Consider the following 135,631-nt stretch of genomic DNA (forward strand, 5'->3'; position numbering starts at 1 on the left):
AGTTGTCGGGGCAGCTGTGGTTGTTGGGGCAGCTGTGGTTGTTGTTAGGGCAGCTGTGGTTGTTGTCGGGGCAGCTGTGGTAGTTGTTGGGGCAGCTGTGGTTTTTGGGGCAGCTGTGGTTGTTGTTGGGGCAGCTGTGGTTGTTGTTGGGGCAGCTGTGGTTGTTGTTAGGGCAGCTGTGGTTGTTGTTGGGGCAGCTGTGGTAGTTGGGGCAGCTGTGGTAGTTGTTGTTGATTGTGCGTCCATTGAGGCTGTTCAACAACAACATGTCGATTTAGAGCAACACTGACTTTGAGTCAAACTTCCAAACAAACATGAAAGATTTGGTTTAAACTTAAACTCACCAACAATCAGCAGGACGAAGATGAAGGAGATGTTTGTCTTCATCATTGAAGATTGGAGACAAGCTGTTCTAAAAATATAATCAGATATTTTAATGCGATTTGTTTTGGACGTCTCTCTTATTTAGATATTATTTTTTTATGGCAGATATTTTATCACAGTCTGACTTTTATTGTTCCACTTCATTCAACATTTATCTTAAAAAATCAAGTTCCAGCTTTAGTCAGAAAATATTACCATGAAAGAATCAAAGAGAAGTTTCACTTTTTTGAACATCACCATGTAAATGAAACATAAATGAAATATTTCAAATGAAGAAAATGGAATTTGTTGAATTACTCACAGTCTGAAGCTGAAGATGTGTTGTGATGCTCTGTGAGTCCACCTGTCCTGGATCCTGGATCTGGTTTGTCTCCTCCAGTCAGCAGACTTTTATATCGATAGCCAGCAGGTCAGAACACGTCAGGATTTCAGGTCAGATAAAAAACACTGGCGGAGTTCTGCTGATGAAGGTGTGGCGGCTGATTCAGGCCTCATTTGTCAATTTGAACAAGAAGGTATAGAAACTGGTTGAGCCACAATTGTCCGTGGGCAGGATGGTGTTTAGTGGACGTGGTGGCCTTTTTTTAACCACGCATCAGTGTGGCTGTACGTCATGATTGTGTTTACTTTGGAGTCACCTTCCTTTTTCTGAGCCACAACAAAAGAACCAAAACGATTCCCTGTCGTGTCCATCATTTCTGGAACATTTCTACCTGCATTTTATATCAAAAATCCATCTTTTATCTTTTTCTTCGTGCATTTTATCTTAAGGCCCCGTATTTTCTATGAACTTGTTAGTTTGTTGAAGCGTTGTCGTCCTTCAGAGAGTAAGAGTGAAGCTCCTGTTTGTGACAGCTGTCACAAAAATAATGACTGAAAGCAGTAAACAAATCAAAGTTTCTGGCTTTCTGTGGAGTTATACAATTATTCAACTTGTCTTTCTCCGGGGAAATAAAAGCGTAAACTAACAAAGTAAAGCTGCATCTTTAGTTCTCCAGCTAAACTCTGGTTCTTTTACAAATTTGAGGTTTTTAGGAAGCCACCAGGACGGAGCAGGTGAACGCTCCTTCCAAACTAACAGCTGTGTCTTCTCTTCTAAATATTCAGCTTTTGTCTCTCAGTGACTTAGCTGCGTGGAATCAGCGCTGAGGTGTCAGTGTTGACGCCACACTCACTGTGTCAGGTCATGGGTGTCGCCTCAGAAGAAAGGAGTGTGAGGGAAATGTTTTCATCAGAGCAGCCTTTAAATATTCACTTTACAAACACAAACAAATAAACACACTGGATCCTTGGTTTGACTCAGGACATTCGTCCTCTCTCTGAAAGACACGACCTGGTTTTATACCTTTCTAATCTTTACAGCAACAGAAAGATGCAAACGTAAATAGATTGATAGAATCCAAAAATTTTTATAGGAAGAAATTGTACAAGGTATAAAGAAAAGAAACACCACTGCTGAAATTTTATCTTCTATATGTACACAACGTCCTAGATGATCATTAAATTATGATGAACAACATTTGTGTGTGTTGTCTGCTCCAGGAAAGAGAATTAGGTTTTAGTTTGGAGGTAGATTGGTTGCTTTCTTCATTTATTAGCAGACATTCTTCATCCGATCAGAGTTAAGGAGACAAAGTGGAAAAACCTCCTTTAATCTGGTCAGAATTATTTCAACCACTCATGTGAGCTCGTTTTCTCCAGAACAAAAGAGAAAAATAATCCTGCCTTTCTGGGAAACAGCTTTTTGTGGACAGAACCTCATGTCTTTGCTCACAGTCTGATCATAGACATTTAATTATTTGAAATACTGTTTTGATTGGATTTGATAGAAAGTCGGGATGACGTGGTCTATCAGGTCCATCAGGGAAGATAAAGAGGAGAAGAGTCTTTTTATGAAAATACTTAGTGAGCATTTAGCTAAGCTGTTGTGTTAATTGACTTAATTGACTGTGTAGCACTAACGAGAGACAGGAAATGGACAGTAACGAGCTGCACCAGACTCTCTGCTGATTGTGTCCTCAGCTGTGACGACTACAGCTGCTTCAGTGACCTTTGACTACAGAAACAGTAACAAATATAAGAACATGCCTGACATGTCTCCCTTATTTTACATGGATCCACTAATAAAATAATTCTGTTCAGCATTCATACCTGATCATTTGATGCCTTCGTAGTCAGTTTAGTGATGTTGTTGGCTTGTTAGCTGGTTTCCCAGCAGTCACTGGATTACAGCCAGCCTCCGTTTTATTTAGTGATGACATGGACTTCTTTGAACTGATAATAAAAAATAGAACCACAACAAGCCATGTTATTATTTGTAGGTCACTAAACTGCAGACCAACCTTCATTTCATTTGGATTTTAATTGTAATAAAAGGAAAAGAAGTGACCTTCCATCTGGGTGTTTCCTGTTTTACATTTTTATCAGACTAAAAAGTTCAAACACCAAAAATTGTGACGTAATCTGAATTTATCTTTAATGTAGAGTGTGAGTGTGAGTCCGACCCAGAGACTGTCTCAACCAGGAGCTGGACCATGGTTCTACCTGCTGACCATCAGGGGGCGACTCCACTGGTCTTAAAAGCAGTCAGAAAGTATTAGCTCAGTAAACGTATGTTTTCCTCTTCGTTTGATTGTGTCACGTGTTCATTTGTATTTGTGTAATCTAAAATGTGGTTTTCATAATTTATAACACACAGTCACAAGGAAATGAAAACAGTCAATGCAACAACACAACAGTCGGCAGCTGACATGGTTCAGAGAAATAAACAAATGGGATGAACAGCTCCAGTTGTAATCACGCTGCCATCACAGGAGGCCGCCGATGGGACAGTTAAAGGAAACACTGAGTCTTGTGTTGTGGACTAAAACTGAAAGTCAGTCCTGAAGATCAGGTTTAGTCATGCATTGACTGTTGTGATGTGGTTTTGTGCATTTTTCAGGAGCATCAGAGCCTGATGAAAATATGTTTGTGATGTTTATCTGCAGCTAATTCTGTCTCTAAACAAACATCAGCCTGTGTTGTTTCTATTTATGTGTGTGGTGAAGTCAGAGATCAAGATAACGCAACCGTCGGAAACTAAACTGAGTTTTACAGCATCAAAGTTTTGGGTTTGCACAATAAAACTCTTCTTCAGGAAACTTTTGTTTTGAGATACCACTGAAGCAAAATGTTGAATCAGTTCTAACTCTTTTGTTAAATATTGAACATATCTGGAGTTACGACAGAAGAATCTGGTGTTCCTTACAAAAACGTTTACAGTTTCAACAAAGATTTAAAATCTAATGTCTGTCGAGTTTGCCATTTTTATCAGTTTCATAACTTCTTGTGATGTAATCAAACACAAACAGATGTGGAGCAACAGGACAGACGGCCACGCCCATTTGCCGTGATTTCCGTTGAGCCGTTATATTTATTATATTTGTCCTGTCATTAATCTGTCAGACAATGGTGCAGAGAAATCTGTGGTTATTATTCATAAAGTAATATTTTTTAGGCCTTTAATGTTTTATGCCTCTGTTTCTTGCATATAAAAAATATTTTTGAGCCTTTTTTCATTAAAAATTTGACTGAGTTCATATGAAAACTGGTCAGATGAGAGAATGGCTTTTTATTCTCATGGGTTAAGTGTTTACAATAAGACATTAAAACATGTACATAAAACATAAATCTGATTTAACAAGATTGATTATAAAGATGAAATCAAAAGCAAATCAGCCAATTTATATTAAAACCCAATAGAACCCCCTGCTCAAAAAGGGTGAAGAAAGAACATGAGGAGAACGTGAAAAATGAAATTAATTTTGAATAGTAATAAAAAAGATATATATGGTGCTGTATTTACTTTCAGGGGAACATCAACAATGGTGTCTTCCTCTGCTGTGGATTTTCTGTATTTAGCTGCAATTAAAGCTTTTGGTGACACCTAGTGGCAGAAAACTACAATACATCAGTGATTTGTCTTCCTCTTTTGAGGAAGGCAAAATTTTGAGATTTATGAAAAAGAAAGGGAAATGTTATTCCTACATTAGACATCGTTGTTCGTTAAACATTTAAACTAAATCATCCATGAAGCACGATGTTTATGATGCAAATGTGCAAAGACATAAAAATGAAAAAGATATTCACTGGTTTTCCATTTTCACTTTGGGTGCGTTTTCTGTTTTGGTCGCTCCTGATGCAAATTTTGTGGGTTAAATCAAATGAAGGCGTTCCATGTGAGACAGTATTCAGACTTTTAGCGACATCTGGTGGCAGCAGCCATGTCTGCAGCCGGTCCGGTCCAACTTGGACCTCTGGCTGGACTTGACGCTCTCTAATAAGAATTAAAGGAGACACGGGGACAACGGGACAAACTGTCCATGAAGGACGTCTGATATTTAACAGCAGCTGAAGAGCACAATCACTCAGCTCTCTTTATCGCCTTTTAATTATGACATAAATAATATTTATTTCCAACTGCAGCCTAAATGACAGTCTGTTTGGACTCAATGAGACACGAAGGCAGTAATCAGCAAACTGATGATGAAGATACTCCATCCATTCACTTCTCATCATTGAAGGAGAAGGTTTCATTGGCTTTCTATTCTGTAGTTCAGGAACAGTATTGGTAGTCTACATTATTAATATGACAGTGCACGAGTGAGAATTCAGGCTGGCATTAATGATTACATTTTAATGTCCCATTTTGAGTGAAAACACGTGAGACAATCTACTGGATGAAGATTATTTTTGTTGGAGCGGTCTGTGTAAGAACAGACGACATGATCAAATGAGTTAAAATGAGTTTAAAGTAAAATGATTCAGTCTATGTCTGGAGGTCTGGAGTTTAGAGGTGGTTCACAATCAGCTCACTGGTACTTTAAATGCAAGCTAGAAATGTGGGACCTTATTATTATTATTTTTATTCTTTTTTTTTTTTTTAGAGTTTTTTTTTTTTTTTTTACATTTTATATTTTATACCCTTTCATGACCAGAATCAGTGCATGTGTGCAAACAGTTTCTGTTTACGGGCAGCACGGTGGCGTAGTGGTTAGCGCTATTGCCCCACAATAAGAAGGTTGTGGGTTCAGTTCCCTGGGTCCTTTCTGTGCAGAGTTTGCTGTGTGATTTCCTCCCACTGTCCAATGAGACATGCATGTCTTGGTTAACTGGAGACTCTAAATTGACTGTAGGTGTGAGTGGTTGTTTGTCTCTGTGTGTTGGCCCTGTGATGGGGTGTATCCCACCCCCTCACCTGATGCGTGCTGGCATTGGCTCCAGCAGCCCCACGACCTGGATACAGATAAAGTGGATGAAGGTGGGTGAGTGAGTTTCTGTTTGAAAGAAAGTGAAACACTGAACAAAGCTTCTGACTTACTTTAAAAAGCAAGGACCAGATGAAACTGTCTTCAACTGACCAGGAAACAGGTGAGCAGCTGCTGTAGTGTCATATGTTGCAGAGGGTCAATTTCTCTAAAACTTAATTAATTCACATTTTAAACTGGTTACTGGTTACTGGTAAACTGTCTCCACCTTATTTTTGGTATATTTGCAGCATTGACAATGTATTTTACAGCTGATGTCTGAGTACTGTCCATGCGGTCTCTCACAGAGGGAGATGACTGACTGATGTTGTCTGATGGACTTCAGGTTTCTGGATTCTGGATTTCTGGAGTATCAGACTGAATTTATGTTAATATACGATCTGTGCAAATTGACTGAAGAACGCTTTGATTCTATTTGATGTTTCTGGTGACCTTCTGAAAACTGTTGATGAATACATTTCTTATAAGACACACACACCCAGACTTCATTTTATTATGCTGAGGGCGGGGTGACCTCACTGACTGCACACTAAAAAAGAGAAAAAACATCATTATGTGTTACAGTAAACGTTGCAATATATCTCATATCTCTGCCAGGAATGATGTCAGATACTTTGTGAAGTGCTGAACATTCTGGGAACCTGAAACAACAGCTGGTCAGAAGGTGAAGGCTGTTTCTGCCTTTTATTTTATACATTTGGGGGGACCGAGCCTCATTGAACACTGTGACCACTTGGTTGCCATGGATACCTGTCAGTCAGTAGATGAACATTTCATCCTGAACTTGACATTGAAGCAGAAAAATGGTCCAGTGTGATGCGAAGACGAGTCAGACCACCTCTGACGGCGCAGCTCTGAGGGATGGACCTGGTCTGGGCCAGGATCAGGTTCAGACCAGGTCCAGGTCCTCTTGGAAAGAGCATTCTCCAACGTTAGTGGTCTCTTTCAGCAGGCTCCCATCTGACTAACATTCAGGAGGTCTGAGGAACAAAACCAGTTGGAGGTGTTGACTTCAAACCAAATCCACCAGATCTCAGTTCAGTCCATCATCTGTGGGATGAGTCCAGATCCACAGAGGCTCCACCTCACAACCCACAAGGACTTAAGTTATCTTCTGTTTTGGCAGAAAAAACTGACAGGCGTCAGGAGCTGATAGGTGTGAGGTTACATTTGGGCTGCTTACTGCTTAAAGATAACTCAAGCCTGCAAACCTCTGTAAAGACATTGTAAGGTGTCATGTAGACCTGCAGGGAGCTTGGAGCTGGGCCTCTGCTCCTCCATGGCCAAGAGAACTAGCTGAGGTGGTGAGGGCTTCATCATTGAGGATGAGCATCATGAGGATGCTTTCCATCCTTCCCATAAGAGGCCTTCCAGGCATCACCAACTGGGACTCGACTGAGTGTGACCCCCTCCAAGTCCAACTAATTCTACACTGGACTTTAGAAGAGTTCTGCTTTTGAGGTCTACTGCTGGACTTTCTCTGCCCTCCAGGAGGAAATCTTAAACTGTCTGTTGTTTCTTTGAATGATTCATGTGTTGATTACATTTCAAGGTAAATCAGCTCCTGTCTGTGAATGCAAACTGAGCTCTTCTTGTGTTTCAATGCATGTTTCAGCTGAACAAAGGCTGGAATGTCACTGTGATTTTTCAATTATTCAAGACTAAACTACATGAGCTGGATGTGAAAACTGCAATTAGAAGAAATTAGACACATCACGGTGAAGGTATGACTGTACTTTAGACAGCGTACAGAGAAACGCCCTGATACATGAAGGGAGGAGAGACAAGGGAATGGTTATGTAGAAGGGGCGGTGTAAAACTCCACAGCATCCTCTAAAAATGACTGTAATGTGAAATAATTCGAGTGAACTCAAAGCTTTTCTCTTCCATCTGGATTGCCGTCATTCTGAGAAACAAAACCAGTGTTTTGCTTTTATAGCAGAGCAGCTGGAGCTCCTGCCAAAGGAGTGGCTGCAAAGGTACACAGTGTGTGCTGAAACACCCTGAGCCAAACAAATTACAAACACAATCATACACTCACACTCAAACACAAAATGTGTTATACAAGATACAGGAAGAGCTCAAACCAAAAAGAGTTATCTATAGTTCGGCTGAAGTTCCAGGTGTGACAGGGCCAATGGGCGTAAAAATAGGAGCATGGAAACTCTAAGCACTCTAGAGTACCTCCTGTGAAGAATATAGACACAGCTCTCACAATGGTTATACAGGGACCAGGTAGAGTCAACAGACCGTGAGTCTGTTCATAGAGAACCACACTAACACCTTCTGCTTCCACACATCCACACAGCAGAGGTGGACTGACTGGATGAACTTCCTTCAGCCCCACCAGTCGCCTTTCCAAAGTGGAGCTGGTCCACAGGAGGTACATAAGAGACTCAGCAGTGTGACAGTTTGGTCACTGAAGGTCAAGTTAAAGGAGGAAAAAATGTGTTTGTTCTGTTATTAAGGTGACAGTACACGGTGGCCTGTTGTGTTTGTTGACTCCCTCCAGAGGACTGCGCTATCATTAAAGTAATTGCTCAATTATTATCTGCGTAGTGTTTCATAACAGGGCAGGATGGGACTGCTGCATACTGAAGCCTGCGTCACTACAACTCATACCGTTTCAACCATTCCCTCTGGAAAAAGACTTTATTGGTCTCCAATTTAACAGATTTTATTCTATTTTTAACTTTAGATCTGGTGCGTCAGTGAAGATTCAGCTCACGTGGAGCTAAAAAAATGGATCTACAATTTTAATGACTTATTTGTCTCTCCACTCACAGACACTAAATTAATGTTCTCCATTTATTCCTCTCTGATCATCATTCATATGTGAATATGTTTTCGTATTGAGTTGGTTGATCGCTTGTTTTTTTTCATGTTGGTCTGACGGTATCTTTTTCAGCTTAATAAGGAGCAGTAAATGAATTAAACCAGGAAAGGGGTCTTGAGTATTTTTTTCAATAGCAAAGTATTTCCCAGCTCTGCACATTTTAAGAGCAAAAGAGCAAGAGCAAGTCAGAACCACAAATGAAGTTATCAAAATCAAAATAATGTTAATTTTCGCCATCATTTTTCCATCTCTGTTTATTTGTGTTATTATTTTGTTACTTATTTTGTCTTATTTGATTAATTTAAAAGAAATGCACAACATAGGGAAACAATCAAAATGAGCTGCAGTGGCATATAGTCTGATCTTTCTAAGGAGACACAATGTATTAAAAGTTCTACATTTTAGGACAACTTCAACCACTAACCACAATCACTTTTAAAATGCCTGGTTTAATTACAGCTTGCATCAAATTGCATGAAATGTCACTCTACTAGTTGAGCATCTCTTCAGCGTCCAGGCATTCAGCATTCAATAACTGGGCGGAGCACAGAAAATTAAATGATGGAGCATATTCAAACCTGGTATCTCTGTAATCACCATCATCATCATTAATTAGTCAGAGAATTCCTTTTCTGCTGGACTCCAACCTTCCTATAAATAAGAGCTAAAGTCAAGAAGCCCAGACACAGAACGACGACCAAGTGAACAGAGACAAGAGTCGCAGCAGGAGACAGCAGAGGAAACCGAACTTTCAACATCCAGGTGAGTACCTCACTGAATATTTGGGTCCGATCTAATTCACTGTTTTAAAATCAATACGCAATCTAATTTAATTTCATTTTACATATTTATTTGACTTTTTTTTCACATTTTTAATGTCTGCTCATTTGCACATTCATCTCTGTTGGTATTGATGTCATTAGCGAAAAGCTTAAATTTTGAGAAGTTTCAACCAACGCACTTTGTGAAGCAGCTTAAATTTTGAGTAATTAAAAAAAAAAAAAAATATATATATATAAGGGTGGATCTATTGCCTCACATTACATGAATGTAAATAAATTATTTATGATTAAGAACATTAAGCCTGCAATCGTTGTTGTGAAGGCCATAACTTTGACCGCTTTTTGCAATTTCTGAGGTTCTGTGTCTCGCACAGTCAGAAGAATTCAAGGCTGTTTGAGTTTCCTCTGTTTTAAATTGAAAGATGACTCTATTGGATTATAAACTTCAGAATAGAGTTGTGTTGTGTATTGAAATGCTGCTATACAACTTACATTCTCCTCTTCATAGACACAGCAAAATCATTCCCTCTTATTATAGCTGATTGTGTCTTGTGTTGTGACTTTCTTTCAACAAAGTGAGTCACAACTTCTTATTGGAATAAGAAATTAACTTGTTTATATCACAAGCTACCATTACTTATTTATTTTTTTACTAAGTTCTTCATACGCAAGTTTATTTGCAAAAAATATGGATGAATTTAATGCTTCATGCAAAGAGCAGGAACATCAGGAGGTTTCCCAGATGGAGGACATATTGTAGACATAAACAACACAAGCTGACACAAAAGTACAAGCAATACAGACAGAGCGAGAGATACAAGTTATCGTTTTCCTAACAGTGGTCCCATAGATATTAACTCACGTCTGTGGTTTTTCCATTTTCTAGCAGGAGATGGCCCGGTATGGGTGTGGTGAAGAGGGAGGAGGAGGAGGAGAGAAATTCACCAGAATGATCACCAAGGTTTCCATGTTTGCCCTTGTACTGATTGGTGAGTGTCATGTAATGTGTATTGGAAACCAGGATGAAATGTGAAATATCTGACAAAATTCTGACCAAACTTTTTCTTATGAACAGTATTCAACAGCCAGGCCGCTGAGGGAATCCTGAGACTCAGGTGTCCCAGAAATGTGATAAACCCCCCGTCAACAGCATCGACGGCAGCAGCCACAGCATCAGCAGCATCAGTAGCAGCAACAGCAGCAGCCACAGCAGCAACAGTGGCAGCACTCACAACAGGAAGCCCCTCTGAAGAAGCAGCAGCAGAGGCAGAAGCTGCAGGAAAAGCTGCATTAGAGGCGGTATTGGCCTCTGAAAAACTACTGAATGGCACAATATCACCAAGGAAGACAGCACAACTGGCAGAAAAAGCAGCCAATGCAGCAAAAGCAGCAGCACAAGCAGCTAGTAACTTCCCCGGAATTCAGGCTGAAGTGGCACAGAAAATACAAGAGGCATCAATGAATGTATCCGCTGCAGCAGATGCAGCAGCAACTGCAACTGCAAGAGCTGCTTCTGCAACAACACCAGAGGCTGCACAGACAGCTGCAAATGCTACAAAGGAGGCAGCTGCTGCTGCTGTAAGCGCTCTGCAGGCAATACAGGCAGCACTAAGAGCAGTCAATGGATCAACAGCTGATGGGAACGGAGAAACAGACATAGCACAGCTATCAGTGTTAGCTGCACAAAGAGCAGCAGAACTGGCCGCAGCAACAGCAACTGAGGCACAAGAAGCACTTGAAGCTGCAGAAGCGACTGCAACAGCAACAACTGAAGAAACAGCAGCTGAGAATGCAAAAGAGACAGCTAAAAGAGCTAGGGAGGCAGTAGATGCAGCAACGGCAGCAGCAGCTGCAGGAAGAGCTGCTTCAGCTGCTGCTAATGCAGTAACAGCTATTGCAGAAGCAACAAAACCCAGCTTAACAACACCTACACCACCAACAACGACAAACAATACAATCATCTCAGCAGCCACAGCATCAGCAGCATCAGTAGCAGCAACAGCAGCAGCCACAGCAGCAACAGTGGCAGCACTCACAACAGGAAGCCCCTCTGAAGAAGCAGCAGCAGAGGCAGAAGCTGCAGGAAAAGCTGCATTAGAGGCAGCATTGGCCTCTGAAAAACTACTAAATGGCACAATATCACCAACAGAGGCAGCACAACTGGCAGAAAAAGCAGCCAATGCAGCAAAAGCAGCAGCACGTGCAGCAGCACAAGCAGCTAGTAACTTCCCCGGAATACAGGCTGAAGTGGCACAGAAAATACAAGAGGCATCAATGAATGTATCCGCTGCAGCAGATGCAGCAGCAAATGCAACTGCAAGAGCTGCTTCTGCAACAACACCAGAGGCTGCACAGACAGCTGCAAATGCTACAAAGGAAGCAGCTGCTGCTGCTGTAAGCGCTCTGCAGGCAATACAGGCAGCACTAAGAGCAGTCAATGGATCAACAGCTGATGGGAACGGAGAAACAGACATAGCACAGCTATCAGTGTTAGCTGCACAAAGAGCAGCAGAACTGGCCGCAGCAACAGCAACTGAGGCACAAGAAGCAGCTGAAAGAGCAATTGCAAATGAAAGAGAGGCAGCTGAAAGAGCTAGAGAGGCAACAGAGACAGCAAAGGCAGCAGCTGCTGCAGGAAGAGCTGCTTCAGCTGCTGCTACTGCAGCAGCAGCTATTGATGAAGTATCACCGCCCAACCCGACAACAATCACACTGGCTAATACAGCATCGACGGCAGCAGCCACAGCAGCCACAGCATCGACGGCAGCAACAGCAGCAGCCACAGCAGCAACAGTGGCAGCACTCACAACAGGAAGCCCCTCTGAAGAAGCAGCAGCAGAGGCAGAAGCTGCAGGAAAAGCTGCATTAGAGGCAGCATTGGCCTCTGAAAAACTACTAAATGGCACAATATCACCGACAGAGGCAGCACAACTGGCAGAAAAAGCAGCCAATGCAGCAAAAGCAGCAGCACAAGCAGCTAGTAACTTCCCCGGAATACAGGCTGAAGTGGCACAGAAAATACAAGAGGCATCAATGAATGTATCCGCTGCAGCAGATGCAGCAGCAACTGCAACTGCAAGAGCTGCTTCTGCAACAACACCAGAGGCTGCACAGACAGCTGCAAATGCTACAAAGGTGGCAGCTGCTGCTGCTGTAAGCGCTCTGCAGGCAATACAGGCAGCACTAAGAGCAGTCAATGGATCAACAGCTGATGGGAACGGAGAAACAGACATAGCACAGCTATCAGTGTCAGCTGCACAAAGAGCAGCAGAACTGGCCGCAGCAACAGCAACTGAGGCACAAGAAGCACTTGAAGCTGCAGAAGCGACTGCAACAGCAACAACTGAAGAAACAGCAGCTGAGAATGCAAAAGAGACAGCTAAAAGAGCTAGGGAGGCAGTAGATGCAGCAACGGCAGCAGCAGCTGCAGGAAGAGCTGCTTCAGCTGCTGCTAATGCAGTAACAGCTATTGCAGAAGCAACAAAACCCAGCTTAACAACACCTACACCACCAACAACGACAAACAATACAATCATCTCAGCAGCCACAGCATCAGCAGCATCAGTAGCAGCAACAGCAGCAGCCACAGCAGCAACAGTGGCAGCACTCACAACAGGAAGCCCCTCTGAAGAAGCAGCAGCAGAGGCAGAAGCTGCAGGAAAAGCTGCATTAGAGGCAGCATTGGCCTCTGAAAAACTACTAAATGGCACAATATCACCAACAGAGGCAGCACAACTGGCAGAAAAAGCAGCCAATGCAGCAAAAGCAGCAGCACGTGCAGCAGCACAAGCAGCTAGTAACTTCCCCGGAATACAGGCTGAAGTGGCACAGAAAATACAAGAGGCATCAATGAATGTATCCGCTGCAGCAGATGCAGCAGCAACTGCAACTGCAAGAGCTGCTTCTGCAACAACACCAGAGGCTGCACAGACAGCTGCAAATGCTACAAAGGAAGCAGCTGCTGCTGCTGTAAGCGCTCTGCAGGCAATACAGGCAGCACTAAGAGCAGTCAATGGATCAACAGCTGATGGGAACGGAGAAACAGACATAGCACAGCTATCAGTGTTAGCTGCACGAAGAGCAGCAGAACTGGCCGCAACAACAGCAACTGAGGCACAAGAAGCAGCTGAAAGAGCAATTGCAAATGAAAGAGAGGCAGCTGAAAGAGCTAGAGAGGCAACAGAGACAGCAAAGGCAGCAGCTGCTGCAGGAAGAGCTGCTTCAGCTGCTGCTACTGCAGCAGCAGCTATTGATGAAGTATCACCGCCCAACCCGACAACAATCACACTGGCTAATACAGCATCGACGGCAGCAGCCACAGCAGCCACAGCATCGACGGCAGCAACAGCAGCAGCCACAGCAGCAACAGTGGCAGCACTCACAACAGGAAGCCCCTCTGAAGAAGCAGCAGCAGAGGCAGAAGCTGCAAGAAAAGCTGCATTAGAGGCAGCATTGGCCTCTGAAAAACTACTAAATGGCACAATATCACCGACAGAGGCAGCACAACTGGCAGAAAAATCAGCCAATGCAGCAAAAGCAGCAGCACAAGCAGCAGCACAAGCAGCTAGTAACTTCCCCGGAATACAGGCTGAAGTGGCACAGAAAATACAAGAGGCATCAATGAATGTATCCGCTGCAGCAGATGCAGCAGCAACTGCAACTGCAAGAGCTGCTTCTGCAACAACACCAGAGGCTGCACAGACAGCTGCAAATGCTACAAAGGTGGCAGCTGCTGCTGCTGTAAGCGCTCTGCAGGCAATACAGGCAGCACTAAGAGCAGTCAATGGATCAACAGCTGATGGGAACGGAGAAACAGACATAGCACAGCTATCAGTGTTAGCTGCACAAAGAGCAGCAGAACTGGCCGCAGCAACAGCAACTGAGGCACAAGAAGCACTTGAAGCTGCAGAAGCGACTGCAACAGCAACAACTGAAGAAACAGCAGCTGAGAATGCAAAAGAGACAGCTAAAAGAGCTAGGGAGGCAGTAGATGCAGCAACGGCAGCAGCAGCTGCAGGAAGAGCTGCTTCAGCTGCTGCTAATGCAGTAACAGCTATTGCAGAAGCAACAAAACCCAGCTTAACAACACCTACACCACCAACAATGACAAACAATACAATCATCTCAGCAGCCACAGCATCAGCAGCATCAGTAGCAGCAACAGCAGCAGCCACAGCAGCAACAGTGGCAGCACTCACAACAGGAAGCCCCTCTGAAGAAGCAGCAGCAGAGGCAGAAGCTGCAGGAAAAGCTGCATTAGAGGCAGCATTGGCCTCTGAAAAACTACTAAATGGCACAATATCACCAACAGAGGCAGCACAACTGGCAGAAAAAGCAGCCAATGCAGCAAAAGCAGCAGCACGTGCAGCAGCACAAGCAGCTAGTAACTTCCCCGGAATACAGGCTGAAGTGGCACAGAAAATACAAGAGGCATCAATGAATGTATCCGCTGCAGCAGATGCAGCAGCAACTGCAACTGCAAGAGCTGCTTCTGCAACAACACCAGAGGCTGCACAGACAGCTGCAAATGCTACAAAGGAGGCAGCTGCTGCTGCTGTAAGCGCTCTGCAGGCAATACAGGCAGCACTAAGAGCAGTCAATGGATCAACAGCTGATGGGAACGGAGAAACAGACATAGCACAGCTATCAGTGTTAGCTGCAAGAAGAGCAGCAGAACTGGCCGCAACAACAGCAACTGAGGCACAAGAAGCAGCTGAAAGAGCAATTGCAAATGAAAGAGAGGCAGCTGAAAGAGCTAGAGAGGCAACAGAGACAGCAAAGGCAGCAGCTGCTGCAGGAAGAGCTGCTTCAGCTGCTGCTACTGCAGCAGCAGCTATTGATGAAGTATCACCGCCCAACCCGACAACAATCACACTGGCTAATACAGCATCGACGGCAGCAGCCACAGCAGCCACAGCATCGACGGCAGCAACAGCAGCAGCCACAGCAGCAACAGTGGCAGCACTCACAACAGGAAGCCCCTCTGAAGAAGCAGCAGCAGAGGCAGAAGCTGCAGGAAAAGCTGCATTAGAGGCAGCATTGGCCTCTGAAAAACTACTAAATGGCACAATATCACCGACAGAGGCAGCACAACTGGCAGAAAAAGCAGCCAATGCAGCAAAAGCAGCAGCACGTGCAGCAGCACAAGCAGCTAGTAACTTCCCCGGAATACAGGCTGAAGTGGCACAGAAAATACAAGAGGCATCAATGAATGTATCCGCTGCAGCAGATGCAGCAGCAACTGCAACTGCAAGAGCTGCTTCTGCAACAACACCAGAGGCTGCACAGACAGCTGCAAATGCTACAAAGGTGGCAGCTGCTGCTGCTGTAAGCGCTCTGCAGGCAATACAGGCAGCACTAAGAGCAGTCGATGGATCAACATCTGGCATACTGTCATTACCAGTATTAGCAGCAAAAATAACAGCAGAACTGACAGAAACGACAGCTACTAAAGCACAACAAGCAGCTGAAGCTGCAGAAGCAACTGCAACAGCAACAACTGAGAGAACAGCAGGTCAGAGTGCAATGGAGGCAGCTGAAAGAGCCAGGGAGGCAACAGGAGCAGCAAGGATGGCAGCAGTGAGTGCTGCAGCAGCAGTAGCCATTGTTGATGCAACACAACCCACAACTCCAACAACCAGCACACCACCCACAATGATTCTAACAACAACTGCTGCACCACTAGCAACAGCCATAACAGCAGCAACAGCAGCAGCCACAGCATCAACAAATGCAGCAGCGGCAGTTGCAGCAGCAGCTGCAGCTTTGACAGCAGCCACTGGAGGGCATTCAGCAGAAGCTGCAGAAAAGGCCTCAATTGCTGCAATAAAAGGAGCTGCTGCCGCCGCAGAATTCGCAGTCAGGAACACATCACAAGCAGAGGCAGTAGAAGCAGCACAAAATGCCGCAGATGCAGCTGCAACAGCTGCCACAGCAGCACTCGAAACAGCAGCACGAGCACCAGCGGCAACAGCAGCATTAGCAGGGCAACCACTTTTAGCATCAATAAGAGCTGCATCTGCAACACAGGCAGCACAAGCAGCAGCAAAATTAGCAGCAAGTGCTGCAGCATTGGAGCCAACACCAGAAACTGCAGCAGCTGCCATAAATGCTGCAACAGCAGCAGCAAATGAAGCAGCAGAGGCAGCAGAAACTCTGAAAAATGTTCTTAACACATTAACAATAGGAACAACAACACCAGAATCAGAAGCTGCAATTAAGATAGCAAAAGCTGCAGCTCAGACAGCAGCAGAATTGGCATCAAAAACTGCAAACAGAACTAAAGCAGCGGCACAAACAGCATCAGAAGTAGTTGGAGCAACATCAGGAGACACAGCTGCTAAAACGGCATCAGCAGCCCTTGAAATAGCAAAACAGGCAATAAATGCAGCAAGAACAACAAGTTCTGCCTCCAGAGCAGCAGCTGTAGTATCAGCAGGAGTCTTGCCAGGTACAACTGTACAGCTGGAAAACCCTTCCACACCAACCACACCAACAGAAGAGGAACCATCAGCTGCTGCTGTAGCAGCAGCAGCATCAGCAGCAGCTGCTGCTGCAGCAGCTGCTGGAGTCACCTCTACAGCTGTTGGAGCATCAGAAGCAGGAGAAAAAGCCATAACGGCCGCAAATACGGCTACCAGAGCTGCCAAATTAGTAGGAACAGGAGCAGAACCTGTAGAGTTGGCAGTGTTAGCAGCAAGGCGCGCTGCTGATGCTGCTAAAAGCGCAGCATTAGAAGCTACACTACAAGCTATAATGTCAGAGGAATTTAAACAAATTGCAGATGCAGCATCAACAGCTGCAGATGCTGCTGAAGCAGCAGCAACAGCAGCAAAAATGGCAGCCTCGGGTGACAGAACAGGTGCCACAGGAGTTATCACCAAAGCGGCTGAAAAAGCAAGAAATGCTTCAGAAATATTAGCATCTGCCAAAGCACCAACAGCAGCACAAACAGTAGCACTAATAGCAGAAGCAACAGCACTTACAGCATCAACAGCAACTGCAACAGCAGCATCAGAAGCTCTCGTGGCATCAGGAACAAGGGCAGCGGCAAGGAGTGCAGAGGCAGCAGTTAGTGCGGCACAATCTGCAGTAAGATCAGCAGGGGCTGCACAACAATCAACAACCAGCACTGACGCAGCAAAAGCAAAGTCAATCGCAAGGTCAACAGCTTCAACAGCAGTAACAGCAGTTGCCTCAGCAGCTACCACAGCAGCTGCAGCTGCTGCTGGCTTAAAATCTACAGCAGCCATAGAATGTTTAACAACAGCAGCAGAAGCTCTACCAGCAGCTGCCAATTCAACTGCACATGGTAACGTGGAAAAAGGTTTAAGTATAACAAGACAGGCGCTTGAAAAAGTTGATAAAGCAATAGAAACACTTAAAGCAGCTGCGTCATCCACACCAGCAGGGCTAGAAGAAGCAGCATTATTTGCAGAGGCAGCAAAACAAGCAGTAGAAGCAGCAGCATCAATAGAGGCATCTAGAAATCCAACACCAAAAGCACTGTTAGAAGTTCAGAAAGCTGCCACAGCTGTGAAAATGGCATCAGAACAAGCAAAAGGAAAATTAAATGGCCTACTATCACAAACATTGTCTGCATTAGTAGCAAGGGCACGTACAGTGGCAGATCTGACAGGAGCAGCAGCTGATGCAACTGAGAAAGCAGCAAAAACAGCTGAAAACACAACTGTCCAACCAGAAATTGTGGCAGCACAAGCTCAGGTGGCAGAAACAGTTGCTTCACTGGCAGCAACAGCAGCAGAAAGAGCAATCACTTTATCACCAGGTTCAGGTTCAGGTTCAGCTCCAGCTACAGGTTCAGGTTCAGGTTCAAGTTCAGCTTCAGCTTCAGCTTCAGCTTCAGCTTCCCCATCAGCTTCACCTTCAGCTTCACCTTCAGCTTCCCCATCAGCTTCCCCATCAGCTTCACCTTCAGCTTCACCTTCAGCTTCACCATCAGCTTCACCTCCAGCTTCACCTTCAGCTTCACCATCAGCTTCACCTCCAGCTTCACCTTCAGCTTCACCTTCAGCTTCGACTTCACCTTCAGGACAAGGACCAAATTCAGGGGGTGAATCAGGAGATGGAGCAGGCAACACCACAACAGCAGCTGCAGTATGCAACAGATTCAGTCTGATTTCTGCCGTGGTGGCTGTAATAGCCCTGATCCTCTAAAGAGCAGCATTATACAACTTTCATGATGGAAGGACTCATAAGTTTACTGTAGAATAAAAGTATGTCTTTTTTTGTATATTTTACTCCTCCAATCGATCATCTGTGTTTCCAATATTAATATTATTATTATTTTATTTTTGAGAAAAGGTGGATCAAAGAAAGCCAATGTTAAGACAAGAGAGGAAGGGTCAACCCGTCCTCCTGATTGTGGGTGTGGTGGTCATTTCTTATATATTACTTACACTAATCGGTTGAAGTAGCAGATGTGGCTGTTATTTAACCTTTCAAACCAATATAAATTATTATATTTATTATCATATTTATTGTGAGAATGTGAGTTATACTGTACATCACATTGCCAACAAATTAACTTTTGTACAAGTTTTGTACTGTGTGTGCGTGTGAGTGCAAAAGTTGCTTCAATTCATTTAACCAGAGTTCTGAATATTAAACATAAATAGCAAACTGTATTGTATTCTGATTCTGTTTATTGCAGTTAATATTATTTTAAATTGTGAATATTTATTCAGGTTCTTAGTGTGGAGCAACAGAGCTAACCACTATGCCGCTTTGCTGCCCAAATTGTGAATATTCTTGATTGTTAATTGTAAAACAGTAAACCAAGTATAACTGAATTAGTTCTCAAACAATTTAGCTGGTAAAATAAAGGTAAAATATAAAAATAGAAAGTGTTGCATCTTTCTCTTTCATTCAAGTCTTTTCCTAGCACTTTACGTGGCATGAATAGTCAACAGTGTTGACTATAAACATATTACAATATAGTAACATATTGCATGTAACAAATCATCACCCTCTTAAAATAATCGCCTAAGTCATTTTTCTACAAAAAATTATTTTTTGCGTAAATATCATGTATTCCACAAATGGTTCAGTTTTCTGTGTTTCCGCACAAGAGACCCCGGCCTTCCTTGAATTCATGACTTAAATAAACAACAAACAAAAAAACAAAACACAAATATCTCTCTGTAGCTGCGGTAGACACCAGTTAGCTAATAGCTACACAGTGGTGAAGAGCGCTGGACCGGAAGTGTCGCACAAAAAACCGGAAGCTGGCTGCGTTCTGTCTGGCCTCCGTGCTTCCGTGAAAAATAAGGTGAATAACAGACACAAATGGAAAGCTCTGTGTTAATGTCACGTTACCTCCTCCCTCTCATGACTGAACGCCAGTGTATTAGATCATGTTTGGCATTTAATGAAATTACAAGCTCACGCTGGAAAGTGTGTATGACCAAAGAATATTTAGTGATTATCGGGAGGAGACGAAGAAAGATTATTTTAACATTTCACAAATCATGTGCAGTACAGTGAGTGTTACAGGTGACCCCTCCAAATCAAACCAAATGGATGGATCTGCCCCTTTCCCCCATCAGCCAGACAACAACGAGGCCAGCCAACGAACTACAAGTACAATAATTTGATATTTAAAAATGCCGAGGTGAAATTAGTCAAAACTTAAAAGTGAAAGGTTCACCTGGTCAAGCTATGTGCGCCATTTTACTCAGCTGGCGGGCTAACTTTAGCTAAGGTTAGCTATCGCCCGCTCAGCTAACTCAAATGAACAGTGTTGATGTGTTTTGGCTGGTGAATCTCGGCTGAATTAAATCGGCTACACGATTACAGATGCGAAATAAATCAGTTCATGTTAGCCCACCGGATTGTCGCTCTGTCGTTAATGCCAACGTTAGCTTTAGCATTAGCATGCTAAAGCTAGTGTTTTGTCAACCATAATATAGCAGAGCAGGTTAAAATCTAAACTCACCTCTGAATATTCAATAATCTGATTTTCTGCTCCATTTCACATTCAGCTCCATTCAGTTCCAGCGTTAGTTTCAGCTCTCACTAATAAAAAATAAAAAAGAAAGAAAGAAAGCGGAGGCCGGTTCTATGGAAACCCATTTCCGCCAGTTAATAAAAATAAAATAAAAAAGATGAACAGCCCGCCTTGATAAAAAAAAAATACATACAAAGTCATAATTATGAGCTAAAAAGTCAAAATTGTGAGATATTACGTTAACAGTTGGAGTAGTATCTCTTTGTGTAAATTCTCTTCTTTTGAAATGGATTGTGAACGCATTAAGGACTATTTTAAACGTGGATTTCTAAAAAATTAAATACTCAGTTTTCTTGTGCATTCCCATGGAACTTAAATAAGCAAAGGCATCTTTTTTATCTCATAATTATGACTTAGTATATGATTTTTTTTAACAAGGCTAAGTTTTCATCTTTTTTTTAAATGGGCTTCCACAGTTTTCTGTGAAAAGAGAAAATTGATGAAAACAAGTCATATATATATATATTTATTTTTTTATTTCATCCATTGAGAAAGAAAAAAGATACAATATAAACAACATTCCTAAATCTGAATGAAACAGAGCAGAAAGAATAATAATCATATTTCATATTTCCCTTTATCCCAAAAATCAATTTGCGAAGCACTACATTTTAAAATAACAACAACAAAATAAACAAAATTAAAATCAAATAGCTGCTGGCCACAACAAAAACAGTCATGACTGAGGATTCACTAAACTTATATAATTACAACATTCACTAAAGAATTTTATTTACATTAATTAAGTTATTTAATTTTGTTTATTTATATTATTGTTGTTTCAAACATGCACATACACTAATATCCACCTTAAAATTTTTATAATGAGCTTTATTAGCCAGTGCAAGTAATGAACTGCAGTTATTCAACTAATATAATGTGGAGGATATGTTATTTTATTGGCATGTTTTCATTTTATGTTGATATTAAAAAAAATGTAAACCCAAAGTTGAAAAACTGCTGGTTACTTTTCAGATTATTTTTATATGCAAAATATGCGATATGTGTAGATATTACTTAAAAAAAGGAAAAAAAGTTAAAAAGCCTGATCACATCTTTCATTTTAGTCATCATGATCAATTGGAGTTCAAGATAAGCATTAAAGATTAACAGTGACAGCTGACTCAGATATTCCTCTGAGCTCATGTGCTGTCAGGGTGCAGCCACACACTGTACCCTTGAAGAAAATGTTGCTTGGTTAGTTTTCATTCCAGATATAGTATCTAACAATAGAGTAATTAAATTGCACATTGAGTGTAATTATAGTGTCTGGTGATGTAATACAGCTTTTACACTTCCAAGGAAAACAATTCCATCAGATTCTTTTTTTTCCTCTATAGTAACTATCAAGACAGTTCTGTTAGCGATAGTCACCAAAACTTTGCCTTTGGAAGTTGTGCAAATATAGTGTTGTGGATAACAGAACCGACTCAATGAAGGAAAGGAGTCCTCGATTGTACTGAAGTCTATGGGAAAATGTTCCTTTTTCTCCCTGATTTATTAGCCCAGTAAACCTTTTCCTAGTGAGTTTATGGGTTCAGCCTCTAGTTTTGAGAAATATTTAAATCATGGTCCTTTTTAGAAGAAATGAGTTAATAAATTAGGGTATGCATTGGGCAGTGTGGCTACCTGCTGATGGAAGGACTGCACCACAGTACCTGCCAGTGATCTGTAGGTCCTCATTTGAGGCCCAATTATATGATTTTTATGAGATGATTTCTTGTATCATGACTTGAATCTAGTTACACATGAAATAAAAATAATTACTGACTTATTAAACGAATGAAAAGACAGGGCCATTTTCCCATTCACTTTTTTTTAAAACCAGCTGAGCCTCCTGATGACCATTAGATAGAATAAATATTTAATGCTCTTAAGTTCTGAGTCTGGTTCCAGGTTTAAAGACGGTTTTGTCTCCTGTTTGATAAATAAACTCTATAATTCCCTTAATCACTCAATTTAAGGGAAAGCTGGTTGTGTGGAGGCAGTACTCCATCTGACCGCAGGGGGAGCCGCGGCCCGCCGAGCAGCAGCCGAGCAGGACACGTCCTGTTCCGGGGAGAAGAAGAAGAAAGATGGCGGCAGCTAGCGTTAGCTAGCCGGAGGCTTTGGGAAAATGTTTCGCTGTTGATTTTGTCGCCTTCTCCGTCTTTTTGAGGTTGTCCGAGGCTCAGCCTGAAGTCCACCGGCCCCGGGAAGAGCCGACGGGGAGCCAGCCGCCGTGTGTGTCGTTGTCGTGGTTAATCGCGCAATTGTGTGAGTGTTGTTGTGTGTCTGTTAGCGGGACGGGGTCGTGTGTCCTCCGCTCAGCTGGCCGTCAGCTCAGGTGAGTTTTAACTTCTCATTCCCTCTTCTTATACTCACAGCACTTTTCACCTGAGAAAACCGAATAAAATCAGTCCAGTTTGTAACGTGAGAGAGATTCGTCGTGTTTACCAAATTAAACTTCATCATCCAGCGGTGTTTCTGCTGCTCAGATGTCAGAGGACTGTTCCTGAAAATCAAGCTCCGGCTCATGTTGTTTTTCACGGAGTCATTTAAAGGCCGACACAACCAGGAAGACTGCGTTCAGATATGACGGATGATTTAACAGATAGAATTATTGATTTCACAGGAAAAGATGTAATTCATGACAGTTTTTTTTCTCCACAATTTAAAAACCCATTTTTGTTTAGCGTCAGTGGCTTATCATTCCTACAGGTGAAAGCGTACATTATATGTATGTTTATACTATAATATATACTCTTTCTCAGGTGAGGATCGTGGGAAGCAGCAGCTATGGCAGCTCCAGTAAACATCCAGACTCCCAGTAAGACCTGGGAGCTGAGTCTTTATGAGCTGCACAGGAGCCCTCAGGTGTGTTTGTGAAAGACACTGGCCATTTCCATCTCATTTCACTGTCACATTTTGTAGATGAATTTGAATGAAGGCAGCTGCTCTCCTCACATGAATGATAGTGTTAACATTAGTGTGTTCGTCCAGGAGGCGATCATGGACGGGACGGAGGTGGCGGTGTCCCCTCGCTCTCTGCACAGTGAGCTGATGTGCCCCATTTGCCTGGACATGCTGAAGAACACCATGACCACCAAAGAGTGTCTGCACCGTTTCTGCTCTGACTGCATTGTGACTGCGCTGCGATCAGGGTGAGATATCTTTACTGGAGCTCATCGTGATGTCTCACCATGCTTGAATTTGTGGAAACTGAAGTGGACATTCTCTGTTTTCTGTAACACACCGCCATATGCCCTCCCTCTCCAGGAACAAAGAATGTCCAACCTGCAGGAAGAAATTGGTTTCCAGGCGTTCACTGCGTCGAGACTCCAACTTTGATGCACTGATCTCAAAGATATATCCGAGCCGTGACGAGTATGAGGCCCACCAGCGTCGAGTCTTGGATCGACTCAACAGGCTGCACAACAAAGAGGCGCTGAGCTCCAGCATCGAGGAGGGGCTTCGGCAGCAGGCCCGCTACAGGTCTGAGAGGTGGGGGACACACCGGGAGATGAATGGAGGCAGGTCACAGATTAAACAAAGAAAGTCCAACAAGCAGCTGAAACATGTTTTGCATTTTCAGCATCTCCTTTTCTACCAAATACAGGATCAAATAGGGATTCCAGTTCGTGATGTTTCAGTTGTTTTAGTTCAGTTTCCTGCTCTTATCTTGAGAATCTGAAAACAGGATGCAACAGGAGCTCGTTTAAACACAACTCAATGTGTTTGGGTCAACAGTGAAGGGATTGAGAATTGATGAATTTAAGTGAATAGAAATACATAACTGGTTTCATTAACTTGTATTTACTTTCAAGATTTTTTACTTTGGCTTTGGTTAATTGGTTTGAGATGAAGTTGAAGTGTTAACCAGAACGGGCCGGTGTCATTGATAACCTCCGCCTTGCAGGAACCACAGAGTGAAGAAGCCGACTCAAGAAAGTGACAACACAACCTTCAGCGGCGGGGAAGATAATGGTGATACTCGATCACACCTGTCCCATGACTCCGCTCCCTCACAGACCCCACACCCCTGTGGTCAGACCCCATCAGAGGCCGGACCAAGCCGCAAGAGACCTCGGGTCTCAGATGACGGCTCTGGGCCTGAGGCAGATAGCGGGAGTCCAACACCTCCACTGAGACACCACAAAGAGGGGCCGGCCTCGGAGATTGAGCTGGTGTTCAGACCACACCCCCAGCTGGTCCACGGCCAGGACTACAACCAGACCAGGTGAGGCTGGCCACTTTACCTATTCTGGGGTTAAGTTGTTGTTTAACAAAAAAAATGTCTTGGTCTAAATTGATAATGTTGGAATAACCTGCATTAAGAACAATTATATAGATGTTTCATTAGTTTGTTTCCAAATATTTTTCTAACTTAGATCTTAACAGTTTTCCATTTAGCCTGTTTTACATTTTTCATTGATTATTGTGCTGGCAAAACTTTTACTGTCAATTCAAAGCCATTTATAATCAAGAATAAATCATTTTTGTTTTTTTCCCCCCTCAATTCCTTTACAGATACGTAAAGACAACTGCCAACGCCACAGTCGATCATCTTTCCAAATACCTCGCTCTGCGGATCGCGCTGGAGGACAGACGGACCAACAGTGAGACAGAGGACAGAGCGAAGGAAGAGGGGGGTGGAGCAGAGGACAGAGGAGCAGAGGGAGGAAGTGGGGGAGAAAGTGGGCGAGCGGCAGGAAGTGGGGAGGGGTCGAGCCTGAGCAACATCAGTGAGAAGCAGTACACCATCTACATCATGACCAGAGGCGGACAGTTCTCTGTGAGTGACTGCACACACCTCAACACAGGCAACCAAACAATGTGAATCCTTTTGGAAGGGACAGTGAAACATTTTGGGACATACTCAAACACATTTCCCCACTTTACATTTTAGAACAGATTGTCGTATCAATAGTGAGGCTGCAAATAATCAGCATTTTGTTTCTTTTTGATTTCAGGATGAAAATTTATTAAATGGTACAAAATGTCCCACAATTTACAATTTTTTTTTGCACAGCCAACATATGATCAGTTGGTCACCCAGTTGGTCAAACTGAAACACAAGAATCAGATTTGAAGGTATTTCCTGCTGTTTGTTGCCCGTTTGACAGTTTGGCCTTCAAACACAGAAAAACTGGGGTACAGCTGCAAGTTTATGACAGCTGACATTAGCAGTTCAGTTTGACAGGCTCCTCCTCTTTTTCCTGGTTCAACTCCGCTCTTTTGCTCTTCCTCCCAGACGCTGAACGGCTCTCTGACTCTGGAGCTGGTCAATGAGAAATACTGGAAGGTGAGGAAACCCCTTGAGCTTTACTACGCCCCCACCAAGGACCAACAGCAGCCGCAGCAGAAGTCTCCACTGCCAGCTCCGCATCCCCCGCCGCCTCCACCTCCACAGAGGGAAGGGTGAGGAAGGGAGGGTCTGTCTTCCCGTTGCAGACGAGAGGATTTTCACATTACTATAAGAATTATTACCATATTATTCTCTTCAGCACATTTCTGCTGATTTGTGTTGTTTGTTTCTAAAGGACTAAAAGCAGACCACTAAACAACAGATTTTTACAGCATCTCTGCTGCCAACAGAGACAAGCTGATCGTTCTCTCAACACTTTAGATTCATTAACAGACAAAGCTGTTTAAGTCTGAAAATGATTTCTTTTTTCACTTATTTCTCTTAAACACATTTTATTTATTTCTTCTAACAGACCTGTCATAACAACTTAAAGTCTTCAACATAAATTCACAAAAAAAAAGACATCAATTTAGAATTCTTAATTTTTTTTTTTTTTAATGTGCAGAATCAGACTCCTAAAACCTTCTAAAGAAAAAAGGCCAGAACATGATCAGATACATTTCAATATAAATTCAAGTTTTTGAAGATTTGTGTGAAAGGTATATTTATTTTGAAGGGTTGCTCCATCAGAAGGTATATTTGGGCTTTTCAGCACCAAAAAACGATCTCTGTAGTGTTCCAGGAGACTGGCCAATCTGAAGAGAGGACCTGAGCCCCTCTTCCAGACTGAGACCTGAGTTTCACCTCATTCATATAGAACCTGGACCTGATTTAGAATCCAAAACCTCATGGAGTTCTACCTTCTTAAAATCTGGGACCTTTAATGTTTTAGAATCAGTTTTTGGTTGCCAAATGAGAGAAAATGTGTTAAGTTATGATTTGAACTGAAAATATTTATGAAGTCTGTAATTAGTAAGAAAATGACTGAAGCTCTTAGCACATTCTCAGCAGAACCTGATGACTTCAGTTTCAGCTCCAGCCTTCAAACACTCATTCAAGTTCCTGCAGGCTTTTATTCTCTTAAGGGCTGCATCCCAGTTTGCATCACGGTATCTGTTTTTTTGTTGGGATGTGAAGAGGGTCCCCATCCGGCTAAACACAAACATGTCTGCTTTCCTGTTTTATCTGTAATGCCTTTCCGTTTCTTGTCAGAGGGTTTTTAGATTTTTTTCCTTCAAAATAAAGTGATTAGCATGAAACTGAAAAGCCATCAAGCTCTCCGCTCCACTTCCTTCAGCCGTATGCACTTTAGATTTCCTGCAGCCATATCATTTCCTACTTTACCTCAGTTTTTATTGAATATTTGTATATTAAGTATAATTCAGCATTTCCTTTTGTTGCATTTATGTTCACTTGTATTCTTTGCTCTCAGCAACGCAATAAACGAAGACAATATCTGGATGATCAGGTGTTTGAAGATTCACTCAAACATCCTAAACCCGTCGGCATTCATGTATTTAGTTCATTTGGTGATGCCGATGAGCTGACACCCATCAGGTTCAGGCTTGAAGAAGCACACAGACAGACGTTTGAACTGTGGTGTTTTATTGAAACAAAGGGAAGGTGGGAGTTTACTTCTTCTTGGACACACCCACAGTGCGACCACGACGGCCAGTGGTCTTGGTGTGCTGACCGCGCACACGCAGACTGCAGAAGAAGAGGACAAAGAAGTGAGAACATTCAGATACTCCAGATGTGAATTTTGGAATTTTAGAATCTGATCAGCAACTCAAAAATATCTTCATAAAAACATGTAAACCTGAAGATGAACATTTTAAATCTGAAACAGCAGCTAAAGTAAACAAATCTATTAAATTAATACATGTTGGATATAAGATTTTTTTAACATCAGAAATGCTACGTTTTTAGTTCTGACTTTGAACAAACTTGTGTTTTTAGTTTCAGAGGTGTCTGAAGTCTCATGCAGATCACAGATGAGATGTTTCTTCTGCACAACAGACCATGATGAGAAATCCAACAGAGATAAACTGGATCTGATCTCTTACCCCCAGAAGTGCCTGAGACCTCGGTGGGCCCTGATCTTCTTCAGCCTCTCCAGATCTTCTCTCAGCTTGTTGTCCAGACCGTTGGCAAGAACCTTGAATGAGACACAACCACTATCAACCCATTGTTGGTCCAACAATGCAAACAAAGTGGAGCTGAACAAGCCAGGGACACAACAATGTGTTCTATAAGTTTAACTGATGTGGTGACACTTCAGTCTGTCTCAGATTCTGATCCATGTGGACCCAGTCCCACACCCACCTGGCTGTATTTGCCGTCCTTGACATCCTTCTGCCTGTTGAGGAACCAGTCTGGGATTTTGTACTGGCGAGGATTCTGCATGATGGTTACCACCCTCTCAACCTGAGCAACAAGCAGGAGACAAAATGTAATGGAATTACAACGCAAACAGGACGCACAGTGGATATCACCATTCCCAGAGGAACAACCACTGTCTCTGCAGACAACTGTTGTCTGAAGTTTGTCTGAGCTGATGCATCTATGAAAACTAGTCACATGACATACAGTCACTTCCCCTCAAACATTTATGTTTTTAATTTTAGAGGTAAGATTTGCAACAAATGCAGGCTGTTGTTCCTCAAACCTGACAATAAGTTGTGTATTTATCCCTCAAACAAGGTGGACACAGAACCAACATTTTAACAGCTGCATGCACAAATCAATATTTCTGAAGGTGTTAACATGTTTTTGTGCTGTTCCTTCATCTTTACAGTGACGCTGCAACCAAACGATACAAAGGCCAACTGTCATGTTGAGAAAGCAAAGAGCTCTCCCAAGATCAGTTCTGAAGTCCAGACCCACAGTGGACAGGTAAAATGAGAGTCTGCACTCTTGTCCTCACCTCCTCCTCAGTCAGCTCTCCGGCCCTCTTGTTGAGGTCGATGTCGGCTTTCCTCAGGACGACATGAGCATAACGTCTGCCAACACCCTGAGACAAGACAGACATTAGTGTGACTGGACACAGTAATGACCACATGACTGGGAAGTCCCACACACAGCTTAGAAAACACAAGACACTTGATACATGCTGAGAGCCTGCAGCTGACTTAATGAGTTGTGTATTTCAGACATGCTCACCTTGATGGCAGTGATGGCAAAGGCAATCTTCCTCCTACCATCGATGTTCGTGTTGAGAACACGAAGAATGTGCTGGAACTTCTCAGGGATGACCAGAGACTGAGGAAACAGAGCACATGGATCAGATGGAATGCAACCTTGGCCTCTGTCAGGCACATTTCCCCCTCTAAAACATACATGATGTTTTCAGACTGGTCGATGTCTAAGGTTAAGTTACCAACAGACCAAATCATCTCAAAGATCTCGGGACAACTTCTGACTGTTCCTCCTCCACGTGATATCAAGGCTCTTAACTGATCCAGAGACAGTTTGTGTCAACCAGCCGCTGCTACAGAAGCTAAAGAACGACCAGCACACCCCGAAGAGCCGTCTGCGTTTGTGCATGCAGTCAGTCATGAGTGATGATCAGATCGGTGCTTAGTTCAGGACTGATACTACAAATTAAATGAGCATCTGCCGCCCACACTTTTGGCTCCAGTTACAACTTCATCTGCACCTTTACCTCAATTAAAGCTACACAGCAGACCACAGCGGCCCTGATCTCAAACTCACCCGGTTTAACGTTCCCTTCATCAGCCAAACATGCCGCAACCGTCCCACTGAGTTAGCTAATGCTAGTTAGCTTCCCTGGCTAACCCCCTTTAATAACAGTTACAGATTTAAACACATCGCCGGCAGCTGAAGGAGCTCCGTCCAGTGACGGCTCCGGTTTGTCCCGGGACAGATCGGAGAGTCTGAGTCTGGAGCCCCGGAATTAAAACAGAGATATAACAGAAACTTTAGCTATCGGTCGGCCCGCCGACACCAAACTGCATGAATGCGTCCATCCCGCCACTAACACACCAACAATTCATCGCCCATCTGCGCGGACATAACATTAAACATTCACCACGGCTCCGAAACCGACAAAAAGCGTCAGATTGGAGGAGGATGCCGGCGGATTTCTAAACGACACCGGGTAGACAGAAAACGTCCTCACCATCTTGGAAGTCGGTTCCGTGCGAAGAGGAAGTTGCGTCAATCTCGCGAGCGTTTGACCCACCGCAGGAACGGAAGTCAGTCCTTCGCCTTTAAATTGTCCGGCTGGTGCGTTTGTCGGAAAAAAACGAATACATTTAAAAGTGCATTAAAAATGCAAAAGGGCCGAATAAATAGGAATTTTTTTCGAATTTGTGTGTTTACGGAATTTGTTTTGTACTGACATCATTTTCGTTTGACCGTGACGTCAGTGTCAGGGGACGGCCGTTTGTAGTTTTTTTAGCCGTTAGCTTAATTTTGCCGCAATGGCGGAGGGAAACGCTGTAGCTGTCGGAGCCGGACTTGATGTAAACACGGCTGGAAACCCGACAGAAATCGCCATGGCTTATTTACAAGAAGATGTAAGTGTTATCTGTGATGTTTTGGAAACCTGTTGCGGGCTTGAAAAACTACAGCAGCCAGAGTTTAATGCGCCGTTTGAGCTCAGAGTCCCGGTTTCAGTGTTTCAGCTGAAAGTCGGAAGAACAGCGTGATTATTCTGCAGCAGCTGCCGTAAATTAAAGCAAAAAGAATTTTAATTAAATTAAAACTCGATGTCTGTTAACGAGGTGTGAAGATTTTGTCAGCTAATGTAGCTGTTAGCATCCTGTCACAACAGCGAATAGCTTCCTGACTGACTCAAGATGAACAAAGCCAGAGATGATCATCAGTGAACACTATAATTCATAATTACACAGCAATTGATCAATTTAAATATGTGTTACATTGTTTATATATATAATTGCTAGAACTGATTTTTTTTATTTAGAAGATTGGTCATTGTTGTTTCAAGCCTTCTTTTTGTGTTTTCTTCAGAAGCCTGATGGAGACATGACTAACCTGAACCTGGGAGAACTGGACCTCACCACAGATGAATTCATCTTGGATGAAGTGGATAGTAAGGCCCTTTTGGTCATTAATATGGCTTATCCTGTGAGACACAAGCAAACAGCACAGTTGTATCTATAGCTTCTGGAGAGAACGTGGTTCATTTGCTGTGTAGATAATGAAAGAGGAGCAGCTCCTTGTATTTTTACATCCAGATGCTTTGAAAACTCTTTCATGAAGAAAGCATTTGCATAAAAACCTGTTCTATCAAGTGTTTGAGGTCAATTTGTTCACTGCAGTTCACATTCAGGCCAATCTGGAAGACGACTTGGTGAAGGAGGCGCTCAGAACGGTGAGAATCCACCCTGATGTTTGTAAAACAGAAATGGACAGCAGGACTGAGAAGTATGTCCTTGCACAGTACCTGACACAGTGTCCCTTCTATATATACTGTGTATAGGCATTGAGTTAATAATTGAGAATGTGGTGCAGTTGTTGTTGTTGTTATTATTATTGTTATTATTATTATTATTATTATTATTATTATTATTATTATTATTATTATTATTATTATTATTATCATTACTGCATCTCTTCTCAGGGTGTTGATCTCAGGCAGTACTCCAAACAGGTGGAGTCAGAGCTGCAGAGGATCGAACAGGCGTCCATCAAAGACTGTATCCTTCCAGCTGACAGTGTGGACGTCAAAATATTTCCAAACAACAGAGAAACAGATACATTTTAGTTTAAAAGGAAAACTGTCACTCAAATATTATTTTCAGTCAGGATTTGCCGTTATTATTATTATTTTTATTATTATTATTATATATTTATACATTTGGGTAAGAATCCATCGTTCCTCTTTATGTATAATAATGATAACACATTCTGATATGCAAAGAGCAACATGTAGAAAAAATGTAAAAATGTGTTGGTTCTTACTGAACTCTTTAAGAACAATAATTCTACAAACACATTCAGTTTTGGTCCTTAAAAAATGTCTTTGAAGGAGATTTTGGGCTTTTAGCTCTTTATCCTATTCTATCCTATCTTATTTTCCTGAGTCAGTCTGTCAGACATCAAGGAGAGCCAAAACATTGCTCTCCTGCACAACCAGATCACTGCCTGTGATTCCATATTGGAGGTAAAAAAAAAAAAAAAGAGAGTGAGTCCTGGTCCTGATTCTGCAGGTCTTCTGCTTAGAGTTTGAGAGTTTGAGTCTTCACAGCTGCGGTTATCATTTTGGCTTAAAATTGAAAGCAAAGACCAATGTTTTTATCATTTTTCTCTCTTTTTAACATTTCTTGTCCCCCAGAGTCCCCCAAACTCAAATCTTATTACGGAACTGTTCTGTACGAATGCAAAACAGTAATAAGATTTTTGTCATTTATACAGCAGCAGTTGTGTCAACATAAGATCAGATAAAATAGAACTTCAATAATGAGACCTTTTTTTTTTTTTTTGTTTATTAGTTTGTTTTTTTTATCTGACAACTGTTGTTTTCTCTCTGTCCGTTCATCTCCTCAGCGGATGGAAGGCATGCTGAGCGGCTTCCAGAGCGACTTATCCTCCATCAGCAGTGAGATCCAGACTCTGCAGCAGCAGTCGGTCAGCATGAACGTCCGGCTGAAGAACAGACAGGCTGTACGCAGCCACCTCAGCCAGCTGGTGGACGAGCTGGTTGTGCCAGGAGTCATGATCTCGTAAGTGGGGCCTCCAAAGTAGTTGTTGACTGCATTTCAGTGTTGTGAGTCAAGCATGTTGGTTTGACATTGCAGTCTTTTTTCATCTCAGCACCATCCTTGAAACCCCCGTGACAGAGCAGGAGTTCCTGGAGCAGCTCCATGAGCTCAACAACAAGATCAACTTCGCCAAAGAGCTGAGCTTCAGAGAGACGCTGGCCTGCTCTGACATCCAGGACATCGTGGACCGCCTGAAACTGAAGGTGTGAACCGGGGCAAGGGAGGAGGAATCAGAGGAATGCAATCTGGCTTTTAAACTCACTTCAGTTTCCTTTTATTTATTTCGATCTGTGCTTTAATGAGGCGCAGACTTTCTCTTTCTCTTCGGCTTAACATTTACTCTTCGATGCTTTTTTTTCCACCAACCTCCATTAAAATCACAGGACGCATCAGGTCAGGGACTTTCAGGCTCGAATCTACTGACGTTACCTGTATTCCAACTTAAACTCTAAGACTGAATACCTGGTCACACCGGTCATGGGGGTGGGGGGAGAGAGGGATGAAAATAGCAGAATGTTGTATAGTTATATATTAATGTGCAGATGTAAATACACAGATGGATTAGTAATGATAAACAGGTATATTTATGTTATTTATGTATGGGGGGGGGTTACTGCCCTGAAGCTTTAATAATGAGCTCTGGAGGACTAAATATTTTGTTCACTTCAGGCCGTATCAAAGATCAGAGAGTTCATTCTCCAGAAGATCTACTCCTTCAGGAAGCCAATGACCAACTACCAGATACCACAGAACACTCTGCTGAAGTACAGGTGAGCACATCTCACCTCTTCTTCATTCAATTACACAATGTCCCAAAAGTCCCAAAAGACAATTTCAGGTTTGTTTCCAGCAACCTTTTCTGACACAGTTCAAGTTTGTCCACAGATGTTATCATCTTTTATGACTTTTCAACCGACTTGTTAAGGACTTTGTGAGTTTTAACCTCTGTAGTATATAAAGAGTTTGTTTAAAAAGCTGTAGCTGTATGACCGACAAATGGACCCCCATTTACTCTGTTTCAGGTTTTTCTACCAGTTTCTTTTGGCCAATGAGAGGACAGTGGCCAAGGAGATCCGAGACGAGTACGTGGATACGATGAGCAAAATTTACTACAGTTACTTCAAGTCGTACAGCGGCAGGCTGCTCAAAGTGCAGGTCAGTCTGGTGGAGACCACGTGGTCCTGGTCTCTGCTCATTCCGAATCATTCAGACAACACATGTCTCTGTGGGGTTGGGGGGTGCGTGAGTCCTGTCACTCCACTCAGTCTCTACATGTGAGTTAACTCGTGTCTCTGTCATCTTTAGTATGAGGAAGTGGCAGATAAAGACGACCTGATGGGGGTTGAAGACACGGCCAAGAAAGATATCCTTTAAAATGTTTTTATCTTAGTATGTGAGTGTTTTCTATATCGGCATCACCTCAACACACACACTGAAGAATTCAAGGGCAGTACTTGATTAGAAAGTTCGTCTGGATGGACAGCGTCTGGCCATTTGAATGTCCATTTAAAGCAGATCAACAGAGACCTGAGGTGTTTGTGCCTCATTAAGAGTCATTTATGTGTACAGTACACGTGATGTATTTGTCATCAGTGTTTGGAACACGATCATTTTATTCTGGCTATGATAATGCAGACTTGAAGTGGAGCCGCCTCGGGGCTCTTTAAATAACACCGTTTAGCGGGTGGGTGTGTGTAGGTGTAGCAAGTAAATGTGCAGTACATACTCTCAAACTTCAGGTGTGTCAATCACATACCGAACTTAAGAACAAGAAAAGAATGTGCTTTTCTGCCACGATGCCATGCCGCGTGATGTGCCAACACCCTGAAGGTACAAAGAGTGAGTTTCCTTGACTCCCTGTCTCAGGGTTCTTCTCCAAACCGTCTCTGAAGAGTAGGAACACCATCTTCACTCTGGGCCAGCGGGGGGCAATACTCAGTCCCGCTGAGCTGGAGGGGCCAATCCTGGTTCCTCACACAGCTCAGAGAGGAGACAGCAGGGTGAGACGTCACAAACATCAGACTGATTCAGATACATTTGGCGTCAGTGTGGTGAGAGGAATAATTCTAAAACGTGTACAAACAATAAATTCCACAACCAGATGAATGTTGGTGAAAGGTAGCAGTGTCAGTGAAGAGGTGATTGGATGAGACGCATTGCAGAGTCACACTGACATCTTGTGGTCATTTGTGGAGGCAACATGAGGAAATTTAAACTCACACTCAGTGTACAGAAGCTCCGAGGACAAATGAAACATTTTTCTGTCAGGATCATTTTACTTTTGTCCTGAGAAGCAGAGGTTTGTGAAACACACTCACCTCTCGGAGCTCGTCTGACTTTGTTGAACTCGTCCTTCCATTGCAGACTTCCAGCCTTCATGTTTTCCTCCATGTGGTTTTCATTTCTCCTCTCACTAAACACCATGGACATCTGACATCTGAATTTGTTCATTGATTTAGCTCGATAAACATTAATTCACTCGTGTCCCAGGACTCCAGTATTGAGGCATTTTGGCAGGTTGTTGATTTGAAAGTTTCCAGTCAAAAAAATTTCACAATTTTACCGCATCCAAAACCAAAGAATCATTTCATCACACGATTCTCCCTGAATGAAAATCATCTGATATTATTATTTTTTTAGTGTATTTGGTTCTTCGTATGACACAGCGCCCCCTGCTGCTCAGAGTCAAACACAACCCATTTCACCAACAGTTGTGATGAATGAATTACTTGTTTTTCCTCAGTATCCATATGAGATGCTGTTCCGGAGTCAACATTACGCTCTGCTGGATAACGGCTGCAGAGAGTTCCTCTTCCTGTCAGACTTCTTCATGGTGGCAGGAAACTCAGCCCTTGACCTCTTCAACAGCATCATGGGAAAAACCCTCAGCATGTTCCTGGTACGAGTGAAACACCTTTTTTTTTAGTTAACTTGTGTTTATGTTCAGAGAGGAATGAGTAATCATTCTTGTGATTAGTCAGCAGGAAAAGAAGAAAGTGCTGAGATTAAAACTTTTTAACTTTATTCATCACGAAACAAGTACACAAAAAACACAAAAATAAAACCTAGATATTTCTCCACGTTCACGTAAATCCAGATTTTAAACACGTTTCTGCTCTTTTCCTTCTTGAGGCTCAGGTCTGCCCATAGAACAGAGGTGTCCGAATCTGGTCCTGCATGTTTCAGATGTTTCCTGCTCCAACACACCCGATTCAAATGAGAACTCCTGATCAGACCTCAGCAGAGCTTGATGACGAGCTGATCATTTGAATCAGGTGTGCTGGAGCAGGAAACATCTCAAACATGCAGGACAGTGTTCCTCCAGGACCGGATTTCATGACTGTTCATAACTAAGGGAAGACTCCCTTAGTTATGAACAGTCACAGTGTTCAGTCATATTGTGTTACCGAATCCTGTTGTGTGTGTCTGTGTGTAGAAGAGCATGTCCACGTATGTGTCAGATTGCTACGACAGCATCGCCGTCTTCCTGTGTATCCACATCATCCTCCGGTTCAGAGCCATCACTGCCAAGAGGAACATCCCCGCCCTCAACAAGTCAGTGTCCCGCCACGCTTCAGGACAAAGACAGCATGTCCTCCTGATGAAGCAGAGCAGGAGAGACATGTCCGTCCTAACGAGACAGTGTGGATTGTTGTGTGTCAGGTACTGGGAGGCCGTGCTGGAGCTGCTATGGCCGAGATTTGAGCTGATTCTGGAGATGAACATCCACAGCATCAGGAACACAGACCCTCAGAAACTGGGAGTGCTAGACACCAGACCACACTACGTAGGTCCACACAAACACACAAAACACTCACACAACTGTGTGCGTCAGCGAGCTGACTGTTTGTCTCTTTCAGATCACTCGTCGTTATGCAGAGTTTTCATCAGCCATCGTCAGCATCAATCAGACGTTTCCCAACGAGAGGACGAATGCTCTGCTGGGACAGCTGCAGGTAACACACACACGAGACATGAATTAAAGGAACAGCTGTTTATAATAAAGCCTCAGAGGACTGTTTTCAGATTTCTGAACTGGACTCCTGAAGTCCTGACCTAGTCCGGCTGTTGAGGTCTCCCTGACTCTGTTACGTCTCAGGTCGAGGTAGAGAACTTTGTGCTGAAGATGGCGGCTGAGTTTCCTTCCAGGAGAGAACAGCTCATATTCCTCATCAACAACTACGACATGATGCTGGGGGTCCTCATGGTGAGTCAGAACCCACCGGTCCAGGTTGGTGCAGTGAAGAACATGAACTCTGAACAATGACTGTCCCCCTGTTCGTCCAGGAGAGGGCAGCAGACGACAGTAAAGAGGTGGAAGGTTTTCAACAGCTGCACCTGGCCAGGACTCAGGTGGATACTTCACTTCCTGTCACGCTGTCTCACCTGTCTGGGCTCAGGGCTTTTATTTTGACATGTCTGCATTTCTCCCCCCACCAGGAGTTTATTGAGGAAATTCTGTCTCCCCCCTTTGGAGGGATGATCGCCTTTGTGAAGGAGGCCGAGGCACTGATGGAGAAAGGGCAGCTTGACCGTTTGAAGAACGAGGAAGGTGAAAACCTTTATTTCCTTATTCACATTTTATTTTTTTGTCTTGCTCGTTGTCGTCATCAGCGTCATCACTGACTTTCATTTTCACTCATGCTGAGATTTCAAGAGCAGAAGGAAACTAAAACAATCAGTTCTTGCTTAAAAAAAAAAAACAAACAACCCAACTCTAAAAGCAGCTCTAGAGTCCAGCTGTCAGGACGGATTTTGAGCCGGCCAGATGAGAACTGATGTGGAGGATTTAATGAATACAGTGTGACGTTGAATATCATTAAATGGTGTACTACGAGGCCTCACCAGCTCTTCTGCTGGATCAACCCACTGACCCCCGCAGCAGAACGGTCAGCTGAGGTTGGACTGGACCTGGTCCCTGAAACCAACAGTCCGCTGGACCAACCAAACCAAAGACAGGTTCAGTCTAGCTTTCCACAACAGCTCCGTCAGCAGAGGAGTCGGTTACATCATCAGCAGGCCACGCCCCTATCCTTGAGCTCCTCCTCCCTCAGGCCTGAGTTTTGTTTTCCAGAAAAGCTTTTGTTCAGCTGTCAGTTGTGTTTCTGAGTCAGATTTCTTCCGCTGGCTTCTCACATCCTCTTTTCTGTTTGCTGTGATCACACTCCCACCACAACAGCATTTCCCTCCACACGGCTGTGATCAGGTCATTGGATGGCGTTTGCTGTTTCATTGACTGCCTGCTGAGATGTAGATCAGAATCATTTTTACTTCAGAAGAATCCCGCTGATTTCAGCTGATGTGTCAAAACACATCAGTGAGCATCAACCCTGGTTAATGAAGTCTATGGGAAAATGTCCCTCCTCCGCCCTGATGAGTTTATGGTCTCAGTCTTCAATACAACATGATGTTCATTTGGAGGGAAACAGAGTAGGAAGGGGGGTTAGGGGGCGGGGCTACTGCATGGCTGACAGTCTGCTCTCCCTGCAGCTCGGATCACTCAGCTGGTCCGCGGCTTCTCCAGTTCCTGGAAACAGTCGGTGGAGTCGATGAGTCAAGATGTCATGAGGTCTTTCACCAACTTCAAAAACGGGACCAGCATCATTCAGGTGAGGCGACGGGGAAAAGTGTGACTAGTCACATGACTGTGACATCACCACCAAAATCATACAAAAGGTTACTCCGTAGACTACATGGACGAGGACTCCGGTTTGGAAAGAGGCTCAAACCTTGGTTCTATTGAACAACTGTCAGGAGGCGACTCCACTGGTTGTTCAGAAGTCAGATTGTATTGAAGTCTATGGGTAAAGGTGTCAGGAACGGTCCTGAACTGTGATGATTAATTTATGTTGTCTGTGACTGAGAGCTGCCTCAGTTTGGGGTGCTTTCTTTAAAAAAACACTCTGCTGCTGATAATTGATCAGCGTCACAGTCACACTGAAACCATCTTCGTTGTGCTGGAGGAAATGAGCTCTTCTTCTTCCTGTCGCAGGGCGCGCTGACCCAGCTCATTCAGTACTACCACGGCTTCCACAAGGTCCTGAACCAGCCGACCTTTCGAAGCCTGGCAGTCCGGTCCGAGCTCATCAACCTGCACCACCTCATGGTCGAGGTCAAGAAGCACAAGCCCAACTTCTAACAGGATGGGAAGGAAGGTGTTAAACATCTGCAGTCTAGGGTGTGGATTCCCTCCAGGGTTCCCAAGAAAACAATGAAAACAAACTAAACTGTTTTGCCTCCAGCTGAAAGCAGAACTAGAAAGTCTGGTCTCAGTGCCAGAAATGAGGGTGAGCTCTGCAGGAAAATGAACTCAGGACTGAATGACCTGAAAATGAAACTATCAGGTTTCAGATAATGATGGAAAGTAGTGTTTATATTCAAACTACTGATTAGGTGGATGGATGTAATTATTATGAAACACTGAGCAGACACTTAATTTTGGAGTTAAAGTGTGAGCCACTGAAGTTAAGATGAATTTTATGTTTATTTGAGTAAGAATTGTGTTTTTTTCTTGTTTAATTTTTATTCCAGTGAACTCATTTATTTTAGTTCTAGCAGTGTAGATGGAGAGGCGAGGTCTGTCCAACATTTGTGTTTTTCTGGCTCATGTCGTAGCTTCAGCAGCTGATGCAGTGTAAAGAGCCGGAGAAACTGCGGCTGCAGGAAGGAATGCCGCTCCTCTTAGCAGATGAATCCACATTACACTGACGTGTGCAGAAAACAATGGAGCTTATCAGGCTGCCTTTCTGTCTGTTTGCTGACCGTCAGTGTGCAGTTTGTTGTGTTGCTCCGGTGCGAATAAACCAATTAATTAACGTTCAAACACAACATGTTTGTGCTGTTTTTATTATTTAACACAACCTCAACAACCCAGAAACTGTTAGGGAATATCTCTAAACACATTACCATCCACACAAACATCTGAAGCGCATAACTACAAAATATGACAAATTAATGATCATCAGAATCAGAGCAACACTCCATTTCTCCATTCTGCAATTTCATTTAGAATTATTTATCAATACATCTAAAATGGTTGAAGTATTGAGAAATTACAATTTCAGTTGGATTATTCAACATAAATCTGAGATTAAAACTACAAAAAATTACTGTTCACATTAATCATCCAAATAATCACTAAAAATATATGAATAAAAGAGAAACTCCCTGAAGGCTTTTATGGATTTGTAGTGTTTCATGAACGTAAAATGATCAAAATGAAAAATAATTTTGTGAATCAAATCCTTATTTAAAGTGAAAACCATAAAATTAATGATCCCACACTGAAACTTCAATTTTACTTTTATTTTCTTCAGCTGCTTTAACAAAAGTGTTGATAGGATCCATAAATGGACCTCAGCTGTATTTATTCTCCTTTTATGTTGTAGAATATAACACAAAACTACAAGAGTGAGTGTCATTTATTTCCATTGTTTTAATTAGGAATTATTTTACCTAATGTTAACTGTGCTCCATGTTTGTGTAAATATCTTCAATATTATTGTCATGTTTTAAATTTTGTTCATTAATGTCTTAAATAAATACTTTTGGAGACGCCTTTATGAATATAAAAAGAAAGAAATAATTAGGATATTTAGTCATGTGACCCATTTATCACTTTTGTTGATTTTTATCTTAAAAAAGACTCTTCAATAACAATTTGTGCGTCTGTGAAACTAAAATGTAAAGTTCACATAAAAGCAAAAACAAAAGTTTAAAGTTCAAGTCACAGAAAATAAATAATGCAAACACTTTTGCTCCTGCTGTTGAAATGTTCAGACTATTTTTTCTTTTCCTCACCAGAACAGATGAGAAAACCGGAAACTCACAAGAAGAAGAGATGCGCTAAGAAGAGCCGAGCGGCTGCTTCTGTCCGCGGCATCTGGAAAAACAGCATTCCAGGTCAACACTTCCAACATCCCGCCATAAACATCTTCATTTCTGCTCCACAAAACACACTTTTACTGTCTCACCTGAAGCTGCATCCTTCTCCACAGGCTGCTGGACTTTAAGAGCCTTGGTTCTTTCTGTGGACCAGAGCAGTTACATTTAATTCAGATTCAGAAGATAAAAACATTTCATCCAAAATGGCTATTTCTAGTTTTGATAATGACCTTAAATTCTCCCATTATAATATATAATATTTATATCATCTGCCATCTAATGATTTGTAATTGTGACGAATATCCTGTATTCACTTTGACATTTTGAAAACAAACATCAGTGATCTGTGATTGGTCCAACCGTTAAGATTCAAAATATTTACATTTGTAAATAATCTCATTTTGTCCACATCCACAAAAATTGTCAGAGAAATAATAATGAAAAAAAACTTTAGACTTTGTCAGAGATTAGATTGATTGATGGATTAGGGAGTGAAGTGACCTTCGATGGTGAGCTTCATGGTGCTGATGGCGAGGCCTTGCTTATCAAGAACTTTGTACGTTCCTTCATCTGAGTAGCTCAAGTTCTTGAGCGTCAGCTGGTTTTTCAGCGGATCGTAGACCAGACGAGGACTGTTGTTCTGTTGGCCTTTCACCCAGAGGTCAGAGGACTCTGATTTGTCCCTGCGTGGGGCACAAAAGTTCTGAGGTTAGAGACGTCTGCGTGGGAACATGAAAATATAAATATATATAACATTATTAAATTCATCTCGTCCTCTGAGAGCGGACGTCTGACGTCACTCACAGATCTGTTCCCAGCTGAGTCATAACTTCACCAGCTTTATCAGTTTAAGGACGACAGACTCAGATAGTGTGAGTGGGGGTGGAAGCTTTCCGAAATGAAACCCACAGATCTGGTGTGAAAGCAGATTTTTTTTTTTTTGGAAAAACAGACAGGTAGGCAGCTCACCTGTGCTGGAAGCTCACTGCCAATGAGTGACTGGTGTGCAGCTCCAGAAGCAGGTCCTCACCCGGAGCCAGAGTCTGACGGGACTTATGGTCTGAGGGGGGGGCAGAGAGAGTCCAGTCCAGTTAGTCAGGACCCGAACTGACAAATAAAAGCAGCATTCAAAACTGAACTCACCAAAGACCAGCAGCTTGATGCCCTGAATGAAGACTTTGGTCTGTTGGTCTGTTAATTTCACCACCATGAAGCTCTCGTATGTCCCCGTGTCTCCGATCTGGACGTCCTTGATGATCAGGGAACAGTTCCCCGACCTCAGAGTCTCCTCAGGAACCTCCAGTCGGTTCTCAAACGCGTCCGCCTCCCACTTGTCAGACCCCCGCCGCTCAAACACGGTGCCGGTCACCCGGGCCCACTGGACGTAGCAGGTGGACGTCATCGACTCCAGACGTTTCCTCCAGCTGCAGGGAAGGACGGCCTGGTTCCCCACCGTGGAGCTGATGAGAAGGGGGGAGGCGGAGCCGAGGGAGGAGGACTCTGGATGGACGGAGTCACCGAAGGAGATTCAGTTTCCAGATACTTTTTCACTTCAGGCCTTTATTTATTTATGCTTTATATCAAAGGATATATAAAATATATTCCTGAGATGAAACAAGCTGTTGATTATTTTCTATATTTCCTCGCTCATTAATCGTCTCATGACCCCTCAGATTTATCTGGAGACCCTTCGAGGGGCCAGAGCCACAGGTTGAATTTCTCTTTAATACCAAATGACATCAGAGGACAGTTTCTGTCTTTCCTGAAGCTCGTTTTTTGAGCTTTTGGGGGATTTCTTCAAACTGTCGCAATGAAAAAGCTTTTAATTCAGATATAAACTATTTGGACAGCTGACACTCACCAATTAAACGGGCCAGCAGGAAACACTGAAGATAGATGAAAGGCCTGAAAAAACAAAGAGAGAAGAACCCGTTTAATTATACAAACGTTTGAAAAAAGGAAATCTGATCGGAATGAAAAACAGATTGTTGGACAGAGAAGCCACCTCAGAGAGAAGCTTTAAGAATGAGTCACATTAAACTAAAACACATGAAAGCTCCGGATGCAGTGCAGAGCTCTGTTACATTCTATTAAATTCAATATTCCATTACATAATTCAATAATGCAGCTGGAAATGTAATGATGCTCATAAAAGTTTTTTTTTTTTCATATTTCACTAATGATCATTTTAATTTGATGTTTTCTTACATTTTAATTTGTGAGCTTAAAATGGATTTTCATTATTAATAAAAGTTTAATAGAAAGGTTGGCAATTCAAGACTGATCAGATAATAACAGATGATTTCTTTTTTTAATCACTTTTTTTTGCTGCAGCCTCAACTTTTTTTATTTAAAAAAAACCTTTTTTTATTTATTTTAATATCAAGTCACCTGTGATTTTCTTTATTGATTTTACACTGATCAGAAACTGTTCATCCTTATTTATGAGGTGATCATATGTTATTGATCAAACAAACAAACAAATAAAAGCTGGTTAATATTTATCAGATCGATACTGATCAGCTCTTTTTGGCGCTTTAAGTTTCGTTTGTCAGTTTTTCTGGACCGTTTCCAAAAGTGGCACAAATGACGCCGCCGAGTCCTGACGTCATCAAGCACTGCAGAAAATGACCAGAACCGGCCGATGACGTCGGTTCTCCGCTGCAGCCGCCTGCAGCCGTCTGCAGCTGTGAGGCGTTCAGGGTCCACTTTAAGGAACCGAGCTTCACAGTGAAACTTGAAGTAAAATACACAAAAACCAACGACACTCTGACATTTCAGAATAAAGTGTCTCACCGGATGTGGACTGGCTCGGTCTTCATGGTGTCAGCTGTCCGGGGACTCAGTCAGGTCCTCCTCTCCCCACCTGGTCCGGATCGGTCTGCTGGTTCTTCGCTCTGCCCCAAATTTATAATTACCCCGCTACAACTGTAGGTTTCGACTTCCGGGATGGCACCACCAAAACAAAAGCACCAATGGAAAAACAGCAGCTGGAAATATTTAAAACTTCAAATAAAACGTTGATGAAACGTCACATACAGGATGAGTAAAACACATTTACAGCAGACATCATGTCGGACTACAGAAAAATGAGACGCTCAAATAAAGAAATGTTCAGAAACGAACAGATATTAAGATGGTCCTTGACCATTTTGACTTGTTTCAAACATCTTCAAACATTCCAACAACTATCATTCTATAATCTAAAATCCCATGTTTTGGGAAACCTGACCCCCCCGGAGTGCCCAGGGGGTATGTGAGATTTCTAAAAAATATATGTTAAAAACAGCAATCACTTCAAAACCCTTTAAAGTGGCTCGGGTTTTTCAGCGGAGTAGCCCCAGACCGTTTACAGGGAGCACTTCACTGAGTTATGATATAAATGGAGAGTAAAAATGAAGTGAGCTTCGGTGGAAATATGAAAATATAAACTGTGCAGCAGATTCAATGAAATAGTTTTTAAAAATCCCATTTTAGACTTTAACATTTAAATACTTTCAATAAAGTTTATAAGAGAAACGTTTGACTGACTTTGTGTTTTAATTTCTGATTATTCCAAAGACTTCAACTTAGTTTCTCAAGAAACCACAGAGGGATTTTTTTCTGCTGCTGCTTTTAATTTGTAGCAGCTTCCGGTTTCCAGTGTCACGCTGTTGATCTGCAGAAACGAAACTTACCAGCTGATGAGCCGCTCGTGCACGCGCCGCGCGACCTGAAAGTTATGGAAAGCGCTGTGTTGTGTTGGTGGGCCCTGACCTCCTGCTGTGCAGTCAGATCCCTTCAGTCATGGCACCGTTCGTTTGGATCCTGTCGGTGGTCTGTAAGTTTATTGGTTTCATTACTTTTTTTTAGTTCAGGACCTTTTCAATGACTTTCCAGGTTCAGTGAACTGAATTCAGGGATTCGGTTTGTGCGTTTTATTTTTGTTGTTGTTGTTGAGGCTGCAGATACTTAAACTGAACTCCACCACAACTAAACTGAAGGAGGATAAACAGGTGGGCGGAGCCTTCCATCTGTGACCTTGGCTTAGGGTCACAAAGGACACGCCCCCTCTGCAAGCATGATGGTCCCATTTATAGGAGTTATTGTGGCGGGGTTAGTTTGTGGTGGACGGGCTGTATTACCCAATCAGGAGGGAGTACAGAGCAGGCCAGCTCCGCCTTCTCCCCTGGATTTTAAAATAAGAAACAAAGATGGCTGACAAACACTTTAATGTCCACCTTCAGCCAAGATGGAGCTTCAAACATTCCAACTATCATCTAACATCCAAAACTTTTTTTCTTCACGTTTTGGGAAACACAATGTCGTCTACATCGTCCACCAATCAGCTCAGTCCTGCTATCTGCCCGTCTCTCCTCAGGTGTCGCAGGATGTCACCAGTCTTCAGCCTCACTTGTTCTCCACCCGACCCAGGTGTCCCAGGTGTCCCAGGTGTCCCAGGCGTCCCAGGCGGGGCAGAACGTCACCCTGACCTGTAACCTGACCTCCAGCATGGAGATCACCTGGTACCTGCTGCGCTCGGACCGGATGCTGCCTCTGCTGACGGCGTCCCAAAGCAGACTTGGAGAAGGCCTCGTGGTCTTCCACTCTGCAGACAGGAGTCGGATCAGGTCCAGGGGGGAGGTGGAGGGAGGTGTGGTCCTCCTGGAGATCCGGCAGGTGGAGGAGCAGGACGCCGGCCTTTATTTCTGCTCTGGGACCAAGTCTGGAAACGTTTACGTTAATGGAGGGATTCTTCTGAGTGTCAACGGTAAGATGGCTGCTCACTAAAGTGTATTAATGGGCGGAGCTTCTCTTTATGACGTTTGCTCACCGAGGTCAGTTTCTAAATGAAACAGCTGCTAGCTTCTTGAAAAGAGCCGATTCAGTTTCACAGCTTCAGGTGTTCAGGAGATGATTCAGTGTGTCTTCTGTCTGTCTGCCAGCAGGCGGAGACAATCTTCATTTATGAACACATGAACTGAAAAATGGAAACTTTGTTATGGACTGATGTCTATTGGCCAGAGTCTGATGTCATCTGGAATGTGATTGGCTTGTTTGCACCCTGACCCCTCCCCCAGGTTCCGAGTGGACCAATCAGTAAACTCTTCTCGTTCTCAGGAGCTGACGGACACTCAGACAGAATGAAGCGGCCGTGTTGGAATCTGGGAATCTGCATCCTTCCAGCTTCGTTCGTCCTCGTCCTCGTCCTCGTGTTGTACCTGTGCTCAGGTGTGTCCTCGGGGCTCTTTACCCAGATTTATTAGGAGGTCTATATTAGTTTGAGATTCGGGGGTTGTTTTTTTTCTGGTGACTTAAATTTAAATGAAATTCAGTCTAGTTGGAGTTTGAGCAGAGAATTTCCATTCTGTTCTTTTATTTTATACTTCACTGCATTTGAGAGGAGAACGTTGATGAGTTCACCTCAGTGACCGGTCTCCGGTCGGCTGATGGTCAGTCTGAGGTTTGTTTGCTGCCTGAACTTCGACACTCAGCACGGAGGCCTGAAGCGGACATAAAGAGGCGTCCACGTTTCTCTCACCTTTGTGTTTTTTAAATGAGAACAGACGCACTGAAGTTTTGAATGTGCAGCAGGAGTGGAGCTAATGATTTCTAAAGATACTTCATCCTTTAATGAGTCAGACAGAACAAGTCCCATCAGTTAATGATCAACATGAAATCTGAACAAATCAGCTTCTCTTTATGTTCACTTGACAAAGATCATCACACCAGCTTGGGCTCTTTAACATTAGCAGAAGAATCTGAGCTGGGATGGGGTGTCCTGAGCCTGACCCGGCTCAGGCCTGTTTCAGCAGGAGTCCGTAGGGACGGATGGAGTTCTGCACCATGATCCTGGTCTGCAGGTCGCTGGTGCCGTCGGGGATGTAAACCAACCAGACGCCTTCTCTCTGGCACTTCTTCCTGTTCTGCGGGTTGATGCGGTTCTGCAGGAGCACTTTGTAGGTCTTGCCGTCCACTTTGGACGTGAACTTCCTGCAGAACTTCTCCGCCACGCTGATGTCCGGTGTGGAGTACACCCCTCTGCCTCGGGTCTCACTGTGGACCAGAGAGGCGGCGGCGGCGTCCAGAAACTCGGGCTGGTCTCCGTGGCCGCCGCCGTGGGTCAGGATGATGCCGTGGGAGCCGTCCATGGCGTGTCCGTGGTAGGAGACGGGCCAGGCGGTCTCACCCGTCCCGAGCCAGCCGTCCCCGTCGCCGTACCGCTGCACGACGCGGATGGCGGCCCGATTCCAGCCGCAGGGACGCACGTAGAGCTCGTTCCCGCGCAGGAAGGCCTTGTTTCCGTCCTGCAGGGAAACAGGAAGTGACGTGAACAGGACTGTCATCCGGATTGTCACGTATTGTGCTTGATATGGATGATAAAGTGTGGAGATTCACTGACGTCACACCACAGCGCCCCCTGGTCAGGAAGTAGTTACTACACTGATCACGTGACACGCATTTATTCAGCTGCTCATTACCTCGCCGTCACATTTCACTTTTCCCAAACGCGAGCTAGTGACGTCACTCTGAACAGCTGTTCGTGACGTCAGGCCTCATCGGATGACAGGATGAGTGTTGGTGCTCACCTTGACTGAGGTGAAGTCGTAGTCGTAGGACGGGTCGAAGAAGTCCTCCGGGTTGATCCTCACCGTGATGATCCGGTTCTGCTCCGGCCCGGGGCCCTCGGTCAGGGCCGGGGGGGCGCTGTACAGGTCCGCGTCCTCCTGCGGGTCCTGCAGGGACAGAGAGCCCAGACTCGGGTAGTCCAGCTGCTTCAGGCCCTCCTGCTTATAGAACTCCTTCAGGGCCACGATGTTGACGAAGTCCTGCGGGCTGAGCTGCGACGGGCCGCCGGAGGACTCCACCCTGAACCCGGTCAGAGCCTCCAGGGCCTCCAGGCACACACCGGGGTTCGGCATGTTGTCGTTCCTCAGAGACCGGACCGGACCAGACGGAGAGTCTGTCTGCCTGCCACTCCAACTGCCGGCTCCTCCTTTCACTTTCACTTTCACTTTCACTTTCCATCCCGGTGTGGGGGGGGGGGGATTTAAATGTTTATTCATGACATCCACCAATTTACCCTCAAACTGCAGAGTACAGAGACATTCAAACACAAAACAGCTGGTCAGACATTCAAACACAAAACAGCTGGTCACACATTCAAACAAAACACAAAACAGCTGGTCACACATTCAAACACAAAACATCTGGTCAGACATTCAAACACAAAACAGCTGGTCACACATTCAAACAAAACACAAAACAGCTGGTCAGACATTCAAACACAAAACAGCTGGTCACACATTCAAACAAAACACAAAACAGCTGGTCACACATTCAAACAAAACACAAAACAGCTGGTCACACATTCAAACACAAAACAGCTGGTCAGACATTCAAACACAAAACAGCTGGTCACACATTCAAACACAAAACATCTGGTCACACATTCAAACACAAAACAGCTGGTCACACATTCAAACACAAAACAGCTGGTCACACATTCAAACACAAAACAGCTGGTCACACATTCAAACACAAAACATCTGGTCACACATTCAAACACAAAACAGCTGGTCACACATTCAAACACAAAACATCTGGTCACACATTCAAACACAAAACAGCTGGTCACACATTCAAACACAAAACAGCTGGTCACACATTCAAACACAAAACACAAAACAGCTGGTCAGACATTCAAACCAGAAGAGACCAGGTGGAACAGAACAGCTGTTTCGGCAGGTCCAGGTCCTGACCGTGTCCCTTCGTCCTCAGGAAAGCCAGCAGTGTGCTGCTGTCTCACGGCCCAATCCTCCAGCTGCAGCTTCACAGAGGTCGGTGGATCCTCCTGCTTTTATACTCATTTAACTATCTACAGAGAGTTTTTATTTTTGTTGACACTTTATTCTTCATGTGATCAGAAGGACAAGAATATGTCAGACAGCTGTTTTTCTGTGATACAGATTGTCTGGATCTTTTGCAGGAAGAATCCATCTTCTCTTGTTTATTTGTTCTGATTTTCACCTGTTGTCTTTGCAGGAAGTGTCTCTGCATTATTCCAGTCTGAAGCACAGGCCCCGCCCCTCTGGTCAGCCATCCACGGGATTGGTCAGAGCCGACGTCATATACTCCACCGTGATTGGCCGCAGGAACTTGATGGCGTCACAGCAGCACAGATGAGAAGACTTCCTGTTTAGTTTGAGCTCCTCCTGCTGGTGAGAAAAGGAAATGATGTGCTTTTGTTTCCTTAAAGGGCCACTGAGTCAGTTCAAAAGATAAAACATCCCATTTTTCATGTAGCGTTCACCTTGTTTCCAGCTTCTCTCGTATTGATACTTGAACATTTGAACTTTCAATAAAGTGATTGTTGTTGTTGTCACCTGCTGGATTCTTTTCTTTCACATCATCAATAATTATAATTGTAGTGGGGACACCACAGTTTAGAACTTGCTCTCGTTAAAAAGGGGCACCAGTCCTCAAAGAGGAAACCTTCTGAATTTCAAAAACTAAATTTGGAGAAAGGAACAAAGTTCTTAAAGACTCACTTGTGTGAGATTTAATTTGAATTGATCTGGCTTGTTACCACAACAAAGAAAACACTCGTTCACGTACGAACAGCAGAGGGAAGCTAAGAAATAAAATAGAGAACATGTAAAGTAACGAAAAGAACTCCAAAAACTAAAGAAAACAAAGAAGAGCTTCAAAAGACTAAAAGTTTGAAAAAGTAAGAAGAGTAAGAGGAGTCAGCTGTCTTTATCCTCGGCCGTCTGTAGGGGGGGCTTTGTGGTGGCCGCCGCCCCACGGAGCTCACTTTCACTTCCAAAGGGGTTATTTGTACAACGGAAACGAGCTGATTCCACAACTTTAGAAAGTGGGTTTGACTTTCACACGCGTGTCTTACCTTCTCCCACCATGGCCCATTCACATAACACACACAACAATACAGTTATCAATAGAAGTAGTTAATATCGTGGCATCGAACTAATCTATTGGTGTACAAAACACATTTCCACGACAGAGAAAACACTTGTTCTAAACACATTAACATTTGACAACATGAGATACATCAATGGCATAGCAGAGGTGATGAGGTAGTTTTAATCCTCAGATCTGTGGTCCCCAACCCCGGGGCCGCGGACCGGTACCAGTCCATGGGGCTTTCAAACTGGGCCACACAGAAAGAATAAATAACTTACATTATTTATGTTTTATTTATTATCTGAAGCTGAACAGCGTTTTATTTTGAAAAGTGACCGGATTCTCTCCATCACATCCGTCTATGCTAGGGCAATGATTAAAAAAGGAAAGTTTTTGGAAAGTTTCTTTGTGAAGGGAAAAGGCCGGTTCGGGGATTCAGGTCCGGAAAGGTCAGCTGTGCGGTGCGCTGGATTCTGGACTTACACAGTGATTGTTTATTTGGTTCAGTGATATTCTAAACATGCCTTCATGAGCAGTTGAACAGTGAGGTGGGTTAGAGGATGTCAGTCCAGGTGATAGTTGTTGTCACTTTGTGGGGGTTTCCTGAGCCAACAGCTTCAAGGCTCAATACTGAGGACTTTGCTGGTGTCTGTTTTAGGTCCAAGTGATGTTTTTGAGGTGGGGTGGGCTCAGGAGGCTCTCCTTAGGGCCAGAGCCCCCCCATGCCCTTATCTCATCTCTGCCATCCAGAGTCTGCTACATAATTTTGATAGCAGAATATTTCATCCCTCTGATCCTCTAAATGATTTAATTTAGCAGGATGTAAACACAACAACACATTGAGGAGACAGTTTGTACACTGAAGGAATGGTTAAAATGTGCATTTTGTTTTTTACCGTTTTATTTCGTTCATGTTTTTGTTATTTATTATTTACTGTATTGATCTACATTTCTGTCAGGATAAATAATGCTGCTCAGCAAAAGTTAAAAGAAAGCTCAAATCTGTTTTGTTAAATTCATATTTATGATATTTGTTAACTTTTATATTCTGAACTGCACACATTAAAGGTGTTTCATGGCCAGTATGTAACATGATTTGTTTTAAAGGTACTAATATTATGATTGAGAAAAAAATCACCAATAAGAAATCAGCAGTAATCCGTATTGTCCAGAAGTTTATTGTTGTGTTTTCTTTATTTATGACACACAGACAGACAGACAGACAGTGAAGTGTGTTTCAGTTTGGAGTCTTCTGAGCTACAGGTCTGGTGATGACAGAGTAGATCACGTGGTGCTGGTCTTGCTCTGCTGGAGTCCTGCTGGGTCTGTCCCTCCAGTTCTGATGTCCCAGAGAGGCGTAGTGGATGTTGTCCTCCGGTGGAGACGGCGTCTTTCTGGGCTCTGTGGACAGACAGGTGATTACATACAGACGGAAACATCTGAGGATCAAACAGCTCACACTGATGTCGTTACCGTCCGGTCTGTAGGACGGCGTCCACGGCTGCAGCTCCGTGTCCTCCTGCCTCCGAGCTGCTGCAGAGAAACCAGACGTCAAGATGGAGCTGAACATTTGATTTTCAAATCAACTGGACAACTGGACTGATCTGAACTGAACTGGACTGGACTGATCTGAACTGGACTGGACTGGACTAATCTGATCTGGACTGGACTGATCTGAAATGATCTGGACTGGACTGATCTGAACTGAACTGGACTGGACTGATCTGAACTGAACTGGACTGGACAGTTATCAGGCTCCTCTTCTATGGAACCAACTCCCAGCATCGGTCCGGGGGGCGGACTCTTTAGTAATTTTCAAGACCAGGCTTAAAACTTTCCTGTATGACAGAGCGTACAGTTAAAAAGTCCTCTACTCTTTAGGTATGCTGCTATAGGCCGAGGCTGCTGGGGGAAGGACTGAGCTTCTCTCTCTCTCTCTCTCTCTCTCTCTCGCTCTCTCTCTCTCTCTCTCTCTCTCTCTCTCTCTCTCTCTCTCTCTCTCTCCCTCCTCTAAGCATTTATACTGCATTTACTAACCATGTTAGGTCTAGACCTGCTCTATATGTAAAGTGCCTTGATGTAACTGTGTTATGATTTGACATTATACAAATAAATCTGATTAGATTTGATTTGACTGGACTGATCAGGACTGGACTGGACTTTGGAGGTACTCTGGAAAAGCAGTGATTCTACTGATTGACAGACTACCGAACAACAAACCTTCATATCTGTGTTTGTTCCTCCTGCAGAGCTTCAGGCTGCTCAGTAAAACACAGACGGACAACATGAAGAGGATCATCAACCCCAGACCGACAACAGCAACCAACAGCAGAGCTGAGACACACACACACACACACATACACAGCATCTGGTCAACAAACACACGAACACCTTCATGACTTTGGGTGTGAAGCTGAAAGTGTTTGATGACCGACCGTTCTCACTTTTCTTCTTCTCCTTCTTCTTGACCTCGACCACGTCTGATGAGCAGAACAGAAACAAAATGCAGAAGATTCCTCAAACACTCAGAAAACACAAAATTAAATCAGAACAACCATAAAATATAAGATACTCCATTTTTCATCTGGAGAAGAGATAATCATTCTTCAGAAAAACTCACGTTTCCCTGCAACCAGAAAAACTTTTCATCCTAAAGGAGAAATCTGACCTGTGGAGGTCGGAGATGAACTGCTGGACGTCTGGACGCTGGTCGGCTCTGGATGCACTGACAGTGACAGATGTGAAAATGTTTTAACGTGAGAAGGAACTGCCAGACATGTGTCTTCTGAAGTGGGCGGGCTCGACTGGAGCCAGAAGTTGGAAATGTGATGTTCCTCTTTATCATCTCAGTGACGTCATGAGCAGTCGACCAATAAGATCCAGCCAGTGTGTGACTCACCTGAGAGGACCGACACGGTGGCCTGCAGCTCTCCGTTACAGTGATACTCCCCGGCGTCCTCTGGCTGCAGGTCCTGGATCTGCAGGCCGTCGTTCCGGAAGCTGAGCCGACCCCCCTCCCTCTCCGGGCTCACTGTGCCGTTTCTGAACCGGGTCAGGATGAGCTCCCGCCTCTCGCCGTTCCTCCGGTGAAACCACCTCTGCTTGGGTTTGGGCGACTGGCCGCAGGGAAGCAGCAGCGTCCGGCCTGCAGCGACTGTGAAGTCACGTCCTGAGGACAAAGACGCAGAGATGGAGACACGGTGGAAGATTTTGATCTTCAGCTTCTTGTCACAGCCCAAACAGCCAAATAATAAATGTAACAAATACAATGAGACATTTATGAATTAGTAGATTAAGTTTGGCAAAAGAAATTTCAAATCATTTCATTAATTTATGAAACTATCAGTTGTGTCACTATTTTTACAGCAAAATGAAAAATTTTATTTAAAGTTGAGCGAATTGATACAAAGACCAAAATTCTCTTTAAAAAAAATATCTGGATTTAAATTTCAATTCTTTTTCTCACTAAATGTATTTAGTTGATCACTGAGTTGACAGGTTTTTAAGAACTATTCAGAATTTTACAGATTTCAGCTCTGGAAATCTTTGAAATGGGTGAATGAGGAATGAACTGTTGCCTCATATTCATGTTTCCGACAGACAGACTTTGATTCTCACACACAAACAGAAACCGCTGAGTTGAATCAGCCTGAAACTTGCTGTGAAATTTCTTCATTGTAGTCTGTTGTCTGTTTGTTTCAGTGTAAAAAGAGGAAACAGAAATGTTGTGATGTGACACATCAACCAGCTTCATACTGACAAAGGCTGATTCCCCTCAGCGGTGACATCCACCTTGAAAATATTTAACGTTAAGGAGAAATACGTTTGTTTTAAATTTAACCGAACAGAAGCCATAAAATCAAAAACGTTGGTTTCTCCTTGACCAACAGAATTACGGCATCGGGGCAATAAATGCGTGAAATCTCACGTTTTTTGAAACTCTGTGTGGGACTTAAGGGCCTGTGGGACAGGAAGTCAGGACCCAGGACCAGGAGCCCCTCCCTGAACTGTCCCAGATTCACCGTCCAGCAGCTGATGTAGCTCTGGACTCATTCTATCTACCGACCATCAGCAGGCGACTCCACTGGTCCTAACAGAAGTCAGACTGTTTTGAAGTCTATGGGAAAATGCTCCTCCTTCTCCCTGATCTGTCGGCTCGGTAAAAGCTCAACATTGTGGCTCAAAGTGCAGATTCTGAGATGGAGACAAAGATCGACATCTGGCTGAAGGTCTTGGTGCTCTAAACCTCTGGATCCAGACGTACCTGTCAGCACCTGCAGCTCGGCCACCAGCAGGTCGTTGCAGCAGTACCCGCCCTGATCCGAGGCCTCCAGCTGCAGGACGCACAGGCCTCCGTCCGACAGCAGCAGGTAGCGCTGCCGGTCCTCGTTGGTCTCGTAGCTCCCCCGTCTGGTCGTCAGGACCCGCCGGTTCTGACGAGTCCAGAAGACATGATCCGGATCGGAGCTGCCACAGCACAGACAGACTTGGTGGTCCTCTGGGACCGAGAGCCGGATCACCTTGGGGGAAGGACCAATTCCTGCTGTCCACTCTACACATAAAGTTTGGAGTTTGACAGGAGGTTCATGCAGTCTGAGGCCTAAATTTACCACTCAGAGGTTTACTCAGTTCCTGCTGATTTTCCACTTTTAGCCTCATTTCCTCTTTTATCTCATGGAAGCACTCACATGAACACAGGAAACATCATGTTCCGTCACAACAACCCAGAAATGATATTTAAATACTCATAAACACAGCATCAGTATTACTTTAGAAAATATTTGCATATCATCAGTCCTCAAATGTGAGACTGTTGACTTCTGTCAAAGTCGACTCTAAAAAAGAAAACAGCAGAACTGTTGGATTTATAAAAACATAGAAAAAGCTCTACAAGATATTATTTCAAAGAATTTATTCTCTCCTGATGCTGATGTTGATGTCGACTATGACAAAGTTGAAAAGGTGAGCCACCACATATTACAGTTTGCTCCAACGATGTTCCTGTTTAAGACTTTAATATGAGACTGAATAAGTTGCAGCAACAACAGTAATAATAATGATGAAATCTAAACCAAACTCTTTACGGAGCTGTTAAAGAAACAGTATATATCCGTATCATATCAATAATGGATTATTTACCTGTAGAGTTTTTGTGGCAGCTGATCAGAAAAGTTTGGAGAAACCAAACGAAACAGAAAATAATGAGACGCAGCATCTTTTGGAAAAACAGCAAACGAGAGCAGCCGCAGAGCTGACTGCGACTGTGAGTGTGTGTCTGTGTGTGCGTCCTGCTCATCTTCCTCTTCCTTGTGCGTTCTATCTGAAGAACGGAGCAGTTCGGACAGAGACGGATGATTTTACATTTTCATTTTATTTAAATGTTTTACAGATGAGAATCATTTTTATTTAAATTATCATGTTAAACTACTTTTTCCTTTTTTAAATAATCATCTCAACATCAATTTCTTGTTTTGGCTTTTGTCTCCAACATTTATTCCTGAGTATTAAAAAAATATATTCTTTTCATTGTTTTTCGAGGGGGTTCGTTTTTACAGAACGGTTGTCTTCCTTGAAATAACAAGACTTAATTCTTGTTTCTTAAATTATTAAGTGATTAGAGATGAAAATAGTCAGAGGCATTTAAACTGTTCGTGAACTCTTCAACATCTGTCAGCTGAATGATTTCCTCATTACTTTTAAAGCATTTTATAAATAAAGAGATCAAAACCAGAAACTAAGAGCAGAGATGGCATTTACATTTTACTGCACATTAAATATGCAAAAGTTCAAAATAATACAAAGAGCCATAACAACAGACAACACGACAACAATCCACACAACTTGACGTTGCCTCAGTTTGTGTGTTTTGGAGGAATGTTGACCAGAAAAAGCTGTGAAAGACAAAAAGATAAAGTGTGGAGCCGAAAGCTGAGTTTTACTTTCAGTTAGGACTCGTGAATAGAAGGCCACAACCCGAAGTGTGAGACTGAAGAGGAGGTCTGTTGTGCAAGATGTGCTTTTCTGCTGTGGCAAAAATCCAACAGAAACATGAACCTTCAGCCACAAACGATGATCAATCATGTTTCCATTGTAATAAGACTGGCAGCTTGTTACGGAGAGCACATGATGGTGACCAGGGCAGCACCTACCTGAAGTACAGTGTCAGATGTCAGAGGTCACCGATGGTCTGATAGAAAGCTGTCAGAACACACAGATCAGTCTGCTGTGTAGCTGCCGACAGTCCTGCAGTGGACCTGTGAGGATCAGATCTGGACCAGAAAGGAAGAAGTTGGTCTGGAATAATAATAATGAATACAATTCTACTCACTTGTGCATCTGTTGCTAAATGAAGAGACAAAAAGAGACAAAATGAAAAGAATTCAGGAGTACAGAAATAAAATAGGCCAACAGCTAACAGGCTAACTGGATCCTGGATCGGTGGTGTCACCTCCACCACCAGATGGTGCTTTGGAACTGACACCTGTGAACCTGCTCGGGTCCGAGAGTTGATCCCTGAGGTCAGAGGTCAAAGAAGCTCACAGATGTGAATGCTGCGAATCAGCTCTAAGCTGTTAAAGATGGCTTCTGCTCTATTGAACAGTTTATGGACTCAAACTGACCTGACCTGAATTCTGAACAACAGAGGGGGTCTGTGTCAGGACACCAGCGCACATTTCACAGAAACACACAACAGGAAATCTTCATTCTGAAATAGTGAGTGGAGGATGTGGACGTGCAGACAGCTCACACCCAAAGTAAGATGAACATCAGATACCAAGAATGAGTGTGTAAAAATTTTATTTAGTCCCATCACAGTGAGTGAAGCTGCCCCAGACTTGGCTTTGTAAAGTTATTTACAGCATGCAGACACAACAATCAGTCTAAAATTCATGTGACTACTTCTATTTTATGTTGTAATTAGATGACATGAAAGCACTATACATGTCCTCCACTGTTGTTTCCAGCCACTTTGGGTTTTTCCAGTAAATAATACGTTTTGTTGTTGGTTGGCTGTGATGAGTCTGTGGATCAGAAAAAAGATGAACATTATAATATCTTGGTTGAAGTAATATTGGGGTGATCCTCGTTGGCATCAGTTGAACAGGTACCCATGTTCAAATTCTTGTTTATATACGTGATTTTTGGTTTCCCATGTGTGACGGCAACATAAATAAAATAAAACAACAAATAAAAACCGACCTGGGCCTTTAACCTCGTTTCATATATCGACCAATGTGTTCATCACATAAACAGATCCGTGTTTAACATCTATGAGAAATTCGTAAAAACCCCCAAAACATTTGTTGTTTCAATAAAATTGCAAAAAAACATAAACACGTTATAACTTAATATTCAACATAAAATATGAATGTATGCACAGCTCTACCTGTTACTGATAAATGTGCCTTTATAGACACAGCAGACGTACATTCGATGTTAATAGAGCTGCCTGGATGAATAATGTGTGTTTTGTGATAGATCTCTGACGCCAACTGTTTTAGACTACCTTCATTATTTCCAGGAGGAGAATCGTGGCCAGCCAAAGAATAAAGAGAGTCCGAAGGTTGAGAGGTTCCTGTTAAAATGAAAATATTATTTGTCAGCTATCAGGTCAGTTTGTAAATAACTGTGTTTTGTGTGCGTGGTACAGGAACTTAAAGTGAATTAAGTCAGGATCTTACCGCCTCTGTTGGCCGTCACTGGCTGGTCATTGATGGTGCAGTATGTGGGATTGTTCTGGTTTGAGTCACCAGCTGAAAGACATTTATAAATTGGAACATCATGTTATGACACAATAATGTGATTTTATCTCTATTTATTTCGATTGCAGAGTTCGGTTCTTGGTGGTGACATTTTTTGGATTTACCTGGAAACGTCACCAGGTTGTACACATCTGCTGGTGCTACAGATCTGACTGCACATGAAAAACAAGACAGGGAAAAGAAAAAGCTGAAAGTTTTGCAATCATCAAACGTAACACCTGAAATGTCTATAGTTTAACAATAATGAGGAGCGATCATCACAGTTTGGTGAAGGTTTCAGACATCTTGGATTCTTGAAAGCAGATTTGACATTTTGGCATGGAGACTTCAGGCAAACGTTAAAATATGGACCTTAAATTATGTCTGCTAATAAGAATGGACAAGAGCAAAGAAGTTCGTCTGCAGGAAAATGAGCTTTTATTTTTTACCATTTGAAGGTTCACCCTGCATTTCTTCATAGAGAGCGTTTTCGTCTTCACTTCCTACAAATAACGATTGAGGAAGTCACATTGTGAGAAAACTCTGAATAATCATCACAGTTCACTGCTTTAAACGAGATTCTATTCAAATGAATGTGTCACTGTTAGTTATAATGGCTTAAACTGTAATCTCACAGAGAACTAGTGGCCTGTTAGCCTTGGAGCTAAGCTAACTAGATAGCTCTTTGGTGAACCAATCCACACATTTCCACACAAATTTCCAGCTTTCAGGTTTTACTCAACTTTTAGGCCTTCGTCTCCACCTGAGGTAACAGAAGATGATGATGATGATGATGATGACGACGAAGAGCAGAATGAAGGCGATGATTATTCCTAACGCCCAAACTCCAGGAGCAGCTGAAAACACAATTAGGGATTTGTATAAATGAGATTGAATGGATTTCATGAAGAGCTGCATTAGATAACTAAATAAATAAATAATTTGGTTGTACTTGTCAGTGTTGCTGTTGTGTGGGGTAGAAGAAAACAAAGTGCTGAGCCAAAACAAAGATAAACTTGGACAACAAATAAGATTATTTAGTTATATTAAAAGTTAGCCTGCCAGATATATTTTATTAGCTAGGCTAGCTGAGAGTGTTCAGACTGACTCAGCTCTCATTTATTTTAAATATGAAGAGAAGCAGCTTAGCGTAGTCTGGAAACAATAGAAACTACTAGCTTGGCTAGATTGAAGACTAGTCTCATCTAAATATGGTCACTTCTAGTTCCAGAAACAAGATGGCCGACAGTCAAACGAACCAATGGGTTAGGGTTAGGGTTGATGCTGAAAGGTGATTGACACAGAGTCAGCATTTAAGTTTTACGTTTTTCATGGATTTCTGGTTTCTCACCTTCATCATCTTTGTCACCTTTGGTCACGTTCAGGAACACAGCTGTTCCACCACATCTGTACAGTCCAGAGTCTTCTCGTTGTGCTCCTTTTAGAATTAAGCTCCTGCCCACAGTGGAGACAGAACCGCTGATATTTTGTTGCTCTCCAGCTCTTTCTTTGCTCCATTCTGGATGATCTGATTGTCCGACACCAGCAGAACAATTCAGAGTGATGTCTGTGTTAACTGAAGTGTTGATTATATTTGTCCCTGTAAACAACAAAACACTGAGTGAGGATCAAACTCATGCTGATACGTATATGAATCATATTTCCTGATTTTTGTTCACTCAGTTGTTGTGGCTGATCTACAGTGAAATCTAAATTCTGAAGAAGCTTAAAGTCAAATGTTTTGTTAACTTGTTGCAGAATAGACAGACAGATGTTTTCAGAAGAACAGTGATGAGTGTGATGTTACCTGATGGGATCACCGTCAGTTCCACAGCTTCTTCATTGTTACACAGATATCTTCCACTGTCTGAAGGAAAGGGTCTCTGAATGTGCAGTGACCTCCACTGATCAGGCACAACAGTGTATCGTCTTCGTGGGTCATTGTGTCTTTCCTCTGCGCCATCATCACCTGTAATTAATTCTACTTTAGTTCCATTAGGAAACACTCGGCTCCAGGTCGCTTTACCCTCCACAGGCCGAGGACAAGGCAGATTCAACGGGCGCGTTACTCCCTCTACTTTATAGATTCTTTCTGAAAAACAAAAAGAGGGAAACTCAACTTTAAGAAAGAAACCATTAACAATTTCATCATGTTACTCTCCATTTATGATGCTTTTTAAAAAGACTTGCTCATTCTCAGTTAGAAACCTCACATAGCATCAAAGGTCCACATATTCTGAGAACAGCCTGTGAAGCGCTGACGATAAACTCCTTTTTTCACCACCTATAATTTATTGTATCGCACAGAAAACTCTTTTTCCTGCAGCTCCAGACAGACGATATAAACCTGCCCTGATGGCTTTGGCTCTTTAAACCACAAACCTGCATGTCAGCACTTCAAATTTACAGATGTTAAAATATGGACCTTTAATGACCTTTAAACTTAAAGTTAAGTGATGAATACTGATGACTGACAGGTCAGCATCACTTTGTCTCACACTGTTTGGTGCTGATTTCAAAAAACAAACAAAATGAAAACAACCAAAAACAGTTTGATTAAACCGGATTAATGATGAATTACCTGCTGCGACATTCCAGCCCAGAACAAACGCTAACAGGCAGCTGTAGCTGCTTAGCCTCATGGCGAGACCGACTGAAGCGACAGAGCCGATCACACAGAGAGCCCACAGCAGGAACTCATCTCTTTATGAGCTTTCGCAAACTCTGTTCCTCTTTGAAAACCACATCGACAACTCCCATTCACATCACATCTGCACTCTAAATTCAGTTTATCGCACTCTGAAATGAGGACAGAACAGGGCCTGATTTCATCATTCCTGCTCTGATTCAGCAGCTATTAAAGGTGTTAATGTGAAGTTATCTGCCTCTCCTTTTCTGCTCATTTGTGAAGTTACTGGAAAAGTAGGAAATATATTATATTAGGAAATAGGATATTATAAGAAATATATTTAATGCATTGCTCTGGGTTCTGGTCTTGTTTTTGTTTTGACAGAGAACTGTGTGAATCACAGCCGTCTGTAATGAGATGAGGATCTCTGTCACGTATGGAAACCAAAGCTCGAACAGCAGCCGGACAAAGAGGGCAACAAATGTTCCTGAACGCACCGCTGAAGTAGAACACCAACCAGGTTAGATCAGGTTAGCTCAGGTTAGACCAGGTTAGCTCAGGTTAGACCAGGTTAGCTCAGCTTAGATCAGGTTAGACCAGGTTAGACCAGGTTAGCTCAGGTTAGACCAGGTTAGCTCAGCTTAGATCAGGTTAGACCAGGTTAGCTCAGGTTAGATCAGGTTAGATCAAGTTAGACCAGGTTAGCTCAGGTTAGCTCGGGTTAGCTCAGCTTAGATCAGGTTAGACCAGGTTAGACCAGGTTAGATCAGGTTAGCTCAGGTTAGACCAGGTTAGCCCAGGTTAGCTCAGGTTAGCTCAGGTTAGCTCAGGTTAGATCAGGTTAGCTCAGGTTAGACCAGGTTAGCTCAGGTTAGATCAGGTTAGACCAGGTTAGATCAGGTTAGATCAAGTTAGACCAGGTTAGCTCAGGTTAGCTCAGCTTAGATCAGGTTAGACCAGGTTAGATCAGGTTAGATCATGTTAGATCAGGTTAGCTCAGGTTAGCTCAGGTTAGATCAGGTTAGACCAGGTTAGCTCAGGTTAGATCAGGTTAGATCAAATTAGACCAGGTTAGCTCAGGTTAGCTCAGCTTAGATCAGGTTAGACCAGGTTAGACCAGGTTAGCTCAGGTTAGCTCAGCTTAGATCAGGTTAGACCAGGTTAGATCAGGTTAGATCATGTTAGATCAGGTTAGCTCAGGTTAGCTCAGGTTAGATCAGGTTAGACCAGGTTAGCTCAGGTTAGATCAGGTTAGATCAAATTAGACCAGGTTAGCTCAGGTTAGCTCAGCTTAGATCAGGTTAGACCAGGTTAGACCAGGTTAGACCAGGTTAGATCAGGTTAGATCAGGTTAGCTCAGGTTAGCTCAGGTTAGACCAGGTTAGATCAGGTTAGATCAGGTTAGATCAGGTTAGCTCAGGTTAGATCAGGTTAGATCAGGTTAGATCATGTTAGATCATGTTAGATCAGGTTAGCTCAGGTTAGATCAGGTTAGATCAGGTTAGATCATGTTAGATCAGGTTAGATCAGGTTAGATCAGGTTAGCTCATGTTAGATCAGGTTAGCTCAGGTTAGATCAGGTTAGATCAGGTTAGATCAGGTTAGCTCATGTTAGATCAGGTTAGCTCAGGTTAGATCAGGTTAGATCATGTTAGCTCAGGTTAGCTCAGGTTAGATCAGGTTAGATCAGGTTAGATCAGGTTAGACCAGGTTAGATCATGTTAGATCAGGTTAGCTCAGGTTAGCTCAGGTTAGCTCAGGTTAGACCAGGTTAGATCAGGTTAGATCAGGTTAGATCAGGTTAGCTCAGGTTAGACCAGGTTAGATCAGGTTAGCTCAGGTTAGCTCAGGTTAGCTCAGGTTAGATCAGGTTAGCTCAGGTTAGATCAGGTTAGCTCAGGTTAGATCAGGTTAGCTCAGGTTAGCTCAGGTTAGATCAGGTTAGATCAGGTTAGATCAGGTTAGACCAGGTTAGATCATGTTAGATCAGGTTAGATCAGGTTAGCTCAGGTTAGCTCAGGTTAGCTCAGGTTAGACCAGGTTAGACCAGGTTAGATCAGGTTAGATCAGGTTAGACCAGGTTAGATCAGGTTAGATCAGGTTAGCTCAGGTTAGCTCAGGTTAGACCAGGTTAGATCAGGTTAGATCAGGTTAGATCAGGTTAGATCAGGTTAGCTCAGGTTAGATCAGGTTAGATCAGGTTAGCTCAGGTTAGATCAGGTTAGCTCATGTTAGATCAGGTTAGCTCAGGTTTCACCATAAATGTAACGCCGCTGCAGCAGGAGAAGAAATTACTACCTGAGTCAACGCATAAATTTGGATGGACTCTTCCATTGATTTTACATTTAACAGTCAGAGATCGTAGCTTTCAGGTATAAATATAAATGGGAATCCAATCTGATTTTCCTTTGGGTCTAGTCCATCAGGAGAGAAGCGTACTGGGAAGCAGTTCAAAATGAAATGTCAAAACATCAAGCTGATTAGCTGGTTAGCGCAGCTTAGCCCAGGCTAGCTCATGTTAGCCTCCATCTGACAGATTTGACCAGCAGGCCATGATGACTTGTCTTCCGGTTAAATTCATGTTCTCGTAGTTTATATTTGAAATGAAAACTATATAAAGCTAAATGTGCAAACTTTACTCTAATGAAACTTCTGGACCATCTTATGCTCTGATCCTCAGCCCGACAAGATGGCTGACGGAAAAATGGCAGCCTGGAGGCTTCAAAATGGCGGCTCACACTCTGGTTGGTGACATCAGAGGGAGTTGCGTCTGAAGCCACTTCACAGCTCAATTTCACAGGTTTCTTTGTGTTTCTGACAAAAACTCTGTGATAACCAGAAAGAGACAAAAGACTGACTTTCAGAATCATCCGTCAAAGGCAGCGATGACGGGAAACTTGTAACTGGAATCAAAATAATGGCACGATGCGCTGAGAACAGTTATGACCTCGTCTGCAGCCTTGTTTTCCGCTGCAGAAGGACGGTTGGAGCGGTTGTGTGTTCTGTCCAGCAGAGTGTGTTTCCACACAGTCGCTCTGTCGTTTTTCACGGTGTGTGAGTCGGCGGCGGTGGTCATAATGTTACGGCTGATCCAGGTTAACAATGTAACGCGTTCTGTGTTGAGAAGGAAACACAAGAAGAACAACACAACAAGCACAATTTTAATGTTTTATCATATTAACAGTCCTGATGAAGACTCAAGTGGACTTTGGGTCCTGGAGGTGGAGCCTTCAGCAGCTCAGCCAGATGTAGAAACCAAACACGGAGCTCAAAGAGCAGCAAAACTGGCTCTGATTGTTTTGGGTTTGGAGCCATTCAGGCAGAATGAGGACTGTTCAGCATTTAGTAAAGTGATGTGTGGCAGCTCTTATAACGCACTTTGATGAAGTCTCGTTTTCCTCCCCATTCATGTGTAGCCCCGCCCCACAAACGGAACGGTGACCTCATGGCGTCCAAACCTGGAGTTCAGACTTGTTTGTTGAGTTTGTTGAATCAGTGATGTGTAACAGGAAGTTCAGCAGCATTAACATGTTTCTTTATGTTTTATTCTGACAGAACAACAACAGCAATAATAACTAGAAAATTCCAAGAAATTTTGAAGTGCCACGGGTCGGCGTCCCCTCGCCCGTCGTCCCCTCGCCCGTCGTCCCCAGCCCGGACGAGCAACCCACGTACCGTCATGCTGTCGAAAGCCATTCTGGTGAAATTTCCGTTTGGAGAACCGATTGAGCTTGATTCTGTGAGTGTGTCTGTATATCTGTCTCTTTGTATGTTTGTGTATATGTGTGAGTGCGTGTGTATATCTGTCTTTGTGTATGTCTGTGTATATGTGTGAGTGCGTCTGTATATACGACTCTATTTGTGTCTGTGTATACGTGTGAGCGCGTGTCTATATCTGTCTCTGTGTGTATGTCTGTGTATATGTGTGAGCGTGTGTCTATATCTCTCTATTTCTGTCTGTGTATATGTGCGATTGTGTCTCTGTATATGTGCGAGTGCGTGTCTCTGTGTGTGTCTGTGTATATGTGTGAGCGCGTGTCTATACCTGTCTCTGTGTGTATGTCTGTGTATATGTGTGAGCGTGTGTCTATATCTCTCTATTTCTGTCTGTGTGATTGTGTCTGTGTATATGTGTGAGTGTGTGTCTCTGTGTGTGTCTGTGTGTGTCTGTGTATATGTGTGAGCGCGTGTCTATATCTGTCTCTGTGTGTATGTCTGTGTATATGTGTGAGCGTGTGTCTATATCTCTCTATTTCTGTCTGTGTATATGTGCGATTGTGTCTCTGTGTGTGTCTGTTTATATGTGTCTCTGTGTGTGTCTGTTTATATGTGTGAGTGCTCAAGGTCAGAGGTCAAGGTCTTCTGAGCCGTTTAAACTTTGAACAGCGTTTCTGTGACAAAGTATGACGAAGCAGCGAGGCTCCAAAGTGAGGTGGGTTTAATCCACAGCAACAGCTGCACACAGACCTGTGCTGAGGGACCTGCGGTTGCCACGGTGATTTGCGAATTCAGTCTGGTCAGAGCTCAGACTCCCTCCAAAACTCTCCCAAAATTGGCTTTGGACCACCTCCCGAACTACTTCGAATTGCGAGCAAACCGTAGCTCCGTTCCCAAAAGCGAAAACACCGTGAGAGGCAGAAGAGTCTGGGGATTCCAGCAGTCTTTGTTTGATTTGAAAAGTCCTTAAAATGAGCGTGTAGGGACAGTGCGAAGTCAGAGTGAAATTGTTTTTAGTGAAACCTTGATTTGCATTGCAGTCAATTGGGGCAAAAGCAGGTGTTGCTGGCGCTCTGAGCGCAACTGTGTAAATTTGGTGAGGAGTAGAGCTCTCCAACTTAGATTTTCTGAATCCCAAGACCTGTGTCTACGTTTTCCCAAAAAATCATTCGTCTCCCTTTCACGGTTTGGCCGTGAGCTCGAGTTAAAAATGAAAATGTGGGTGAAATTTTCACAGTGCTCTCACTCTAGTTAACGAGCCTCTCCACTCTAACTTGGAGGAAAAAGTGAATCGGACTGCTCCTTTGAACGCTCGTAGTTCGAAAACCGTACGGTTTAGGAGAAAAAGGTTTGATGTTCTGGAAAGAGCACAAGATTTCCTCCGTTTTAACGTTTGAATGACATTTCTAGGTGCACGTATGACTGAGCTACGCGACTGAGAAAATAGGTGAAATTCGGAGGCGATTTTTCTCCAAACCCCATTCATTCCTATGGAAGATTTTTTGCTGGTTTTTTGGGAATAACTTTGGGAAAAATCGGAAAATCTACTCCCCAGAACTTAGCACACTTGTCCCGATCGAGCCGCACGTTTTGATATATATATTGCAGGGCTACGTCAAGCGGTACGACCCGCATTAACTGCCGAAAAACGTGCTATAATAAGAATAATAAGTATGGAGAAGATTAAGTAGTGCCTCGTGCTATGCACAGAGGCACTACTTCTACTGTGTAGAAGTAGTGGCCTCTGTGCTTATAGCCCGTGGCACTAAATAATAGTAAACCAGAAAAACTTATAGGAGCTGTCTCACTGGACGATCTGGAGGACAGGACGTCTCTGTCCCTTCAGTAAATACAAATATAATGTTGTTATAAGTTGACGCAGGTGTCTTTTCTCTCCTCATCTGTGATGACATCCAGAAAAACGGCTGGTTCTTCATCACAGAAGTACAGACCAGAGTCATCCAGCCGAACTGCTGTCACAGTCAGCGCCTTGTCCACGGCTGAGACATGAAAGCGACCTCCCTGTGCGTCCTCGCTGGGCCTGATGATGCAGCTTTGTCCACCGGTCTCTCTTCTCCATGATGGAACTTCATCCTGTCCAAAAGCAGCAGCAGGGCAGGACAGACGGACGCTGGTCTTCACCTTCACGCTGACTCTGCTGGTTCCTGAGCACAGCCAACAAGTTTCCAAATTGATATCAAATCCAGCTCTACACAAGGATGTTTAAGAGAACTAATAAATCCACCTTGGATAAAAGTAAAATCCAAGATGGCCACTATTAAAAGAAGGGCAGTGTTTTCTAATTGCACATTTCCTGGGTGGTTCAGTGTCAGACCCAGAGTCCAGGCTGATGTTACCTGATGGGATCACGGTCAGATCTGCGGCTGGCTCACAGTTGCAGTAGTATCTGCCGGTGCTGGAGACAGAAGCTCTGAAAATGTGCAGAGATTTATCTGCTAACGAGCTGTATTGTTTGTGGGAGTCTTTAATGAGTCTGACGTCCCTGTCGCCGTCAACCCGCAGTATGTCCACCTTGTCTTTGCTCCACACCACCTGAGGCATCTCAGGGCGAGGACACGGCATGGAGGTGGATTCCTTCAGCCGGATTATCTGATGGATTATTTCTGTAACAAACACAGTTACATTCATAGAGACTGTGATGTTGCCTTCTGATTGTCTCACCAACCGGATCTGTATTAATCTCAACCGGCCGTCCGGACTTCTGGGACTTTGTGATGTCAAAACAGAGCAAGCCCCGCCCCCAAATCCCATCCAGCCGTGTTTTAGCCAAAATCTGCTGTATTTTTATTGGTTGCATAGAACACAGTCACACAATCTGAAGTCATCTCCTCTCTGCTGATTGACAGACCTGAGAGAGGAGCTGGAAAACTGCACTGAGATTCTAAAAACAACAAACACGTCTTATTATGGATTTCCACCCTTCAAAATGAAAAACTGCAGGTTTTAAGGAGGACAACTGAGAACGAAGTGTCAGCTGGTTACCTGCAGTGGCGTTCCAGCCCAGAATCAGGGCCAACAGGCAGCTGTAGATCTTCACCTCCATGTTGTCAAGTTGTTCTGAGCTCTGAACAGGAACAGAGTCTTTATAAAGCTCTTCAGAAAGAAGCCACAACTTCAGAAATATCTGCCTGTGGTCCACTATTGCCTTTCCTGTGAATTTAGGTGTGAAAACCATCACCAGTGACAAACACTGTGTTGCGTTGGTCGCTGTTTAGTGACTTGCCAATAATTTCATGATAATTTCAGGGTTCTTTGGGTAAATTCCCTGAAATGAAAAAGCCTATCAGCAGTCAGGATGTGTGTTGAGTGGAAATGATTGACCTCAGACCTCGCACACTGAAGCTGTAGCCCTGCAGACAACACGTCTCGTTCTAAAGGCCCTCAGTTTGAAAATGTTGGGTCAGATATGGAGAAAGGTCCTGTTTACAGTTTACATATTCACTTGGCCACACTGAAATTCTGATGAACTGTGCAGCTCTGCTTGTACTTCGGGATGAAACGCACAACGCACAAACGCAAATAACAGACTCTGACTCCTTCACTCTGTCTATGATTCATCAGTGACAGCAGAGATAATATGAGCTAATGTCCTCAAAAACCGCCAGAACGGAGAAGCTGATGTCATTACCTACTATGGAGATACCAAACAAGACAACACCGTCTGTGACATCACACTTCCGTTTAGAAACATCCATGTTTTGGATTTGTGAGAAGTTTTGAAGATTTAAGGTGTGTGGTCGAAATTAATATTAAAAGAAAACTCTTACACATATTAACTTATTATATTTTGATTTATTTCTTATCATTTACATATGCTGTTCGGACAGCAGAAGAGCAGATGATGAGAAATTTCAGTCTGGATTCTTTTTACAGACAAACACTGAGAATTGGGGGAATACTCAAATAAGTCATGCTTAATGAACTGCACTGTAACTGCTGGGATCTCCACGTCATCTTCACCATCGTGGGCGGATCGGTGGGCGGGTTAGTGCCACCTCATCGTCTGTCAGTGGAGAGTGACCACAGAGTAGGCGACAGCTGACGGACCTGAGCTCCCCATGTCTGTAAAATGAAAGTTTCTCTGAGACTTTAACTGGATTAGTACAGAACCTGGACCTGATGGACCTTTAAAGCTCATTTCTCACCTCGTGCCGTCCGACAGACTGATTCATCGTTCACTTCGTAATAGACCGGAGGTGCTTCCAGATTTTCTACCAAAATGTCACAGAATATTGGTAATTAACTCTGATGTCATCTCCAAAGGAGTGTTTACGTCTATTTTTGGTTTGAAATCATTTTATTTCATTTCACCTCTTTGTTTGAGCCAAAACTTTCTATTTGAAAGGAAAGCAATGATGACGGCGAGGAAGAGGAGGACGGAGGTCGAGGTTATTCCTATCACCATTTGGAGAAATAGCCGTTGGACTTCAGGAAGAAAGACAAGACAAAAAGGAGGAAACGGTCAAACAGCATGAAGACCGACCTGCAGGAAACCTCAGACAGTTCAGCTCAGAATGTTCTATTTCAGTCCATTTTAAATGTCATTCTGTTTCTGCAACAAATCTCCAACATACATGTTTACATGTCTAATTCATTTTAAAGTCTTCCTATTCAGCCACATCAGGAAGACGGAGCGGGAGAAGCTGGAAGAAACCGAAGGCCCGACGGAAGAGCCGGGAAACACGTGGACAGCGACGGTAACGGTGATCGTCATGGTAACAGGGAATTTTCAGGGAGGATTGGGAAGCTTTATTCCTGAATTCCACGATAAATAAAAGTGTATTTCACTTCTGAAGTTTTTAATACAGCAAAAGTTGAGAAAATAATTCCGTAAAGATAAAAAGTGAGGCTGTCATTTGTTGTCCTACCTTTGTTTGGGGTTGAATGTGTTGTTGTTGTTGCTGTTGATTTTGTATGATGACCTTTGGTGAGAAAAATGAAAATGACAAATAACAGACTTGAACTGTCCTCCTGTGAGTATCATTTCAATTAACAACATTTAAATGGCATTTTCAAATATTTCTTATTTATATGTTTGTCCAGACTTAGTGTGAGTGGTGAGGTTACCTGATGGGATCACTGAAATCCTCATGACCTCTTTACCGTTACACAGGTACGTCCCGTCGTCTGCCTGGGTGACTTTGTCTATGTGCAGCGATTTATCTGATGATGTGCTGTAGTGTTTGTTTGGGCTCTCCGTGTGTATTTTCTCTCTGGTGCCATTCACTGTGAGAATCTTTTCAGTGATGTTGTTTCTGTTTCTGCTCCACATCACTGTTTCGTTCACAGACTGAGGACAGGGAATCGTGATGGGGTTTTTTTCTTTAAGTACTTTGATCAGTAGTTCTGCAAAAGACAGGTAGTTATTGTCAGAGGAACACAGTTGGTCAGTTCTAATTCAACATGAAAACACAGATCAAATGTTTCCTTCTTGTCCAAAGAAAAGTTCCTCTCATGTGTTTGGGTTGTTTCTATCTTTATCTGATCAGGAGTTCTGCTCATTAATGATGAAAAATCAGCTCCAGATATCTGATTGTCCACGTCTGAATGAAAAACATGTAACTTGATAAATGAGAAAAATCTTTACCTGATGTGAGATTACAGCCCAGAACCAGAACTAACAGGCAGCTGTAGATGTTGGCCCTCATCCTGGCTCACACTGAATGTTTCACACAGGAAGCCGTTTTTATCTGAGCTCAGAGGAGGATGTCTTCATTTGTCCTAAAATGAAAACCGCGGTCTCCAGATATTTTTGTCTTTGTGCGGTTAGTTTAAACTGACAATGATGAATGATGTCACAGGCAAAAAATGTGGGAGGAAAATGAAATGAATGTAATTTGGGGTGAGATAAAACAAAATAATGATTATTTTCTGGTTTAGTTCTTTATTTTTAGAATCATTATCAGCAGCACACAAACCCCTTTGGCTTAAAGCTAAAAAAAAAACAACAACAACAACAAACAAAATATTAAAGTTTTTGTGAAAGAAATCTGGGTGAACAAGATGAATTGAATCAGCAAATTGCAAAATAAACAAAGCAGGATTCAGGAACTAAAGTTCAAGAGAACAAAACCACATTTGAAGGAACTTGGTTATTAGGTCAACCATGACGACAACCTGTTTGGTATCTTCTCACCATTTTAGGCGTTTAAATGTCATGCTGTCTGAGAAACCAGCAGGAGGGGAAGTCACAACTCAGAACGTCTCTTTTGTCATTTAAATTCTCAACAGCAGCAAAACTAAACTCCAGTTCTGGATCCTCAGCCTGAGTCTGGACTCCATTTAGTCCAACTACACATAAACATATAAACCTGCATTCTATCTGATGGCCAACAGGGGCTGGAAAATAAATCAGATTACATTGAAGTGTATGGGGAAAGTCCCTTTAATTGGCTGAGAACAGAGGATTTAAAAACTCACTTCCTGTTTACTGTCAGCTGATGAAGGATCACAGAGCACTCTCTGATTCTGCTGTGAGCTGGTCTTGGTTCTGGTCTTGGACCTTCTGCCGGACATATTTTGCTGCAAAAGACAGAAAACAAACAGTGAGATGTTGGACATCTATATATAGATTCATATTAATTGTAAATGGCTCATAATCTGGACTGATTTAGATGAAGGATTTAATAAATCTGACTTCAGATGCAGGTCAAACTGGCCTCACCTTCTCTCCAGGTGAAGATAAGGATGCTGACCATGGTGAATAAAAAGAGGATTCTAAGGGCCGTGTGAACAGACAGTCTCCACAGGGGAGGAGTATCTGGAAGACAGCAAGACATTCAGATTTAAAAGAATTTTTGATACAGATCAAAAAATAAAACCTTCAACATGTCACATTTCATTCAAGTAATTGTCCTGCTTCAGACAGTTTGTACTGCAGAGTTCTTCCGTGTCTGAAAAAGGAAACGAGGCAGGTCCAGTGTTTGTGCTTGCTGTTTGATGCACCATGAAACACGCTCTGTAGTTTGTAGTTAGAGACATATGCATGTGTGGGTTTGGTCACTTCTGGTTGCCGACAGTCAAACGAACCAATGGGTTAGGGTTAGGGTTGATGCTGAAAGGTGATTGACACAGAGTCAGCATTTAAGTTTTACGTTTTTCGTGGATTTCTGGTTTCTCACCTTCATCATCTTTGTCACCTTTGGTCACGTTCAGGAACACAGCTGTTCCACCACATCTGTACAGTCCAGAGTCTTCTCGTTGTGCTCCTTTTAGAATTAAGCTCCTGCCCACAGTGGAGACAGAACCGCTGATATTTTGTTGCTCTCCAGCTCTTTCTTTGCTCCATTCTGGATGATCTGATTGTCCGACACCAGCAGAACAATTCAGAGTGATGTCTGTGTTAACTGAAGTGTTGATTATATTTGTCCCTGTAAACAACAAAACACTGAGTGAGGATCAAACTCATGCTGATACGTATATGAATCATATTTCCTGATTTTTGTTCACTCAGTTGTTGTGGCTGATCTACAGTGAAATCTAAATTCTGAAGAAGCTTAAAGTCAAATGTTTTGTTAACTTGTTGCAGAATAGACAGACAGATGTTTTCAGAAGAACAGTGATGAGTGTGGTGTTACCTGATGGGATCACCGTCAGTTCCACAGCTTCTTCATTGTTACACAGATATCTTCCACTGTCTGAAGGAAAGGGTCTCTGAATGTGCAGTGACCTCCACTGATCAGCCACTACAGTGTATCGTCTTCGTGGGTCATTGTGTCTTTCCTCTGGGCCATGATCACCTGTAATTAATTCTACTTTAATTCCATTAGGAAACACTCGGCTCCAGGTCGCTTTACCCTCCACAGGCCGAGGACAAGGCAGATTCAACGGGCGCGTTACTCCCTCTACTTTATAGATTCTTTCTGAAAAACACAGAATTTTGAGATAAAAAAAATAAATGATGCCTCTTAGCATGAATGACTTTGACTCATGAAGAGTCCATTCAGGAAAGACAATTAAACTTTGAGCAAGTAAATAATAAATATGATGTATTAATAAGAATAATTACCTGCGGTGAGATGGCAGGCCAGCTCAAAGAGCAAAAAGCAGCTGAAGACTTGCACAGTCATCTTCACACTTCTTTCACTTGTAGTTTGCCTCCTCTTGAAGGTGAGAAGAGGAAGTAACCCTACATGCATACGACGTTCTTGTGGTCAGGTATGCCAGTGAATCACACAAAATGGATTCTGAGTACTGATGTTGGCCTGTGGTCTATTTATTTCCCAGGAGAGTAAAGTGCAGTTTTGTGTATGTGCAAATGAAATTGCAAATAGAATCGTTGCATTTTCCTTTTTTTCTGGTCCCAAATAACAAACAAGCACAACATTTGTCAATGAAAGTGCTGCAGTGGAATTGCTTCATTTGCACATTGACTTCTATTGGCTTCGGTGCAAAATGTATCGATAATTCTGATTATCGGTGTCGGTGTTGTTGTTATCAATGATTTTTGCTCCTTTAGTGTTTTCCGCTCTTGTCCTCCCAGCTCCAGGTGGCGCTGTGTTTTCTGACCGACAGAGGAGGACTGAGCCCAACATGGAGGCACAGGGCTGCCTTCTCTGCGGTTATGTAATAACTCCGCCTTTGTTGCACAAAACCAGGAATGAAAATGAACTCCTGAGTGGGAAGCACAGTCATATCTGATGGTTTGGTTTCATAAAGCTTATTTTTCCTGGTTTCTGATGCAGGACACGTTTTATTTTTCTAACGCTCGAATCAACGTGAGCTTCACTAGAACGGGATTCCCATTTCCTGGCAGCCTGTGATTGGCTGGGGCGCTTGTCAATCAAACACCAGCTCGACATTCTGTCTTTATGATTAGTTAATTTAACACGTCGATCAAATTTCGGCCCGCCGATTGGTCCAAATCATCTCTATAGCCCTCTATCCAGCTGATGGCTATCGGCGAAATTTAATTGGTCCGCTCGCCTGTCGATCACGCGGATCTTCCCTCTCATTGGCTGGTCCCGTGCATGTGGGCGGTGGGCTTTGGACAAACGTTTCCTTGTGTGTCATATGCGGAGCAGAAGGGAAGTCTCGGATAAATCCGCTCCGGAGGCTCCGGCCGGACCCAAACATCACTTTTCCCGCAGCGGAGAATCATCTCATCGGGAGTAATAAATGAAATCCCCGCCCGGTAGCAGCTAGCTCTCTGCATGCTAAAGCTATCGGTGGGAGCCGGTCGGTGTTAGCCGCTATCACGTCGCCGTCTGAGGCCGCCTTTGTGGCCATGAGCACCGACTTACTGTCGGAGCTGGACAGCCGGTTCTTCGCCGATAACCTGCTGACCAGCGAAGACTGGGGTGAGTGACCCGGGTGACCCCGGTGACCCCGGTGACATGTTTCTGTGAAAATGGCCTCCCGGTAAACTGTCCACTTTATTCATCATTAAATTCAACCAACATTCATTCACACTCATTATCGACACCGACGGATCACCTTTAGGAAACTAAATTAATTAAGGAAGTAATTTCCGGTCAGTTCGCTAATTACTTAATCAATCAAGAGCTGACCTTTTTGGTTCACACCTAAACCTTCATGACCTGAGATTAGGTGGGCCACATCCCCACATTTTCTCATCCTCTCTGTCACATTGACCAGCATAAGTGATGAATAAACACAAATATCCATAAAGTGCAAATGAAGCTCCAGGTATTGTGTGTGTTTGTGTGGCCCCGGTGGGTGAGAGCAGCATGTTGGACCATCCAGGGCTCTGAGCCGGTGTTGGATCCAGACAGGGACTCATCCTGTGGCCTTGCCATGTGAGAACCAACTGGAGCCAAACGTTGGCTGTCACGGTGAGAGTGAACGGCCATTAGTTCTCACACATCTGTGTGAATGAAAGATAGATTGGACTGCACTGTTATCGGTCATCTGAAACCTCATTAGGTCAGATTAGATGAGACTTTAATGACCCCAGTGAGAAAACTGGGTCAGAACAGCAGCAGGAGTTAATACACGGGACATTTACACCCAGTGGAAACACAGGCGGTGATTACAATATCTGAAAGTTGTGTATCAACAACTCACACTGTGCTTTTAACCGTGTTGTGTCCGTCTTTTAGTTCATTTGTAGATTTATGAAATGTGAAATGATATAAACCTTTTATCAGCTCTGATATATCCACCATTCACACCTGCCTGAGGGGGCGTGGCCTGTTTGTTTCAAAGTCCACATGCATATTTACTACTGCGCACCTCATCTAAACATGCAAGGTATGATGGGGGAAATGATAGCACGGAAAAGGTTGGTTTCCTTTCTATTCAGATACTAAAAGTTAAACAGGAAGTGGAGGATTAACCACACACCTGATCAGTGTTGTAGATAAGTGTGCTTAACGCGGAATGTGTTGACCAACTCCCATGATGCATCAGTCCAAGGTTCAAGGTAGAAAACAGACTGCCGCTTGCATGGGGGGGTTGACTGTGTGTCGTTTTCTCCTCCTGCTATGTTCGTACTCAACAGCAGCGTTCATGGGTTAACGGCTGTTTGAAGCAGTAATAACACACATCAACATCATTAAAACTGAGACCAGCACTAATAATGACTTATATTATTAAGATGATAGAAGCAGTTCCATCAGCAGAAGTTACAGGTTTGATGTGAGAGTTTCTGAGGGAGGAAGGAGTTGGGGGTTGGTAGATAAGTCTTCAGTGGTGAGAGGGAAGCTGTCACAGTCTCTTTGTTAGCATTTCAGATGTAAACGGAAAATTGATGTGATGATAATGTTCTTTTCTGTAATGTTTCCTCAATAGAACATTTTGGGTCTGTAGAGTGTTCTCAAACGGATCGTTTGAAAACATCAAGGCTTCCAAGGAAGTTCCAGTCCAACCAGTAAAGTTGATGTGTTAGGAGCATTAATCAGCTTGTTCATGAGGTGGCATCTTGTCCTGATGTGTTGTTGAAAGTGTGTTTTCAGAGAAGTGTCTTTACTCTGACCCTGGAGCTGCTCGTGCCCCGTCCCAGTGGAGGTGTTTAATCCCTGTCCCCTGTCTCTCCTCAGATGCCTGTCTGTACCAGTGTGACAGCATGGAGGAGGGAGAGGAGGGAGACTTCAGCCGGGGGCTGAGATACGACACAGCGGTAAGGACACAGGCTGAGAGTGTAACTGATGCTCCAACACTCCACCTTCATACAGCTCAGGGTTCAACTGGTTCAGGTCTTTTCAAGTCAGCAGGAGAGGTCACAGACTAAGCAGCTTCCTTTGTCTTTGCTGCCCATCTGATTATGGGTACTGTAGTGTTTTTTTCTGGCAGCCATGATGGGTTTTAGTTCTTGCCACACTCACAGAGAGGAGACGTGCCTCCCCACAATGACTTTACCTCCAACAACATCACAGCATCTTCAGAATCAAATCAAATCAGATTTATTTGGATTGCGCCAAATCATAACAATGTTACATCAAGGCACTTTACATACAGAGCAGAACACATGCTGCTCCAGTGACTGTGCTTCAGTAAAATGATGTGAAAAAACACCACACCTCAGGTGGCTGCAGTTAGCTGCAGGTACTTCTGTCCCCAGAAGGAGGGAGGATTTGTTGGTTTTCTTTACCTTCTGCTGGTTTGGTTTTTGGGCTGTAACTCTGGCAAACCAAAGCATCAAAACATTACAGATGTCCACACGTATTCTGTGGAAATGTTTTGAATCTTTTTCTACAGTTTATGTTGAGTGAATTTAATTGTTTCTATTTGTTGTTTTTTTTTTACCCCTGATTCTTTCTTATCCTCCCCGTCTCTCTTCCTCTTCTCTTTTTTTCAACTTCTTGCAGTTCGACAATGACCTTGTGCTCACCCTCGATCCTGACAACCCCACATCACCGTGGCAACACAGTGACGACAACCTGCTCACAGGTACAGAGCAGCCAGCCAACCGAAGCTTGAGCAACCACTGTTGGCCTTTTGTTCCCACATCCCCTTTGTCTCCTCAGCCTCTGGAGTCTGTTTTTTTTTGGGTTTCTTTTAAGACTTTACAACATTTAAGATGGATTTTTAGTTCTAGCATAATAAAATGTGAAAATACAGTAGATAGTGTATTTAATAGGTGCTAAACTCAGTGTCGGATTAATTCGTATTTAAATTGTCTTACTCGTTTTAAACTGGTTGATTTAGGCTTTGTTATAAAAACTTTCATCAATATTCTGACTTTGGTGTTAAGCCTGATCTTTGCGCTGTCCGCCTGTCTTTCTCTGAAGGTGACACTTCGGTGATGAAGAATGAAATGACGATCACTCAGCCGTTACCAGTGGAAATGTGTATGTTTGTCCGTTTGGTAGAGTAAAACCTGTTTTACTGCTGTCCGTGTTTTTTTGTTTACTGGTCTACTTGCTTGTGTGCAGTGTTCCAGGTGAAAGCAGAGCCCCTTTCTCCTGCCTCCTCTCTGGGCTCTGACTGCTCTGTGTCCTCACCAGATCCACAGGTTTGTGTCTGAAACATGCTGTTGAGTCATTACTGAAGTTTCGGCCACCTGCCCTACATGATGCTGACAACAACTGTAATAATTGCAGGCTCTGGCAAAAAACATGCAGCAAAACTCAGGCAGGGAAACACAGAACTCTCTGAATGCTAAAGCTAGTGGTGAACTGATATGGCTTCAGTGGATAGCACAGTTTATTGTTAGTTATTGTTCTCAGGGAAAACCTCTCAACAAACATTTGTGGCAAAACAAACTCATTCACTTTCACAACTTCCAGCAGAACTTGTTAAACAGGATGTGCGAACCAATCTTGTCATTAACTCTGATTATCGAATATGTTTTAGTTACTCGACGTGTTCTGCTGCTGTCTCGGCAGCTTTTGAAAACAAAAATATCCTGAGTTACTGACTCTGTGGTCTTTCTCCTGAGTAGATCACAGTTAAAGGTGAAAACCCTCCAACTCCTCCGTACATGTACGGAGACGTGCTGGCTCCTCCGCTGGGATCCATGGAGGTAACTGTGGCGACAACATCGGTGGCCCCTCCTCAGACTCAGTTACCTGCCCTCACGAAGACGCAGCTCCAGACGCCGTTAACCACCCAGATGCCTGCAGTCATTGGTGGATTACAGACACAGGCTGCAGGTACGCCGATGCTATGGCTGCTCCAGTAACAGGAACCAGTAGTCTGGTTGGACAGAGTTGTTTTTGCATGATGGAATGATTTGGTGTCTTAACTCCAGGAGAAGCCGAGAAATATAAACCTGTTTCTCTTTATCTGCATGCAAATGACTCCAGTATTGGAAAACTCAAATGTTGTGTCGGTTGCTGCTGTTTAAATGACTCCTCCTCTGCTCCCTTCCCTCATTCAGTCCTGCCAAGTTCAGCCGCATTAAAGGCCAACACAATCCTGAGCACAAAACCCCCCATCCAGCCCAGACCTGTCTGTGTCACTACCCTGCCAGTCCCCCAGACCCCGGCACCGGCCAAGACCCTCATCCTGCAGGGCCTCCCCTCCATGGACCAGACCAGACCTGGTAAGAGACCTTAAAACAGACAGCAGAATCTCAGATTTGGGTTCTTCCTGCATCTCTGCTGTCTCTGCGTCAGCAGAGTTCAGAGTTCTTCCCTTCTTCCTCCCACAGTCGTCCTGTCTCAGTCCGTCTGTCTTGGTACCGCTCCTGCCATCGTCAAAATGGAGCCAGTCTCTCCCAGCATCCCTCAGCACTGCTCCAGTCCCACAGCCCCACCCAGCAGCAAACCCATCGTTCCGGCGACCACGACTTTACCCAGCAACAACTCCAGTGATATTGACGTGAGTAGGCTGGAAGTGATGTCTCACACCAGAGATCAATTTATTTAGGGGTGGAAAACTTTCTGAAGGAGCTGACTCAAAAAGACCGAAAACAGCCATTTCACCTGGACATGTTCAGGCTCTCTAACATGGAGCTGAGCTCAGTGTTCCATTGACGCCTCTTGTGTAACTGTGATATGTGATCGTTTCCCCTCGGGTGGTGGATTATATCACAGCTGTTGAATAATCCTTCCTCTGCTTCCTCCAACTCATCCTCCTCCTGAATGATTTCCATCCTCCCTCACCTCATGCAGATGAAGGTACTGAAGCGGCAGCAGAGGATGATAAAGAACCGGGAGTCGGCCTGTCAGTCGAGGAAGAAAAAGAAGGAGTACCTTCAGAACTTGGAGGCTCAGCTCAGGGAGGCTCAGCAGGAGAATGAACGGCTCCGCAGGGAGAACCAGGCGCTGAGGGACAGACTGGCTGGGAAAGAGGTGAGAAGGGAAACAACTGTCCAGATCTGGAACAGCTCTCCAAAAAACATATAAAGGCCCATGAAAGGATGAGCAGAACCAAATGTGTGGGGGAGGTGTTGTCAGCAGTCTGTACAGTCCATCTGTTCTCCAAAGCTACTCATCAGATAATATTAATGTGAAAAATACTATTTTATATTTGCTAAGTGTCCTTTATCAACAAAGGTTGACAAACCATCAGAAAAAATATAAAACACAAAAAAGCCAAATAAAATGGCTGAATTATTGTCATCAGATGGAAAACATAAAACAAATGTTCATCAAAAATCTGCAGATAAATCCACATGAAAGTTGTCTGATGCTGAACAAACGCTGAGCCTCTCTGTCCCATTGTGAATGAAAGAATCATTGAATGTCATGAGTGATGTGTGATCACAGTCAAGAGCAGCTGATTTCCCTGCAGTCTCTCCGTTAGCTGGTCTTGAGAGACGGCTCCGGCCTGATAAATGTACCAAGGAAGTAAATTAACTTACTGGAAACAACTGGAGCTGATGTGAAGAGTCATTTTGAACCCGTAGAACCTGTTAAAGAATGACTGGGAGTGTGTCAAACACCAACACGCGCTGATTCTGCTGTCTTTTTTTTTTTTTTTTTTGTTACTGAGATAATTTTTCCTGTTTCTCTTTTTCAGGGCAGCGACTCTGCGAGTAACAAGAGAGCCATCTGTGTCATGGCTGTTCTGCTGTTCATGACCTTCAGCTTCGGACCCGTCAGGTATCCGTCATACTTTGAACTCTTTAAACTTATTGCTCTGTTTTTTTGACTGTAATTTTGAAAGTTTCATTGCTGAAGTAGAAGTATACACTTGTTATTAAAGAACCTGAAATCTAATCTGCCCGTAATGTGATGAAGAAAAATAGGGTTTAAAAAAATGACGGTGATGTGAGTTTAATTTGATGTTGCTGTTCTTCCCCTCTGCAGCATCACAGACAGGAAGCTGTCAGTGAGTCTACAGGACGGTGTGACGTCGTACACAGGACGGAGGCTGTTGGAAATCGAACAGCAGGTGGCGGCTCAGCCTCCGAGCAGAGTGGAGGACAAGGCGGAGATGGACGAAGACGGAGCAGAGTCGGAGAGATACACTTCAGACTCGTATCACTTCAGGTGAGAAGAATTAATTAATTAAAATCAGCAGACTGAATCTGAACAGGTTTAAACTTTGGCTCATGTTTTTCATTTCTAAAAAACGGCACCAAGTGTTCACTGTAATGAGGGATAGAAGCTCCTAATGCTAGGAGGGCTCCACCTGCTGGAGCTCAGGAGAAGCTGCCTCAACTTCGCACTAAGAAAATCCACCTTTTGTCAAGAGTCTGGACCTTAATCCAGCAGAGACGGCCTCCCTGGTAGACTGAGCCAACCTAATCTAATTGTGTTTTGCAGGAACCTGAGTGACGTCTTCACTGACATGAAGGACCTGGTTCTCCAGGACATCGACCGGTACTTAACGTCCTCCGACTGCAGACAGTTCAACCGGTCTGAGTCTCTGAGGTCAGGTCCACCAGATAAACACATTCAAAAGTCGACAAAGCTGGAACCTGAACCCAGAAGCAGCTTCAGTGTTTAAATGTTTGTGTTTTTGTGTAAAGAGAAACGTGAAAAACACCAAAAGGAATGATTCAGCCGCTTTTATAAGGTTTTTCCTTTGAGACCAACAGCTGGTATCATATTTGGTTTGTTAGATATGAAGTCAGTCTCTGCTTCTCCTTCTTCTGGTTTCCCACTTGCTGACTTAGTGACCGTCCTCTTGTTCTTCAGGCTGGCTGACGAGCTCCGAGGTTGGGTTCACCGGCACCAGATCGACAGGAAGAAGTCTGGAGGGAAACCAAAGATGGCCAAGAAGGCCAAGATCGCCCAGGTAGAGTCCACCTCCTCTTCTTCACGTTCTTCACATTCCAACACCGCTGTTAGAATCTGCCCTAACAACACACACATGTTGTGTACCTTTTGTGCTGGAGAGACTTGACTTCCTGTTGATTGTTGTGTTGTGGCAGAAAGCTCAGCTGAGGAAGACAAACTTCTCCAGATATCTGCCCATTCAGGCGCATCGCTCCATAGAGAGGTAAGAGTCCCTGCTCCTAACACAAACCAGGACACGTCTTTCCTGATCTCCTGCTGAGGTTTATCTGTCTTAGTGACACTGTAACGGGTCTAATGCACGAGCTTTCAGTCAGGATTCAAGAGACGGACAAATTTAACTGTCCACATCTGTCAGAAGATATATTTGTGTTTTTAAGAGTCTGAAAACAAACGCAGTGTAGATGTACATCTCCTGTCTGAGCCAAAAAAAATGACTGACATGTCTGTCCCCGCAGTCAGCTGCAGGTACTTCCTGGTCCCGAGGTCACTTACAGCGACTTCCTGGACGCCATCGACCGTAGAGAGGACACGTTCTACGTTGTCTCCTTCAGACGGGTATGAACACGTCAACAGTGACAGCGTGTCCTCTGGTCATGTGACATTTTAGCATCAGTCAAACATGTCTCCTGTCTTCGTCTCCACAGGACCACCTGCTGTTACCGGCCATCAGCCACAACAAAACCAGCAGACCCAAAATGTCTCTGGTGATGCCGGCCATGTCCGTCAACGGTGAGTTGAGCTCCACCCCGTCTCCAAAGAGAGGACATGTTGTCCTTCATGTAGGGTGGCCCCTGAGGACCAAGCTCGAACTGTCTTTAACTCTGTTGCTCCCCCCACAGAGAGCCTGTATAATTCCTCTCAGGGCTACGAGATGATGATGCAGGTGGACTGTGAGGTCATGGACACACGAATCGTCCCCATCAAGTCCTCTGCTGTCCCGCCGTCTCTCAGAGACTCTCCCCCACCTCCCCCTTCCTCCCACCACAACCCTCACCACCATCACCATGGCAACCACACATCGCTCCGAGGACGCCACCAGCATCACCCATCCTCGTCCACTTCCTCGTCCTCCTCTGGCTCGTCCTCATCTCCAAGGCAACCTTTACCCGCTCGTCGTCCAGCAGCGGAGTATTTCATCGGCCAATCAGCGGGGGTCTGAAGAGACGTCGTCATGGTGACAGTGGAAAATTTAAAACATGGAGAGGAAGGTCAAAACCCCAGGTCTTCAACCTCTCCTGTTGTTTCCTCGCCTCCCCCTGAAGGTCATGTCAGTAAAGTTCAGAAGAAAATATAAATCAAATGTAAAATATATGAGAAGAACAGTTAAAGTCGGACAGCAGCTCACTGCGCAGTTTTAATATTAAAGTGTACGGTTGGAGTCGGGTCACAGTTGTTTTATATAATACTGACTGCACACTCTGGATGTTTGCTATCAGGACTGATGGCCTGAAGATCCCGACCAGCCTCTCCATTCAGGTTGATCCACACGTCCTTTTTTTTTCCTCAAAAGAAAAACCATGCTCTTATTTAGAAAGGGGATTATTTAATAACTGTAAAATATGAGTTGTCACTGTAGATATTTTGGAATATTTTTGTTTGTTACCTTTTTTATTTTTTTTTTTCTTTGTTTTTTTGTTTTTTTGTTTTTTTGACAACAAAAATGAAAAGGAAAAAAAAATGCGGAGTAAGTTCCTAGTGGGGAAAAAACATGGACCAACCACTTCATCCATCCATCATCTGACTCGACATATTTATGAAATTAGATTTTTTTATTGTATAGAACAAACTTCTAGGAAGCTGAAGAAGTTTAAATATTTAAACAGAAACATAAAAGTATGATTTCTGCCAAAATAAGACCCGAATAAAAAACAAAAAAAAACTTTTATTTTGGAAAGTCAAGCCAAGCATGTTTAATTTTAATTTTTGGCCAAAAGTGTGTGTGTGTGTGTGTGTGTGTGTGTGTGTGTGTGTGTGTGTGTGTGTGTGTGTGTGTGTGTGTGTGTGTGTGTGTGTGTGTGTGTGTGTGTGTGTGTGTGTGTGTGTGTGTGTGTGTGTGTGTGTGTGTGTGTGTGTGTGTGTGTGTGTGTGTGTGAGAACCCACTTTATTTTCTCTCCCTTGTTGAAGTTGTGCAATAATTTAAAGGGGTGTTCCAACTATTTCCCACTTACTGAAACCCTTCATTTGGCATCAGGCAGGACGAATCCACAGTTGCATTATGGGGATTGTAGGAGTCAAATGCTAGAGATTAAAGTCATGATATTTCAATTTCAGCTGCTTGTTGCCCTCTAACACTTCAAGAATTAAACTTAAAAACTTTAAAAGGGAAAAACAAATATTGACAATCGAAAAACTAAAACAGAAATAAGTTTCAGTAAAAATTTAACCACACATTTTAACCGTGCTTTTTCTCTTTTTCAAGAGTTTAATGTGAAAACAAAAATGCCTAAATGCTGAATGGATTTATGACGTGATGAAAACTGCTGAAAAGGTTTTGTTTTGTTGTGCGTCTGTGTCGCCTGCTGCACTGCTGCTCCTCATGTCTGAAAAAGAAAAGTTATTGCTTTTGTGTAAAGACAGAAAATGTTGCTCATTTGGTCGAATCTCTACTGACACAACAAATTAAAACAACTCTGTTTCTGAAATGAATCAAACAAATATTCTGATGGATTAATCTGCCGGCCTAAAGTCTGAATTCAGATTTTACTAAATGATGAACAGCTGATTGATTTTCTGCTAATTGACGGATTGTCTCAGATCCATATCAGGTGGTTTCCTTTATCACATTTAAACTTTTTGTCAGAAACATTTAAATTCCAATAATTCTGTTTTGTGACTCGGTTTGCAGATCGATTCTGTGTGTTTGTTGTTTATCACTGATGTGTAAATATCATAAATTTTTTTTTATTTAAAATGAGAAAAGTGTAAATATGTCTTTGTAACTCGCTTCGATGTTTGTAGGAAACAAAGTGTTTGATAAAATCAATAAACCCAAACCTGGAGTTCATGTCCATCTTCACACAGCTGAAGGTTAACAAAATAAAAGTCAGTCTGACTCTTCCAGTCACTTTAAAGATCTCTGGTGGATTTTTCCTTAAAGGTGGCTTTCGGAGTCAGCAGAGGGTGACAGAGCTCCATCTTCATCTCTGCTGGAAACAAATGATAAAAATATCAACTGTTACTTTAAAGACTATTTGTTTCAGAAATGGAAAACACACAGAGTGAAGTTGATTCCTAATCCTCAGTGTGTGTGTGTGAACTCAGCCAACTTCAAATCTTCGTCTCTCTCTCAGATTAATTTGTAATCATCCATCCATCTTCATCCACGTCCACCAGCTCTGACCGGGGGATCCCCAGGCTGTACTGAAGTCTATGGGAAAATGTCCCTCCTCTTCCCTGAAACACAACATGATGTTCATTTAGAGGGAAAGGGGAGGGGTTAGGGGTGGAGCTGCTGTGTGACGGGGGGGGGTCACCTGGGAACCTTTAACCTGACGGCTGGGTTTCCACTGCAGCCGCGTGTCCCCAGTAAATGCCCCCCCCACCTGTGAGCCAGATGTTTGAGTGATGGCTCTTACAGCTGAGGTTGAACAATACATCGCTAATGTAACACAACGGCACGTTTCCTGTCGCTGCAAACACAACCACACACTGAAGGCTGTGGAGAAAAACACACGGACACGTCCCCGTTTCATTATTTGGGGAAAAGACACATTTACAGCAAATACGACGAATTTAAAGGCCCAATGGTGGATTCTTCTCCAGTCTCTTATTTTGAAGGGTTGATAGTTTTAAGAACACAAAGACCTTTAAATAAATCACAGCCAAACAGGCGGACAAGTTTTTTATTTGAGGGAAAGTTGTTAATTTGAGAAGAACAAAACGTGACTAAGTTAATAAAGGAGGCGGGAAAGTTCCTCATTAACATCAGGCCGCCATCATGTCTCCCATAAATCAATCCTGCCCCCCCACTCTGATTTCACACCGTCACACTCTGTTCGACTGGAAGAAGCTGAAGAATTTACCACATCATTAATCTGGTTTCTGAAACTCTCCAGACGAGACGCCGAGCCAGTTGGCCGTTTGAAAACAGGAAGCAGATTGAGATGGAGACGCAGCTGCAGAGTTAAACACGGAGTATAAATCTGACCCTCTCAAGAGATCAGAGGACTGATATTATTAACTATTGTGAAAATTCAAACATCATTTTATTTGGATTAAAAATCGGACTGACCTCACAAACAAACATCTGACATCAGCTGAATGCAGTGACATCATTTTGTGGTCTTGTTGGATGATGAGTGTTTTCATTTCTGTTGTTTTCCAGGTTTTCTTGTTGTGGGTGTGTTTCTGTGGTTTGGGGGCGTGGCCTCGCCATCAGCTCACCTGCGTCTCGTCAGCTGTCCTGTCTGAACCTGCAGGAAACATCAGACTGGATTTGTACTCAGCCTTCTGTGGACATTAAACCTTCTTCAGGTCAGGATGCTCCCATGAAAGAAAACCTTGGACATTTTTCAGGTTTTCAGGGCAGGACGTGACCTCCGAGGTGACCTCGGCCTCCAGCTGCTGACGGACAGAAGCTCCTGGAAGGAATTTGTTTTCTCATCGCATCTCACCGTAAAACCGCCAATCTGTGGGCGACAGAGGGGGGTCCTGTCAGCTTTATGGGACACGCACCGTCACACTTCTGCAAAATAAACAGAACCACCAGGTCCAGTGAACACACACACACCAGGTTAAGGTTGTGGACGCTTCATCAAAAACCAGGTGTCTGATATTAACTACATTTTTTCAGCGTCAGCAGAAGGTGGATCTGAGCTGCTCTGTATCTGTCCTGGTGGGTGACATCAGCGCAGATGTAAACCTAATAATAAAAATACGTTTTTCCACCGCAGTTTGATTTTAAGTCACTTTTCTTGCTGTCATATCAGCGCTGTGGGTCTAATTTCAAAACCAATTAAACTTTATGTTTTTGTGATTCGGAGGATTTATTGTGGAGAAAGCACAAAGACCAAATTCTTCAGGTTCAGACTTCGGCCCTCCATGTGCAGATCAACGTACCGTGATGTGCCAACTCTGCAGCGGTTGTCTGTGATGCATGATGGGCACATGTCGGCCACACAGACAGCTGCTCGGTTTCCTCTGACTCACACTTTCCACTGAAAAACGACGACAGTTGACGTGAACAACACGTACGTACAACACAAAGCAGCTGAGGACTTCTCTCCACCAATCAGATCCTTCACATTAATGAGACAGTGATGATTTATGTCTTCAAGTGAAAAAATACGTATTTCATTGCAACAGATGGTTTGACTGTTGTGATCTTTTTCTTCAGTCAGAAGTTCAGTCCAAAGGTCCTTCCGGTCTAAAGGCAGACCTCCAGGTGGTCTGATGATTCTAAATAGGTCCAACTTCCACGTTAACCCAGGTAAAGAATCAAAGGACTCAGTCAGTCCGTCCGTTCGATGAAACACAGATGAGTGAATATGGAGGATGTGATTCAGTTGAAAATAATATTTGTTCAGGAGACATTAGACGGCCTTTATTTGGTTGTAAACGTTTCTGACTGGGCCGAGGTCGGAGGCAGTCCGGCTGTCCTGCGGGGATCAGGTCTGCGTTTTAATGTTCATGATGTGTGAAGGAAACGGTCTTCTGTTGTTTTTGACCAAGAACCGATCAGATCCGGCTTTGATTCCTGCTCAGATGAGGATTTACCGTCTTTGAGTCCTGCTGTTCTTTTGGTTTCAACCTGCTGTGTTTGTGACAGATTGGCCTCGTTACTCTGGTTTGTCCATCACTGAGAAATCTGGAAGAACATCAAGAAACATCTCAGCTCTGGCTCCTCAGAGAGACAGAGAATGGGGGGGGGGGCGCAATTTTACAAGACAAAAAAACTTCTGCCCACCTTTCTTTATTTCTGTCTCTGGCTTACACTTCATAACTCTCTGCTTCTCCGTCATTCCTTCAACATATGGGGCTCCTAAACCTTCCACTCGTAAAAGGATGAAGGACAGAAATCTGGAGCTGCCAGAGGTGGAAAACGTGACCTCTGAAAGAGAAAGGATGGAGAGGGAAGAAGAGAAAAAGCAACAGCGGTGGAGTGAATTTATGAAACAAAGTGAATTTAAATCTCTCGGGCTCATTTTATGTCTTTTTGTTCTAAAATTGAATTAAAATTTGAGAAAGACAGCACACAGTGAGTTTTATTGGGCATGTTGACGCTGACAGAAATATGAGCTGCGCTCATTAACATGAAGGATTTCTTTAACATACAAAGCTGAGATTGTAAAGTTTCACCTGGATCTGAGAGGATCAGCTCACATCCTTCAGATCTGAAAACTCTTGAACTCCGTGTCCTTCTTTATCAACTTCACTGTGAGCGAGCACAGACTGGATCTCGTCTGAAAGGATCCACTTCATTCTACAGTTAAATTTCAGGCTTATTGTTTACTCTGATCCTGATTTTCATTTTTACTGAACGATTTTCTGTCTGTCAGCACATTTTCAATCAGCCTCTGTCTGGGAAATATAGAGGTTAAATATTTCTCAGAGAATCGATGTTTCAGTGCTCTGGGAAAAGACTTCTTGTGGGCCGACGGCGAGATGCCTGTGAAGTTACTCATATGTCACCAGGCTGGTGGACGTCAGCGGCGTGAAGACGTCTTCGGCCCACGGCTGATTTTTTTTTTTTAGCATTTCTGACCCATTTTAAGGTGGATTAATCAGATCACACCTCAGTCTGCTGGAGAGACAGAGGAGGGAAAAACGTGTGCATTTAAATGAGTTTTCCTGCCGTTTCCTACAAAAAACAAAATCACCCTTCTTAGAAAACACACATAAAAACTGACTCATCAAAATTCAGGTCTTGAAGTCGTTGCTGCTCCCAGGAGGCTGAAAGAAGACCATTGTCCTGGAGGAAGAGGAGGAAGAGGAGTTTCCTCTGTGAAGGATTCAAGTACAGCTGGAGCTGGGAAATGTGAAGTATGCAGGGAAGCCAGAGGAGGAGATGTTACAGAAATATCAGGGAAAAGAGCAGAAGAATCTCAGACTGAGAGACAGAGAGCGGAGGGAATAACGGGGAGTTAAAGGTCCCCCGATGACTGTGAATATGTTCGGACATCTTGTTTCTTCCAGCCGGTAAAATGTTGGAGAACTTTTCTCATAAAACTGTTTCCATGTGAGTCCTTTACAGGTTAATGTTTTTCCACAAAGTTTATGTGCAGAAATTAAAAATATAAAATGTTTGTTTACTGCCGTTAAAATCTATAGTGAGTTTTTAGTCTGTAAACAAAACAATGAATAGGTTAATGAAGAATGAATCCAATGAGGAGGATTCTTTAAAAATGTAGCGAGTAGATTATTAAAGTATCATAAAGGTTATTAAAACCATAATCCATGCAGCAATGAATTATGGGACGTTAAATCTCCGTGACTTGAAATCAGTTTGTTTCAGGTGAAAATGACAAACAGGAAATGATGTGATCTCGACCCGTCAAACTCAAATAAATCTGAAAAGTTCTGACCAGGGCTAAAAGGTTAGCATGCTAACTTTAGTCAGAAAAGACAGATGCCGGCTAGCTGCTAGCTAAAGTTTACAGTTGGAAGCTGTTTTAGGACACTAGCGGCAGCTAGCTGGTTAGCTTTAGCTCGAAGGTAAAACCTTTTTGTCCACTTCTGGAGACAGATGTTGGTGAGGAAAGAAATGACGTTTGCTGCTGTTAGCATAGCAACACTTGCATCGCTTCTTTAGCCATAAAGAGGAATCATTTTAAGGTCCCAACAAACTAAATGGAGAAATGTGAAAGTAGGAAAACATTTAAAGGACACCACCTGATTCTGGATCCCCTCAACAGCTCCTGATCCAAATGTGAAACCCAGCTGGCCCTGTGAGAGGATGAGCCAATAGGAGCAGAGTATCCAGGAGCCAATTGGAGTAGAGTCTTCAGGAGCCAATGGGAGCAGAGTTACCAGGAGCCAATGGGAGCAGAGTATCCAGGAGCTGTTCGTCCATTGGCTGCTGATATGGAGCTGCTCCAATTGGCTCCTGGATACTCTGCTCCCATTGGCTGCTGGATACTCTGCTCCCATTGGCTCCTGAAGACTCTACTCCCATTGGCTGCTGGATACTCTGCTCCTATTGGCTCCTGGAGACTCTGCTCCCATTGGCTGCTGGATACTCTGCTCCCATTGGCTGCTGCAGACTGTACTCCCATTGGCTGCTGCAGACTGTACTCCCATTGGCTGCTGACATGGAGCTGCTCCCATTGGCAGCCAATGGACGAACATCTGTGATGTGAGTTTGTTTTATCTTCGCTGGAATCTGGTTACCAAATATCTGAAGGTCGGAGCTGCTGGAGGAGGAACAGTGGTGATGTCATGAACCTTGAGCTGGAGGAATCCATCATCATCATCTTCACCCTCGCTGTTACTGAGATGAAACCACCTACACACGCTGGCTTTCACACTCTGAGGTCAGAGGTCAGAGGTCGTGGGTGTGTGATGTCTTTTTTCCCTCCCTCTCTAGAGATAAAATATTCATTGTTATTTTTTGTCCTTTGTTTCCACCCCCCACCTCATCATCACTTATCAAGCACAATAAGAAAGAGAAGGAGCCAGACCTCCAGTCCCTGTTCACTGTTCACTGACACAACAGACACACAACAGCTGCAGGGAGACTGACTGTTTCCTGTTTCTGTCCCACAACACAACAGCAGTCTGTGGCGACATATCGCAAGATGGCCGACAGACACGTCAGAAGCTTTACAAATAAAAACAACCTGTTCTTGCTTTGTCTGGAGCAGCTATCTGAATTCTGGAGAATTCGTTGGTCAAATATTTTTTTCTCAGCAGCAGCCGTAATCTCCTTCATCCTGCGTCGCCTCCAGGGGCATTCTGGGAAATCTGGTTTGACCCCCCCTCAGACTGAGAGTCTTTACAGTGTCTGTTGGTTTCTTCATTTCTTACAACCTTCATGTTAAAGTTCCACTAAAATTTACACACATCACATCATACAATCTCATCCTGAAGACTCAGCCGGTGAAACGGGTCTCTGTTCGCTCAGTGAATCTGACGTCTGTTAAAAAGGAAAAGAAAACCAATATTGACTTTATTTTCTGGACGCCGTGCTGAATAACTGAAACAGTTATTTAGTGTAACTGAATCTGTTCCCAGGTGTCGAAGGGGTTGATCCCGGTCCGGCCTCGGGCCTTCCTGTTTCCTCCTACAGTCAGAGGCGTGATGGTTCACTGGTGACTCTGAATGACCTGAAGTTGTTGGTCTGTGTGCGTTATGTGAACACACAAACTGTCTCTAAAGGTGGTCTGGTTTTTCCACAGACCCCGAGGTTTAAATGTTGACGTCTATGGGAAAATGTCCCTCCTCCTCCCTGATGAGTTTACGGTCAGAGTCTTCAACAACATGATGTTCATTTAGAGGGAAACAGACCAGAGAGGAGGGGCGGGGCTACACTGTGACTGACAGACTGAACCATCCAATCAGGATAAAACACAGAGCAGGTTAGCTCCACATTCTCCTCCAAAGATGGCCAACAGACAAAGAACAACCTGGAGGCGACGTCATGGTGAGGCGTGTTTCCCTGAGGAATGCTGGGTAAGTGTGTGTTGAAACGAGCTGAGCGATGAACGCAGGCTCATTCCTCACAGTTGGAAGGGCAGTGTTTGGCAGGCCGGACAGATGGGGGATGGATTTCAGACCTTTGTGTGTCCTTTTGTGCGCTACGTTCAGAGAAACTCAGGTCCTGATGGACCTGTTGAACACGAGCTCACCAAAACCTGATTCCTCCTGATGTCGTGATGCATCGAGCTGGATCCAAACCACTCTAATAGATTCTCAGGCTGAACACTCGAATTTCATGGCACACACACACAAAGGGAAGGTGTGATGTGAGGACACTGAATGAAGCACACAATTCTGTTCTTGTGTTTTATTGAGCACAATATCATCAGAAATACTAAATATATTATTATTGATATCTATCAGAGGAACAGTTTTACTTCCAGGAGCGTCTGGCCGTCACCAGCTGGAGGGTTAGGGTTAGGTTCAGGAAGCATCCTGAACAAAAGGAAGAACGTAAATGAATCACAACTTTGAAGGACGTCGTCCATCCTGAGCCTGCACAGGCTGCACAGTCCTCTCAACACAATGTAAAAAAAGGTTTGCTATTCAGGAAATGAAACATTTGTGTCAGTGAAGCTCATCATTATTTCATCTCATCTTTGTGTGTTTCAGATGAAGAGCGCGATACTGCCAGCCACACGGCGGCTTTTTGGTTTCCCATGACGTTAACGTCAGCAACCGCACGTCATTTATGCAGCTTCTGTTTTTAAATACGAAACTTTAGTGACATTATTGTTTTAACTTTGTTCGTGATATCCCTCAAATATTTTCCTGCAGCTTTTAAGTCCTAAACGGGAGAAAGTTTCCAAAACTGCAGCTGGTTTTCAGAAGCAAATGGTTTGAGCAGAGTAATAAAAGAGAAGACGGAGCTGAGTCCAGCTCAGACCAGGAGAACCCAGCAGAGCCTGACACATGACGACGCAGGACACCAGTTTCTGTTTCCAAATGAATCTGCCTTTAATGAAAAGTTAATGATCGTTCCTGCAGACGGCGGAGGCACCAGAACACTTTACGAGCCTCCACTTTCCTCCTCTGGTTCATCTGAGATCTCCTCTGTTCCTCTGCTGTCTAACGACTCTCCTTCTAACGAGCCGTTTCCGCTCCTTTCATTCTTATTCCACCTCCAGAGTGACGGCGCCTCGGACTGATGGACGATGTGTGTTTAAGATGTAAACTCAATGATATCTGGGACAGTTGGACCGAACGTGTGAGTCTGAAGCCAGAGAGAGAATCCAGTCTGACGTCAAGTAATTACCGGCCGCCAGAAAAGGATTTCACTGATTGGCTGCTGTTTCAGTCACGAGAGAGTTTGAAGTGCAAACAAACACAAACTGTTGTCACACAATTCAGTAGAGGAACACAACACCGAAGAGCTGGAGCAGACAAAGAAATGGAAAAACAGCAACAAAAAGACACAAACTGTGCTCATACCCAGAGCACAACACCTCCCGACAAATCACGTTTCCTGTTTATTTATTTCAGATGAGGATGATGAAAATATGCTGCGAGGATCAGTATGAAATAAAACACACATCTCGTCTTCAGGTCGGACACAAATTGCCTTTTCTTCTTCGTCCTGCATCATTCTGAGATTCTGCTCAGTTATTCAATCATCATAAAATCTGGCTTCACATCGTGAAACTGCAGGACCTCACATTGCTCTGAGTGGATCCAGAGTCTGAAAACACAAATTTGTCAGACACCATCCGTCAACGTGACTGACAGAACGATCAAGACCGGCGTTTCCACTTCAATTAGCGTTTTCCGCTTTACAGGATCCACGCTCTGCAGCTCCGGCTCAGCTTGGCCTGGCTCGCAGCGCATATGGAACAATTAGGCCCGACTTTATCGTGCACGTGGTTCTGGTTTCTGAGGCATTTCAGTCATTTCAGTGCTCCCTGAGAGACTGTGAAAGTCCTGATGGGTCCGAAGGGGCGCACTAACGGTTTTTGAGCTCTAGTTAAAGTTGGTAGTGAAGCTGATTAGATCCCTGCTAAGGCCTGAAGGTTATTAAAGCTGTTAGCTACTAAAGCTCCAATAACAAAGAGCTAAAATACACACAGTGAGTCAGACGGTCTGAGATCAGCAGCATTGAAGTGAATTCCATTTGGATCTTTTGCTGTCGTTTCATTTCAGCTCGGGAATCAAACCTGCAGAATCTCTTTCATTTCGTCTCCATTCTCACATTCATCTGCTGTTTTTTCAGATGAAGCTGTAGCTCCACATCTGGAGCAGGGGAGGGACAGTTATTTGTTTTATGTGAATATTAACAGTTTTTGGATCCTGTCAGGGTTTAATGTGGTGAATGTAAAGAACTGAGCGACAGACCGAATCCACAGTGTGAATCAGCTCCCTGGAGGTCTGTCAGCTCAGAATAAAGCCGACTGGCCGCAGTGTGTCTGTCCTGAAGGGGTCAGAGGTCGGGGGGGCTCATACAGCTTATGGTTCATAAAGCTGAAGTCAGCTGTAACTGTCAGGACCATTAAAAACTTTTAAAACTGTTTGGTCTTCTGCTCACGCTGATGCTGCTGTTCTAAATAAAAATGGGCCGTATGTTTATCCAGCAGAATAAAGTGTGTTTCCTGTTTTATTTTGGCACTCACCTCATTTCAGGTTCCTCCACTTCCTGTCCACTTCCTGTGTCCATTTGTCTGTCCTGTTGTGTCTTCAGTCTTCGTCTGTTGTGGCTCAAAGAAAAAGTCCAGCAGCTGTTTTGTCTTTTACAGTAAAGTGTTGCTGTCAGACCGATTTTCATTCACTCCACATCCGGTGAGTTGAACTTTAAACGGCTTTAAACATCAAACTGTGATCCAACGTGTGAGTTAACTGACCGAAGACTAACTTCTAAATGACGGCTCATTTATGTCATTTTAACATAAAGAAGATAATGCTGGAAATGTCATCACAGTTTTCCTGTCGACGAAACGAAACATTCATTAGAATTTATACACAACAAAGACCTGGAAACAATTCATTCATTCATTCATTCATTCATTCATTCATCCATCTTCAACTGCTTATCTGTTTCCAGCTCACAGGACCTGTAAATAATAAACCAGTAAAGTGTGACCGTATCAGCAGCTCTTCTTCCTGATGTTCCTGCAGCCTCTGAGGGATGTTCGCCCGGATGTTGGAGGACCAGAGCGGCGTCGGTGTTCTTCTGCCGACCCCGAACACTTCTGTGGGAGATTTGTTGCAACATCTCGTCTGGACTAAACTCTGCCGACGGGAGCCAAGACCACATGTTTGATGTCAAGTCCTGGACCAGCAGGTTCATCAGGAGACAGACTGAGGGACACCGAAGACGTTTAGGTCCCTCTGTTCCCTTAAAAACAATGAAAAATTCCACATTTTCCATTGTGGACCCCCCCAGCACCGCCCAGCACCGCCCAGCAGGGACCTGTAAAGCTCATAGAATGACATCAGAGAGAAAGATGGGAGGAGGAGGAGGAGGAGGAGAGAGAAACAGACAGAGAGAGAGGGAGGAAAATTCTTCAAGTATGAGAAAATTTTACTGCTCTCCTCCCTCTTCTCTCCTTTTTCTGTCCGTCCATTCGTCCTCCCTCTGCCTGTTGGTCGGTCAGCGGCAGCTTCAGAGACAGACACTCGTCCTCGCTGTGAGCAGGTAGGACCATTTCCTCCAAGTCCTCATCGGTGCACCCTTCGTGGATTTCACTCTGTGTTGTGTGAACATGCAGTGTAAATTATTATTATTACGTGTAAATTATTCAGAGCTGCAAAAAAATGACACCAAATTTCTGATTTTCTTTCCAAAATATTTTACCTCAAATGTTTCTGAAATTAATCAGTCATCACTATAATTATACAAACTGCTTTTATTATTATATTTAGTTTCTTTTCTCTGAAAAAAAAAGCAAAAAATTTGTGCATTGTGTTCTTTTGGAAGTTAAATTGTGTACTTTGACACTTTTTGTCTTTGCTTGCTGAAAATGTAACATCAGATTTTTGATATGAAAAGTTCACATTTGTATTTTATGTTAATTAAAAACCAACATTCAGATCTCAAAGTTTCCCCCCAAAATTAAATATTCTCCTGTTCTGTTCTGGTCCGTCCTGTTCTGTTCTGGTCCGTTCTGTTCTGTTCTGTCCTGGTCCGTTCTGGTCTGTTCTGGTCTGTCCTGTTCTGTCCTGGTCCGTTCTGGTCCGTTCTGTTCTGGTCTGTTCTGTTCTGTTCTGTTCTGTTCTGTTCTGTCCTGTTCTGTCCTGGTCTGTTCTGGTCTGTTCTGGTCTGTTCTGTTCTGTCCTGTTCTGTCCTGTTCTGTTCTGGTCTGTCCTGTTCTGTCCTGGTCCGTTCTGGTCCGTTCTGGTCCGTTCTGTTCTGGTCTGTTCTGTTCTGTCCTGTTCTGTCCTGTTCTGTTCTGGTCTGTCCTGTTCTGTCCTGGTCCGTTCTGGTCCGTTCTGTTCTGGTCTGTTCTGTTCTGTTCTGGTCTGTTCTGGTCTGTTCTGTTCTGTCCTGTTCTGTCCTGTTCTGTTCTGGTCTGTCCTGTTCTGTCCTGGTCCGTTCTGGTCCGTTCTGTTCTGGTCTGTTCTGTTCTGTCCTGGTCCGTTCTGGTCCGTTCTGTTCTGGTCTGTTCTGTTCTGTTCTGTCCTGTTCTGTCCTGTTCTGTTCTGGTCTGTCCTGTTCTGTCCTGGTCCGTTCTGGTCCGCCTGTTCTGTTCTGGTCTGTCCCGGTCGGTGGTGTCTCCAGCTGTTGACCAGGTTCTGCTGCAGCTGTTTGATAAACGCCCTCAGGTGTTTGACCACAGGTGTGTTGAATTGTGGGTAATGCAGGCGTTGACCTGTTACCAAAATGTTTTTGGAAACAAATTTTAACCAGCTCAGTTGGTGGAGGTAATTATTGGCTCCAGATGTGTGCTGATCTCATCAGATCTGTTTCTGGGTGTATTTTATGAACTACAGCGGAGGGAAAGTTAAAGTCTTCTTATAAACCCGATGTTACTGATCCTGCAGGTCTGTGACAGCCGTCTCCATGGAGACGGGGACGCTGCTGCCGCCAGAAATATGATGGAATTAACCAGGAAGTGTCCGAGAGAAGTTTCTTATGCTTCATTTAGAGAAGGAAACTCTGCGGCTGTTTGTGTCGGGGGGGGCTCAGCTCTGGACTGCTGGAGTCCTTTCATTAATGTGTGCCGCTGCCTGTTTTCACTTCCATAGAAAAGATTGAAGCTAAATAAAGAGAAATAAAGAGGTGAACAGAACGCTTCATTCAGCTGCTGTGGAGGAGTTTACTTTGGCTGCTGAGGCTCAGCGTGGAGGCTTTATGGGGCAAACTGGGTAGCTTCCTGTTGAGGGTCCAATCACAGCAGCTGCAGCAGGCAGGTATTTACGGCGCTGGACAGAGCGGGCACAGGAACCGGTGGAGGTCTAGACTGACGGAAATGAAACCGCAGATGTTGACCCCTCTTTGTGTCGGGTCAAGTTAAACTAGCAGCAGCGGAACGGGAGGTGTGAACACATCAGGTGAGGCCTCAGGTGAGACTCAGAGCAGAGAGTTCAGTGTAACAGACAGCAGGGAGTGAGAAATCCTGCAAGGTCTGATGTTGGGTCCAGGTGGGCGGAGCTCTTCAATCCGTCTAAACAGACTTTTGTTATTTTCAAGGAGATAAAAAAGAGAAACTGAAGTAACTTCAGTGAATACCAACAAAGTAGTTTCTAGTTAAAACAATAACAGCATAAGATGTTCAGGAAACATCCTTTTATCACTTCCACATAAACGATGTGTTGACTTTCTGAAGGTCAGTGATGTTAAACATTTCCAGCCTCTCACTCATCCCGTCCCGAGTGAGAAAGTTTTCCCTCCACATTTCCAGCACACACAGTAGCTGAGTCCAGCCCTCAATGAGCAAACCACCCGTCTCCCCAGAGAACTCGTTAATTGTGTGTCCTCGTCCCCGATCTGGCCTGACGTCATCCAGTCAAGGTGGATTTTAAAGGTCCATTCATTCCAAAGCTCGAAACAGTCCTCTTCTCTGATTGGAAGCTTAGTGGTGGATTCGTGGACAGATGTAGTGTATAAGGAATTTTTTACCTAAAACATGAAGATTTATGTCATGAAATGTGTCCAAAATCTGCCAAATTGGCCAAAATAGCCAGTGAAAGTATATCCAGCAGTCCGAAGGCTCTTTGGTCTGACCCTGAGGCAGAGTTCCTGTTTCCATCCTGGTTTATACAGCTCATAAACAGCTAATGGCCTCAATTCTGCCAATTATGGCCAAAGTGGAGCTGACGTAAAATTGAAGCTGGGTTGAAATGTGTAAATTAGTCTGTTTCCGGAGTGACAGGAAAGGCCCAGAGGAACCGCCAGCGGAGGAAGAGACCCGAGTCCTGCTGAAAACCAGAGACCATCGGCCCAAACTGTTTTCCTGGTGTGACCCCGGCGATGATCCCCCTCCTCCTGATCCTCCTCTTGGCCCGCCTGGCCCTCCTGACCCCATCGACCTCCCAGGAGCTGGAGGTCAGAGGTCACAGGACGCAGAGGGACACCAAGCAGGACTCCATCAAGGTGAGCGAGCAACGAAACAGAAAACAGCTACACTGATGAACACATCATGTCTGACTCCTGCAGGGAGACCAAACAAAAAGAACAAACTTGAGAAGATGAAGCTCGATGTTTCCCGCTGTCTTTGCTGCAGGTGGTGATTTCTGAGGGCTGCGTCGGCCATGATGGTTCCTCTGACAGCAGCCAGGGAGGTAAGGACATTCGGACTGATCTTCATCCTTTTAAATGAATGAATGAAAATGAATCCAAACCATTTCAGCGTCATCATCCTCATCTGTCTCTCTCAGGGAAGGAAATCGAACTGGCTCCCGGTTCTCCTTTGGTCCTGACCCACAAGATCAAGCTGGTCCCGTCAGGTTTGGGACCGGGATCCGGGTCCTGTGACTGCGAGGCGGACTTGGCTGCCCTCCGGGAGCGTGTGGAGCGTCTGGAGAGGGAGGTGTCGGCTCTCAGGGAGAAATGTGGAGGAGCCGAGGGAGGATGCTGCAGCTCCAAGGAGAGCAAAGGTAAGGCTAAGGTCGGCTCATCTCTGTTGTCACGGTTACAGCAAAAACACAAAACAGACGACCAATGAGCTTCTGACAAATGAAAAATCATTTGACCAAAGATAAAAGTGAAATATGTTGGTTTGGGTTAGGGAAACATCAGGACAGACGAGCCAAACGACCAATCACAGATCAGCTGTCCAACAGCAGCTGGTGGAGATCAAACATGGAGCTAAAAGAACACAACACTGGACAGAGGCTGAAGTCGCTAATGTTGTTGTACAACATAAATCTGACTTTCGCTCACTGAAGATGATTTGTTTTACCAACAAGTACACAAATCTCTAAAATGTCAAATCAGGTCCGGAGGACTTTCAGGGTTCTCTGCTTTCTTGTCATGTCAGTCTTCAGTAAAAATATTAGCACACAAAAAGAAAACGGTTCATTTAAAAAAATGTCTTAATGTGACCAACATTATCCCTGTGAGACATGATTGGAATCAGATCGACCTTCATCACCATGACAACAAACAAACAGAGCGCTAACACGATGATCAGAGGGATCACAGTCTAGACTGTCGTGTTACCACATCTGGACTTTCATCTCTGTATTTTTCTGCCCACCATGTGTTTGGAGCAACATGTAGAGGGAACTGGATTGGTTTTTATTGTCGGCTGAAAAGTCCCCTCCTTAGGTTCTGTTTGGTCCGAGATGATGATGTCAGTGCTTGTCAGTGCACAGTGATGATGTCACTGTGGTGTCAATCGCACCGACTGTTAGCAGGCCCCCGAGGTGCCTGTTGATGTAGCCTGTGACATCATGAGGAGGAGGGACGGAGCGCTCAACAGGTGACCGTCTCACAAAGAACGCTCTCTGAAACCTTCCTGCTTCTACAAGCCCCTCCCAGGAAGTGACCACCTAACCCCGCCCCCTGCTTCCCTCCAAATGAATAAATGGTCAGGACTTCCCCCTCCGGCCCAGCCAACAGACGGCACATTTATTTCTCTGGATAGAAGCTGAGATGGATCAACAAACAGAAAACCAGCAAAAAATGAACAACACAACGAAAGAACAAACACACATCACTTCACAACTCAGTGAAGCTGACGTGATTTACTTTTAACATATTTATCAATGAAGAAAGACAGAATGAAAAAGACCTTAAAGACAATAATATATAATACATAATAAACAACACTGAAATGAACACATTTTCATGTATAAAATATTTCAGAGAGCTTTTGGTGTTTCTGTTTCTGCATCACAACAACTCGAATTTTAAATGTGTGTCCTCAGCTCTCTGCCCAGTGTGATCTCAGACTCCATCTCCTCCACCCTGCTGCTAGCAACACACACCCGTCACTGTTGTTGATGTTCTCCAGCTGGAGCTGATGAGCTCGAAACTCATTATCTGCTGACCATCAGGGGCGACTCCTCTGGTTGAAGTCTATGGGAAAATGTCCCTCCTCCTCCCTGATCAGTTTATGGTCTCAGTCTGAAATACAACATGATGTTCATTTTTTTAAATGAGGCTCCATTCAGAGGGAAATAAAAAATACAGAACCGACGACACGTTTGTCGGCGCCACCTGAAGTCTCCCTTAAACTGGGACACCGCTGCGGTCCGTCCTTCTTAACTCGTGTTTATTTCCCCCAAATGCTAAAGTCAACATTTACAACCACAGAGAAATAAAATATCCAGTTTAAAAATGAATCATCTGAACCTTCCCAACAGGCCGGGCCCATCTGGGACCAGGCAGCTCTGTTCACCGACTGGAAAGAATCAGAAACAGCTGAAAGCTCAACTTATGTTTAAAAAAAGTACCACACGCATAAAAACCTGATCAAATCTCATTATTTTTATCTTCCAGAGAGACACTTACAGTGCAGCAGTTGGTTTCTTTCTTCATTTGGTTCAATGTGTCCTGATGTGTCCTGAAAACTGACGCCTTCTTGTCTCTGCGGACATCCTGACCCCCCTGACTCTCTGCCCCCCCCCCCTGTCTTCCAGGTGCAGGTTGTTCCATCAAACCGAACATCGACGAGTGTCCCAACGAGTGCAGTGATCAGGGCCGTTGTGTGGACGGTAAGTGTGTCTGTTTCCCAGGATTCAGCGGGCCGGACTGCAGTGACTCCAACTGTCCCGGAAACTGCAACAACAGGGGGCGCTGCGTTAACGGACAGTGTGTGTGCGATCCCGGATTCAGCGGCCCGGACTGCTCCGAGAAGCCGTGCCCAGGAAACTGCAACAACAGGGGGCGCTGCGTCAACGGTCAGTGCGTCTGTAATCCTGGATTCACCGGACCAGACTGCTCCAAAAAGGCCTGTCCTGACAACTGCAACAACAGGGGGCGCTGCGTCAACGGGAAATGTGTCTGCGACAGTGGCTACACCGGAGCCAACTGCGCAGAGATAGCTTGTCCTGGAAACTGCAACAACAGGGGGCGCTGCGTCAACGGTCAGTGCTTCTGTAATCCTGGATTCACCGGACCAGACTGCTCCAAAAAGGCCTGTCCTGACAACTGCAACAACAGGGGGCGCTGCGTCAACGGTCAGTGCTTCTGTAATCCTGGATTCACCGGACCAGACTGCTCCAAAAAGGCCTGTCCTGACAACTGCAACAACAGGGGGCGCTGCGTCAACGGTCAGTGCGTCTGCGATGACGGCTTCGGCGGCCCAGACTGTTCTGAGAAAGTGTGTCCGAATGACTGCAGTGACCTCGGGAGGTGCATCGACGGTCGCTGCGTTTGTGACAGCGGCTTTACCGGTGACGACTGCTCCGAAGAAGCCTGCCCAGGAAACTGCAACAACAGGGGGCGCTGCGTCAACGGTCAGTGCGTCTGTAATCCTGGATTCACCGGACCAGACTGCTCCAAAAAGGCCTGTCCTGACAACTGCAACAACAGGGGGCGCTGCGTCAACGGGAAATGTGTCTGCGACAGTGGCTACACCGGAGCCAACTGCGCAGAGATAGCTTGTCCTGGAAACTGCAACAACAGGGGGCGCTGCGTCAACGGTCAGTGCGTCTGCGATGACGGCTTCACGGGAGCCGACTGCTCCGAAAAATCCTGCCCCAACAACTGCAGCAACAAAGGGAAGTGCGTGAACGGGAAGTGTGTCTGCAACGCTGGCTTCGCCGCGCCGGACTGCGCCGCCAAATCCTGCCCCAACAACTGCAGCAACAAAGGGCGGTGCATCAAGGGGCGGTGCCTGTGCCGGCGTGGGTTCACCGGGCCGGACTGCAGCCAATGTGAGGACGGGATGACCGGGCCCAACTGTGATACAGGTGAGCACCTTCTCCTCACTGAGATCAGAAACATACGCACTGATTGGCTGTGACATCACCCAGCGGAGCCAATAGGAGCGCCCGATGTAGAGACGTGACTCTGTGAAGCCGATCTCTCACTCATCGTTTCCTCCTGGCCTCCGACTGAAAGGTTTTAGTTTTTACATGTTGAATCTCGCTGCTGGTGGACTTCCTTTTTGCTCCGTCACTGCAGACTGAAGGGAAAATAATCACACTTCCTCTGCAGCGTCTTTGTTTGCAGCTGCCTCTTCATCCGACATCATGTTGTGGTTTCGTCTGTTTTCCCCGTGTGTGTTGGTGATTTATGTGCATGTTTGGTGTGTGAGTGTGAGTTTGCGTTTCCCAGATGTGTCTCTCTGGTTCGGAGGAGACGGTTTGATGCGCTGCTGTAAACTTGTTTGTTGAACGTCCGTTCTTTTCTGACTTTTTTGCCGAAATATTATTATATTTTCTCAGAATTGAAACTTTCCACTCCCTCTGTCCATTCCTGAGGACTCGCTCATTCGGCTCTCTTCTGTTTTCTCCTTGCCGTTGTCGCTGTTGTTGCCAGGCTACAGTTTCAATCACAGAAGGATCTTGACCTGATGCCCATAAAACTGCTCTGGGCTGAGGACACACACCTGAAGTGACCTGTGACCGGAGTCGACGGACAGATGTCCCAAAATCTGAAGTTCTTTCCTTCAGAGGAGAGAAAAGTTCCAGAAGAAACGGCACCGCATTAAAAAAGCAACAAGCTAAACGAAGATGGCGAGCGTTCTTAACTCACAGATCTGTTAAAGCTGCTGTGATGATGTCATTCCGTCTCCTGCTGCCCCAAAAATTTATGTTTCTAAATGCTTGTTAGTATTTCTGGATCCTCCCCCATTCAGACCAATTTCCTGTTTCCTTCTCTGTCCCCTTTGCCTTTCCTGGGGAGAAGGGACGCCAGGCTGTCCGTCAGCGTCGCACTCGGCTGTGAATTTCTCAGCTCTAATTTTATGAGAAACTGTCACAGTAAAATAAATCTGTCAATTATTATTGAGTGCACCTTCAGCTCTTCCAGGCTGACGGCCTCGTCTTGGCAGAGCTCAGCGAACCTCAGTTTATGGGATATATAATAAAGTATAATGTCATATATGGAACATGACCGGTCTGAATCAGAAGCTCCAGGATTGAAGGATGTTAGGCGGTTTTTTAAATGTGAATAAACGCTGACAATCTGACCAATCCTCCAGCCTGATTCAGAGTCTGCCTCTCTCTGTCCTTCAGGTGTTTATAAAAAGATATTGAGACGTAAGATGAAGCTCCTCCAGGTCACATGACACAACTGAGAATGATGGACAGCGGAACAGACCAGCAGCTGGCGTCGGTTGGTCTTTAGCAAAGACTCACTGATGTACGAGAACCGTCACGAGCTGCTCCGTCTCATCTGCTGTTCAGACGGTTTAGTCATTCGGACTCCAGATCCAGGTTCTTGATTTGGGAGCCTCAGGGACCTGGAGCTGGACCAGACACCCCCAAAAAAAGAGAAAAGAGAAAAGTTTTGAAATATGAGTTTACTTCCATCAGCAGCTGGTGGAGACCAAAAACAGCTGGAGGAGGTCTACAGAAGTGGACCTGGACTCTGGGTCTGAAAGTGATGTCTAATCCAGATCTCTGTCTCTGTCTCGGTCCAGCCATGTCGGGGGTCTCCCAGCTGAGGACTCAGGACATCACAGAGACGTCCGTCACTCTGGTCTGGACTCCGCCTCCTGTGCAGTACGAGAGTTACCTCATCACCTTCAGAAGCCAGGTAAGACATGTAGATCTGGAGTCCACCCTGGTCCTGGATCAGGTCTGTTTAGTTTGTGGACTCTGCTCCACTTCCTGAACCGGAGCAGAGATGGCCTCATCCGATCAGGTCTATAAAGGACAGGAAGTGCATGAATGTGCTCACATGTCACACGGTGAGACTCTCCTTTGAGACCGGTGGGCAGAAAATAGACAAACACAAATGCGTCTGAAAATAATTCAGGCTGCACATGTTTTTGCCAAGAGTCAGTGTCCAGGTCTGGCCCGCCCCGGGTTCAGGACTCTGAGAGCCGCTCAGGAGGTCAGAACCTCCGCCTGATCACGCTGAGAGGACGGATGCCAGAGACTGTGGCTGAAATTGGCTCAAGCTCCTCTGCGAGGTTTAAAAAAGGGCCAATGTGGCTTCCAGCAAGACGTCAAACAGCTGCCGCTTTCCAAGACAATCAGATACATGACACTCTGACCTTTGACCTCCACACAGACAGCGGCTGTCAGACTAAAACTCGGCGCCGCAGGCTGCCATGTTGAGAAGACATCACTGAGTGTCCTTTCCATGGCAACAAGAGATTCCTACAAACCCAAAAAGTTCAGCGGCTGCAGAAATTTCCTTTAAAAAAAGAGAGTGATTTAGAGCAGCAGATGGTCTCCAGTAAACCAACTCAGGATTGTTTCAGGCCAGAAAAATGATCATTCAGAAAAGGCTCTGAAAGGGTTAATGTGTTATCGAACTTTCACTCCTCTAATCTGTCCAAGTTTAATGGGGTGTTTTCAGCTCTTTATTTGTTTCCCTGCTGACTGTGAAAGTCTCGTTAGGGCCTGATATGTTTTCGCAGTCCTGATCCAGAAGCCAGACCGGCCTTAAAACAAACATCACGGCCGTTTGCTCCGTTTTGGTTCTGTGGAAAACCTCGGCACGACAGGTTAAGCAGAAACTGGCTGTAGAAAAAAAACGTTAAAGGCCCAGAGGAGATCTCAGAACGCTGTAAAGACTAAATTACAGCAGCAGTTTATGGTGTTACAGTTCACCGACTCTGGCCGCTGCTTTAAACGCTGCCTGCGTGTTTCCATGACTGAAGCAGCAGCTCACAAATATCATTTGTGAGACATTAAAAGAAAAGTCAAGAGATAAATGACAGATCAGTGCAAGTTTGTTTCATGTTGGCTCATATTTAAATACAGTCTGTGTCCCATAATAACATCTCAGGTTTAGGTTGACTGTTCTCAGAGAAAATCTACATTTTCAACACAAAAAATGACAAGTTAAGATGAGTCTTCCAAAGATTAAATCATTTCTGTGACCAATCCAAATAAAATAGCTTGTAAAAGAAGCCCGCAAAGATTATTGAAAATTTTTCTCATGACAGATAATAACTCAAACAGGATCCTGAACGTTGGGAGGGCGAAGATCTGCAGTCCAAAAAGATTCTCACCAGGTTTCATTTCCATGACAAACGGACTAAAAATCTGAAATTCAGTTCACACTAATCCCTCTGGAGTCGCAGCGTGGCAACTACGGATGCTGCTCTGCCGCGGTAAATAATACCCGCTTCTTTTTCTGGCAAAGTCGGGACAAAAATGCCAAATCTAATCTCGTCTGGCTGAATGTTCCTACCCTTACATCATCCCGAGTGTGTTTCTGTCTTCACTACGTTATCAAAACCTAAAGACTTTATAACTCAGCAGCTCCAGCGGCTCTCCTCTGCTCTGTTGAAGAGATTTCCTGGTTTAAGAAAACACAGTGATGATGATGATAATAATAATAATAATAAAAGGAGCCGGCAGGCTGAAAGTGGACCTCTGTGAAATCCAAAATAAAAGAGTGGAGAAGTTGAAATAAAAACTGAATGAAAAAAATTGGCATTCAAAGGTAAAAAACAAAAAACATTTTTTGGTCAAAGCTGAAGAATCCACCTTTTAAATGTGGCCAATCAGAAGACAGAGCTTCATAATATGTTCAGATCAGTTAACCAGCTAAAGTATGGCTGCAGTAAGAACCAAAAACAGGACGAATATTAAGATAAAAAGGTGTCAGCTGAAGGTGGAACAGTTGGAGCGAATCAACAACAAACACCACACAGAGACACATCTTACAACATGTTGACCCACAAAATATTTATCCAAAGTGCTGATGAAAGGAACCGCTTCTTTTCCTTTTCTGCTCTCTTTGAATTGTAAAATCCTAAATCAGATTTTTAGTGATGCTGTCTGTGCTGGCGGCGTTAGCGACAAGCTAACTGTGCGGGACAAACAACAGAAGCTGTCAAAGGTAATGTTGAAGTCAGTAACGAAAGGCCCTCTTCGACCGGACAGCACATCTGAGGGTGTCGTTTCCTCCGGTCACTTTTCCTGTCGCCATCACAACAACCGCAAGGTGTCGCCTGGCAACAGAACTGGATGATGATGATCATGTCATAATGGCCTGTTGGCTCGTTCCATGGACAGTCTGAACAAAATAAAGTCACTGTTGTGGGGGCTTGGACAGGATGATCCAGGGTGTCGGTCACCGCTCAGTTTATACCTCCGTGACCTCACAGCCCTGAAATTTACTGAGCACATTCACTGTGAAGGCCGAGCTGATGACGGTTCTGAGCCCAGCAGAACATCTGCTCATTAAAAACCTCCAGGAGGCCACCAGGATCAGACCCATCCCATCATGAAAAAGCCCTGTTGTGGTCTTGACCCAGTTTCAGTGAGTTTGCTCTGATCCAGACTTGTTTAGGATTTGACCTGATTTGACCTCAGCCTCATTCTCTCATTGAATTTGGACCACACCGTTCTGGACCGTACTGGACTAGACCCAGTTTTGGGTCCAGGACTTCAGTGAAAAGCAAAAGAGAGACCTCACTGCTTTAGATTATTGCACACACACACACACAGTCAACATGTTTTCCCACACTTTCTGTGACAGTGAACACCTCACCAGTGACATCATCTGGCTGTAAAAACTCAAAAATGAGCAACAACAGGAAATATCCACAACAGAACAATGATGATGATGATGATGAAGGCTCAGAGAAGCAGAGAGTCCTGCAGAGGGAATAAGATGAAGTGATGAGAAGATGTGATGGAAACAAGGAGAGTCATCGTCATCTCTGTGAACCCAGAGAGGAGAGGAGGTGGAGGAGACGAGGGTGGAGGAGACGAGGTGGAGGAGACGAGGTGGAGCAGACGAGGGTGGAGGAGACGAGATGGAGGAGACAAGGTGGAGCAGACGAGGTGGAGGAGACGAGGGTGGAGGAGAGGAGGTGGAGCAGACGAGGTGGAGGAGAGGAGGTGGAGGAGACGAGGTGGAACAGACGAGGGTGGAGGAGACGAGGTGGAGGAGAGGAAAGGAGTGAATGAATCGGATTAGAAACAGAACAAAAAGATCAATAAACAAACACAAAGTTGTTGATGTTTGAAGATGAATCAGCTGATGTTTAGCTGTGTGTGTGTGTGTGAGGAGCGCTCGGAGATTGAGGGGAAGGGATGCAGATGTGGGATGCTTGTTGCCACGGAGATGTGTAAACACTGTCAAAAACATGGCAGCTGCCAGAGCTGAGGTCACTGCCGGCTCACAGCTGTGACAGAGAGAGAGGGAGAGAGGGCGAGGGAGGGGGAGACGTTTCCCTCCTTCTGCAGATACACAACAAACTGTCACAACAACAACAACAACAACCAGCTGAGGAAGGAAACTAACCGGATTCTGAATTTGGGATTTAAAACCTGTTCAAGTAGTTTGATGAAGCTGTTTACATCGAACATCATAATAACATTTACTGTTTCCTGTCAACATCATTGTGTTTGTTTGTGCTGGTTTTTATGATTTCAAAGTTCCTCTGAGGTTTCCTGCTGCTTTAATTTCCAGTTTTATGCTCCATCTTTCTCTGAATGGGACCGTTCTGTAGCGATGAGGTCACTGATTGGTCCGTCAGATGTTCAGCATGAAGACCAGAGGAACAGAAGCAGGTCCGACCTCTGAGCTCACCACAAGGTCTCCTGGTAAAAACAGAGCTTCAACAGTTTTACCTCACCAGTTTGGTAGAAACACGACCAGCTGACATGATTTATCGATCATGTGGAAGCAGCTTCCTGGTCCACTTCCTCTGGACCTGGATGGACCTTTCCGTTTTTTTCTGCAGGTTGGGAAATGTGCGACCTTTGAACACGTCTCATTAATCTGCCTCTGCCCTCATTCACACACCAAAGCTTCAGTCCAGTCCAGGAGAACTTCTGTGTGTTAACATGACTGCTAAACGGTTCTGACACATTGGACCCTGATTTCCCTTTGTGACGCCTGCCGTCAGTCTCCCACCTGATTCAGTCACGTGGTAGCCAGGCTGCCGACCTCAATTTTCAGAGCCAGGTTCCGGATTTATAGACAGTCTGCGGTTCTGTCCTCTGCGAGATCCAGAAAAAATGGAGCAGATTTCAGGCGTCCAGGTGGGCGGGGCCTGGACTGAGGCCTTTGACATGAGGATCTGAACTTCATATTTCAGAACTCGCCTGTTTACTGATGTCCATCCGTCTCTGTATTGGACTGAAATGTCCAGGATGACCAGCTGAGCCGGGACATCAGTGGGTCAGATGAGTCAACCATCAGCGCTACCAGCAGGCGTTCCCTGAATAAAGGCAGTTAAGTCAGAACTAAATTACAGTTTTATTCTGGAAGTGAATCATCAGAACCGAAATAGAGCAGAAAATTTTCAGTTTGACTGAATCACATGTTGATGCGTTCAGCGCTTCGATAAAGAAAACCTGTGTGTGTGTGTGAAGAACCCAAACCTCCTCCTGGTCCTCACAGAGCCTCGCCTTGTTTTAAAAAGCGTGAAAAATGTCATCCTCATTCATATTGAAACAGATGACGCACCGCTGCTGATCCTAGGTGACCTCTGAAAACTTTGTCACCAGGCAACCGACATCGTAACCAACATGGCAACCAGCTGTGGTCCATTGACTATAAAACACGGAGTCCATTCATTAAAAACTCAATTGAAACAACGTGCAGCGTGAACTGATTCTGCAGACTTAGCAACATGCACAACACACAGAGGACACGACGAACGGCGGCTCTCTGCAGGTCCGTCTGAGCATTTCACTGACGCCTCTTTGTTTTGTATCGTGACCCCACAGAAGGAGAGCGACCAGCAGATCACCTCCCAGGTTCAGGGCAGCCTGACCACCTTCACCCAAACGGGCTTGGCTGCCGGTCAGGAGTACAGCGTCACCATCACCGGAGAGGTCGACGGCAGGAAGGGCGCCGAGAGCTCCTCCGAGTTCATGACCCGTGAGACTTTTACTTTGTGATTATCAGTCCGGAGCAGGTGAGGCAGGTTCAGCACAAAATATCAACGCCACATCCATCACATACAGGACGGACAGTGGAACAGGCAGACAGTCGTGAATCAGATGTAAAACGTCGATGGCCCCAGAAGGAGACTCATGTTGGTAGATGTGAGCAGCTGAAATGGCCAAACTGGCAGCGACAGTTTAAACATTCTCCTTCCTGTCAACATGTTAATCTGAGCCGACAGTCAGCAGCAGGAAGGTGACAGTTAGTCTCTGTTTCCCTTCAGTCAGGCCCTCCAAACTCCTCATATTTAGTCCAGCACAAAAAATACACACAAAAAATGACACAATATTCCTGCTAAATTAACTAGAAAGACAAAACAACTACAAGAAGAGACAAAAAAGTGACACAAAAAACATCCAATTAAATGACGTAAAACAACAACAACAACAGCTGAACTAAGTTCTGTGTCTTTCTGTTCCACCGACAGTCATCTCCAGTCCCACCAACCTCAAAGTCGTCAAGACCACCTCGACGTCCGCCGTGGTCCAGTGGGAGAAGTCGCAGGGAGAGATCGACAGGTACCGTTTGACCATCACGCCCAGTGACGGATCAGGGACCAGTGAAGAGCTGAGCGTCCCAGCCAACCAGGACTCCGCCCACATTAAGCGGCTGGAGGCGGGGCGTTTGTATGACATCGTGCTCGTGGCGGAGAAGGGCAACAGTCAGAGTCAGCCAGCAAACACCCAGGCTGTTCCTGGTGAGTCGGACTGATCACGGCCTTTTGACGTGCTAATGACGTGCTTTGTGGGAAAACAAAGTAGAATCAGATGATGCTCAACTCACGCTTCATGTTTTAAGGTTTGCCTTTAAAGGCCAACATCAGTAAAGTCTAAGACGGTGTGAGCAGGTGAAGCGTAACTCTCCTGTGGAAGTTAATGGAACCAGAAATGGTTCATAAACTGAACGTGGTTATTAATCTGTTTCTCAACAGTCACTCAGGCCAACTGGAAGCTTTTAACCAGACTTCAGTTTTCTCTTTCAGGCTCAATGTGGAGACGGCAGCACTGATTTGTATGTTTCTTTCGTGCACAATCAACACAATCTGCTTTAAATCAGGATTCTTGAAAAGTGTCGTGATGGTCCCGTTGACTCTGAGTCACTTCCTGTGTCTCAGATATTTGTCATATCTAAAGTAGGTGTCGACGCGTCCGAGAAGCATCGAAGCAGATGAGACATTCACATCTGTCTTCAGTGCAAAAGAGGTTTTTTTTTTTATTTAAGCTGCAAATGCGTTAACAAGATGAAGTTCTTCCTCCAGTTATCAAACATCTCCAGATCCATGATCTGGTTTTGGTCCTGGAGGAGGCGTCAACCCGACCCAACATTTGACCTGACGAGTGTAAATGAATATTAAATATTCTTTTCATTCCTGCATTAATTACAGCAGCAAGACACAATAACACTGAATGTCAATGCTCACATCTGTAGGGAAGACATTACCCAAGGTCGCCAGGCGGGTCCCTCAACCCCCAGGACAAGTTGTCAGAGACTTGGACAAGGAATTGAGGCAATCGGCTGATGACTTTGACCAAAACAGGAAGAGGGAGGCTGATGCTGTGCGACCTCAGGAAAACTCTTCAGCCTCTGTGGTTACAAGAACTAAACCTCTGGTCAACAGGATGATGAAAATAAATGGCACCAAGCCCAAACTCGCTGAAAGGCCCTTTTTGTCCAGGAAGCCAAAACTTCCATCATCTTTCCGTTTCAACACAACCCGAGCTGTGCCAGGAGTAAGAAAGGTTGGCCATGGCCCACTGAAAAAGCCCCTCGTGGTGCAAAAGAAGAAAGAACCAATAATGCAGAAAAAACCTAAACCAGGTGTCCCCAAAATGGGAAACAGGACGACAGCACCGACTGTAAAACAAGCTCGCATTGAACTGAGCTCTGAGAGGAAGGAAGACAAAAATCCAGCTACAGCGTCTGGAACTGATCCTGACGCAAAAAGACAAAGTAGCTCAGAGGAACCGAAAGAGCAACCAGATGTTGGTCCAGGAAAGGACGCTGCTCCGCCATCTTCAGAGCCAACTGGGCCTTTTACAAGCCAGGAGACGAAATGTCTGAATAAAATCAAAGTGACGCACATCAGATTCCCACTGAAGGACAGAAGCAGCGGGTGTAGAGGGGAAGGGACGGTGCTGCTCGGAGACACGTCAGGTTCAGATCAACGTGAAACGCCTGCCGCTGCGACAGATCCGGACTCTCCAGAGGATCCTCTACACCAACTCCTGAGGGACACGTACGGACGGATGAACGTCTCAGTGTTCTCCGTTCACCTGTCCAGGATACCTGACCTTCCTGATGACGCCCAGTCAACAGCTACACCATCATCATCATCTTCATCCGCTTTGTCTCATTCGCCTTCACAAGCAGCAGCATCATCTTCATCGCCAGCAGATTCAGTTCCAGCATCAGCATCACTTTCAGCTTCTTCATCAGCATTGCCAGCTTTGTCACTAACACCACAAACATCCCCATCATCATCATCTTCACCACCATCATCATCATCATCACCACCCACACCATCATCATCATCATCATCATCATCACCACCCACACCATCATCATCATCATCATCATCACCACCCACACCATCATCATCATCATCATCATCACCACCCACACCATCATCATCATCATCATCATCACCAACCACACCATCATCATCATCATCATCATCATCTTCTTCACCCTCTTTGTCACATTCTCCTTCACAAGCAGCAGCACCATCTTCATCACTGACAGATTCACTTCAATCATCATCATCCTCATCGTCGTCTTCCACCTCAGATAGATCAGATTCAGATGGAAGTAATGAATTAGGAGGTGATGATGGCTCACCGGAAGAACGGCAGGAGTTTCCCTCAAGAGAAGGTGGAGCTCCTCTTTCCCGCCACACGCCTCCAAAACAGGGCTTCATTCGTCGGCGCCCAAACTTCGGTCCATTTCACAACAGAAACCGTCTAAATTTGAGAGTTCCTCAGCGTTCCTCACCTCGTCCTCTGAGCATTAACCCTGGAGGAGAACCGGACACCAGACAGTCTTCCACAGATAAATCATCTTCTTCTTCTGATTCAGATGAATCGCTTTCAGTTGAGGTTGATGCTCCAGCTGGCGGAGTGAGCGGAGACAAAGATGCAGAAAAAACTACTCCAGTATCCTCTGAGGAACAAAACCAGAAACAGAAACAGACAGAAAGAGGACGAGTCCCAGTCCGCCGTCCTCTTCTGAAAGGTGGATTTATCCGGCGCCCCTTTCTAAACAGAACTCGTCCAAATTCAAAGCTCTTGACTCATCCAGCTCAACTTTTAAATCCTAAAACTGAGACAGAGCAGAAATCTCCCAGTGAATACACAGCCAACACCTCTGACCCAGCTGAAGGTTCAGACCTGGTAGGTTCTGCTAAAGAGGACAACGAAGGTAGAGCCGGGATGAGAACATCCAATGAGGTGTATCAACGTCCTGGAGGAAGTGAATCGCCGGTTGGTTTCTTCCGTCGTACCCAACTCTACGGTGGGCCTTTCCAAAACAGGACACGTCCAAACCTGAGACAACCTCAGTATCCGCACAGAGGTCCCCTTCGCAAACCTTTCCCCGTCAAAAAGCTGAATGGAGCCGCTGCTGTCAGCACTGAAAGACAAAATAGCCGACTACAAAACAACAAAGCCCCGAAAATTCTTGAAACGGCTTCAGCAGAGCAGGACGTCCCCGGGCCGACACAAACAGGAGAACGAGGAACTGTACGGATAGATCCAAGTACCCATGTGGGGGGTCATGATGCTACTGCTGCTACTGGACCAGACAATAACCAATTAGGAAGTGAAGAAAATGGTCCATTGAAAATTACCAACTCTGAGGAAGAAGACACAAACACTCCAGATCTTGACTCTGAAATCCCTGAACAGCGACACAATGCTGATGAAACCACTGAGCACACAGATCGAGGTAAAGCAGTGAAACAAACGCACTCCGCTTCAAGAGCCTCAAGGCCAGCCACACTTCCAAGGAAACCACAGACACCAAGACCAACAACAGAACAACGTCGGACCCCGCAGAGACCAAAATTCAACGTGGGTCAAAAGAGAAAAATACCTTATTCTGCAAAAAAAAACCGATTCCAGACCGCCGATGGAATCAGACATTTCTTCTACTGCAGCTCTGAGGGAACCTCTGGACTCTGTGGGAGTTACAAACCGGACCTCAGATGGATTTAATCTCGTCTGGGAATCACCAGAAGGAAAGTACAAAAACTTTGTTGTAACTAGAAAACAAGTTCGGAAACAGGAAAGTCCAAAACTGAAGCAGCAGGAGAAGGATCAGGAAGGAAAACAAGACGACTCAGAGAAAGAGGACATCAATGAAGACAAGGAAAGGAAGCAACAAGCAGCCAAAGAAACGGAAACAAAAACCAGGAAGATCCAGGATGAGAACAGGATCACTGAAACAGTCGTTACACAACCTTCAAACATACAAAGCAGCACAACAGTTCAACCTGCAACAGAAAGCGACAAAACTTTGAAAGAAGTTCTTCCTGGTTCAGCTCGCTCCCTCCGCTTTGAGGATCTGCCTCCTCAGACCGAGTACACCGTGACGTTGCTGGGAAAGGGTCCCGGTCTTCTGTCCAGACTGCACAAGCTTGTCATCAGTACAGGTACAAGAGCGCAATGTTGTGATGTCCTTTCAGCCAGTCTCAGTGTACTCAGAGTCGTGTCTCATTAAAACAGATTATCGTTTATTGTTAACTAATCATCATTTTCACTGAGTGTGACTGGATATATTGGCTCACCCACTAAATGCCTCCTCCATTTTATTTTCAAGAGCTGAAGCGTCGCGCCGCTCTTGAAGACTGTAAACTTGAGTTTTACAGTTTCAGACTTTGTGTTTCTTCTTTGTGGTTTTGTGACGTATAATCTGTTGTGTTGTTTGTTTCCAGCAGATGTTGATGTTTGAGGTCCATTTAAGATTTTGTCTTTCATGTTCAAGCTCACTGCTCAGCTTCCATGAATATGTGAAGTATTCATGTTCATCTCACCTCCAAAAGATGGAATACACTCAGTGATTTGATGTCAACCTCCAGTAAAACTAAAATGCAGTTTTGATGTGATTTAGAGATGAAACTCTCAGGACTTTGGTCACTCCTGGGGGAGTTTGTCCAATCAAACCCAGTTTTCCAGGACTGCGCAGTGTTGACATCAAATGAGATGTTGAAAAAACAAAAATCAGTAACAACATAACAACACAACTCATTCACTGCTGCTCTGGTCTTCTCTCATTCAGGGTAAGCTAACAGCCAGCTTCACTGACACCTTCACCCCAGCCAGGGTAAGACCACAGCGGTCAGTCTTCACCTCCACCTCCAGGTCCAGGTCGCTTTTAGAAACCAACGGTAGATCCAAATTAAATCTGGATGGAGCTGCGTCCCGGTTCAGGGGCCACGTCCGCCTTTCAGGTCTCTTGCAGCCCAACATATCCCAAGATTCATTGCATGGCAGCAGTGAGGATTAGACTGGTGTGTTTGGCTTCTGGGCCAAACTGAACAGCCCTTTGTAGAGCAGACCCTTGGAAGGATGGAGACCCTGAATCAGGACACAGCTCACATGTCTCAGGACAACAGAATGAACGAAGCAGAATCAGTCCCAGTTACATTAAGATCTTAGAGGAATTCTCAGAGATTTGGCCTGTCTTTCAGTCTAATTTGTTTTTTCTTTCTCTGGTCTTCATGCTTTAAATGTGAATCTTCCATCTTTTCTGTGTTCAATTAATATCGGACTGTTTTTATTTTCATTCCTCTTTAATAACATGAAATGACTCCTTTCGGTTCAATGTCATTTATTCCTGCCACGCTCTTATTTTCAGGGTCGAGCGGCTAATAAATGTCCCCGTTGTCTCCTTCGCTGCTGTCCAGGATCCATCGTCACGCTGTGTGTCTGTATATAATTTGTATACTGTATATATGTTTGCACTGTACATATATACACGTGGAGCACTAATAATAAATGTGTGGATGAATAAATACAGTTACAGACTCTTCTCACTCTTCTCTCACTGTTACGTCATCAAACTCTCATTCCTCCTCCTAAATGTTTCCTTTCCTAGTTCATTTCCTTCCATTCCTTCCTGTTATTCACCTCCTGCCGTGTTTTCCTGCCACCCAGGCCCGGAGCCTCCGACCAACATCATCTTCAGCGAGGTGACGGAAAGCTCGATGACGGTTTCGTGGAGCAAACCGAAGAGGCTGGTCGATGGCTTCAAAGTCACCTACACTCACACCGAGGAAGGTGAGCACATGAATTCATGTTTTGAATGTTTGATGATGATGATGATGATGATGATGGTGGTGGTGGTGGTCTGACCCTCTGTGTTAGGGGAGCCGGTCTCGGTCCTACTTGACTCGGGGAAGTCCAACCTCAGCCTGACTCAGCTCTCACCTGGTTCTACGTATGAGGTCAGCGTCATCTCCGTCCTCGGCCTGGACGAGAGCGATCTGATCAAAGACACCGCCATGACACGTGAGGGCACGTTGTTTGTCTGAGGGTTGCTGTGGTGATGGCTCCTCTGACTTCAGACTGTCACTATGTCCTTTCTCTTTTTGGGTTATTTGTATCTTTGTTCCTCTCTCAGTGCCCGACGCGCCCACAGACCTCCGGGCATTGAACGTCACCGACACCAAGGCCTTGTTGCTCTGGCGTCCGGCGCTGGCGGCCGTCGATAAGTACGCCATTGTTTATGGCTCAGAAACAGGTGAGTGTTTCTGAGAGAAGAGTGTTCAGAAGCTGAGCGTTCATTCCAATGAATAGACCCATGTTGCTGCAGCACACCTGATTTACATCCAAAATTTCCTCTTTGAGTCAGTTAAATCGAACTCTGATCAGAGGCCGATCTTGTCCGTCCAGGTTCTCCGATCCGGATCGTGGTATCTGGAAACGCAGCAGAGAAGCAGCTGAGCGGCCTGGAAGGATCCACCACCTACACCGTCACTATCAGCAGCCTGCTGGGCGACCGAGAGAGTCCGCCCGCCACCGGCAGCTTCACCACCGCCAGAGGTCAGCACACACACACCTGACTCATGTATCAGAAAGTTGGTGAAAAGTCAAACACAAATGTCTGTCCAGACTCGGGGAGTGACGGACCCCAGGATCTCCTGGCCAGAGATGTGACCCCTCGCACTGCCCTGTTGTCATGGAAACTACCATCAAAGCCCGCCGACCGCTACAGGCTGACCTATCAGACGGAAGGTCAGGAAGTGAAGGTCAGACTGGATGAACACGACATTTCTTTTTGAGAAGCTGGAACCTTTTCAACCGTTTTAATTGGTCTCATTTATTTGTGGGTTTTTTCACTGAATCAGGAAATAAAGAAGATTTTTTTTAACCCTCTGAAGCTGAGATGGTTTCTCCTGAACAGGAAGTGATGGTGGACACCTCAGTGACGGCGTACAACCTGAGCAGACTTCATCCTGGATCGAAGTACACGGTGCAGCTCCAGGCGGAAGGACAAGGACAGCACTCCTCCGTCTCCACAGAGTTCACCACTGGTACAACGCCGTCTAATGAGTCACGTGGGTGTTGTGTTTATGAGTTAATGAAGGGTTAAACTCATCCCTCTTCCTCAGGCAGCCTGAGGTTCCCCTTCCCTGCTGACTGCTCTCAGGAGCTGCTGAACGGCATCACGACATCAGGAGAGGCTGAGGTTTTCCCTCAGGGCCCACACAGGAACCCACTGAAGGTTTACTGCGACATGGAGACGGACGGAGGAGGCTGGACGGTACGGGAACATCAGAGACGCCACAGCCTCAGACTACATCAAGACTTCCCAGAGTGCAACCTGCTCTGTCTTGTCTCCTGTCTGCAGGTCTTCCAGAGGAGGAAGGACGGCTCGGTGGACTTCTTCAGAGGCTGGAAGGACTACGTAGGAGGATTCGGAGACCTAAGTGGGGAGTTCTGGCTCGGTGAGAGATCGTTCAAAGTTTTAATATTGCTTTGTGAAGGATATTTTTCTTTGCTCCAGTTTTCTAAAATCCATTTTAACATGAAGTCGAGAATCATCACCAAACTGGAGTTCCTGAACACCGAGCAGGGAGGAAAAATAGCTAAGTTGGCGTTCAGTCAGAAATGTCAGTGAAGACAAACTGTTGGTCCTCAGGTCTGGACGGTCTCCACAACCTGACAGCAATGACCAGGATGAGCCTCCGTGTGGACCTGAGAGACGGGCCAGATTCAGTATACGCCAAGTACTCCACTTTTGAGGTAGCAAGGAGGAACTACAGGCTGACGGTGGGCGGGTACAGCGGCACCGCAGGTAATCACCTGGTCCCATTCAAACCTGCTCATCTCAACATTTTCCCCAGATCTCAGTGTCTCGTCTCCGCTCCAGGTGACTCTCTCAGCTACCACAGCAACCGGATCTTCTCCACCAAAGATCGGGACCCGGCGCTGTTCATCACCCGCTGCGCCATGTCGTACCGAGGAGGCTGGTGGTACAAAAACTGCCACGAGGCGAATCTCAACGGCCTCTACGGCATCGACGTCAAACACCAGGTAATGCCTGATGACATCACAGCTACAGTGACGCTAACATAGTTCTGTTACTTTGGTGATGATGATCCATCAGGGCCGTCTTCTCCAGGTTCAGGACAGCTGCTTGAGTTTAGTCAAAACACCAAATTTTCAGATATACCTGACATCTGCGCGTGTGTGTTTGTGTGTGTGTGTCAGGGTGTGATCTGGACCAGCTGGAAAGGAAAAGAGTACTCCATCCCGTTCACTGAGATGAAGATGAGACCAGTGTCCTTCCGTCCTCCAGCCAGAGGGTGAACCGGAGCAGCCGCAAACTATGAACTGTTAAACACATGCACGGACAGCACACGCACACACACACACAATATAACAGAGAGCCTCGCTCTTGGCTCAGAGGATATGACGTATTTTTTCATTTGTATAGAGGTCAGTTATCAGTATATTACTGTTGTTGTACAGTTTCCAGTCGTATCTTGTGCTCCTTAAAGTAGAGCTGCTTCAACGATATTTAAAGGGTCAGTTCACCCAAATTGTTGTATCTTCTTGTTCCACTTTGAAACATTTAAAACTTCCCACAGCCATCGATGCAGTTATTCTCTTTTAAATGGCTCATTCATCCAAATCAGGCCGACAGCGAACATCTGAAGGTGAGAAGATACGGCGGAGAGGAGTAACGCTGTGCCTTTACCACAACGACCCGTTTCAACCAACCTGACACAAACAAACATGGACTGCGCGGCAGTCGAGCCCTTTAAATGTGAGCTCAACACTTCACGTCGCTGGCTGATGAGTCCGTCAGTCCCAGAAAAAGTCTGGAACCAAAACTCTTCTGGTCTCAGTTCATCCTTCATGACGACCGAAGGAAGAATTCAGATCACTCATCTGTTTCCTGTTCATTCAGGAGGGTTGGGGCGTGGCCTCTTTTTGCCCAATCGCTGGGAGTTAGGGGGCGGAGTCAGGAGCATGTCAGGTGATTGTTCAGTCATTAGACAACTCACATTTGTTTGCTCCACTTCCCAGTTTCCATGACAACTGAAGGTGACGTGGGCAGTTCCACGTAAATAAATGACTGCATTCTCTGAAATAAACACAGTGTATCTGTGTGTCTAGTTACACAAACAGGGAAACACTGAATTATCATTAAACACATTTGTGTTGCTGGTTTGTGTGTCCAAAATGTCAAATTTTCAACAAGTAATAAAAAAGTTTTGTTTTTTCTGTTTGGCTTTTGTTTGTTTTTGTGAGATCTTCAACAGACAGACTTTTACCTGCTTTGTTTGAAAAAGTGTTTCCATTTTCTAATCAAATCCACCTGAGTGGGATCACGTGAATCTGGTTGCCAGCTCAGCAGCGCCCCCTGCTGTCTATCTGTCTGTCATCTTGTAATGAGATGATGACACCACATTAACTTTTTTTAAATAGAACTGCTTAAGTGAGCTTCAAATAAAAATACAGGGTTGAATTTTCACACACAAGAATTAAAAATAAAGTCTGATTCTGATAAGCTAAAAGAGTAAACTTAATTCTGCAGCTTCGAAAAAATAAATCCAGATCCTGATCTCCACCGTCTCCTGTCTGGTTTATTCTGGTGTCGAACAGCTCACAAACTGATGAGTGACGTCAGCATTTAAACAGGGCCAGGATGTCTTATGATAAAGAACAACGTAAGTAACTAGTGGACGTGTCAGCAGAAATTTTTTGATCTGAACTCTGACAGAAGTTTTGTTGTTGTGTTTCTGACAGGCATCGAGGGAGAAGCTCTTCTTGGTTTCAGATCCCAGATGTCCTTTTAAACACCCTTTGTTTTTCTTTGATTGGTCCCCAGGGTGCAGCTCCTGCCCCCAACCCCACCCACCCATCTGGCCTCTTGTTTACAGGTGTGTGCCGGGGCGTCACCTGGGAGGGTCAGGTCTGGAGGCTGAACCTGATCCTGACACCAGCAGACGGACGGAGATGCTCAGGTGCAGTACGATCTGTCAGCTGCGGAGCTGAGAGGAGTTTCATTTTCAGAGGTTCAACACACCGGACAGGTGAGCTGATGATTTCTTACACAAGTTACACAAACTCAGAAATGGACACTTACTGAAGTGTGTGATTAACAACAAGAATTTTTGGATTTGTGTGTTTTGTCATATAAAGTGAAAAGAAAAACCTTTCATATAAATTTTAATCATTATGTATATTATACTGTTATACTGTTTTCTTGTTTTAACACATTTCACCGAATTCTGATAAAAAAGTTCCATGAAAATAGTTGATAATATAATATAATATTCTTATATAATAGAATATAATAATTCTGTCTCTTTCCACCAAAAGGAAAGACATCAAACATAAATGTCACTTGGAGCTTGTTGTGTTACAGTTTGTGTGTCGCCTATTAATAAGGACGTTAAAGGACACTGTTTTTAGCTCTAACGATGGCAGTGATTGTAGAGAGGGCTGATAATTACCCCCCCAATGTCCTCAGGACAATCATGATGTCAGACGATCGAGCCCTGGAGGACCTGTTGTACAGCAGCAACCTTGGTGACGAGGCAGAAGGCCCCAAGGGCGTCGTCGGAGGCCCAGGGGGCGGTGAGGAAAGTGCTGCTTCAGACCACGTGAGCACGAAGGCCATGAGATGATGTTCAGTCGAGAGGCGACATTATCTCTTCAAACTCAGACTATTTATTTCTCTACTTTTATTTAAAGGAGATTGTTTTTTTAAAAAACCAGTAGAAACCAAATTTGGGGGAGAAGGTGGATCTGACCTGCTCTGACTCGACCCTGATTGGTTGGTAATTTGGATTTCAAGGCAGAAGAAGGTCGAGATCCAAGCTGTAAAATTCGTACTGTGGCTTTAAAGTTGCTTCAGATCAGAGCCAGAGGATGGCTTACATTCTGACCCTGTTTGTGTTAATCAGCTAACAATAATCCAATTTTAATAATCGCTGCACAAACATTTTTCATTACTTTGAACGCGACAGAATCAGTTTTTCCATCTTGTCTCAGGCTCCAACAGCCCTGTCCGTCCAGGAGCCAATGATGTGTGCCGGTTGTGGAGGGCAGGTGTGCGACCGCTTCTTCCTATTGGCTGCTGGTCAGCTGTGGCACAGCGCCTGTCTGCGCTGCAGCCAGTGTCAGTGCGAGCTGCAGACACAGCCCTCGTTGTACTGCAGAGATGGGAACATCTACTGCCAGCAGGACTACTGCAGGTCAGACCCAGAACCTCCACTCGTCCCCCTGGAGAGTCCTGGTCCGGAGATCAAACCTGTGTCCTCTTGTTTTCTCTGTGCTGGTGGTCAGGATGTTTTTGGGCGGTCAGTGCGCTCGCTGCTTCCAGCCAATCCCAGCAACCGCTCTGGTCATGAGGTCTGGGGAGTTGACCTTCCATCCTCACTGCTTCTCCTGCCAGGTGAGCCCTCAGTTTAGTGTTACGAGGCGTGATCGTCGGTGCCAAAGCAAAAAAATAAATATGCATCGTGTTTTACAGGAATGTGACATCAAACTCATGCCGGGGAACCTGTACTGCATTGAGGGGCAGAGCCTCTTCTGTCAATCACATTACCATGGTGACGGGAGCATCCCCCTGTCCCAGGATCCTCCGCCCAAACCAAACCTGACGGATGAAGGTGAGTGTGTTTGTGTTCTGATTCTATTGTTGTTGTCGTTCACTGACAGCTGAGCACTGTGTGATTCATGTGTTGTGGTGAAGCAAGTTCCTGCTCTTTTAGCTTTTTAGTCTCCTCCACCGCCTGTCTGTGTGTGTGAACAGCCCATATCCAGGTTTCAGGTGAAGGGGAGGAGTCCGTCAGCAGCCCAGAACCACGCCTGGATGACAGGGTGATAGGGGGGCGGAGCCACAGGCACACTAAGCGAATCAGGACGTGTTTCCGCAGTGAGCAGCTCAGAGCTCTGGAGTCGTATTTTGCCCAGAAACACAACCCTGACGGCAAAGACTGGACCTGCCTGGCACACAAGACCGGCCTGCCCAAGAGAGTCCTGCAGGTGAGACGTCCAGGTGACGCCTTCATTTTGAAAGCCACAGCGAAAGAGAGACAGGAAAGGGACCTTCAATCAGCTCCAATCCCAGTCATTGAAGTCAATAGGAAAACGTTCATACTTCATACTTCATACTCTCTCTCTCTCTATCTCAGGTGTGGTTTCAAAATGCTAGGGCCAAATTGAGGCGAAATCTCACCACAGACGACTCTCAGGCGAATTCTCCCTCTGCCCCCCTGAGAGGCGTCACCACGGTGACCAGTTCCCCACCCCCAGTCTGCTCCTCAGCTGACCAATCACAGTCGTTCTCGGCCAGCACCATCGACCAGCTGCAGCTTTCCCTACTCACCTCCCCGCTCAGCGACCTGCCGGCGAGCCCGGCCACCAACCAGCCTCACCAGCTGCAAGGCCTTGACTTCCTCCTGGACTATGACTCCCAGAATGCACCAGGATGTATCTCCTCTCTGGAGGTCTACGAGGACTTTGGGGAGGCAAGAGGAGGATCAGAACAAGAAACTGGTCCTGATGCTTCTTTCACACCACGTTACTGTTAGTCCAGAAAGATTTTGAAAAGAAGAGAAAAGTCAGAGTTAGAATCCTCAAGCTTTCAGATGAGCGGACAGGAGCAGGTCATGAACAAACCCTCGTGGTATGTGTCGTAATCTGCACTTTCTTTTGTAGCCAGTCTGGAGGTAAACTCAAATTAGTGCATGAAACTCCCCTTTATTCGTTTCCAAGCTCCTGGCTTCATAAATACATTTAAATACAATATGTTTTCATCTACAGAGCTGCCAAAATAGTCCACAGGTTTTTACCAACTCTATTCACGTCACCATCGGCATGAAGCCAATGTAATCAGAAATGTCACGTTTGTCTGTTACTGTATCAGACTGGAACAGTGAATAAACCTTCAGCTGTTTCATCACTTCCTTCATCTAAGTTTGATCTCTTTGCTTCACAAGCAGCAGCTCTGTCCCCAATTACTCCACAGTTTGAAGGCAGCGGTCCAAAGGTAGGCCTCCACGTGGTCCTCCATAGAAGCTGGACCTCCAGGTGAAGGTCTCAAAGGTCTCAGTGCACAGAGAAATGGTCTCAAACTGAACCAGCCAGCCACTTCTGGAAGGATGCAGCTCAATCTTAGTGAATTAGAATTCCAGTGAACCTGCTGTATTTCTAAACAAAATCACAGGGGAAGTGTGAATTATGGGACAGAGGAGCATGTCACTCGAAACAACCACAAACAGTAAATACCCTGAAAGCAGAAATCAGTCCACATTGTCACATAATTGGAGGATTTAAATTGGACAACAGTTTCATTCACTGTGATGATCATTTCCCCAAAAGCAGTAATGACATTCTTTCAGGCTGGTTTGAGTCGTCCCAGTGAGGCGACCTTCATGACAATGATGATGACTGATGATTCTCTCTGCGTTCTCTCCACAACAACAGCTTAATGAATTGGCTTCCATTTTTGTGAATTACCCCCAATGCCCCCTCCCCCCAATCAAGAGGTTTGTGATAATTGCCACTCTCTAGGCCTGGTTGCTGAAGTAGACTGAGGTTTCTCAGGTGAAAGAATGAAGATTATGACGGCTGAGTGTTCATCTCTTGGTGCGTCAGAGGAGCCAGAGACCAATGGTGAACGGCTGGGGGAGGACGGCCTGCAGTTTTTAAAAAGGTCTGAGGCAATGAACGTTACAAAGATATGAAGATCCAGCAACTTAGATTGGGACACAAGGTAAGACGTGACACAACTAAGGTGAATCTTCTTTTTTATTCCTCTTCATTGATGCCAACACTTGGGAGCAACTGCTCTCTTCATTTCTTTATTCTTTTCAATACTTTTACACTTTTGAGAAAATGTATCAGCTGACAAAGTTGCTGAATGATCACATTTGCAGGCATGGACTTGACTTTTTGACTTTGGACACGTGTTTTAGTCTTCAATAGGTTTCTTAACAGAATTTCTCAAAAGCAACCAATCAGATGTCAATGAAATTATAAATGTTTGAAGACAGAAAAGCTCCAGCTTTTGGCCATTTCAACAGCACTTTATGTCGTTGAGCTTCACTAACCCTTAACGTGTAAAACTGAACAGAAAAACATTCAAACTCCTGAAAAGCTCGTCCTGTACTGATGAAGTTTAGAAGCTATGTCGATGAGTCCGTGCTTTTTTTTTACTGACTTTACTTTGTCGTGATTGACAGAAATGCTTTTATATATCAAGAGAAATCTACTTTTTGTGCCGATCCTCTTTTGAATGTGCACATTTGTGTTACTTTGATCTGATTAATCTAATTATCAATTTCCTTTTAAACTCTAGTAAAGTCAGAGTGTAACTTGACCGATGACCGGTCTTCGTTTTCAGATGAGACCATCCTCCCATCTTGCCGTTTCTCAACTCGCCCTCCTCTCCTTCACCCTCCTCTGCCCCCTCCCATGGTCCATCACATCCTGCCCCATCTCCCCAAATGCCCTCCCAGCAGCAGACGGACCTGAGCTGGAGTCAGCCGTGCTGCACCGACAGGCTGCTCAGGAGGACAAACCTGAAGTGTGGCCTGGGTTGTCTCAGGACTCCCTGCAAGCCCTGCTGCAACCTGAATTTGGGCCCTGGGAGGACGAAGGGCTGCACAGGGATGAAAGAGGAGACCTGTTGGCCCAGCCACGGTCACCCTTCCCTGGGGGGCACTCTCTGGAAAGCATGCACTATAAGGACAGAGGAGACACGGAGGACGGGGGGAAGAGGAACAAAGCTCTGACCTCCATCGCCGGAGGTCTCCAGACTGTCAGCCGGGAGAAGGGGGGATTTGGGTTCCGCTTTGGGAGGAAAAGATGGACGGATCTGGGATGGAGGGGTGAAGGAAGGGGAGGCACAGACAAAGACACCTGGAACTGACTTTAAACGGGAGTAAAGAGGAGTTCATCTCCAGAAAAAGAGTTGGATCTGATTCAGTGTAAAACTGACCTTTGCCTGGACAACGATACATGCAGCAATTTTTTAACGAAGACTAATTCCAGTTCGGAGAAATACTGCCATAAAATAAGTCCAAATTTGTTTTTATTGCTGACATCCTGTAGAAGATATTGTTGTGGCTTTAAGAAGCAAAAACAACCTCAGTGTAGTTTGACATTTCCTCTGTCGGTCAGCCAATCAGAGGAGAGAATCCAATCCTCTCTTCTGATTGCTTGCGTTTGGAACTCGACTGAGGGTGGTGTCTGCTTTACTGTGACATCACAAAGTCCCAGAAGTCCCCACAGCTCGTTTTAAGGCTCGCTTTCTGAATACATGCTGAATATTTCACTGTGGACAGAGAACTTTGAACCCGTAAACTAAGATTCTGGTATTGGACATCTGATTCCTTTGGCAGTTGGTTCATGTTCAGCTAATTTTAATTTGAATCTGTTGGGAAGTATGTTCAGTCTTTTACGGTGAAAATGCATCAATATTGTAAAGTTGGACAATATTTGGTTCCTTTTCTGAACAAATCTAAAACTATCTGCAACTGAAACTATGTAAATAAATCTGTTCCTAAAATTAGAAGTATGTGGCATGTGACTGAAATATTAAAGGCACAACAAACCTTTACCACAAGGAGTCTCTCAATCACAACAGAAAAGAAAAGCTGCAGACTGGTGAGGTTGTGAAGAGTCTCGGTCAGCTTTGCCAGCTTTGGGCCGGGTCGGTGTTTTCACTGATCTGCAGAGACCTCCTCGATCTGAATAAAGGTGTGACATTTCACAACAAATGTCAAATAAATGTAGTGGAAGAACAAAAACATATTTGTATGCCAGCAGCTCATTTCTTTAAAGACAAACACAAGAACTCCATACCAGAGATGTAAACCATAAACTAGATAGATCAATATAATAAAAACTGGGCAATCTAAAAACAGCAACAGACATATAATACAGCAGAATATAAAATACAATACCTGTGACTTGGAAACGGATATGCAGTTGAAGATGAATGAAATGAATAAAATACAATAAAATAGAACAAGCTGACATATAAGCTACCAGCGAAATATGATGAAATATGCTGAAATGATGATGAATGATGATGAAACAGGCAAAATAATGAAAAGGTAACCTTCAAGATTATGACGTGTGCAAAAGGAAGAGTAAACAGCTACCTTACAGTTATTACCTCCTGTTTTGGAGTCTGATGGCACTGAGAAAGAGTTCTTCTTCTTCTTCTAAACCTTCCCATTATACAAACATTAGAATTAACACCCTGAACATCTGTTTTTCTGGTGAACTTTAACTTTATTCCAGTTAAAGTTGAACTGAATGTGTTCCCATTCTGCCTGAAAGAACCCGTGTCGCTGAAATCTGCCTGGCAACCATCTGTGAATTATTTGATTGGTCGACGCCGCCGCTGGCCAGTTGGTTGTTGTCGTCCGGACTTCTGCGACCTCTTCTCGGCTAAAAATCATGAACCGACCGGCGACCTGGATCGTTCTCTTTCTGCCAATAATGTGGCTGAAGCTGGAGGCTTTCGGAGGAGGTGAGTTTTGTCCAAAAAGAAAAGTTGAAGAATGTGAAATGTTATTTTTTTAACACTTCCGGTTAATGAACGCCAACGGTTGTTGCTTTTTAACGGTTCTTTTTAAATGTTAGCTTCACCGGCTAACTTAGCTTATTTTTCTAAATTTTCTGAAGAATCATCGCTGTTTGTCGGATTATTTTAACACCGGGGGGAACAGTTCCACCTGCTGGGACCTTTCCCATGTAAAAACATCTCCAGCTCCGGTGATGTTAACGTCAGCAGATGACGACGAAGTAAATGGAAGTGTTGAGCTGTTTGTGAACTCACAAAGGTTTCATGATTATATAAGACAAGCTTTTGACTTTAAAGTGACTTTAGTCCAAAAACCACAAAGCATATCTCCACACACCCTGAAATTAGATTTAATTCCTGCTTGGATCAGTTGAACTTCAGTACAAAAGTGTGCAGAGTGCCATCATCATGGTTTAATGCAGTTTGAAATAAGTGTCATGTTTGAGAGGCTGGAGGAAATTCATTGGCAGGATGTATATAAAATATACAAGGATCTATGTATAATGCTATGAAACATTCTGCGGTCTGTGCTTTATCAGTGCAGTAAAGTAAATTATTTAGAGTTGCACTTGTTATGACTTCCAGCCTGACAGCTGTGTTGTGAAGCTGATAGGAATCTTAACAACATCCATCTGCAGGCAGAACCAGGAACCAGAACCAGAACCAGCTGTGTTCTCCGACCCCACCGTCAGCGTGTCTCTGCTCTGTGTTGAGAGAAAGCTCATCTGGTTAGATCAGATTTCCTCACATTGTTACAGCAGCGAGAAACAAACAGAGACACACAATAGCAGGTAGTGCTTCCCATAGCAGCAGTTGCACCTGGGAAGTTAGAAGAATATGGCACAGTGTTATTCTTAGTGTGTGGTCTACTGGGGGGACAGTCCTGGTCATTAAACAGTCTGACAGCAGCAGGAAGGAAGGACCTACCATATCACTGTGGTGGGACCGATAAAATGTACAGAAAGTACAGAAACACAGGAGAACAACCTTCACTGACGGGATGGAGTCTGACATGTTGCCTTTATTATTTAGGATTGTTTCTTTCAGGGCCAGAGCTGATGATGAGGATGTAAATTGTGAAAATCTTATCAAAATTATAATTTAAATATTGTTAGTCTATAATAATACAAGCCCAGAGGACTTTATGTACATTTGGTCTTATTTGTTTTGTCAGTTATAGGATAGAAGATCCTATAACTGGTATCTGTTATTTCTCAATCCAGTTAATGTCAAACTGTTTTGGGTTTTTTTTTTGTTGTTGTTTGTTTTTTTAGTCCTCACATTGTAGAAGATGAGCTCACCGACCTGTGGGCTCTCCTTTGCTTCGTTAAGGACTAAAATAGTTGATCAAATAGTGTTTGGTTAATGAGCTCCGCGGTGATTGGAGGTGTGGTGTGGGGAAAGTTTACGAGCAGCCGTGAACGCACCGCTCAGACAGCTCAGGAGGAGCCAGTTGTTGTCGCGGTCGGACGGATCCAGAGTCCGGACCAGAGTCCGAACCAGAGCCAGAATAAACGGACCGAACGGACTTTAGGGGAGCAGACAGGAAGCAGACTGGGGGACAGGATGCGTCTCGCCGTGGTCTTTGTCCTCCTGGGGACTGGGCTGACAGTAAACTGCGGTAAGTTCAGGTCCCTTCAGTCCGACTGAACCGAAAGTAAACCAGAGACTCGTGACGTCGTTAAAAAAAACACATTTCTTTAGTTTATATTCCTCATTTAAATATGATCTGCCGACATTGACGGTTATTTATAGTCAGGTGTCGTGTAAAGATTTAATTCACATTCATGCTACATAAAATTAAAGGTTGAAGAGGAAGTTTGTCGTTGATCACGCGAACACAGTCCGTCTGTCTGTGGTCCTAATGGGGATAAAAGAAATACATCTTTGGCCTGATCACTTACCGTAATCATTTCATGTTTTAAACTGATTTATTTATTCCATCAACCTCAAAATGTGCATAATAATAAATCTAAAACGTGGTATATTCATATAAAGCACCACAGTGGAGGGGATTGTTAAGTATATGTGGTTGAAGAGTTAATAAGAAATTAGGAAATAGTGCAGTGAAAGATGACTGAGGTTCTGTAAAAGGTAATATGAAATATAGGTGGCAGGTAGAAATGGCATATTGTTCCAAGTAAACACTTCGAACAACCACAAAAGAAGACAGACATCATTCTTCAGATATCTGAGCCACAGTTATGAACAACATGAGGCGGTTACAAGTTGACTTCCTCGTTCTTCAGTTGAGCACATTATAAATATCGCTCTCTCTCCCTCCCTTCTCCTGTGTGACTTCCAGAGGTGCATTCCCTCACATACATCTACACAGCCCTCTCAAAGCCTATGGGCCTCCCTGGCATCCATGAGTTCACAGCCATGGGTCTGCTGGATGGCAAGATGATTGACTACTATGATAGTGAGATCAAGAAGAAAGTTGCCAAGCAGAACTGGATGGAAGAAAAGAATCCCAAAGATTACTGGGACAAAGGCACGCAGTCTCGCCAGAGCAAGGAGCAGTGGTTCAAAGTCAACCTCAACATCCTGAAGGATCGCTTGCGACAGAATGACACAGGTACGGTCTGCAAGCAGCTGACAGCTAGGCCCCTGAATGAGTCACTGATTGGCTGTGACATCACACATCGGACCAATAGAAGCCTTCGATGTAGAGATGTGACTCTACAAGTCACCATCTAAGATGGAGGGTGGCAATTGATGCATAAAAAAAAAAAAAAGGCAACAAAGCTCCAGCCAAAAAGTCAGACTGATCCAAATCTGAAATAACTTCATTCACAAATGACAAAGACAAGAAAGTGGGAATCAAAAGATGTCCCCAGCTGGAATGCTGTAAAGCTGTTGTGATCTCTGTTGTTATGTTTGTCACTGCAGATGTCCATGTTCTTCAGTGGATGCACGGCTGCGAAGCTGTGACACAACCCGATGGCAAGTTAAAGTTTGTCAGAGGCATGGACATGTACAGCTACGATGGACACAACTTCCTGTCCTTCGATGACAGCCACTCAGTTTGGGTCGCTCCAGCTGCTGAGGCAGTCCCGACCAAGACAAAGTGGGATGCGGTGTCGGTCTTAAACGAATATACCCACGGCTACCTGACGAAGGAGTGTCTCGATTGGTTGAGCAAATTCATCACCTACGGACAGAAAGAACTGCGATATGCCTGTAAGAAAAATATCTCTTAAAAAAACACCTATATTACCAATTCAGAAAAAATATTATTCACTTTCAATTTCCTCATAGGTCTTAACTTAAGGCCATTAGTCATTTAAAGTTAACAGCTCCTCATGTGGAACCAACTTTAATCTTTTTGTTGAATAAATTTAGGCTCAACCCTCAACATTTTAAGTTTACATAGAAATACTACAAATCCAAATTTGTAACCAGCTATTATAATACCTTTTTTTCTGCATTTACTTTGAGGATGGAAGGATTGATCCCTTTAAACTAAGGTGTTTTCAGGACAACACTGAAGGGAAATGGGAATGAGAAGTTTTCCAGAATACATTATATGCACCGCATTTGATTTAATTAAGAAATTCATTGTTTTTTACTTTTCTGAATTGCACAAATTTATTTTAACCAGATTTTTTTCCCCCAAAGAAGCAAGAATGGGACACTAAACTGACCATATCTCACTGCTTGTTTTCCCCCTCCAGCTAAACCGATTGTTCACCTGTTTGCAAGGAATTCCAATGTCAGGGGAAACGTCATTCTGACGTGCCTGGCAACAGGTTTCTACCCAAGAGACATCGTCCTGGAAATAAGAAGGAACGGCCGCATTCTAACTAAAGAAGATGGGGTAGAAACCTCAGGTGTTCGACCAAATGAAGACAACACCTTCCAGAGAAGAGACTCGGTGGAGATGTTAAGGGATGACAAATCTACGTACACATGTAAAGTTTCTCATGTGGCGTCTAGTACAGAGGTCGAGACAGAGTGGGGTGAGAACATTTTTTGTTTGCTGCCACCAGTGTTGTCTGTGCATGCTCAGAGTTTTGGTATGCAGAAATATTCAGAAATTTAGAGTGCATTTCAACACAACTGCAGAAGTTACAAAGAACCCCAGAAACCATTTTGTACGAAGGATAAAGCTTGTGGCTAAAGCTTTTGCCTTAATCGAACATGAGGTTGGATTATTTACTCTCTGTCACAGTCAGAAGCTAAACACCTACTGAGGAGTACATTAATCACACATGGATGTTGTAATTAATGGGCAGCATTGTGTAACCTCTGCACAATGAAAAGAAATACAGAAATGACTCTAAAGCTAATATCATTGTTTTCTTTTAGATCATGCACTTCCTTCTCCAGAGGATGGTGGTATTACAGTTATCATTGCTGTAGTTGTGGTTTTGGTTTCACTCTTGTTGGCTGTTGGAGTTCTGCTGCTTTTCCTCTATAAAAAAGGCAAACTGTGTAAGTGCACACACTCAGTGCTCAGAATATTAGACAGCTAAAGCTAAAAACACGTGTCTGGATAATCAGTGAGGTTACAAAACATAAAGATTGACTGTACAACCTACGGCTTCTTTAAACACCTCTGAAACTACACAGCAGAGCCACCATTACGGTTAGATTTACTGATTTTATTAGACAGAGCATTAGGGCGCAGGGCTACTGTGTGATTGACAGCATAAAGTACAGACTCCACTTTCTTACCATCTAAAACATGAAGGAAAAGCATCATCACATTGCATTAGATTATTTTCAAAATATACACAAAGATCCAAATGTTCTTATCAAAATGGATGTGTATGTTTCTCATTGAAATTTGTTCAGTTGTGTTTATTTATTATAGGTGCTAAGGCCAACACTGCCAAAGGTACAGCACCTGTACTTCAAGTTGTGACCACTCCACTAAGTAAGTGCTTTATTTCTTTGCATTGCACTCTCTCCAAATAATACATGTCATTTCTTAACTTGATTTTGGTCAGAGGATATCGATACTCAGAGACAAGGTTCCAAGTAAACCAACAGTAAAATAAAAAAATCTATCTGTAATAGAACAAAAGCAATGTACATATGTAAAACCACGTGGATATGGATTTCTGTATATATTTTCATCCATTTATTTATTTATTTACTTATTATTTTAAGTGTGATTGCAGTCATATAGTTTTAATACCTAGTGCAGTTTCTTTTTACTGTTATTTACTTCACTTATCTGTATTTGCATATTACATAAATATTTTACTACCTGTTTTTGTCTTGAGGTGTTTTTATATTTGTTGTCTTTATTGTGGCTTTATACTAAGTAATATTGTTCTGCTATGTTTCTCTGATTGAATGTCTGAATGACAAATCCAGGAACTTTGAACCTTTAAATTTTTCCTCTTTCTGTGTGCATTTGTGTAGTTAACGGCACAGTTGTTACCAGTTCTGCAAATGGAACACCAAAGAGGAAAGGTAAACATGCAGTGACGTCATTAAATGTGCGATTAAAATCGTAAAATGTTATCGTGGATTTCTCACTCTGTTATGAATTTGGAAGTTTCACAGTTATTACATGATCCGTTAAGTTTCATCAGAACAAAATATGGTCCAGGTGGACGTATGACATGTTTTCACTGTATGTTATAAATACAGTGCATGATTAAACCAACCCAATTTTTTTTTTCCAGCAGAATCAAATGACTCTATCAACACTGGTGCTTCTGTTGACTCTGGTATCGCAGGTGAGACTGCTGAGTGTGTTTGAGTAGTTTGAAGGTAAAGACTCCTGTAAACATACAGCTGGCAGTGCAGGTAGTCCAGTGGTTACCTCACAAACTACATCACAGTGTCTCAGGTTTGACTCCGACCTGCACGCTCTCTGTTTGCTGTTGGCTTCTCTGGAGTGGATTGATCCACTGCTTGAGTGTATGTGGACTAAAACTCCCAAATCGTACAACAGTGACTCTAAATGAGATGCTGTTCAAATGTTTTGACGTCTGTGACCTGGAGTCATGTACAGTTCTCTACATTTTTTTCACACAGTTTTGAATCCAGTTGTGAGATTAAGGAAGAGGATCAGGTGATATAGAAATGTTTCCAAATGATGATTGCAGTTTTAAGTTTTTCCTCTCTTTGTGTGTCAAAGGTGCAACTGATTCAAACTCTGCATCCAGCACCTCTTCTGAAACCAACCCCCCCCCTGAAAGTGAAGCACTTCTCATACCTCAGGGTAAACATGCAGATACATTTTAATACTGTATTAACTTAATGAAGTTAACTTGGAAGGTTTTTGATATTATTACATGATCCAATAAGTTCATCAGACCTAAATGTGCTTCAGCTTTACTGTATGTCTTAAATGCAGTTCATGTTCATATAAACCGAAATACCTTTTTTGTTTTTCTTCAGATGTCTCTGGTAAGTGTGTTTGAGTAGGTAACTGGTGAAGGACTGACTCACTTGAATTGAAATTAATGTTATCGTGGAGAAAATGTGGGTTGTAATTTGGGGTAAATTAACAAAAATTCATCCCACAAACAAACAAACAAACAAAAAATAGAAAGCAACTCGTTGATAATTAAGAGAAAGTAAAATGTCTATTAATTCTCTGCAGGATAATGATGAACGTGAAGTCCAAGGAGCGTCGCCTGGAGCACTCAGATGGTGTTTAAACGGCCGCCGATGGAAATAAAAACATACGAGAAACTAAATTAGCAGGCAACAGTGAAAAAGAACAGAGCAGTTAACAAGCTTCTTCAAACACAAAACAATGAAATGTATAATGCTGAAGTAGAGAACTTTGTGTGCACTTTGCATGGAGTACTTCATGTTTGTAAAATTAAGGCCCTGTTTGGTGAGAACTATTGTTTTGGAAATAACTGAGATCAGTGATTACTCTCAAACCAAACTTTTAAAAACCAGAATCAGAGCTGTTGAATGTCACATATAACTATTAAAGAAGAGGTAATTGAGGGTAACACAGGGTGTCACACTGAAGTGGCCTTTAAATAGATTTTTAATATACATCAGAAAATCTGTTTCAATGGCCACAACTTTTTTCAGTCATTTAGATCTATTTCTTTAAATCAAGTATCATGTATTGTTCTTTGTTGTGTTTTTTTTTTGGTCTTTGGCTGTTATCATGTCACATTTTTTATTTTTATTTTTATTTTGATGAGCTCCTGACTGGGTGAATTTGCACTTAGGTATCAATAAAGTTAAATCTATCCATCTATGTATCTATCATAGGAAGCATGAAAATATTTTCTGTTATTCGCTGTGATTTTCTAAAGCTTATTTTAAAGAGTCATTTTGTTGATGTGAGTAATCTGTAAGTAAAATCTGTGTGAAGATTCGTTTTATTTTTTCAGTCTTCAGCATGCATAAATAAAGACAGCTGTTAAATAACTGCTGAGAAGTGAATGTGTGAAAATGGAAAATAAACAAACGTGAGCTCTCATTTTGTTGATTTTCGAAGTGACGTCAGTTGTCCGTTGACACGCGCACGGTAGGCCGTGACGTCAGCACGGACCGGCGGGTGTGTTCAGTGTCAGTCCGTTTGTCCGGTGTGTTTTCGGCTCCAGCTCCGCCTCCACGGAGGTTTTCTACTCCTGTCCGGACCTTTTCCGTCTTTGGTTGATTTTAGTTTTACTTACCGCGAAGCTAACGCGTTACCATGGTGACGCTCCGAGGCCGGGACAGAGGGGCTGCGGGTCCGACCGGGACCGGGACCACGGCCCCCCGGTCACAGATGTCTGCCCTATCCAATGTGAGTCCGCAGGTTTAAGTGCCATTACTTGTTACTGATGATGTTGGGATGGAAGTTGACAAGAAGAATCTTTTGTATTTTACACAAATCCATCTCCTACTGAGTGCATTAAAAAAAGAAGTTGGCTAAGAACTGACGTTTGGGACGAATCAAACAAAACTACTCTTGAGCCCCTTTTTGTTGGTGCAGCTTCGTCAACACACCAGAAGGTCTCCACTGTTCCTCTGTTTTTGTCTTGTATCTCTGTTGCTCAGAAAGCTTCAGAAGCTCTGGAATAAAGTGAAAGTCGAACCTAAGACATGTTTGGTGTGTTTCAGGGATTAAATGCTGAGGATGATGAACAGAATCAGGTTAAAGAACCGGAGCAAACCAACATCAGGTCTGATCCGTGATAATCACCTTCACTGCTGAAAAGATTCAGATGTTTACCGCTGTGCCCTCTGACTTTTAGTAAAAAACATTTAGATAAATAAGGATTTAAGATTTATTATTACATTTTTACAGGAAATCAGCTCGGCTTCGAACCCCTGCAGGTAAGAACAGGGTCTGGGTTCGAACAGCAGAGAACTCGGTCTGGTTGGTTTACTGGAGTTCCTTTGTGCACCCAGGTGGAGGGAGGAGCGGGCTCAGGAGGAGCACCAGGCCCACCAAACCCACCAGCAGATACCAGGCCTCCAACATGTTTGCCGGCTTTAGCACCAAGTAAGAAAAATAATGTGCCACAATGTTGGTGGAGCGAAGACAAATGGAAATAATTCTGTGGTGTGATCTCTCCACAGCACAAGCAGGTCAGTCCTGAAGAGGATGGACAACATGAAGAAGAAGAGACGGCTCACTAACAACAAAGAAGGAGTGAGCACATCCTGATCATTCACCCCGTAGCTGCGTCCCAACCCACGAAGCCCGATCCAAGCTTCATTCACGAGCTGTACAGCCACTGCTTTTAGCTGCCAACTGTTGAACCGTGTATCTGACTGAAGGGTCGCTCAGAGTCATATCCCTCATCTGAACGCCGATTGGATCATCTTTCTAAAGCTCTTTCATATGTGTCCAACAAAAGGTGCATCCCCCGTGGCCCGACATAACCCAAGATTGTTCATGGGTCGGGAAAATAAGCGAAGAAGCAGCTTCTGTGTGAGCGTGGGTGCTGCCTCTCCTTATCAGGATGATGTGAGGCAGCACCCAGCTGCACCCTGCCACCCCCTCCCTTTGCTCAGCACTCATGGGGAGGGGGCGACATCTCTATCAGCTGCCACCAGCAGCAGCACCAGCCCTTGTTTTTGTGTTTGTTTGTTGACACAGTTTTCAATCCAACATTTAAAAAATCTGAACTTATTTCATTTATGTTTTTCTATTATTCCGATTTATTGACCTGGGGGGGGCTCTGCCTTGGAAGTTTTTCTGGTTTTTAGGCTCTCACAGTGTTTTTCTGCGTGATTGAATTGCAGAAGATCTATTCTAAAGCCCAGAAGAGGAGAACCCCAGTGCCACCTCAGAGAGATTCCAGCGATGATGACGAAGAAGAAGGTCGGCGCAAAACATTCAGGAGCCTCTCAGAGGATGATGATGACAGCAAACAGGAAGTGGCTGTAGATGAAGACAGCAGCGGAAGCATCAACCAGAACCTGGACGCCAAACTGAGCAGAGCCTCATCGCTCTACCAGGGACCCAGCAGTGGTCAGTACAGGATCCAGACCAGAACCAAGTAAAGGAGCTGCCAAAACATCTTATCGTAGCTTCACACTTAAGGAGTCGCTTAGTATCAATTCGACTATTCACAAGCTGAACGGCACACGAAAGGTCTCCATGGAAACATCTTTCCTTAACAAGGGAACCTTTTCAGAGATTCTTTACTGCAGCAAAAGAGAAATGAAACCTTGTGTTTGTGCAGCCGGACACGTTCAATGCCCTGATGTTGTTTTTCCCTCCAGACTTCCCGAGAGGAACCTTCAGGATCAGCGCCTCCGGACCAAACACGACCCGCAGAGGAACATTCAGGTCCGACTGATGTTTCAAACTGGTTTATCTTTGAAGAGAAGACATGCAGAAACCTTAAGATGTTAACAAAACCTTTAAGTCATCTCTCCTCTGGTTCTCCTCCAGACCGACAAAGAGCACGTGGTCGAATCAGTCTGATGACGACTCTGATGATGAGGAGCAGAGTGATGAAAAAGCGTCTGGCAGGTCAGTACATGATGTATCACGGGTAGTTCGGCTCCTGACTGGTTCCTCTCAGCCTCTTCACTGGCTCCTAATTTATTTTAGAATCAATGCTAAGGATCTACCGTTTGTTTGTGTGTTAGTTTTTAAAGCCCTCAGTGGTTGAATGTCCTGTTTGTCTGAAGTGCAGCATCGTCAGCACTCATCAGAGCTCCCTGTTGATCACTGTGTTGTATTTATCATTCCAGCTTTCGGCCGCTCAGCCTTCGCTCAGATAACTTTCTTGGGACACGCCAAGAGAAGATGAATGCCGGAGCAGGTCTGGCAGACATCGATCCCATGGCCATCGACCAGTCAGTGAGTTCAGACCACAGACCATCTGTAAACCTGGATCTGGACTCTGGGTCTGGGGAAGTGATGCCAATGCTGCAAGCCTTAAACATCTATTCTTTCTAATGACCGCAGAAGGAAATCTTCTCTTACTGCCTCCCTTAGTCTTCACCTTTCATGGCCTCTTACCTTCTCCTTGCCTCCTTTCCTCTCTCCCTCTTTCCTTCCCTTCCCTTAGGTGGGATTTGACAGCATCGGTGGTCTGTCTGGCCACATCTCAGCTCTGAAGGAGATGGTTGTCTTCCCCCTTCTTTATCCTGAAGTCTTTGACAACTTCAGGATCCAGCCGCCCAGGTATCATGCACACAAACACACACACACACTGAGATAACCCAGCAGTAACCCATATCTCCTGTCCCCTCCAGAGGTTGTCTGTTCTACGGTCCTCCAGGGACGGGGAAGACACTGGTTGCCCGGGCGCTGGCCAACGAGTGTAGCCACGGCAACAGAAAGGTGTCTTTCTTCATGAGGAAAGGAGCAGACTGCCTTAGCAAGTGGGTGGGCGAGTCGGAGCGGCAGCTGCGACTGCTGTTTGAGCAGGTAACCTCCATCTCCACAGCACTACCCCGCTGGACTCAGGTCCCCCATGAATGATCTGAGACTCCCCAGGTGATGCTGGCATGTGTGTCATCCTCAGGCGTATCAGATGCGCCCATCCATCATCTTTTTTGATGAGGTCGACGGCCTGGCTCCGGTCCGGTCCAGCAGACAGGATCAGATTCACAGGTCAGAACAGACCCGTCACTGTCGTCTTTGACCTAAATGATGTCGACTCACACCTGGGCTCTGTGCGATGCAGCTCCATTGTGTCAACGCTTCTCGCCCTGATGGACGGTCTGGACAGCCGCGGTGAAGTGGTGGTGATTGGAGCAACAAACCGACTGGACTCCATTGATCCAGCGCTGCGACGGCCTGGACGCTTTGACAGGGAGTTCCTGTTTGGTCTTCCTGACAGAGAGGTCGGTTATTTCTGAAGTATATCCATTTTAAATTGTACACACCAACATCTCCAGGATACAGCAGCTCGTAATTCTGTTTCTGAATCCAGACAACAAATGTAAATTTCACTTACATTTAGTCTGAGTCCACTTTTATAAATGCCATGTTTATTAACCTCTGTTTGTTTACCTCAATGATTCAGTGCCGTAAAGAGATCCTTAAAATCCACACCCGGCAGTGGAAACCTCCTCCATCTGAAGGTTTCCTGGAGGAACTGGCAGAGAAATGTGTTGGTGAGAAGAGACAAAAGAAACACACACTAAAATGACCTTTGACCTCTAAATCTGAGCAGCTTCAGTTTGGTGTTTGCTCGCATGTTGTGGTTCACTGTCTCAGGTTACTGCGGTGCTGACATCAGAGCAGTGTGCACCGAGGCGGCACTGTGCGCTCTGCGCCGCCGCTATCCGCAGATCTATGGCACCTCCCAGAAGCTGCTGCTGGATGTCTCCTCCATTGCCGTCAGCAGCTGCGACTTCGTGGAGGCCATGAGGAAGATGTCGCCGGCTGGACAGCGTGCTGCTGCTTCACCCGCCAAACCCCTGTCTCCCGTGGTCCACCCGCTGCTTGGCACCACCCTGCGGGACATCCTGGACCATCTGCAAAGACTGTTCCCTCACGCTGAGCAGGGCATGAAGAAGAGGAGGGAGCCAGGTAGGTCACAGCTGCCTGTCAAAAAAACTACATCTCATCAGCAAATTTCAAATTCATCTGTTACTTTCCACATGTCAGACCTGACCTCCGGGGTCCTTGATGATGGCCTGACGTATGGAGGAGACGAGACATCCAACATCTCCACACCCTCCACCTCCAAGAGCAAAAACTTCCTGCACTTTGCCAGGTGGGTGTGATGAACACTTTACCGTCTTTTATACCCTTTTTAAAGGTTAGAGAAAAGGGTCAGTTTGGTGTCTTCTTCATCTCTTAAGCCAATAAAAGCCGAAACAAAC

General features: G+C 44.3%; 15 protein-coding genes across 29 annotated transcripts in view; 8 read left to right on the forward strand and 7 right to left on the reverse strand.

Moving 5' to 3' along the window:
- The first annotated feature begins 22,407 nt into the window (after nt 1-22,407).
- On the forward strand, nt 22,408-27,025 carry LOC115051244 (E3 ubiquitin-protein ligase RING2-A). 2 transcript variants are annotated; one of them, XM_029514561.1, is made up of 7 exons: nt 22,408-22,663; nt 23,091-23,193; nt 23,320-23,480; nt 23,596-23,820; nt 24,236-24,556; nt 24,847-25,111; nt 25,571-27,025. In XM_029514561.1, the coding sequence occupies exons 2-7, from the start codon at nt 23,116-23,118 to the stop codon at nt 25,739-25,741; spliced, it is 1,221 nt and encodes a 406-aa protein (XP_029370421.1). In that variant the 5' UTR covers nt 22,408-22,663; nt 23,091-23,115; the 3' UTR covers nt 25,742-27,025. The 2 variants fall into 2 exon arrangements, with proteins under 2 accessions (XP_029370421.1, XP_029370423.1); XM_029514563.1 differs by having other exon boundaries at nt 23,596-23,811.
- A 123-nt stretch (nt 27,026-27,148) lies between these two features.
- rps18 (ribosomal protein S18) lies at nt 27,149-29,751 on the reverse strand. Its single transcript, XM_029514564.1, has 6 exons — nt 29,706-29,751; nt 28,727-28,825; nt 28,491-28,577; nt 27,890-27,991; nt 27,631-27,722; nt 27,149-27,271 (listed from the first exon to the last, which is right to left on the reverse strand). The coding sequence occupies exons 1-6, from the start codon at nt 29,706-29,708 to the stop codon at nt 27,196-27,198; spliced, it is 459 nt and encodes a 152-aa protein (XP_029370424.1). The 5' UTR covers nt 29,709-29,751; the 3' UTR covers nt 27,149-27,195.
- Nucleotides 29,752-29,832: 81 nt separating this feature from the next.
- On the forward strand, nt 29,833-39,243 carry vps52 (VPS52 subunit of GARP complex). The gene is made up of 20 exons (XM_029513810.1): nt 29,833-30,105; nt 30,560-30,641; nt 30,871-30,923; nt 31,173-31,248; nt 31,648-31,715; nt 32,099-32,274; nt 32,366-32,516; nt 32,983-33,083; nt 33,336-33,468; nt 33,619-33,674; nt 34,178-34,313; nt 35,057-35,212; nt 35,750-35,868; nt 35,977-36,100; nt 36,174-36,269; nt 36,413-36,520; nt 36,601-36,666; nt 36,754-36,865; nt 37,804-37,922; nt 38,306-39,243. The coding sequence occupies exons 1-20, from the start codon at nt 30,010-30,012 to the stop codon at nt 38,450-38,452; spliced, it is 2,175 nt and encodes a 724-aa protein (XP_029369670.1). The 5' UTR covers nt 29,833-30,009; the 3' UTR covers nt 38,453-39,243.
- LOC115050766 (uncharacterized) lies at nt 39,147-45,659 on the reverse strand. The gene is made up of 7 exons (XM_029513813.1): nt 42,994-45,659; nt 42,059-42,102; nt 41,341-41,697; nt 41,167-41,257; nt 40,699-40,880; nt 40,287-40,340; nt 39,147-40,195 (listed from the first exon to the last, which is right to left on the reverse strand). Exons 1-7 carry the CDS (start codon nt 43,017-43,019, stop codon nt 40,110-40,112), a joined length of 840 nt encoding a protein of 279 aa, XP_029369673.1. The 5' UTR covers nt 43,020-45,659; the 3' UTR covers nt 39,147-40,109.
- Nucleotides 43,552-48,490, forward strand: LOC115050767 (uncharacterized). Its single transcript, XM_029513814.1, has 5 exons — nt 43,552-44,017; nt 44,558-44,947; nt 45,298-45,408; nt 47,959-48,017; nt 48,223-48,490. The coding sequence occupies exons 1-5, from the start codon at nt 43,984-43,986 to the stop codon at nt 48,361-48,363; spliced, it is 735 nt and encodes a 244-aa protein (XP_029369674.1). The 5' UTR covers nt 43,552-43,983; the 3' UTR covers nt 48,364-48,490.
- LOC115050764 (uncharacterized) lies at nt 45,795-47,186 on the reverse strand. The gene is made up of 2 exons (XM_029513811.1): nt 46,767-47,186; nt 45,795-46,484 (listed from the first exon to the last, which is right to left on the reverse strand). The coding sequence occupies exons 1-2, from the start codon at nt 47,097-47,099 to the stop codon at nt 45,975-45,977; spliced, it is 843 nt and encodes a 280-aa protein (XP_029369671.1). The 5' UTR covers nt 47,100-47,186; the 3' UTR covers nt 45,795-45,974.
- A 1,786-nt stretch (nt 48,491-50,276) lies between the features above and the next one.
- LOC115051301 (semaphorin-4C) lies at nt 50,277-54,367 on the reverse strand. 3 transcript variants are annotated; one of them, XM_029514666.1, is made up of 8 exons: nt 54,241-54,367; nt 53,366-53,653; nt 52,001-52,270; nt 51,770-51,826; nt 51,546-51,581; nt 51,322-51,435; nt 50,575-50,634; nt 50,277-50,502 (listed from the first exon to the last, which is right to left on the reverse strand). In XM_029514666.1, exons 1-8 carry the CDS (start codon nt 54,314-54,316, stop codon nt 50,339-50,341), a joined length of 1,065 nt encoding a protein of 354 aa, XP_029370526.1. In that variant the 5' UTR covers nt 54,317-54,367; the 3' UTR covers nt 50,277-50,338. The 3 variants fall into 3 exon arrangements, with proteins under 3 accessions (XP_029370526.1, XP_029370525.1, XP_029370524.1); XM_029514665.1 differs by having other exon boundaries at nt 50,575-50,631; nt 51,537-51,581; XM_029514664.1 differs by having other exon boundaries at nt 51,537-51,581.
- Nucleotides 54,368-55,891: 1,524 nt separating this feature from the next.
- On the reverse strand, nt 55,892-59,508 carry LOC115051293 (uncharacterized). Its single transcript, XM_029514652.1, has 9 exons — nt 59,425-59,508; nt 58,651-58,935; nt 58,195-58,443; nt 57,587-57,700; nt 57,293-57,346; nt 56,969-57,016; nt 56,784-56,855; nt 56,609-56,677; nt 55,892-56,123 (listed from the first exon to the last, which is right to left on the reverse strand). The coding sequence occupies exons 1-9, from the start codon at nt 59,483-59,485 to the stop codon at nt 56,038-56,040; spliced, it is 1,038 nt and encodes a 345-aa protein (XP_029370512.1). The 5' UTR covers nt 59,486-59,508; the 3' UTR covers nt 55,892-56,037.
- Nucleotides 59,509-67,071: 7,563 nt separating this feature from the next.
- On the reverse strand, nt 67,072-68,882 carry LOC115051289 (uncharacterized). Its single transcript, XM_029514648.1, has 6 exons — nt 68,798-68,882; nt 68,278-68,556; nt 68,079-68,132; nt 67,522-67,635; nt 67,356-67,421; nt 67,072-67,272 (listed from the first exon to the last, which is right to left on the reverse strand). The coding sequence occupies exons 1-6, from the start codon at nt 68,856-68,858 to the stop codon at nt 67,217-67,219; spliced, it is 630 nt and encodes a 209-aa protein (XP_029370508.1). The 5' UTR covers nt 68,859-68,882; the 3' UTR covers nt 67,072-67,216.
- Nucleotides 68,883-69,206: 324 nt separating this feature from the next.
- On the reverse strand, nt 69,207-71,328 carry LOC115051288 (uncharacterized). Its single transcript, XM_029514647.1, has 5 exons — nt 71,219-71,328; nt 70,788-71,072; nt 70,332-70,580; nt 69,875-69,970; nt 69,207-69,732 (listed from the first exon to the last, which is right to left on the reverse strand). Exons 1-5 carry the CDS (start codon nt 71,277-71,279, stop codon nt 69,659-69,661), a joined length of 765 nt encoding a protein of 254 aa, XP_029370507.1. The 5' UTR covers nt 71,280-71,328; the 3' UTR covers nt 69,207-69,658.
- Nucleotides 71,329-72,211: 883 nt separating this feature from the next.
- On the forward strand, nt 72,212-81,283 carry atf6b (activating transcription factor 6 beta). The gene is made up of 17 exons (XM_029514004.1): nt 72,212-72,509; nt 74,211-74,290; nt 74,979-75,060; nt 75,402-75,461; nt 75,546-75,625; nt 76,055-76,265; nt 76,493-76,657; nt 76,766-76,935; nt 77,229-77,408; nt 78,079-78,161; nt 78,369-78,551; nt 78,828-78,935; nt 79,203-79,302; nt 79,439-79,506; nt 79,760-79,859; nt 79,949-80,033; nt 80,144-81,283. The coding sequence occupies exons 1-17, from the start codon at nt 72,437-72,439 to the stop codon at nt 80,461-80,463; spliced, it is 2,148 nt and encodes a 715-aa protein (XP_029369864.1). The 5' UTR covers nt 72,212-72,436; the 3' UTR covers nt 80,464-81,283.
- Nucleotides 81,284-92,518: 11,235 nt separating this feature from the next.
- Nucleotides 92,519-116,085, forward strand: tnxbb (tenascin XBb). 3 transcript variants are annotated; one of them, XM_029514862.1, is made up of 19 exons: nt 92,519-92,566; nt 95,244-95,464; nt 95,595-95,652; nt 95,749-95,967; nt 97,957-99,231; nt 100,908-101,023; nt 106,135-106,288; nt 106,782-107,051; nt 112,507-112,629; nt 112,717-112,860; nt 112,973-113,092; nt 113,245-113,394; nt 113,464-113,600; nt 113,756-113,885; nt 113,964-114,115; nt 114,203-114,299; nt 114,494-114,649; nt 114,725-114,888; nt 115,066-116,085. In XM_029514862.1, exons 2-19 carry the CDS (start codon nt 95,342-95,344, stop codon nt 115,162-115,164), a joined length of 3,687 nt encoding a protein of 1,228 aa, XP_029370722.1. In that variant the 5' UTR covers nt 92,519-92,566; nt 95,244-95,341; the 3' UTR covers nt 115,165-116,085. The 3 variants fall into 3 exon arrangements, with proteins under 3 accessions (XP_029370722.1, XP_029370723.1, XP_029370721.1); XM_029514863.1 differs by lacking the exons at nt 114,203-114,299; nt 114,494-114,649; nt 114,725-114,888; nt 115,066-116,085 and having other exon boundaries at nt 113,968-114,106; XM_029514861.1 differs by lacking the exons at nt 112,507-112,629; nt 112,717-112,860; nt 112,973-113,092; ... (6 more) ...; nt 114,725-114,888; nt 115,066-116,085 and adding an exon at nt 107,783-110,705.
- A 1,202-nt stretch (nt 116,086-117,287) lies between these two features.
- LOC115051369 (LIM/homeobox protein Lhx9-like) lies at nt 117,288-119,405 on the forward strand. Its single transcript, XM_029514774.1, has 6 exons — nt 117,288-117,470; nt 117,862-118,064; nt 118,156-118,264; nt 118,343-118,481; nt 118,625-118,857; nt 119,007-119,405. The coding sequence occupies exons 1-6, from the start codon at nt 117,288-117,290 to the stop codon at nt 119,403-119,405; spliced, it is 1,266 nt and encodes a 421-aa protein (XP_029370634.1).
- A 3,797-nt stretch (nt 119,406-123,202) lies between these two features.
- LOC115051339 (class I histocompatibility antigen, F10 alpha chain-like) lies at nt 123,203-130,826 on the forward strand. Of its 3 annotated transcripts, none has more exons than XM_029514734.1 (11): nt 123,245-123,358; nt 124,687-125,033; nt 125,718-125,990; nt 126,305-126,595; nt 127,090-127,374; nt 127,724-127,849; nt 128,232-128,294; nt 128,789-128,839; nt 129,055-129,108; nt 129,513-129,596; nt 129,981-130,826. In XM_029514734.1, the coding sequence occupies exons 2-11, from the start codon at nt 124,778-124,780 to the stop codon at nt 129,983-129,985; spliced, it is 1,488 nt and encodes a 495-aa protein (XP_029370594.1). In that variant the 5' UTR covers nt 123,245-123,358; nt 124,687-124,777; the 3' UTR covers nt 129,986-130,826. The 3 variants fall into 3 exon arrangements, with proteins under 3 accessions (XP_029370596.1, XP_029370594.1, XP_029370595.1); XM_029514735.1 differs by having other exon boundaries at nt 129,058-129,108; XM_029514736.1 differs by lacking the exon at nt 124,687-125,033 and having other exon boundaries at nt 123,203-123,358.
- A 124-nt stretch (nt 130,827-130,950) lies between these two features.
- The window catches only part of LOC115051338 (ATPase family AAA domain-containing protein 2-like), a 9,919-nt gene continuing 5,238 nt past the window's right edge, over nt 130,951-135,631 (forward strand). For 4 of the 8 annotated variants that reach the window (XR_003841267.1, XM_029514728.1, XM_029514727.1 and 1 more), the window contains exons 1-15: nt 130,951-131,135; nt 131,453-131,514; nt 131,640-131,668; nt 131,744-131,837; nt 131,915-131,987; nt 132,584-132,812; nt 133,067-133,133; nt 133,239-133,319; nt 133,544-133,652; nt 133,864-133,979; nt 134,051-134,225; nt 134,323-134,411; nt 134,485-134,644; nt 134,827-134,917; nt 135,021-135,522. Coding sequence is in view for 7 of the 8 variants with exons in the window: in XM_029514728.1 (XP_029370588.1) it covers nt 131,043-131,135; nt 131,453-131,514; nt 131,640-131,668; nt 131,744-131,837; nt 131,915-131,987; nt 132,584-132,812; nt 133,067-133,133; nt 133,239-133,319; nt 133,544-133,652; nt 133,864-133,979; nt 134,051-134,225; nt 134,323-134,411; nt 134,485-134,644; nt 134,827-134,917; nt 135,021-135,522 (1,970 nt within the window). In the remaining variant the exon portion in view is untranslated. The remainder of the gene's footprint in view (nt 131,136-131,452; nt 131,515-131,639; nt 131,669-131,743; nt 131,838-131,914; nt 131,988-132,583; nt 132,813-133,066; nt 133,134-133,238; nt 133,320-133,543; nt 133,653-133,863; nt 133,980-134,050; nt 134,226-134,322; nt 134,412-134,484; nt 134,645-134,826; nt 134,918-135,020; nt 135,523-135,631) is intronic. The other 4 variants (XM_029514729.1, XM_029514733.1, XM_029514731.1 and 1 more) reach the window with 3 other exon arrangements.

The sequence above is a fragment of the Echeneis naucrates genome, chromosome 11, assembly GCF_900963305.1.
Source record: "Echeneis naucrates chromosome 11, fEcheNa1.1, whole genome shotgun sequence".
Classification (NCBI taxonomy): domain Eukaryota; kingdom Metazoa; phylum Chordata; class Actinopteri; order Carangiformes; family Echeneidae; genus Echeneis; species Echeneis naucrates.

Bases quoted from the DNA above. Each gene is read 5' to 3' on its own strand.
- LOC115051244 (XM_029514561.1), top strand. From the start codon at position 23,116: ATGGCAGCTCCAGTAAACATCCAGACTCCCAGTAAGACCTGGGAGCTG. The intron at 23,821-24,235 runs GTGGGGGACACA...TCCGCCTTGCAG, and splicing joins GCCCGCTACAGGTCTGAGAG to GAACCACAGAGTGAAGAAGC. The intron at 24,557-24,846 runs GTGAGGCTGGCC...ATTCCTTTACAG, and splicing joins CAGGACTACAACCAGACCAG to ATACGTAAAGACAACTGCCA.
- rps18 (XM_029514564.1), bottom strand. The intron at 27,992-28,490 runs GTGAGGACAAGA...CTTGTTGCTCAG, and splicing joins GAGAGCTGACTGAGGAGGAG to GTTGAGAGGGTGGTAACCAT. The intron at 27,723-27,889 runs GTGGGTGTGGGA...GTCTCATTCAAG, and splicing joins AGGACGGCAAATACAGCCAG to GTTCTTGCCAACGGTCTGGA.
- vps52 (XM_029513810.1), top strand. From the start codon at position 30,010: ATGGCGGAGGGAAACGCTGTAGCTGTCGGAGCCGGACTTGATGTAAAC. The intron at 33,469-33,618 runs GTCAGTCTGGTG...TGTCATCTTTAG, and splicing joins GCAGGCTGCTCAAAGTGCAG to TATGAGGAAGTGGCAGATAA. The intron at 37,923-38,305 runs GTGAGGCGACGG...TTCCTGTCGCAG, and splicing joins ACGGGACCAGCATCATTCAG to GGCGCGCTGACCCAGCTCAT.
- LOC115050766 (XM_029513813.1), bottom strand. From the start codon at position 43,019: ATGAAGACCGAGCCAGTCCACATCCG. The intron at 41,258-41,340 runs GTGAGTTCAGTT...CCCCCCCCTCAG, and splicing joins CATCAAGCTGCTGGTCTTTG to ACCATAAGTCCCGTCAGACT. The intron at 40,196-40,286 runs GTGAGACAGTAA...CTGTTTTTCCAG, and splicing joins GGAGAAGGATGCAGCTTCAG to ATGCCGCGGACAGAAGCAGC.
- LOC115050767 (XM_029513814.1), top strand. From the start codon at position 43,984: ATGGCACCGTTCGTTTGGATCCTGTCGGTGGTCT. The intron at 44,948-45,297 runs GTAAGATGGCTG...TCTCGTTCTCAG, and splicing joins GATTCTTCTGAGTGTCAACG to GAGCTGACGGACACTCAGAC. The intron at 48,018-48,222 runs GTCGGTGGATCC...TTGTCTTTGCAG, and splicing joins CCAGCTGCAGCTTCACAGAG to GAAGTGTCTCTGCATTATTC.
- LOC115050764 (XM_029513811.1), bottom strand. From the start codon at position 47,099: ATGCCGAACCCCGGTGTGTGCCTGGAGGCCCTGGAGGCTCTGACCGGG. The intron at 46,485-46,766 runs GTGAGCACCAAC...GTTTCCCTGCAG, and splicing joins ACGACTTCACCTCAGTCAAG to GACGGAAACAAGGCCTTCCT.
- LOC115051301 (XM_029514664.1), bottom strand. From the start codon at position 54,316: ATGCTGCGTCTCATTATTTTCTGTTTCGTTTGGTTTCTCCAAACTTTT. The intron at 51,827-52,000 runs GTGAGTCACACA...TGTCACTGTCAG, and splicing joins CACCGTGTCGGTCCTCTCAG to TGCATCCAGAGCCGACCAGC. The intron at 50,635-51,321 runs GTTTGTTGTTCG...GTTTCTCTGCAG, and splicing joins GAACAAACACAGATATGAAG to CAGCTCGGAGGCAGGAGGAC.
- LOC115051293 (XM_029514652.1), bottom strand. From the start codon at position 59,485: ATGAGGCTAAGCAGCTACAGCTGCCTGTTAGCGTTTGTTCTGGGCTGG. The intron at 57,701-58,194 runs GTGAGAAACCAG...TTGTGTTTTCAG, and splicing joins AGGTGACAAAGATGATGAAG to CTGCTCCTGGAGTTTGGGCG. The intron at 57,017-57,292 runs GTAAAAAATAAA...TTTCATGTGCAG, and splicing joins GCAGGGTGAACCTTCAAATG to TCAGATCTGTAGCACCAGCA.
- LOC115051289 (XM_029514648.1), bottom strand. From the start codon at position 68,858: ATGAGGGCCAACATCTACAGCTGCCTGTTAGTTCTGGTTCTGGGCTGT. The intron at 67,422-67,521 runs GTGAAATGAAAT...ACATTTTGGTAG, and splicing joins GTTTTGGCTCAAACAAAGAG to AAAATCTGGAAGCACCTCCG. The intron at 67,273-67,355 runs GTGAGAAATGAG...TTCATTTTACAG, and splicing joins AGTCTGTCGGACGGCACGAG to ACATGGGGAGCTCAGGTCCG.
- LOC115051288 (XM_029514647.1), bottom strand. From the start codon at position 71,279: ATGACTGTGCAAGTCTTCAGCTGCTTTTTGCTCTTTGAGCTGGCCTGC. The intron at 70,581-70,787 runs GTAACACCACAC...TGTTGTTTACAG, and splicing joins ACTGACGGTGATCCCATCAG to GGACAAATATAATCAACACT. The intron at 69,971-70,331 runs GTGAGAAACCAG...GCTGTCTTCCAG, and splicing joins AGGTGACAAAGATGATGAAG to ATACTCCTCCCCTGTGGAGA.
- atf6b (XM_029514004.1), top strand. From the start codon at position 72,437: ATGAGCACCGACTTACTGTCGGAGCTGGACAGCCGGTTCTTCGCCGAT. The intron at 78,936-79,202 runs GTCAGGTCCACC...CTTGTTCTTCAG, and splicing joins AACCGGTCTGAGTCTCTGAG to GCTGGCTGACGAGCTCCGAG. The intron at 79,507-79,759 runs GTAAGAGTCCCT...CTGTCCCCGCAG, and splicing joins GCGCATCGCTCCATAGAGAG to TCAGCTGCAGGTACTTCCTG.
- tnxbb (XM_029514861.1), top strand. From the start codon at position 95,342: ATGATCCCCCTCCTCCTGATCCTCCTCTTGGCCCGCCTGGCCCTCCTG. The intron at 95,465-95,594 runs GTGAGCGAGCAA...TCTTTGCTGCAG, and splicing joins CCAAGCAGGACTCCATCAAG to GTGGTGATTTCTGAGGGCTG. The intron at 101,024-106,134 runs GTAAGACATGTA...GTGACCCCACAG, and splicing joins TCATCACCTTCAGAAGCCAG to AAGGAGAGCGACCAGCAGAT.
- LOC115051369 (XM_029514774.1), top strand. From the start codon at position 117,288: ATGGCAGTGATTGTAGAGAGGGCTGATAATTACCCCCCCAATGTCCTC. The intron at 118,265-118,342 runs GTGAGCCCTCAG...CGTGTTTTACAG, and splicing joins CTCACTGCTTCTCCTGCCAG to GAATGTGACATCAAACTCAT. The intron at 118,482-118,624 runs GTGAGTGTGTTT...GTGTGTGAACAG, and splicing joins ACCAAACCTGACGGATGAAG to CCCATATCCAGGTTTCAGGT.
- LOC115051339 (XM_029514734.1), top strand. From the start codon at position 124,778: ATGAGCTCCGCGGTGATTGGAGGTGTGGTGTGGGGAAAGTTTACGAGC. The intron at 125,034-125,717 runs GTAAGTTCAGGT...TGTGACTTCCAG, and splicing joins TGGGCTGACAGTAAACTGCG to AGGTGCATTCCCTCACATAC. The intron at 126,596-127,089 runs GTAAGAAAAATA...TTCCCCCTCCAG, and splicing joins GAAAGAACTGCGATATGCCT to CTAAACCGATTGTTCACCTG.